We start from the raw sequence: 144179 nt of genomic DNA, 5'->3' as shown, positions 1-144179 counted from the left end.
TGTCTATCGGTCCACCCAATGGATTCATACTTTGGATGGGTATAAGATTTTGTGCTGAAAATGATTATTCCTCAGAATTGTGAAGGATCATTCTATTGTTTCTGGCCTCCAGTGTTGCTTTTGAGAAGTCCAATCCCATTCTGAATCTCAACCCTTTTCATATAACCTATTTCCGTCTTTCTCTCTGAAAACATTTTGTGTCCTCTGTCCAGAATAACCTGACATATCATGGCACTGTGCCTGTGGGTGGGTCATTTTAAAATTGAATCATGAGTACTTCAGTGGGTTCAGTCTTGAAACTCAAGGCTTTCGCTTCTAGGAATACTCATTTATTATGTGTTAGATAATATTCTTCACTTTCTTCGTTCTTTCTTTTTGGAACTTCTGTTCAGGACCCTCTGGACCACTCCTCTTTCTTTTTTTTCAGGTATGATTTTTCTCTAGTTTTTCCTGTATGTTTTTTTCTTTACTTATATAAGGGAGATTTTCTTGAATATCTTCCTAAACTTTCATTGAATTTTTCATTTCTACTGTCAAAGTTCTGATTTTAAAGAGCACTTTATTCTCTGTTGTTTCTTTTTCTTGTGTGATATGATGTTCTATTTGTTTTCACTTGATAGATGGAATATCTTTTGTAATTTCTCTGGGGAGATGCATTATATATATTTTGTAATAATTTTCTTTCTCCTGAGAATTTTTTGTGTGCATATTTTCTCTAATGTTAGAGGTTTTTAAAATGACTGGTGCTTCCTAGCTTTCTGTCATATTTATGAGTCAATAAAACTGTTTAGAAGCACAATATGTACAGACAATTCTTGCTGATTGGTGGGCTTCAGCAATTGAGTGGTGCCTCTGCTACTTCGACAGGGGACCTCTCAATGTCACGATCATAAATTTCTTCTACTGACTTGTCAGTATACTCAGAAAGCAATTCACATATCTCTAGCTGGTAGGGTGTAAGTCTGGCTGCCAACATCTCGGGTGAAAGGGGTTTGAGGGTGAAATGGGGAAGAAGCCTCACTCAGTGTCTGTAAACTACCCCTGTTCTCGGATGTGTATGGAGTCCCTGAGTACAGAGTTCCTCTAGTTCAACCTCTTCATCTTCACCTGGGGTAGAGTAGGGGCAGCTCACTGACTGTATGGATCTCACTGCTTTTGTGCAGACTTTTTAACCAGACCTTATTTCTTCAGCTTTCAAATCCCGACTCTTCCCCAATTCCAGAGACTTCCTAGTAATCTGCAGCATAAATCTAGCCTTTAAGAGCTACTATATTTCCAGCTTGGTTTCTGTTTCCCTTGATCCGCTAAGTTGGTTACCCATCAATTTGTTTTGCAAAGACTAAAATTGTGTTGCTCTCATCACCGCTCCTGTTTTCTTGATCCCCTTGAAGATTTACACCTTTTGTAATTCCTTAATTGTCATTTTAGTGAGGTGTGAGAGGAAGAAGAGGTAAATCTCATGCATAAATGGAAGTTTCTTGAGAAGCACTTTCACCATCTTCTGCAGGGCACGTGTGGTTACCAAGCATGGAAGATAGTTTTGTTTTTGTTTTTTTCATTTATTTTCCTTCCTGACAGCAGCCAGATTTGGTTTTAGGATTTAACTCCTTCATAGTCAGATGAAACAATAACCACTGGTCCTGCTCTCTCCAGTCAGGGGCTGGGCATGTGGCCCATACTGAGCCAGACTGATTCTTTCCCTTAAGATTTCAATCTTCAGAAGATGTAAGACAAGTCTGAAGATATTTGCCATTCATCCGTCCCATCCATGGCATCCTAACTAGATTTCTTCTTCTATTAGACAATTTCTGGTTTTCTTGCCTTCTAGATTTCAGAAATGACTGCTGACTTTAAAAAATGCACAATGTGAGAGTTTCTAGTTAAGTTTTATTTGGGGCAAAATGAGTAATATAGCCTGGGAGACAGCATTTCAGATAGCTCTGAACAACTGCTCCAAAGAGGTGGGGGAAAGGTCAGTATGTATTTGTGATTTTGGTGAAGGGGGAGTCCACGCAATCAAGCACACATTTTTTGCAGAAGGTGTTTGCTGGTCATGAGGAGCAGACGTCACCATGAAAGATTTTAAGCGCTTTTCTAGATACGAGGAGATGCAAGAATTGGGATCATAAAATGGGCCCCTGAAAATATCTATCCGAAGACCTGTTCTGCCAGTTTTTCCCAGAGGCGCCTCACTTCTGCTCTCCACCCTGAACTCCTTTCAGGGGTGTTGAAAATCAGCAGCTGCAGCAGCACATGATTTAATCCTTGTAGAGGTAGATGGCAAGTGCCCATTTGTAGTTGACACGACTTTTATTACTGTTGGTTTCAAATCTGATTCTATGGGCTTCCAGTCAATTTTATTAGCTTCTGATAATGTTTCAGTAATTTCACACTAGATTTTGTCATTACTCTAAGGCTGTGTAAAAGTTGCCATAACTTTGATTTGGTGAGAGGCTGCTTCATTACCCAACCCTGCACGTTTCCAACTCACTAAATTTTCTCTAAATTCTTGCAAACTGACCAGTTCTTCTCTCAGTTCAGCTCTTTTAGGTAGCACCTCAATAATGTAGCTAGTAGCAGTCAGCGCATCTTTCAGCATTCTTCTACAAAACATCTTTGCTTAAAGTTATAATTTTGGTAAGGAATTTTTTTTTTTTCCCGGTACGCGGGCCTCTCACTGTTGTGGCCTCTCCCGCCGCGGAGCACAGGCTCCAGACGTGCAGGTTCAGCGGCCATGGCTCACGGGCCCAGCCGCTCCGCGGCATGTAGGATCTTCCCGGACAGGGGCACGGACCCGTGTCCCCTGCACTGGCTGGCAGACTCTCAACCACTGCGCCACCAGGGAAGCCCAATGTTATAATTTTGTTAATGACAGTTTCTGTCTTACAAATTATCACAGTCACAGTTTATGCCAAATTTCTTGCCTCTATATAATACACACCAGCATTTTTTCCAGCTTCCACCAACAGTCTCCTTATAGCCTAAAGCTAATGCCACATATTCCAAGTTTTTGTTATGGCAGTACCTCACATTTATGTTTCAATTTGTGTTTCAGTCAGCTATTGCTATGTAACAGACAACCACAAATCTCAATGTTACATGACAAGATTATGCAGTCTTCATCAAGTTCCCTTTACATCCTTGTGAAAAATAAGCTGATCATTTATGTGTGAGTCTGTATCTGAATTCTACGCTTTTACATTGATTTATGTGTCTGTCCTTCCACCAACACTACACTGTCTTGATTAATGCAGTTTTATAGTATGCCTTGATCTGAGGTAGTCCTCCAGATTTGTCTTTTTCAAAATTGTTTCAGCTCTTACAGTTCTTTTGATTTTTTTTCAATGTAAATTTTAGAACCAGCTTCTCAATTTGTACAAAAAATATCCCACTGTAACATTAGGATTGCATAGAATCTATAAAACAGTTGATGGGGAATTGACATCATAGCAACATCAAGATTTTCAACTCACGAACAAGGTAAATCTCCTATTTGTTTAGGTCGTTGATTTCTTTCACCACTTTTTTGTAGTTTTCAGTACAGAGATCATAAACACATTTTGCTAAAATTTTTGTGTTACAGTGCACCAAATTATTTTGTATTTTTTGGTGTTATTACAATGTTACTGTTTGTAATTTTCCAGTTTCCATGGGTAATATATAGAATATATACAGAAACATGATTGATTTTATACTATAAGTAAATTGAACTTATATTGGCCTAATATCCATTGACCTTGCTAAACTTATCTTTTAGCTCTATTAGCTTCCTTGTAAATTCTTTGGGATTTTCTCAGTATACAACCACATCATCTGTGAAGAGAAACATTTTTATTTCTTCCATTGCAAACTGTATGTCTTCATGTCTTCAAGTCTCTTATTTATATCTACTTATTGCAATGAGTAGAACTTCCAGTATGATGTCAAATGAGAGTGGTGAGAGTGGACCTCCTAGCCTTGTTCCTGATCTTAGGGGTAAAACATTCGATCTTTCACCATTAACTATGATGTTAACAGGTCTTTTGTAGATGTTCTTCCTTAGTTTTAAGAATTTCCATTCTGTTATTAACTCCCTGAGAGGTTTTTTTTTGTGAATAGATGCTGAATTCTGTCAGATGATTTTCTGCATCTCTTGGAATGAGCATATGATTTTTTCCTTCTTTTGTGTACTGATGTGGTGAATTAATTCAGTTAACTTTGGAATGTTCAGCTATCCTTGCATGCTGAGACAAACCTCGCTTCATCATAATGTCTTTTTTTACATGTTGTTGGTTTGCAATTGCTAGTATTTTATTGAAGAGTTTTGGATCTTTTGTTGTGAGGGATATTTGGTCTGTAGTTTTCTAGTAATATCTGTTTTTAATATCAAGTAATGCCAGCCTCATAAAATGAGTTGGATAGCATTCCCTCCTTTTTATTTTCTGGAAAAAATTTGTGTAGAATTGGTATCATTTTTTGCAATGTTTGAGAAAACTTGATGGTACAGCAGTCTGGCCTGAAGAGCTCTTCTTGGAAGGTTTTTTAACCACATATTCTATTTCTAAAATACATATCAGATTATTGAATCTATATATTTCTTCATATCCATTTCATCTTTATAGTTATAAATGTCTGTAGGATCTGCAATGATGTCCCCTCCTTTGTTCCTCTAATTGGTAATTTATATCTTTTCTCTTTTTTTATCTTTGTCGATATAGCTAGTCATTTAATAATTTTTAATTTTTTTCCAATGGAACCAGCTCTTTGGTTCATTGATTCTTTCAGTGTTTTTCCATTTTTTATCTGTTGCTATTTATATTATTTCCTGGGAATTCTGGAACAATTTCCATGAATCAACACTCTAGGTCACTGTGTTTAAAACTTAAAATAAATTGTGACTTATAAGAAATACTTTTTACATCATATCTTGATATGTGTACAAAAAGCCTACATACATATAATTACAACAAACTTTCTTGTATTACGTGTGATAAATTTCATTTTTCCCTAATTTAATTCCCTTCGGTTCCAACCTGGCTATATTCTCTTTTGTTAAGAAAAATTTGTTCACAACCTGCTAACTATATTCACTGACCGCTAATGGTTAGTGATCTACAATTTGAGAAACTTTGCTGAAGATTATTCTGTTAACAGGTCATATATACCACACTTTGTGAAACTGGTTACTATTTCTTGATCCATGTCATTGATAAAAATATAAAAATAAGATAAGATACATTATCTAGTCCAACAGCATATCCCTAGAAATCTATTGAGAGGTTGAAACAGAGCCATTAATGAATATATTGATACTTTGCATGTGGTGGTTTATATATCCATTTGACAAACACTGAACCCAGGTATCAATTTAGGTAATGTGAATACAGCAGTGAATAAAGCAGTCCTTTACCTATGATATTTCTATCTTAGTGGGTAAAGTAGTTAATAAACAGAATGTATAAATAAGTATGTCAAGTGATAATAAATGAAATGACGAAAAGTAAAGCAGGATAAATGAGAAAGACATGGGATGCCATGCTATTTTATTTGGCAGAATTAGTGACTATTTCTCTTAAAAGAGAAATGAAGAAATGAGAAATAGCTGGGGAATGAGTATTCTAAACAGGGGAAAGAGCAAGTGCAAAGGCCCTGAGGCAGGATCAAGGAGCTAGAGAGGAGAATATTGCGGGAGGAGAGTGGTAAAGGTGGGAGCAGAGAGGTCGTAGAGTCCAGGCCATGGACTGCTTTACAGGCCTTGGCAATTACTGGATTTTACTCAGAGAAAGGGGAAGCTACTGAAGTGCTTTTGCAGCTGAGTTACATGATCTTATACACTTACATGCTAAAAGACTCAGACTGCTGTGGGGAGAGTAGAACACAGGGAAGTAAGATGGGGCAAAGGAAGGTATTGCAAAGGTCCAGGCAAAAGGGGGTGCTGACTTGCGTTAGGAAGATAACAACAAAGATGGTGAGAAGTGATGAATTCTGCTTCTATCTAGTAGGTAAGGCTGACCATACCTGCTGATAAATTGTATGGGGGTTCAAAAGAAGGGAAAAAGCCAACCCCCAATCCCTATCATTCCATTTTATGTATTTTTGTAACATTAGGTACCATTTATAATTACACTATGTATTTTTTATTTCTTGTTTATTGTCTTCCTTAACCCATAGATTAGGTATTGCATGAGATTAGAAGCCTTGTCTATCTGTTCACAGCCATATTCGAGCACCTAGAAGAGTGCCTGGCACTAAAGATGCTTATTACATATTTGCTTGTATGAACGAGTGAAAGGAAGGGAATTTGACATCCATATTGAGTCCTAAATATATTTTGGCCTTTTCACCTCTTAATTTCACTTATAGGAATCTATTTTGAGGAAATCTTCACAAATACAAAGACTTATCCCCATAGACACTCATCAGAGCAACTGCTGCTAATAGTGGAAAATCAAACACATCCTAATTGTTCAACAAGAAGAAAATCTGGGGCACTTCCCAAAGGTTTAAGGAAGACTTTGACCACTTTCAGGGCAGGACAGTGGATGGCAGGAAACAGCTGTCTCTGCCAGGGCTTTAGCACCAGAGCCCAGCAGACCCATGGACAGAGGACCATGCCAGCTGGATGGCAGGGTGATGTTAGTTCACTTCAAATCATGCATTCTAATCACAACTCTTAAAATCTCGAGGGTTTAATTTTAAAAGTTTTACAGCAGGCTTTGAGCCAGTTCCTGGGGCCTCACCATGGGCCTGTGTGGAGGGACTTAGGGGGAAGGAGAGCAGTAACTAAGGGAGAAGTGTACATATAGAAAAACACGAGGGAAAGTGAGTGCAGAGCTTCAGTTAAAACCCAGCTGGGCAATTTGCATCAGTGAGTCTAACTCTGAGAAGGAAAAGGTAGTCTTAGGAAATGCTGTGGGACTATGGGTTTGCTTGGCCCCTCAGAGGTAACACTTCCCATAGACATTGCCAGTATAGCTCATGGCAGGAACTCGGCATCTTCCTGTGGGAACTCATGCTGCTGTGCTCAAACTTGACACACTGGCATGTACCATTTTACTAATTACTGAAACCTACACTTATTCTGAGTGCTGAGTGCTGGGGAAAATGAATGAGATCTATAACCCCATTTTTTCCTCACCAAACAAAGAATCCTCTTTAAAAAAAACTTGCACACAACAGAGTTCTAGTATCCAATCTTCAGTATATTTATTCCCAAATCAAAGAATTTCTGAGCTGAAAGGTAATCTGAGCTATTTTGCCTCTTTATTTTACAAATAAGGAAAATGATGTCCAGAGAGTACCTCAAGGTAGTAGAGAAAAGAAGAGAATGCTTTGTTTTCTGACCCTTATTTCAGCTCTCTCTCCATGATTCTGTACTGTTTACTCATTTTTAATGGATTTACTTATTCAACAAACATTTACTGAAAATTTATGTGCAGTACACTGGTTAGCCATTGGGGAAAGATAAAAAGGAAATGAATTATATTTTCCAGGGATGTGTACTCTGCATGTACATGTTCTTGTACTCATTCTTTCTCTCTTCCCTCTGCCTAACTCGAAAACCAACTTTAGGTGCCCAAGACTTTGATCATTGGGAGCCAAATGCAGGACCTAATGCAAAGGGGAAAATGTAGTTACTATTTGGGCTTCCAGAGACTCTAAGATTTGGGTGGAATTCTTGGAGGAAGAGGCTGTGAAGTTGGCCTGGGGATCCTACAGTTGTGGGTATATCTAGTATAGCACTTGGGGATCTTGGCTGGATAGCAACAGAAAAGAAAGCCTTGGCTAAATTTTGCAGGAAGGAAATTTACTAGAAGTAATTTGGGTACTTCTCATAACTAATGTTATATATGGAGAACTGGGCCTGAATACCCTAGGCACCAAAATCTAGATGTTTGGAGAAGCAGCAAAAATTATGCCACAAGAAGAGTTTGGTTGACATGTGGCTGCTGTGGTCACTGGTCACTGGATGCCACCAACAGAATTAATTCCATACTTTACACTCCCCGTGTGTCAACTACTAGCTACAGGGTTGAGGGGAAATATATACGTATCTGGCATTTTTAGCACGTGTGTTGTGAAGAAGAACCTTGTCTTACACGGTGACTTGGACTATTTGAGAAGACCCCAAACAAAATGAGGGTGCAAATGCAGAGCAGCCAAACAAGAAAAAAACCCAAAACTCTAAAAAAGTCTGTTTAAAATTGAATATAATTGAGTTGAGACCAAAGAGGCAATCTGTATAAATTTAGTCAGATTTCCACTTTTTCATCCATAGAAGGTTTCTAGGTATGAATTAATAAATATTTTGTTAACATAGTTTATCCTAGATACCCAAAGATATATTGGGAAGTAAGGTGCTATGATTAGGGGGAAAGCTCCCAGATATTTTACTATAATGAAAATAATCTCTGAGCTAATTAGATATCTGTAAAAGAAAAACTGTCTTTTACACATTAGTCTCTTAAACGTCAAGCATATAACAAAATTTAAATCCAATTGAATTAATAGAGAATCACTTAGGCTGACTTACGGATCATGTTCTATCTAATCTCTTTCCTTTTACTTGAGAACTACTTCATAATTTCCTATAAAACTAAATTTAATTTACTTCCCCCCCCTTTCAAGCACATGTCAAAATTTCTCGCTCCATACTGGATTATTCACATCTTCATTGTAGAAATATTCTCTAGTATTTCATTATCTTCAAAAACAAATTTTTTCTTAGTCCTTTATCCCTCTAGTTACCACCCTTTTTCTTTGCTTCCATACCAAGAAAAATGTGTCAAAAGTGTTTCGAATACGGGTTGTCTCAAATCCCTCACCTCCCATTCTCCTCGACCTGTTTTCTGACTCAGCCACCACCCACAAGGACCGACCCCAGAATTGTCTCCACACTCGTTTTACGTGATTTTTTCACGAGCATTCAGCAACATGAACCGTTGACATCTCCCCCCTTCTTTGCTATAAAAAACTATTTTCTTCTCCACAGTTCTGTGACACTGTAATAAATTTGGGTTTTCTTCTTATCTCACCAAGCTAGTCTTTCCCAATCTCATTTGCTTTCACTAAAATAGTGGCTTGCAGCATACTAGTGTTCTTTTTCTTAAGGAATTCAGTGTGGCCTAAAGCTTTGAATACCGTCTATATTCTAATGAGTTCTAAATTTATATCTTCAGACTGGACCTCTGCTCTGAAGTCTAGACTCATCTATCAAACTGCCTATCTAATAACTCCTCTTAATTTTGTACTCCAAACCTCTAACGTCTAGACTCATATATCAAACTATTTCATGTTTTCTCTTAATCCCATACTCTCATTTCCCATCATCTCAGTTAAAGGTATGAAAAACACTGAGGGCTCATTTGCAGCAACATGGATGGACCTAGAGATTTCCATACTCAGTGAAGTAAACCAGATGGAGAAAGACAAATATATGATATCACTTCTATGTGGAATCTTAAAAAAAAGATACAAATGAACTTCTTTCCAAAACAGACGTAAAAAGCAAACTTATGGTTACCAAAGCAGAAAGGGGGCTGGGGGGAGGGATAGATTAGGAGGTTGGGATTAATATATATATACACACTACTATATATAAAATAGATAACCAGCAAGAACCTACTCTATTGCACAGGGAACTATACTCAATATTTTGTAATGACCTACAAGGGAAAAGGACCTGAAAAAGAATCTATCTATCTATCTTATCAATCTATCATCTACCTATCTACCTACCTACCTATCACCTGTCTCTAAATTGGTGTGCAGTAAACTTGAAACTAACACGATATTGTAAATCAACTATATTTCAACAAAAAATTAAAACAAAACAAAACCCACTGAGGGCTCAAGCCAAGACCCTAGGTGTCATCCTCGATCTCTCTTTACCTGTCCCCATCACATCCACTTCATCAGCTGTCTATTATATACAATCCCAAAATATAGAGGGTCATATTTTCTGAAAATAATGACTGTTTTCCCCTTCCTTTGCAGTCTGTTTTTCTTGTCCAAATGCATTAATAAAGACCTCCAAGGATATGCTGAAGGTAGCACTAAGAGTGAACATTCTTTTCACATTCTTGAGTGTAATGTGAGTGCTTCTGCTTTTTAACTACTGAGTATAATGCTTGCTAAAGGTTTCTGGCGCATACACTACTTGTTATAGGAAGTTTCTACTTCACTGTCTTACAAAATGTTTAATCATGACTGTGTCTTGAATTTTTCAAACTATTTTTTGTCACGATTGTAAAGTTTTTCTCTTACGATCTGTAAATTCAGCGAACGTATTAGGTATACTATAAATGCATCATCCTTGCATTCTTGAGATGGATCTGTTCCCCCAAGCGACCTTCTCTGGATTTGGAGAATTCCTGTGGTTACTCCTCTCTGTAAAGCACTTTGCACTGAGCAGGTTCTTGGTTTTCTTTTACCATGTGATACTATCTCCCTGGATCTTTTAGGGGATGCTGTGTTAGAATTTTAGAAAAGATCTGGTCTTCCTAGTAATCTCTGGCCAGGAGTCGAAAGAGGCTGGAGCCTGTGCTCAGTGTGCCATCTTGAGGACAGACAGGAAAGGACTGGGTTACTTTGGTTGATGATATAGAAAGATTTGGGGATCATCCTGACTTAGAGGAATGCCCTTGATCCACAGTTTAACAGCATATAGCGGGACTAGGGGGAGTGATGATTCAGAGAAAAGGAAAACCTCTCCAAAATTAATGTTGGCTGAAGTTCAAGTGAAGCGAGAAAAGAAACAGATATGCGAAGAAGTGAAGACAGAGACCATAAAATGTCAAGACCTAAGAAATTTATTTTAAAAATGATTACATCCCTTGAAAGTTTCCATCTTCATTCCCCACAAAAATTTTGCTAAAAACAAACATTCTCATAAGTACTGAATCTTGAATATACGAGTGGTTGGGAGGAGACCAATGGAAAGTTCCCACTCATCCAGTCTGACCACAAATATGACCAAAATTTTTGTAGCCGGGTATGAGGTGTAAAAAAATAGAGGAAAGGCTAAGGTCATATTACTGCTTCCTTCTAGAATAATGGAAGAATTTCTTTGAATTTCAGCAAATATCATAGGGCTCTATAAGATACTCATTGTGGACAGGCGTTGGGAGTCCTTAATCAGTCTTGTCAGCCAACAAATACCTATCCATAAAAAACTTCCGATGCATCAGGAACTGTGCTATTTATTGGGGATAAAGTCTGAGAAATATAGACGGCAGCCTTGCCTTCATGAAGTGTGCAGTCTGGTGAGGGAAGAGAACATTAAACACACATTAAATGTGAATGTGATAAGAAGTATTGAGTGAAGCATGGGTGGCGTGGCTGCTGGTAAGCAGCGTGCATGGTCAGGACACAGCTGGGCATGGCGTTTCCTCTAAAAAATGACTTTTAGATTGAGACCCAACAGAGAAGACAAAGAACCATTGTCAGCCTTTCCGACCAGATTCCTGTCTTTCCAAAGCTGGAAAATAAAACCCAAATTCTGTGTCTAGCCTCTCTGTCCAGAGGTACCTTTAAAAACAAGAGTGTATGGTTTCAGAATCATGGAATTCTAGAGGCGAAGGCTTTGGGGACTGTTGCTTATCTTTACCATCAGTGGAAAACTGGCTTGTGTTACCACTGTCTCAACTCATGTTATACTGCAGCTGCCCACTGTGAGTAGAGGAGAGGGATGTGAAAGCAGGAGGGTCTATTCCAGGTAAATCCTTCCCGAGAAAAGGCAGGAGTCACATTGCTCCAATAGCAAACTGGAGAGGACTTAAAAAGGGGAAAAAGTTTATTTGGACATTTCTGATGACAGGTAACAGGAACTCAGCTCAAACTGGTAGAAGCAAAAGGAAGCAATTTATTGATTCAAGGAACAGAAGAGTCTGGGTGTTGCCATGGGGCTTGCAGCGCTACTAGATCTAGATTCTTGAACAATGTCCTTAAGGATATAGATCTTCGTCTTTGTCATTGTTTTTCTTTGTGTGGGTTTCATTGTCCATCAGCCTCTCTTTATGCAAAGATGATATTACAAGGCAGCTCCTGGCTTAAATGGCTCATGGAACCTGTGATCTCAGAAAAAAAATTGTTCTTCCTCACCAGTGACTTCATTACTTATCGAAAAAGGACACTGCCTGGTTCTACTTAAGTCATGTGACCATCCGCAGTCCAGTCACTAGGTCCAGAGGGTGGAGCACTCTGGTTGTCCATGGTCTCGTGCCGGCTCTTATGATGGGAAGGCTGTGGTCCCTTGATTGACAACCCCATTCCAATCATGGAGAAGGTAGAGGCAGCTCTCAAGAGGAAGCGTCATAGAACAGATGAAAAAGTGAGTAAGTCCACTGAAGAAAGGCGCATTTATGTATTCTTCTCCTTTGAGCTTACATTTGGCTCCTGTAACTAGAGGAAGAGTAGCTATGATCATCTGTTCTTACAGTTAATCCAAATCAACTGTTCTTACAGTTAATCCTTGCTCTGCCACTTGTTAGTTTGTCACTTTGAAATTTAAGCATCCTTGTGTGCCAGTGAAGATTATATATGCATCCATGGCTTAGCAGTACTCCATTCAGCATGGATTTGCAGCAGCATTAATCCTCCAGCACAGAAGATACTGACCAAAACGCAACCACGTGCCTTGCAAAGGTTTCATTGATACGCATGGAACAAGCCAATATTTCTTTTTTTTTTTTTAACATCTTTATTGGAGTATAATTGCTTTACATTGGTGTGTTAGTTTCTGTGTGTTAGTATGACAAAGTGAATCAGCTTTATGTATACATATATCCCCATATCTCCTCCCTCTTGCGTCTCCCTATCCCACCCCTCTAGGTGGACACAAAGCACTGAGCTGATCTCCCTGTGCGATGCAGCTGCTTCCCACTAGCTATCTATTTTACATTTGGTAGTGTATGTATGTCAACGCTACTCTCTCACTTAGTCCCAGCTTACCCTTCCCCCTCCCTGTGTCCTCAAATCCATTCTCTACATCTGCGTCTTTATTCCTGTCCTGCCCCTAGGTTCATCAGAACTATTTTTTTTCTTTTTTTTTAGATTCCATATATATGTGTTAGCATGCGGTATTTGTTTTTCTCTTTCTGACTTACTCAGTATGACAGACTCTAGGTCCATCCATGTCACTACAGATAACTCAGTTTCGTTTCATTTTATCAAGCCAGTATTTCTTTCGTTTGCTTGCCTTGGTCAATCTTTCTGACACTAACATCAAATTTTCTCAGATAACAGGCTTTGAATTGTCAGCAAATTGTTTGATCATTTCCCAAAGGAACCACATGCGGTGTCTGGTAGGCCGTGTGGCAGCTCCCATCTGTAGAGGTGAAATGGATGTGCGTGGTCCTCTATGCTGCAGGAATAATTCTAAAGAATTTTGTGAAGTAGTAAATCAGCACCCCCTCCCCTATGCATATGAAATATATCTTCATGAAGTTTAACCTATTATAACGTTAGAGCTTTAATTTCCAGGAACACGTTTTCCTACTTGGAACAGGACCTGTAATAGTTCCTAACTCAGGGTCGCTGCAATCAGGAAATGACTTGGTCCAGTTAAAGCACTTGCTGGCTGGCACACAGTGAGTTCTCTATCATGTAGTTGTTGTTATTCATTTTCTTTTTCTTCTTATTATTTATTTATATTTATTTTTAATATTTAGTTACTTATTTTTGGCTGCATTGGGTCTTCGCTGCTGCACGCTGGCTTTCTTTAGTTGCGGTGCGCAGGCTTCTCACTGCGGTGGCGCCTCTCGTTGCGGAGCATGGGCTCCAGGCGCGCGGGCTTCAGTAGTTGTGGCTCACGGGCTCTAGAGCGCAGGCTCAGTAGTTGTGGCGCACGGGCTTAGTTGCTCCACGGCACGTGGGATCCTCCTGGACCAGAGCTCGAACTGCATTGGCAGGTGGACTCTCAACCACTGCGCCACCGGGAAAGCCCCTATTATTCATTTTCATCAAGTATCTGTTGACCAACTACTGTGTTCAAACCATGCAGACAAAAGATATTTGTGAAACGTATGAAATAATTTTAGGATAAAGAGAAAGATACTCCAAAGGAATCCAAGGAAAGACATTCCTGGGGTTAAGTCTTTGGGTCTGAGCAGTTCCTGTCACCCAGTAAAGCAAATGTAAAACACTAAACAAATCAAGAAAGAAATCTCTTAAGATTAAAAAATAAAACTAGAGAAAACATGGTTGAGTTATGCAAATTACTAATTTTGAAAAATCACTAATTTAATCTCTATGTTGCAAATGAATTAGGATATTCTGAACAAGACTGAGAAAAAAAAATAAAGCTGAAATTTGGGTTGATTATGTGAGGATTAGATCTGTTATATCCAATGATCTGTTTTAAAGTGAACATTTCTACAATTCTTCACTCCTTTCTGTAGTGTGCATATGATTTCATGGGATTTTCTTGCCACTCAGGCAGACAGGGCAGGCTATCAGCCACTTTCTTCTGGACAGACCAGCCCCAGGCCTCGAAGGAGCCAGATTCTTCTGCACCTTTTCAGAGAACTTCTTCACCACAGATTCATCTTGCCAGTGTTGTCTTTGGGGATGCCAGAGAGGGTCTGGTACTCAGGAAAGAGCTGGACAAATGCCTCCCACCCAAAGGCCTCCTGGAGCTGGGAAGAGAAGGAAGGGGCAGAATGAGGTGTCTGGTCTACAAAAGCCACGCCCCCCCCGACACATACTCACATAAAATTACATGGTAATGCTTAGTTGTAAGCTATCTTTTAACACTGATTTAATTCTCAGCAGTGGCTCTCTCCTTCTTCATTCTCTCATATGCTCATTCCAGTGACTGGTGTCATATCTCATTCTGCCTCACTCCAGTCTCAGAGATGGAGTCTGTGCTTGCACTTTACTTGGTCTCTAATAAATGGTAGTTACTTTTAGTATTATTATTTTTCTCCTAAGCTTAGTGGTAGATAAAGATTTTAATCTGACATAGGTGAGGATCATCTTGTGTAGCTGAAAAGTGGAATCCTTCCACTTGAAAACACAGACACCACCCAGATGTAAAGATATTTTTGTTCTTTGTTGAAGACTCAACTCTTAGTAAGTCTGCCACATTGTCTTATGGAGACAGGCAGATGTGTAAAAAGAATGCATTTTTTTTTTGTGGATAGAGCTAGGATGAACTCAGACGTAGGGAGAGATGTGTACTCAGAGTCAGTTCCTGGAAGGCCCTCTGAAAAGGATAGTTGGGATTATAGAACTTGAGAGCTAGAAAGGACACAATTCTGGTCCATCATTTAGGAATCTATGACCCTGGAGAAGCACTGCCTTGAAGACAAGTTAAAGTAGAATGTCTCAGCCAACACCACTATCATTCTTTCATTATTGCTCAGCTGAGATCACAGACTGAGCCATTAGGAGATATCTAATACTAATTATAATCAACTTATTAAGTTACATTAAATTTTAATTGATTGAATTGAATTAAATAACTGACAACCTGGGGTCATTTCAACACAATTGTAACATGGGGGAGCAAGTAACTAATATCTCGAAGGAACATATTCAGGGAAGGCTTCTTGGAGAAGGTGACAATGGTCTGATTTTGAAAGACGGACAGTTTTCTTGGTATATAAAGAAGGCAAAACTATTTCGGTGAGAAAGAGCAATATTTGCAAATGTACAGAAACATGGGCCGTGGCAGTGTGTTCTGAAAACCGTAAACAGTTTGGATTTGCTGGCGAATGAGTAAGAAGGCAAGAATCTGGATCTCGAGGCAGGAGCAGAAGGCAGAGCCCGCTACTAAAGAGTGTGGCATTCTACTGGAGGCACCAGGGAGGTACTGAAGTTTTATCAGCTGAAATGTGTGGTTTTTTGTCAGCACCTTTAGAAGACAGGTCAGTTGGGGTCATGGATAGAAGCAGGGAGACTAGTGAAGAGGCTATTGGAATAGCTTGGATGACAGACGCCCGGGACTTGAATTTTGACCATGTGGTGGGAATGGAAGGTGAGGGGTCAGGGAGGTGGCCGCCTGGCCTGAATCCAGCCCCAGAGCTATGGAAGTCCAGGTAGAGAGCAGTGAAGGGAGTCTGCCCCCAAGGGCTTTGAATTGAACTTGTAGGTCAAGCTTCTGGGACACTGACTCTTTCATGCATGTGCTCAGACAGATTAGTTATTGCTAAGGAAAATGGAACAGTCCAAATTTATTGTGCGGCCTGAAGTAATCTCGGAATCTTTGGAATCGTGAACATCCAGACGGCGTGCGGTAGTGCCAAAGGCGCGGGGGTCTGGAGTCAGAACACCACACCTGAGTTCTAGGTCTTCCCCTTTCTCTCAGTTTTAAGGTCGATGACAGACTGCTTATGCCCTTTAACCTTCAGCTTCTGCACTTGCCAAATGAGGATTGTGATAATACGTCCTTAATGTGTTTCACGAGGCTGGCAAGGATTAGATGGGGGAAATGGAAGGGAAGCCTTTGAAAAGCTGAAAAACACTACACATGTTACTTCTTTTATAATGGAACTAGGACTTATCCACACTTGGGGTTTGAGTAAGAAGATACCATTTTGAGAAACTTGCTACCAGGTCACTTTCCCCAGCCTGTGTCCTCGTAATGCATTGTTGTAGTGAGGTGATGTTCTTGTCTTCTGAACTATAAAGATAACTCAGGAGAAACCACTCAATTTTGTATTTGGCAAAGCTGCGAGTCTACCTCAGTTTTCATGGCCAGAACTGTGTTATCGTGCTATACTTTTCACAGTGATTCTACCCACTTTCATTTATTTCCACAAAGTTCTGAGATGGAGGGGAGGAGTAGGACACACATCATTATCCATTTTAGACATGTGAAACCTGAGCCACAGAGAGACACCACCATGCAGCCGTCTCCCATGTCCAGGGGAGGCGGAGCGCCCATGGCTGGTGGCGGTGTTGAAGGACTTGTAGTGTGGTCCCCGTTTCCCTCCATTTCTGCTCTGTACCTGAAGATATGTTTCCAGAGCCAGTCAGGGGGGTTCCCTTGTCCATGTGCATTTTGATCCTCTGCTCCCGATTTTGAGGACTCAGACGAGAGTGGGCCTGATTCCCAGGGATGTCCAGCACTGTTTCTCTCACATAGACTGACCAGAGGTTGCACAGGGCCTCACTGGTATGAGGATGGATAATCCATCCAGAATGCTTCAAGTTACGGCCCATCTCGTGGAAGAGACCCCAGTGCCTTTGGATCTTATGATCGTCTCATCAAGGAACACAGGCACTGACTGCACGTGGCACATGATGGGGTATCCAGACTGCACCCAACCTGAAGGAAGCAATGAGGAAGAAGAACTGAGGTGATGAACGATGTTCTTTGTAGATTATATCTCTCCCACCATCCCAGGAAGCCCAGAACATTTTAAGTAGTCCCAGATTAATCAGAAAAGCATCCAACTTTACCCTCTTGTCCAAGCTTATTTGTAATCTAGCCGGTCTCCTTCCCAGTTTCTTGGACTTCTTCATTTTCATCCCTACTTGACCCCAGGGGTATACGTACATGTAATGTGACAATTAGTGTCATCATTCCTTTTTTTTTTTTTTTTCCCATTTTTGCATGGGTGACTATTCCCGTGAATTGCTATGTGGGTGATGTGTTTCAGTGCCATGATGTCCTGTGTCTGCATTTGGGACTATGAGGGAAAACACTATAATTTCTCCCTTCTCTAATTTAGTCTTAATCCATTTTATGGAATCATTTTGAGAGCCTGAGGACGGCAATCAGACTTCCTCATTTTTCTCTAAATACCTACCTTTACTCCAGGGTTTATTTTTTAAAACATCTTTACTGGAGTATAATAGTTTTACAATGGTGTGTTAGTTTCTGCTTTATAACAAAGTGAATCAGTTATACATATACATATATCCCCATATCTCTTCCCTCTTGCATTTCCCACCCTCCCAACCCTCCCTATCACACCCCGCTAGGTGGTCACAAAGCACCAAGCTGATCTCCCTGTGCTATGCGGCTGCTTCCCACTAGCTATTTATTTTACGTTTGGTAGTGTATATATGTCCATGCCACTCTCACTTTGTCCCAGCTTACCCTTCCCCCTCCCCGTATCCTCAAGTCCATTCTCTAGTAGGTCTGCATCTTTATTCCCGTCCTGCCCCTAGGTTCATCTGACCATTTTTTTTTCTTTTTCTTTTCTAGATTCCATATATATGCGTTAGCATACAGTATTTGTTTTTCTCTTTCTGACTTACTTCACTCTGTATGACAGTCTGTAAGGTCCATCCACCTCACTACAAATAACTCAGTTCCGTTCCTTTTTATGGCTGAGTAATATTCCATTGTATATATGTGCCACATCTTCTTTATCCATTCATCAGATGATGGACACTTAGGTTGCTTCCATGTCCTGGCTATTGTAAATAGAGCTGCAATGAACATTTTGGTACATGACTCTTTTTGAATTATGGTTTTCTCAGGGTATGTGCCCAGTAGTGGGATTGCTGAGTCATAAGGAAGTTCTATTTTTAGTTTTTTAAGGAACCTCCATACTGTTCTCCATAGTGGCTGTATCAATTTACATTCCCACCAACAGTGCAAGAGGGTTCCCTTTTCTCCACACCCTCTCCAGCATTTATTGTTTGTAGAGTTTTTGATGATGGCCATTCTGACCGGTGTGAGATGATATCGCATTGTAGTTTTGATTTGCATTCCTCTAATGATTAATGATGTTGAGCATTCTTTCAGGTGTTAGTTGGCAATCTGTATATCTTCTTTGGAGAAATGTCTGTTTAGGTCTTCAGCCCATTTTTGGATTGGGTGTTTGTTTTTTTGATATTGAGCTGCATGAGTTGCTTGTATGTTTTGCAGATTAATCCTTTGTCAGTTGCTTCATTAGCAGATATTTTCTCCCATTCGGAGGGTTGTCTTTTGGTCTTGTTTATGGTTTCCTTTGCTGTGCAAAAGCTTTTAAGTTTCATTAGGTCTCATTTGTTTATTTTTGTTTTTATTTCCATTTCTCTATGAGGTGGGTCAAAAAGGATCTTGCTGTGATTTATGTCATAGAGTGTTCTGCCTATGTTTTCCCTCAGAGTTTGACGGTGTCTGGCCTTACATTTAGGTCTTTAATCTATTTTGAGTTTAGTTTTGGGTATGGTGTTAGGGAGTGTTCTAATTTCATTCTTTTACATGTAACTGTCCAGTTTTCCCAGCACCACCTATTGAAGAGGCTGTCTTTTCTCCACTGTATATTCTTGCCTCCTTTATCAAAGATAAGGTGACCATATGTGTGTGGGTTTATCTCTGGGCTTTCTATCCTGTTCCATTGATCTATAGTTCTGTTTTTGTGCCAGTACCATAATGTCTTGATTACTGTAGCTTTGTAGTATAGTCTGAAGTACAGGAGCCTGATTCCTCTACCTTTGTTTTTCTTTCTCAAGATTGCTTTGGCTATTTGGGGTCTTTTGTGTTTCCATACAAATTGTGAAAATTTTTGTTCTAGTTCTGTGAAAAATGCCATTGGTAGTTTGATAGGGATTGCACTGAATCTGTAGATTGCTTTGGGTAGTATAATCATTTTCACAATGTTGATTCTTCCAATCCAAGAACATGGTATATCTCTCCATCTATTTGTATCATCTTTAATTTCTTTCATCAGTGTCTTATAATTTTCTGCACATAGGTCTTTTGTCTCCTTACCTAGGTTATTCCTAGATATCTTATTCTTTTTGTTGCAGTGGTAAATGGGAGTGTTTTCTTAATTTAACTTTCAGATTTTTCATCATTAGTGTACAGTAATGCTAGAGACTTCTGTGCATTAATTTTGTATCCTGCTACTTTACCAGATTCATTGATTAGCTCTAGTAGTTTACTGGTAGCATCTTTAGGATTCCCTATGTATAGTATCATGTCATCTGCAAACAGTGACAGCTTTACTTCTTCTTTTCCAATTTGGATTCCTTTAATTTCTTTTTCTTCTCAGATTGCTGTGGTTAAAACTTCCAAAACTACGTTGAATAATAGTGGTGAGAGTGGGAAACCTTGTCTTGTTCCTGATCTTAGTGGAAATGGTTTCAGTTTTTCACCATTGAGGACGATGTTGGCTGTGGGTTTGTCATATATGGCCTTTATTATGTTGAGGAAAGTTCCCTCTATGCCTACTTTCTGGAGGGTTTTTATCATAAATGGGTGTTGAATTTTGTCAAAAGCTTTCTCTGCATCTATTGAGATGATCATATGGTTTTTCTCCTTCAATTTCTTAATAAGGTGTATCACATTGATTGATTTGCGTATATTGAAGGATCCTTGTATTCCTGGGATAAACCCCACTTGATCATGGTGTATGATCCATTTAATGTGCTGTTGGATTCTGTTTGCTAGTATTTTGTTGAGGATTTTTGCATCTATGTTCATCAGTGATATTGGCCTATAGTTTTCTTTTTTTGTGACATCTTTGTCTGGTTTTGGTATCAGGGTGATGGTGGCCTTGTAGAATGAGTTTACGAGTGTTCCTTCCTCTGCTATATTTTGGAAGAGTTTGAGAAGGATAGGTGTTAGCTCTTCTCTAAATGTTTGATAGAATTCACCTGTGAAGCCATCTGGTCCTGGGCTTTTGTTTGTTGGGAGATTTTTAATCAGTTTCAATTTCAGTGCTTGTGATTGGTCTGTTCATATTTTCTGTTTCTTCCTGGTTCAGTCTTGGCAGGTTGTGCATTTCTAAGAATTTGTCCATTTCTTCCAGGTTGTCCATTTTATTGGCATAGAGTTGCTTGTAATAATCTCTCATGATCCTTTGTATTTCTGCAGTGTCAGTTGTTACTTCTCCTTTTTTGTTTCTAATTCTGTTGATTTGAGTCTTCTCCCCTTTTTTCTTGATGAGTCTGGCTAATGGTTTATCAATTTTGTTTATCTTCTCAAAAGAACCAGCTTTTAGTTTTATTGATCTTTGCTATTGTTTCCTTCATTTCTTTTTCATTTATTTCTTATCTGATCTTTATGATTTCTTTCCTTCTGCTAACTTTGGAGTTTTTTTGTTCTTCTCTCTCTAGTTGCTTTGGGTGTAAGGTTAGGTTGTTTATTTGAGATGTTTCTTTTTTTTAAATTAATTTTTCTTTCTTTTTTTTTTTTTTGCGGTACATGGGTGTGGTACATGGCCCTCTCACTGTTGTGGCCTCTCCCGTTGCAGAGCACAGGCTCCAGATGTGCAGACTCAGTGGCTATGGCTCTCGGGCCCAGCCGCTCTGCGGCATGTGGGATCTTCCCTGACGGGGGCATGAACCCACATCCCCTGCATCGGCAGGCGGACTCTTAACCACTGCGCCACCGGGGAAGCCCTGTTTCTTGTTTCTTAAGGTAGGATTGTATTGCTATAAACTTCCCTCTTAAAACTGCTTGCTGCATCCCATAGGTTTTGGGTCATCGTGTTTTCATTGTCATTTGTTTTTAGGTATTTTTTGATTTCCTCTTTGATTTCTTCAGTGGTCTCTTAGTAATTAAGTAGTGTATTGTTTAACCTCCATATGCTTGTATTTTTTACAGATTTTTTTCTGTAATTGATATCTAGTCTCATAGCGTTGTGTTCAGAAAAGATACTTGATATGATTTCAATTTTATTAAATTTACCAAGGCTTGATTTTTGACCCAAGATATGATTTTAAAGTCCATTTTGTCTGATACGAGAATTGCTACTCCAGCTTTCATTTGCATGGAATCTCTCTTTCAATCCCCTCACTTTCAGTCTGTATGTGTCCCTAGGTCTGAAGTGGGTCTCTTGTAGACAGCATATATATGGGTCTTGTTTTTGTATCCATTCAGCCAGTCTAGGTCTTTTGGTTGGAGCATTTAATCCATTTACATTTAAGGTAATTATCGATATGTATGTTGCTATTTCCACTTTCTTAATTGTTTTGGGTTTGGTATTGTAGGTCTTTTCCTTGTCTTGTGTTTCCTGCCTAGAGAAGTTCCTTTAGCATTTGTTGTAAAGCTGGTTTGGTGGTGCTGAACTCTCTCAGCTTTTGCTTGTCTGTAAAGGTTTTAATTTCTCCATCAAATCTGAATGAGATCCTTGCTGGGTAGAGTAATCTTGGCTGTAGGTTTTTCTCCTTCATCACTTTAAATATGTCCTGCCACTCCGTCCTGGCATGCAGAGTTTCTGCTGAAAGATCAGCTGTTAACCTTATGGAGATTCATTTGTATGTTATTTGTTGCTTTTCCCTTGCTGCTTTTGTTATTTGTATTTAATTTTTGATAGTTTGATTAATATGTGTCTTGATGTGTTTCTCCTTGGATTTATCCTGTATGGGACTCTCTTGCTTCCTGCACTTGATTAACTATTTCCTTTCCCATATTAGGGAAGTTTTCAAGTATAATCTCTTCAAATATTTTCTCAGTCCCTATCTTTTTCTCTTCTTCTTCTGGAACCCCTATAATTCGAATGTTGGTGCATTTAATGTTGTCCTAGATGTCTCTGAGACTGTCCTCAGTTCTTTTCATTCTTTTTTCTTTATTCTGCTCTGCTGTAGTTATTTCCACTATTTTATCTTCCAGGTCACTTCTCCGTTCTTCTGCCTCAGTTATTCTGCTGTTGATCCCTTGTAGAGAATTTTTAGTTTCATTTATTGTGTTGTTCATCATTGTTTGTTTGCTCATCAATTCTTCTAGGTCCTTGTTAAACGTTTCTTGCATTTTGGCTATTCTATTTCCAAGATTTTGGATCCTCTTTACTGTCATTATTCCTATTCTTCTTCAGGTAGACTGCCTATTTCCTCTTCATTTGTTAGGTCTGGTGGGTTTTATCTTGCTCCTTCACCTGCTGTGTGTTTTTCTGTCTTCTCATTTTGCTTAACTTAGTGTGTTTGGAGTCTCCTTTTCGCAGGCTACAGGTTTGTCGTTCCTGTTGTTTTTGGTGTCTATCCGCAGTGGCTAAGATTGGTTCAGTGGGTTGTGTAGACTTCCTGGTGGAGGGGACTAGTGCCCGTGTTCTGGTGGATGAGGCTGGATCTTGTCTTTCTGGTGGGCAGGTCCATGTCCAGTGGTGTGTTTTGGGGTATCTGTGGCATTATTATGATTTTAGGCAGCCTCCCTGCTAATGGATGGGGTTGTGTTCCTGTCTTGCTAGTTGTTTGGCATGGGGTGTCCAGCACTGTAACTTGCTGGTCGTTGAGTGAAGCTGGGTCTTGGCGTTGAGATGGAGATCTCTGGGAGATTTTCGCCGTTGATATTACGTGGAGCTGGGAGGTCTCTTGTGCACCAGTGTCCTGAAGTTGGCTCTCTTCTCTCAGAGGCACAGTCCTGATGCCTGGCTGGAGCACCAAGAGCCTTTCATCCACACGGGTCAGAATAAAAGGCAGAAAAGAAGAAAGAAAGAGAGAAAGAAAGGAAGAAAGGAAGGAAGGAAGGAGATAAAATAAAGTAAAATATATAAAATAAAGTTATTAAAAATAATTAAGAAAAAAATTAAAAACAAACAAACAAAATGGACGGACAGAACCCTAGGACAAATGGTAAAAGCAAAGCTGTACAGACAATATCTCACACAGAAGCATACACATACACACTCACAAAAAGAGAAAAAGGGAAAAATAATACATGTTTTCTCCCAAAGTCCACCTCCTCAATTTGGGATGATTCGTTGTCTATTCATGTATTCCACAGATGCAGGGTACGTCAAGTTGATTGTGGAGATTTAATCCGCTGCTCCTGAGGCTGCTGGGAGAGATTTCCCTTTCTCTTCTTTGTTCGCACAGTTCTCGGGGTTCAGCTTTGGATTTGGCCCTGCCTCTGCGTGTAGGTCGCCTGAGGGCATCTGTTCTTCGCTCAGACAGGACGGGGTTAAAGGAGCAGCTGATTCGGGGGCTCTGGCTCACTCAGGCCGGGGGGAGGGAGGGGTACGGATGTGGGGCGAGCCTGCGGCGGCAGAGGCCGGCGTGACGTGGCACCAGCCTGAGGCGCGCCGTGCATTCTCCCGGGGAAGTTGTCCCTGGATCCCAGGACCCTGGCAGTGGCGGGCTGCACAGGCTCCCCGGAAGGGGGGTGAGGAGAGTGACCTGTGCTCGCACACAGGCTTCTTGGTGGCGGCAGCAGCAGCCTTAGCGTCCCATGCCCGTCTCTGGGGTCCGCGCTGTTAGCCGCGGCTCGCACCCGTCTCTGGAGCTCCTTTAAGCAGCGCTCTTAATCCCCTCTCCTTGCTCACCAGGAAACAAAGAGGGAAGACAAAGTCTCTTGCCTCCCTGGCAGGTCCAGACCTTTCCTCGGACTCCCTCCCGGCTAGCCATGGCGCACTAATGCCCTGCAGGCTGTGTTCACGCCGCCAACCCCAGTCCTCTCCCTGCGCTCCGACCGAAGCCCGAGCCTCAGCTCCCAGCCCCGCCCGCCCCGGCGTGTGAGCAGACAAGCCTCTCGGGCTGGTGAGTGCCGGTCGGCACCGATCCTCTGTGCGGGAATCTCTCAGCTTTGCCCTCCGCACCTCTGTGGCTGTTCTCTCCTCCACGGTCCCGAAGCACCCCCTCCGCCACCCACAGTCTCCGCCTGCGAAGGGGCTTCCTAGTGTGTGGAAACCTTTCCTCCTTCACGGCTCCCTCCCACTGGTGCAGGTCCTGTCCTTTTTCTTTTGTCTCTGTTTTTTCTGTTTTCTTTTGCCCTACCCAGGTACGTGGGGAGCTTCTTGCCCTTTGGGAGGTCTGAGGTCTTCTGCCAGCGTTCAGTAGGTGTTCTGTAGGAGCTGTTCCACATGTAGATGTATTTCTGATGTATCTGTGGGGAGGAAGGTGATCTCCACGTCTTACTCTTCTGCCATGTTGAAGCTCCTCCTGTATTTTTAAGAAGTTACTTAGAATCAAGTCCCAGCAGAGTTTATTGTTGTAGTTGTTCGCTTATTTGTTTCGGTGAAACGCAATGAGCTGATTCTAAAATTTAAATGAAAGCAACAAAGAACCAAGAATAGTTGAATGTTCCTGAAGGAAAAAAAAGGTAGAACAAATATCAAGATTTTTTGTAAAAGTATTGCAAAAGCATAGCATTGTCATAGAGATAGAAAAATTAATCAACAGAAAGGAAGAGAGAGCATCCAGGAAGGCCCACCCATATACAGACACTTGACCCTGTAGATGAGGGGGGGGGGAGCTTTTTAATGAACAGTGCTATGATAACTGGGAATCCATGTTTTTAAAAACTGAAATTGTGTTTCTACTTCACACTACACACAAAACTCATTCAAAGATCTAAAATTGAAAGAAAATTTATAAAACGTTAGAAGGATACTGTAGAAAAAATATCTACATGAAGTATGGGTAAACAAAAAAATTAATTAAGATACAGACAGCACTAACCATAAGGAAAAGATTACTAACTTTGACTACATAAACTTAAGAAACGATGTTTATCAAAAGATACCCTAAGAAGAAGGGCAACCCAGAGTGGGAGAAGTTATCAGCTACACAAATAACTGACCACAGTTATATACACAAAATATCATGACACAGAAAATCCAACAGAAAAATGCATGAGAGACTTAAATGGGCACTTCAAAAACAAAACCAAAAAAAATCTAAATGTCTAATTAATATATGGAAACTGTTCGACCTCATTAGTGACCTCTGTGCTGGATCTCTGAACATGTGAGATTTTGCATGCGCCGTTTAAAAGCAGTCTCTGTTTCCTACAGCTCTCTGGCTCTCCTGTACACAGGCCCCACAGGCCTAAAAGCCAGCTGTTTTGGGGCTTATCTTCCCAGTGCAGGACCCCTGGGCTGGGAAGCTCCATGTGGCGCTTGAACCCCTGGCTCTTTTGCGAGAGCCTCTGCAGTTGTGATTATTCTTTCATTCAAGGGTCTTCTCCCCGGGGTGTGGGTGTTGACTGCACTGCATTCCCACTCTGCCTACCCATCCTGTGGTTCCTCTTTACAGCTTTAGTTGTGGAAAATCTTTTCTGCCATACTTAAGGTCATTCTCATTGATAGTTGCTCTGTAAATAGTGTAATTTTGGTGCGCTCATGGGAGGAGGTGAGCTCAGGGTCTTCCTACTCTGCCATCTTGGCCACACCTCCTACAATTATTATTTGAATTGTGCATATGTTTTACACAATTTTTTTGTGAGCATGATGCATTTCATAATAATAAGAATATTGTTGGGTTGCTTATTGTGACTCTAAAAACTCCAAATTCAGTTATTAGAGCACATTCTAACTTGTGTGGAAGTCATGACAATGTTCATAAAAATACTTTTCCCCCCATTGTTAAAGTCTGTGTTATAACAACAGGATCATGGCAAGTAAAGATGAAAGTCCTACTTGCTTCTCAGTTGTATCTTATTGCTTCTTCATTCAAATTGTCTGTCCCTAGCACAGATTCAAAGAATTTCCATGTTTCCTCTAAATTTGATCTTTAAATGTCTTAAGACTATATCCCAACTCCCAACCCCTACTCCAAGGTCTCATTATCTCTGGAGGGGTTCCCAAGAGGTTTGAGTATTTTTGCTAGGAAATCATAATAGCCTAGTCAAATTAATTTAAATCACTATTGCCTTAAACTGAGAACTGTGTACATCAAGGAGTCTTGCTTCAAGTAAAGACAAAGAAAAATAGAGTAGAATCTCCCTCAGTACTATCTGTTCTTCTTTGTCCTTTTCCACTTGAGTGTAGGATTTTGGTAACAATTAAAGGAATACATTGACTCAGATCCTTCTAAGGGCAACCAGCTGTTCACATTCATACAACAATTTCTTGCCACTAGAGGAATAGCTAGAGCTCCCTAGAACATGAGTTCTGATTAAGATATCCACTGCATAATTCTGCTTAGAATCTTTTCATATATATACACACACACACATTTTTATGTATATTTGGTTGGTATCAATATATGAGACTAAAATTGTACTTAATCTGTATATTTGACCAGCGCTTTTCAGATTTACTTGTTCTATATTAGTTTGGATCCAGTATACTAATTGTCCCGCACACTAGCGCTTGATCCCAGGTTCCAGATCATCGGAGGTGGTGCAGGAATTTTCTTTGTGCCTAAACATTTGATTTTGCAGCCTTTCAGGATCTTTGGGCAGGACATAGATGTTGCTTTCAGTGCTGTCTTAAGCAGGGCCACAAAGTTCTTGACAAAAAGTTTGAGAACAGAGAATCAAAACTAAAGACCCATGAGGTCAGAACTCTGCTCTTAAGAGTAGTGTTAGAACTCCCTGGTCATGGATCCTATTTTGATGAGGTGATGAATGACCAAGATATGGATGAAACTCCTCATGAATTTATTTCCAAATGTACTTGGACATTTTTTTGGCAGAGGTCTTATTAGCCTTAATTGTCCTGTGGCTGGAGATATTTTCGTTACTCAATTTTTAAAAATATATATTTATTTATTTTATTTATTTATTTTTGGCTGCGTTGGGTCTTTGTTGCTGCGCGCGGTCTTCGTTGCTGCTCACTTTCTCTAGTTGCAGTGAGCAGGGGCTACTCTTCGTTGCAGTGCGTGGGCTTCTCATTGCGGTGGCTTCTCTTGTTGTGGAGCACGGGCTCTAGGCGCGTGGGCTCAGTAGTTGTGGCTCGCGGGCTGTAGAGCACAGGCTCAGTAGTTGTGGTGCACAGGCTTAGTTGCTCCACGGCATGTGGGATCTTCCCGGACCAGAGTTCGAACCCGTGTCCCCTGCATTGGCAGGTGGATTCTTAACCACTGCGCCACCAGGGAAGCCCCATTACTCAATTTTTAATAAGTAGTTTGTAGCACTTGACGTCCTTCTTTGAGTAGCTTTTTTCCCCAAAAAATTGGCCCTTAGAGGCACCAAGCGGCCAAGTTTCCTTTTCTCTGTGGCAATGAGACAAATGGAAAGGCAGCCTGTACTGTGACCTGAAAAACTTGTAAACATCTTATTACTTCTTTTCCCCAGTGGGAGGTCACTAATTTACACATGTCCCAAAGCATTAGGCTGGAGAAGCCTAACCAAATCTTGAATGGGCTACCACTAGTTATAAGGCTACTAATCTTTGTACCTCTTTCTTACAAGAGCTAGTGTAAATGAGAGAAAGGTAATGTTTATTTTGGGAGAATATTTCTCTGTGGTCTGGATGGCCCCAAAGGTATATTTTGGGAAGCCTCTTGGGCTTGTTCTAATAATCATTTGTTTTATGAAAGTCATAAATTTAGTAAAAAGTGTTAACTAAAACTTCATATGTGTAATTGATAACGGCAGTAACTCTTTTGTATGCCAAGAATCTAAATCCATTTTAACAACGTTATGAGCTAAAGAGTAGATGAATTTGTTTCCATTCCAGTTGAAGCAAATTGATTTGGGTGGTTTTTTTATGGATGTTAAAAGTGAAGAGCATATTGACCAATCTGTTTCTTCATGGGAAGAGTCACGTGAATATGTCTTTTAAACTAAAACTAAGACAGAAACAGAGTTTGCCTCCATGGGAATAATTACACTGTTACAATGGATGGTCAGGAGCTGTAAGGTTTTCTAGGTGGCCATAAGGGGGAGACAAAGAGCAACATAGGCGACCAGGGAATGTACAATGCCAGAGATTTAGTCAACATAGAAGATCACTTTAACTCCCTTTAGAAGTGCTTGTTATTTTATTTCAGCAGTATTTGCCACAAGTATGAGGTGTTGTGGTTCCATTTAGTGTGACCAACCACTAATGCTTTAATTTTTTGAAATTAATTGTCCATTCTTCTAATAAGTCGCTGGCTATCTCGTGCTCAGGGGAGATAAGATAGAGGTATAGTCCTTTTTAATTTCCTTTAAAACTTTAAAGTAGCCATTATTACTTCCCTGAAGTATCCGATGGTGATTTCTTTCCTTAGAAAATTATCCAATTTGCTAGAAATTTCGGTATTTCAGATATTCGATCTAGTAACCTGTAAGAATGCATGGGCTCCTTTGTCTAATAACAGTCTTAGACATGAGGATGGAAGTTTGGGTATCCTTAAGAAAGAGCAAAGGACACTTGGATACAAGCCCTGAGGTTAAGACAAGCTTCCTCCAGGACTCCACGAAGTTGTTATTTGAAGCATAGGATCTTTAAAACCTTTCAGACTTGGTAGGGCAGGGTCTTGGTATTGAGGGATGTGTGCCTTGGATGCATGACCCTAATGGTTAAATAATTCCTGTTTGAGTAACTAGAAGTAGTCTGTTTGGTTTTTAGTAGTTTTTATGTGGTCATTTGTGACGCAGTAGCCATACCCATAGTTCCATGCAAGTAGAGCTACAGGTTGTGGCAGACCCAGTAATATAGTGTACGGTAGTATATAGTGTGCTGGCTAAAGTGTGGGTCCTGAGTCCAACTTCCAGGGACAGAAATGTGGTTTCACCACTTGCTACCTCTGTATCTCTGCTTCTTTCTCTGAAAAATGGAGACAGTCATAGTACTTATTCCATAGGACTGTTGTGAGGATAAACAAATAAAAAGCACTTATAACAGTTCCCTGGTAAATGGCATTCACCAGACCTGCACAGACATCCTTCGGAGCAAGTTTGCCCTGGAATACAGAATACTCTGAGAGTGTCACAGGTACACGCAATTAATTCTGAACTTAGAAACAAGCGGCAGAGCCACAGTCTCTCTGTAAGAGGGAGAAGGGCTCCAACTTCCACTACAGAGAATGTGGGGAAAAGTCAGGTTTTGTCTTTGTCTCTATGGCAACCTCTTAAACCCAGCATTATCCATTCATTTACTCATCCCTAGCATCACGGGTAAGAACACCAGTTCTGGAGTTGAGTTGCCTGCGTTCAAATCCTTTCTCTACCTATAGGGAAGCTAATCACATGCTGAGACAACCAGAAAATCAGGTACCAATATTTTCTTAGAGGTTAAATTTTGTATTTAATAAAAATTCAATAGTGAACATGGCATAAGTCAGAACTTTGTTGAACTTCCATTTTCTCGGTGAATTTGTTTCTAAATTGAAAATCATCCTTGGAGACAAGCTCTACAGTTTTTTCATTGCTGTGGGCTTCAGTCAAGCCCCGACTCTTTCTCTTATTAGCTTTGTGACTTCAGAAGCTATTTAATATCCTTAAGTGTTCACTTTCTCATCTATGAAATGGGATAATAATATCCGTAAGATAACTCATAGGAAATACCTCACACGATGTCTGGGACATAAAGACTGTTCATTATGTGTTAGGTGTCTTTACTTTTCTTTCAATTAACAAATATTTACTGAGTACTTTTCATGTGAAAAGCACCTGACGAAGGACACTAGTGAAATAAAAGGAAATTATCCTAGAATTGGGAGAAGGATGTGCTGATGGGTTTCAGAAAAAGACATTCCCTAGGTTAGTTCTCCACCTGAGGAGTCTCTCTGTTCTCAACAAAGCTAATGGAATGATATTGAAAACAACAAAAATATGGTTTAAAAGCAAGCTAGAGGAAAATGGGTAGATGTACACCCATTAATCCTGAGGATGCATCTCTAATTGGAATGCCACCCAGCCAAAGAGCCGGGATGGGTTGGAATGAGATTATGAGAAAGCTTGGCGATGCTGGTTTGTGGGGTAATAAGTGAGTGTGGGTTAATTCGGTCTGCTGCACTCAGGAATCCTGTTCCATTGGAGCCTGTCCTGGCCATGGCCCTCTCAGCACAGTAGCTGTCGATAACTGACAGTGCCTTGATTCCAAGGTGACCAGAGGAGTCAGACACCTGTTTTGTACTAAGATCCAATGGGCTTATGGAGTTGGTAGGGCTGCTGGAATGATTTTTTCCTTTGATCGAAGCAAATGTACTCGAAGATGAAACTAACCAAGAAGACCAAACCCCAATAGCTTTGTAACCTCCAGTTTGAGTTCATACCACATTCTTGGGCTTAGGTTATACCCAAGAATCTTTCCAGAGGCAGAAGAAAGGACACATAGGATGGGCTAGGATCGTGAGGACTATCACTGATACCATGTCTGGGAACAGCACTGGTGTTCACTGAATACTCTCACACAAGACTGAATGCTGACCTCAGGGAGGTTGACTCTGAAGGGAGATTCAGTTTTCAGGTTGTCCACATGAAAGTGGGCAGACAGGCTACTGTGGGGCCTGGTGAAAGCTGAAGAACTCCCTTATATGCGTCTGCAGGTTGTGTTCAAAGACGTTCACCATCATCAAACAATAGATTTTTATCCCATGTCATGGATAAGAATCCAGATGCAGACGGAGTTCAGTGATTTTCCGTAGAACCAAAGCTGGTTCAGGGCTCTCTCCATCATACCAGCCTGTCTCGCTTGCTGTTAGAAAGCTTCTCAAAGCAGAAGTTAAGAGCTTTGTTCAGGGCTGGCTGGGGTGAGGGAGTGATACCAGATTATAATGGAATCCATGGTCTTTAGAACTACCGGTCATAAATAGAAGCAAAGAGCCTGCAGAAACTCAAGATGCCAAGACGAAACATCCTCTTCTGGAGGATGAGGACGGTGAAGCAAGGCTCTTGATGAGAGCAAGAGCACCAGCAGAGAAACAATAAAAGAAGCACAGCAGCCTGAGAAGGTTGGTCCCATTGTGTCTTAGGACCTTAAAGGCCTTCCTGAGGAAGGAAGTAGGAAGTAGGAGGTAGGAAGGAAGTAGGAAGTAGGATTCAGGCTCAGGGTACACTAGGCAAGAAAGAGGGTGGCAGAGTTGGTGAGTGATCACCCCCTGTCCCACACACACACCCCTTCGTGCACATCTTTTAGTCCTCAGTCTGGATGTACATCTGCATGGGGTTTTCCTGCCACTCAGGCAGACAGGCCAGGCTCGCAGCCACTTCCTTCTGGACAGGCCAGCCCCAGGCCTCAAAGAAAGGAGCCAGGTTCTTCTGTACCCTTTCAGAGAACTTCTTCACCCACAGATTCATCTTGCCAGTGTTGTCTTTGGGGATGCCAGAGAGGGTCTGGTACTCAGCAAAGAGCTGGGTGAATGGCTCCCATCCAAAGGCCTCCTGGAGCTGGAAGAGAAGGAAGGGGCAGGATGAGGTACAAGTTTGTGAAAATACCTGCAACATGCGTGTTCATGAGTGCATCTCCTTTCTGGTGATTTCTTCCCCTTAATCATTCACTAGCTTCATTTCTCTGCTTGCCCTTATCTCCCCATCTCAACCCTGCACATAAACACAATCTTATTGGCTCATTCCACTTCTTGGCCACAAACTCTGTACCCCCTGAATGTAGTAGGGGACTACATGAAGACCCTAATGGGTGAAAAGAGGTAAATACTCAATAAATGACAGTTATCATTATTATCCCTATTTTAAAAAATTATATCCCCAGTTCCTAAGTGTTTCCCAGGCATCAGACAGGTTTGAGCCTGACTGAGATGGGGATTTTGGGAGCCAAAATCTGGGCACTTCCGACACCTTCCAGACATAATAAAACCTTCCAGACAGAATAAAACCCTTGTTTTTTTCTCTTTTTCAGCCGTCTCAGAGCTGTGACTATTTTCAAGGCTACTGTTTTTCTCTGTGGAACACTGCCTTTGGGACAAAACAAGGAAGAAGCAGGTATGTCACAAGGGGCTCAAAATGAGAGTGACTCATACTTTACAGGGAACAGCCCACCTGAAAGCCATGGGCAGGAGACTCTTTTCAAGATTATAGAGATTTAGAATTAGCCGGGGTCTTGAGGTTTCCGAGACCACCCCCTTTTGTGGAGGAGAATCCTCTGACTCTGAGGGGTAAAAGCCCGAGGACAGATGGCATTTGGATCAGCCTCCCTCTGCTCTCACTGCTGTGCTCTCACTGCTCATCCGCTCTCACTGCTTGGCCTTTGACAACCGTCCTGCTCATCTCTCTTAATTAGTACTCAACAGATTAAACATTTATCACACACACAACACTAAAAAATGTCTGCAATGTGCCGGGTATTTCACGAGGCAGAATGATGAAGGCTCTTGTTTATCTGGAGGTCACTGGTCAGTGGGAGAGACAGACGTGTAAGTAAACAAATTACAAAAAAAGTTGGCTTGTCAAGGAGGTGATGTCGGGAGAAGAGGACAAGAGAGCTGAATTTTGACAGGTGACTTGACAGGTAACAGACAAGATGTTCAAGCACGTTGCAGCTGCAGGAAGGAAACGTGAGGAGGTATAGGAACAAAAACAGCAAGATGTGTTTATAGCGGGAAGCAGCTCGGTAAACTGCAGGATCATTATGGAGACGGGAAATTGGGAGATGGAGATGGAGGTGTTGGCCAAAGCCTGATGATAAAGGGCCTTCTGCACCCAGCTAAGCAGCTTCCATTGTATTCTGTGTGTGAAGGAGAACACTTGACGAGCTTAAACATGGAATATTCAGATTATTTTGGAAGTGGTGTGGAAGATGGATTATAGGTGGTTGAAGCAAGATGCTGGAAAAACTGAGGAGGCTTGTAAAACCGAAGAGAGTCCTGAGGATCTATGCTAAGGCAACAGCAGGAGGAATGATGGCGAGCAGACCTCCCACAGGTGAAGAAAACAGAAGGTATCTCTCTGTCCTGGGACCAAGTCTCAGGCTTCAAGGTGAGGGGTCTCCCTCCCTTGCAAATATCATTGCAAAATGATATTCATGGTGAGTGGGTCAGTAGGTAGGGTGGAATTAGGGCTTTGCCTTACACTTCAGTGGCAACTACCATGTAAGGTCCCTTTCCCTGTAGACCCTCAGACTGGCTCTAGGAGAATCCTGAGCTGATGCTACACAGTTATCTCATTGACTGGGGTTGTCTCACACTCACTCTTCAGAAAATGAGTGAAAAAAGAAAAAAAAAATCAAAGGGAGGGTTCAGAAGTGCAAAAGCCTGGGCTTGTCATTAGCTCCTGATTTTAGGTTCTGGGTCCATCATTTAAATGTGTGACATTGGACAGGATGCTTAAACTCTCTAACTCAGTATGTGCCTATAAAAAGTGGGCAATACCCACTATCTAAAGAGTCATGGAGACAGTATAGGAGATCTGATATGGGGAGTGGCTTTGACAACTTGAAAATACAAAAATTCAAAGCAGGATGGGGGAGGGGAAAGGAATTTATGCTTATTTTATAGGAAATCGACTCACTTTGGGACTTCGGTGTTCTTCTATTGGGTTGGTTATTTACTTATTCATTCTAAAGACATTTTGGGTTCAAATGGGTGATGGAAATATGAGAATCTCGTTGACAGATTTACCTCCTAAGAGGCCTTCTTGTAATGGAGTTGCCCCTAACACATCACTGTAATTATGAAGGGATGCAACACTCACTTGACGCATAAAACTAAGGTGAGGGAAAACGAAGCAAAGCAAAACGATCGCCATTTCCAAGGCACCTACTCGGGGACAAGGGATGGACGAGTGAGTGGGAGCGCTGTGACTCAGAGCTTCTGCTCTTGACCGATATACCCAGAGACTACATTCTCTGCTTCTTTTCTTTTCGCAGTATTTTTCATTTCCTCTTACATATCATCACAAAACCACAGTACGTGAGTGGGACAGGCATCATTATCTCCATCTTAGAGATGTATGACCTGAGAAGCACCGCCATGCAGCCAGGGGAGGTGGTGGGCCCAGGCTGATGGGGGTGGTGAAGGAGTTGGAGAGCTCCTGGGATCCAGGATGCTACACGACTGAGGGTCTAGTGGCCCGCATCTCCCTGAATTTCTGTTCAGTACCTTTAGATACGTTTCCAGAGCTGTCCACACATTCCAGTCGTTCAGGGGCGCTCCCTTTCCCAGGTGTGTTTTGATCCTTTTCTCTCGTTCTGGAGGGCTCAGAGCTGGGTGGGCCTGAGCCCTGGGGATGTGCAGGACCGTCTCATGCACATAGACTGACCAGAGGTTACAGGTGGCCTCGGTGGTGTGTGGGGGGAACTCCCACCCGTGCCGCTGCTGGTTGTGGCCCAGCTCGTGGATGGCTCCCCACAGACCTCTGCTTCTCATGCCCATCTCACTGATGAGCTCCTGCACCGACTGCAGGTGGCACATGATAGGGTATCCTGAGTGCATCCAGCCTGGGAACGCAAAAGGAAGAGTGAGGCATGGTGGGCGTGGTCCACCCAAACCCATCTCCCTTCATTCCTCTCCATGGTGTATTTTTTTCTCGCCATCCTGGCTGCCACCATAATTCCAGAATCTCCATGCTGATTGGAAAGCAGATGCTTTCTTTGACTTGGTCTGAAAAGTCCCGACCCTTCTTCCTGGCCTCCACACTGGAGTTATGCCTCGCCTTCTCTCTGGCCCCCCAAATGTTAACACTTTATATAGTCATTCTCACTATAATTCAGTGCTTCCTTTTGTGTGAGTTTTCTTCGCATGTGAGTCTGCAACATTAGGTCCCGTGTCTGAATTTGAGATCCCTGAGGCTAGGGCAGTGCCGTTCCTTCTCCTGTGTACGCTACTGTTGGCCAGAGTTATACTTTTTAACAGTGAAAATCTTGTAGTTTTTTGAAGATTAGAAAACAGGTCCAGAGGAATTTTGCACATGTTGGAACCAGATTTCCGTGTTTGTTTTTTTTTTTTTTTTAAAGATGGCCTTCTTTTCTCTAAACCACCGAATACTTAACATAAACCTCTTTACTCTCTCTTTTCATTGCCAACACGTTTGAAGGAGATATTTCTGTTTTAAACTCTCCTTGAAACAACACTCACTGCCATCTTGAACTCCTGGTACCAATTTTTCTGAGACTGTTCTCCCTCCTGTGAAATCTTACGCTTTAGATGAACATGATTTACCTTTTCACATGTAAACATCTTTTCATCTCCATCAAAGTCCATGTCTTGAAAATCTTTTTTTCCCTTACTTTACTGGTAAAATTATGCCTTACACATATTGGACATTTAAAAAGGGCAAAATAGATGTCAGCAGAAGGAAGGAAATAAAGATCAGACAGGGAATAAATAGAGATTAAAAAAACAATAGAAAAGATCAATAAAACCGACAGCCGGTTTTTTGAAAGGATAAACAAAATCAACAAACCCTGGCCAGGTTCACAAGAAGAAAAGAGAGGGGACTCCAATAAACAAAATAATAAATGAAAGAGGAGAAATAACAACTGATACCACAGAGATACAGAAAATCACAAGAGGATACTATGAACATATGCCAACAAATTGGACAACATAGAGGAAATGGATGAATTTCTAGAAACACACAGCCTGCCCAAATTGAGTCAAGAAAAAACAGATAATTTGAACAGACCAATTGCTAGAAGTGAAATAGAACCTGTAATTTAAAAAACTCCCTACAAACAAAAGTCCAGGACTGGACGGCTTCACAGGGAAATTCTACCAAACATACAAAGCAGAACTTATACCAATCCTTCTCAAACTCTTCCAAAAGACGGAAGAGGATAGAACACTCCCAAAGCAATTCTATGAAGCCGCCATCACCCTGATACCAGAACCAGACAAAGACACTACAAAAAATAAAAATAAAAAACTGCGGGCCAAAAAAAGGCAAAATAATAAATAAATGGTGTCCACAGACTAGGAGCATCCCTCTGGAGCACCCACCGGCTGAGATCTGCACATCAGCAACAATCCTCTCTGGACGGAGGAAAGGAAAGGGCTGGGCTGCCAGCCTGGCTATAGCCCGCATCATCTCATCCCAGAGGTGGAGTAAAGATTCAGGGTCCTCCAGGGCCTGGAGGTCTGCAGTTGGCACCGTCAAGATGATGTTGTCTGTTGCCAGCTCTCCCCAGGGAGCTGTGCTCTCCTGGATACGCCTCTTCCACTCCTCCAGGGATGTCTTACCTGGGAATAAAGGGCATGGAACCTGTCACCCACTTCCTCAACTTTCCTTGAGCTGAAAAACACAACTGGAACTCCAGGAGGAGGACAGTGAAATGATGAACTACTATCATGTGGGTCTATGTGCTGTGAAGTGAAGGACAGGCCCCCAGACCCTTCCCTCTGTTCTGCCCAGAAGTCTCCATGGACACAGGGAGTCCCTCATCTCCTACCTCCACTGGCACCTCAGACAGTCCCTCCTCCTTCTGTCCGCCAATCCTCTTCCCTCCCCTCCTTCAACCAGCCCATCAACACCACAGCACCCCTGGCTCTCCCACTCCCCTCCACGTTCAGTCCACTCACCCAGCCTGTAATATGGGGCAGGCACAGCCCTCTTGATGGTGACGGACACGGGGCCCAGTTTACTGCCCTTGGGCACGATGACATAGAGAAGGCCGCCCCAGAGGCAGGAGACTGACAGTTTGGTCCTATCCATGCAGCACTGGTGAGTTACCACAGGGGCTCGAGACAGCTTGCTGGCACTCGTCAAGTCATCGGTGTGGCAGCCAATCTGTACCTGGAGAGGCGATTCCACCATGTGTGCTGTGGGTGTGTGGTACTGTGTGGATGGAGGGTATTAAAAAACTCTAGCTTCCCCTTTCTATGAGCAGTGCATGCAGACCTGTGAGCTTTTAGCACTCCAAAAACCGTATGGACTGAAAGGTACGCAGAATCATTTTTCTAGGGATTTAAGCAGCTGCACAATGGACCACGATCAGGCAGACCAGGCATAACCCCGAGGCTGATATTGACTAGGGTCCGTGGTGCCTCTGTACCAGGCAGAACCTGGGCTCTCGCTCCAGGGTTCAAGTCCCTGACGTGATTCCGATGCTGGGAATGAGGCAGAGGGAATCTTCATCTGCCCTTTGTGCACAGACAGGAGGCCTATCCAGAGGCAGTGGGATATGGGGTGACGGGGGAGAACTGGTTCTGTCTTCCCCCTTTGTCTCAGCCTCCCCTCCTGGTCAGGTAGATGGAGTGCATTTTATCTGGAGTCCTGTGACTGCTTTTCTTAGGTTTAATGTAAGTGAGCTCGAGAAAGGAGACTAACCCAAAAGAGACCCTTACTGTGGTAGGAAGTGACCCTCAAAATCGAGGCAGGAAGAATTTTACTTCTGCATGACGGCCTATTTTTGTGAGTGACAGGGTTAAGTACACCCTTCAGCGATCAGGGTGAAGAGGTGAAACCCAGAAAGGCCGCGTTGGAGAAATGAGTGAGGTTCCGAATATGTAACAGGCGCTCCTTCGCCTCATAGCCCTGTCGGGAGGTGGAAACCTGCGGGCTTGTGTTTGAGGACTGGATCTGATGTTAGGAGCTCTGGCATCTTCAGTCACTCCCTTAGGCTCCGTGAAACTTAGCTGTTTCGTCTGTGAAATCTGTAACGTGGGCAGAACAATGCCTTCCTGCACTCCTGGAAGAAGTGTCGCGAGCTGGATGAGAATGAAGCTCTGTGGCTCTGAGATGTGGCAGTGGCATTCTGGCCTTACCTTCAGGCCAGCAAAAACTGCAGCTTCAGACAAGGAGACTTCTGCATTTTGTCCATTTGGGAGGTAGAGCCCTGTACTCACCCAGGAATCACCGCTGCCTGACAAAAGCCATAGGAAAGGCTGAGTTATTCCCCCACCTGACTCCACCCCACCTGGAACCTCACAGCCCCTCCCAGAGGTGCAGCCCTGCCCTGCGCACCTTATCTCATCCATGCTTCTTGCATCCATCCCACCTAATCCCTGAGCAGAACCCCGACCCCCGTCTGCTGGGAAGAAGTACCTGTTAGAGAATGGAGCTGGCCTACCTGAGCTTCAGCACCTGCAATGTCCTGCAAATCTCGCTAGCCCCACCTTCCCCCAGGTCCCTCATTCTGTACCTGGGTTGCTTCCATCAATCTCCACTGTGATGGCGTGTTCTGAGGGGTACGAACTGGAGCTGCAAGACCAGGTTCCAAGCCCCTGTGCCAGCTGAGAGCAGTCTGTGCCGGAGCGTGCCAGCTCCGTGGCCAGGCAGAGCAGTGCAGCCTCATAGGAGTCACTGGCAACTGGCTTTTCCCTGCTCACAGCTGGGAGGCCTGACAGATGCAGCATCTTCCTCAGGAGCCGGTGCAAGGAAGCATAAGCAGGGACCCCCTCTGCAGGGATCTGCAGGAAGCTTGATGCATCTGCTCCCAGTTTGGCCAGCCAACTCTTTTCCAGGTTCCCACCCCCGCGGTTCACGATAAGCTGGAATTCAGACAGTGCCTTGCGGAAGTGGTAGCTCTGCTTCTCAGGGTTAGGGACAGGGAAACAGCCTGGCTCCAGAGTCCGAGCTAGGATACTGAGGCCAAAGCAGTTGAGTATGACGTTACCAGGGAAACTAGCCAAAGTGGAGCGGCCGGGGTTCTGGGACGCCCACCACCAGGCCTGGCCCCCGATCAGCAAGCCCCCCCCCTCAGCCACAAACTCCTGCAGCTGCTTAGCCTCCTTGTCACTGTAAGCCACACAGCAGTAGACACTCAAGTCAGCAGTCAGACGGGGCTCCAGACTGCACTCCAGGCCATGTTCTGACAGCAGGGCACACAGATTTTTTAGACGTGTGTTCACCCCAACTTTGCGCATCTGGCCTCTGGCCAGCCAGCGCACAGCATTGAGCAAAAAGGGCCCCATCTTGGGCGTACAGAGCATGCCCTCGTGGGCAGCCAGAACCACGCGGCCCCGGCCATAGCGGGCAGCTGCCAGGAAGCAGCCAAGAGAAGCGTCTAAGCCCAGGGGGAAGGCCAGGGCCCCATGCACCAGCAGCTGCGAGGGGAGTCCCCCTGTTTTGATGTCCAGCTCTGAGATCCCTTCCAGGAGCTCCTGCTGATCCTGCCCGAGATCCTCCCCAAACCTGGAAAAGAGACAAAGGAAAAGGAACAAAGGGGCTACAGTCAGTGAGTGAACCACTGAAATGAGCTCACTGAATAGAGCAATCTGTGTGGGTACAGAGATACACAGTTCATGCCAATCTTTTTCTTCTCGCTAAGATTTGAGATTTGAATCACTCATGTGACTCGCTTTATTGCAGTGGTCTGGAACTGAACTCGCAGTATCTCCGAAGTCTGCCTGTTACTAAACATATAAATGAATTGTTAGAAAAATGGATCTGTTATTCTTAGAGAAAGTAGTCCTACTTAGACATTTTTCAGAGTAACATTTCTGTAAAAGAAGGCAGTAAAAATCAAATCCCCCTCTCCACGTGCTAGCACTGATCTAGGAACATGTTACATGTAAACTATTTAATACTACACTTGAAGATTTATGCAAACTCTTTAAAAATTGTCACTGAGGTGATTCTAATGTGCAGCGCAGAAGGACAGCCACTGCAGGCCCCCTTCTCCAACTCTGAAGGCACTCCAGCCATGTGGCTGACAGGGTCTTGGTGCTCCGGCCAGGTGTCAAGCCTGAGCCTCTGAGGTGGGAGAGCTGAATTCAGGATATTGGTCCACCAGAGACCTTCTGGCCCCACGTAATATCTGGGAGAGCTCTCCCAGAGATCTCCTCCGTCTCAGTGCTAAGACCCAGCTCCACTCAATGACCAGCAAGCTCCAGTGCTGGACACCCCATGCCAAACACCTAGCAAAAAGGAACACAACCCCACTCATTAGCAGAGAGGCTGCCTAAAATCATACTAAGTTCACAGACACCCCAAAACACACCACCGGATGCGGTTCTGCCCACCAGAAAGTCAGGATCCAGCTGCATGCACCAGAAGACAGGCACCAGTTCCCACCACCAGGAAGCCTACACAAGCCACTAAACCAACCTTACCCACAGGGGGCAGACACCAAAAAAAAATGGGAATTACGAACATGCAGCCTGCGAAAAGGAGACCCCAAACACAGTAAGTTAAGCAAAATGAGAAGACAGAGACCTATGCAGCAAATGAAGGAGCAGGGTAAAAACCCACCAGACCAAACAAATGAAGAGGAAATAGGCAGCCGACTTGAAAAAGAATTCAGAATAATGATAGTAAAGATGATCCAAAATCTTGGTAATAGAATGGAGATAATACAAGAAATATTTAACAAGGACCTAGAAGAACTAAAGAGCAAACAAACAATGATGAACAACACAATAAATGAAATAAAAAATTCTCTAGAAGGAATCAATAGCAGAATAACTGAGGCAGAAGAATGGAGAAGTGACCTGGAAGATAAAATAGTGGAAATAACTACAGCAGAGCAGAATAAAGAAAAAAGAATGAAAAGAATTGAGGATTGTCTCAGAGACCTCGGGGACAACATTAAATGTACCAACATTCGAATTACAGGGGTCCCAGAAAAGAAGACAAAAAGAAAGGGACTAAGAAAATATTTGAAAAGATTATAGTTGAAAACTTCTCAAACATGGGAAAGGAAATAGTCAAGTCCAGGAAACACAGAGAGTCCCATACAGGATAAATCCAAGGAGAAACATGCCAAGACACATATTAATCAAACTATCAAAAATTAAATACAAAGAACAAATACTAAAAGCAGCAAGGGAAAAGCAACAAATAACATACAAATGAATCTCCATTTAACAGCTGATCTTTCAGCAGAAACTCTGCAAGCCAGGATGGAGTGGTAGGACATATTTAAAGTGATGATGGAGAAAAAACTACAACCAAGATTACTCTACCCAGCAAGGATCTCACTCAGATTTGACGGAGAAGTTAAAACCTTTACAGACAAGCAAAAGCTAAGAGAATTCTGCACCAACAAACCAGTTTTACAACAAATGCTAAAGGAACTTCTCTAGGCAGGAAACACAAGACAAGGAAAAGACCTACAATAACAAACCCAAAACAATTAAGAAAATGGTAGTAGGAACATACATATCGATAATTACCTTAAATGTAAATGGACTAAATGCTCAAACCAAAAGACCTAGACTGGCTGAATGGATACAAAAACAAGACCCATATATATGTTGTCTACAAGAGACCCACTTCAGAACTAGGGACACATACAGACTGAAACTGAGGGGATGTAAAAAGATATTCCATGCAAATGGAAATCAAAAGAAAGCTGGAGTACCAATTCTCACATCAGACAAAATAGACTTTTAAACAAAGACTATTACAAGAGACAGAGGAGGACACTACATAATGATCAAGGGATCAATCCAAGAAGAAGATATAACAATTGTAAATATTTATGCACCCAACATAGGAGCATCTTAATACATAAGGCAAATGCTAACAGCCATAAAAGGGAAAATCGACAGTAACACAATCATAGTGGGGGACTTTAACACCCCACTTTCACCAATGGGCAGATCAACCAAAATGAAAATAAATAAGGAAACACAGGGTTTAAATGGTACATTAAACAGGATGAACTTAATTGATATTTGTAGGACATTCCATCCAAAAACAACAGAATACACATTTTTCTCAAGTGCTCATGGAACATTCCCCAGGAGAGATCATATTTTGGGTCACAAATCAAGCCTTGGTAAATTTAAGAAAATTGTAATTGTATCAAATATCTTTTCTGACCACAACGCTATGAGACTAGATATCAGTTACAGGAAAAAAACTGTTAAAAATACAAACACATGGAGGCTAAACAATATGCTACTAAATAACCAAGAGATCACTGAAGAAATCAAAGAGGAAATTTAAAAATACCTAGAAACAAATGACAAAACACGATGGCACAAAACCTATGGGATGCAGCAAAAGCAGTTCTAACAGGGAAGTTTATAGCAATACAATCCTACCTCAAGAAACAAGAAAAATCTCAAAAAAACAACCTAAAGCAATTAGACAAAGAAGAACAACAATAAAAAAAAAACCCAAAGTTAGCAGAAGGAAAGAAATCATAAAGATCATATCAGAAATAAATGAAAAAGAAATGAAGGAAACGATAGCAAAGACAAATAAAACTAAAAGCTGGTTCTTTGAGAAAATAAACAAAATTGATAAACCATTAGCCAGACTCATCAAGAAAAAAAGGGAGAAGACTCAAATCAACAGAATTAGAAACGAAAAAGGAGAAGTAACAACTGACACTGCAGAAATACAAAGGATCATGAGAGATTACTACAAGCAACTATATGCCAATAAAATGGACAACCTGGAAGAAATGGACAATTTCTTAGAAAAGCACAACCTTCCGAGACTGAACCAGGAAGAAATAGAAAATATGAACAGACCAATCACAAGCACTGAAATTGAAACTGTGATTAAAAACCTTCCAACGAACAAAAGCCCAGGACCAGATGTCTTCACAGGCGAATTCTATCAAACATTTAGAGAAGAGGTAACACCGATCCTTCTCAAACCCTTCCAAAATATAGCAGAGGGAGGAACACTCCCAAACGCATTCTACGAGACCGCCATCACCCTAATACCAAAACCAGACAAAAATGTTACAAAAAAAAGAAAACTACAGGCCAATATCACTGATGAACATAGATGCAAAAATCCTCAACAAAATACTAGCAAACAGAATCCAGCAGCACATTAAAAGGATCATACACCATGATCCAGTGGGGTTTATTCCAGGAATGCAAGGATTCTTCAATATATGCAAATCAATCAATGTGATACACCATATTAACAAATTGCAGGATAAAAACCATATGATCATCTCAATAGATGCAGAAAAAGCTTTTAACAAAATTAAACACCCATTTGTGATAAAAACCCTCCAGAAAGTCGGCACAGAGGGAACTTACCTCAACATAATAAAGGTCATATATGACAAACCCACAGCCAGCATCGTCCTCAATGGTGAAAAACTGAAACCATTTCCACTAAGATCAGGAACAAGACAAGGGTGCCCACTCTTACCACTATTATTCAGCATAGTTTTGGAAGTTTTATCCACAGTAATCAGAGTGGAAAAAGAAATAAAAGGAATCCAAATCAGAAAAGAAGAAGTAAAACTGTCACTGTTTGCAGATGACATGATACTGTACATAAGAATCCTAAAGATGCTACCAGAAAACTACTAGATCTAATCAATGACTTTGGTAAAGTAGCAGGATACAAAGGTAATGCACAGAAATCTCTTGCATTCCTATACACTAATGATGAAAAATCTGAAAGAGAAATTAAGGAAGCACCCCCATTTATCATTGCAACAAAAAGAATAAAATATCTAGCAATAAACCTACCTAAGGAGGCAGAAAACCTGTATGCAGAAAACTATAAGACACTGATGAAAGAAATTAAAGATGATACAAATAGATGGAGAGATATGCCATGTTCTTGGATTGGAAGAATCAACAGTGTGAAAATGACTCTACTTCCCAAAGCAATCTACAGATTCAGTGCAATCCCTATCAAACTACCACTGGCATTTTTCACAGAACTAGAACAAACAATTGCACAGTTTGTATGGAAACACAAACGACCCCGGGTAGCCAAAGCAATCTTGAGAAAGAAAAACAGAGCTGAGGGAATCAGGCTCCCTTACTTCAGACTATACTACAAAGCTACAGTAATCAAGACAGTATGGTACTGGCACAAAAACAGAAAAATAGATCAATGGAATAGGATAGAAAGCCCAGAGGTAAACCCACGCACATATAGTCACCTTATCTTTGATAAAGGAGGCAAGGATATACAATTGAGAAAAGACAGCCTCTTCAATAAGTGGTGCTGGGAAAACTGGACAGCTACATGTAAAAGAATGAAATTAGAACACTTCCTAACACCATATACAAAAATATACTCAAAATGGATTAAAGACTTAAATATAAGGCCATATACTATAAATCTCTTAGAGGAAAACATAGGCAGACACTCTATGACATAAATCACAGCAAGATCCTTTTTGACCCACGTCCTAGAGAAATGGTAATAAAAACGAAAACAGATGGGACCTAATGAAACTTAAAAGCTTTTGCACAGCAAAGGAAACTATAAGCAAGATGAAAAGACAACCCTCCGAATGGGAGAAAATATTTGCAAATGAAGCAACTGACAAAGGATTTATCTCCAAAATATACAAGCAGCTCATGCAGCTCAGTTCAAAAAAACAAACAACCCAACCCCAAATGGGCAGACGACATAAACAGATATTTCTTCAAAGAAGATACACAGATTGCCAACAAACACATGAAAGGATGCTCAACATCACTAATCATGAGAGACATGGAAATCAAAACTACAATGAGGTATCACCTCACACCAGTCAGAATGGCCATCATCAAAAAATCTACAAACAATAAATGCTGGAGAGGGTGTGGAGAAAAGGGAACCGTCTTGCACTGTTGGTGGGAATGTAAATTGATACAGCCACTATGGAGAACAGTACGGAGGTTCCTTAAAAAACTATAACTAGAACTACCATATGACCCAGCAGTCCCACTACTGGGCATATACCCTGAGAAAAGCATAATTCAAAAAGAGTCATGTACCACAATATTCATTGCAGCACTATTTACAATAGCCAGGACATGGAAGCAACCTAAGTGTCTATCGACAGATGAATGGATAAAGAAGATGTGGCATGTATATACAATGGAATATTACTCAACCATAAAAAGAAACGAAATTGAGTTATTTGTAGTCAGGTGGACGGACCTAGAGTCTGTTACACAGAGTGAAGTAAGTCAGAAAAAGAAAAACAAATACCATATGCTAACACATATATATGGAATCTTAAAAAAAAAAAGTGGTTCTGAAGAACCTAGGGGTAGGACAGGAATAAAGTCGCAGATGTAGAGAATGCACTTGAGGACACGGGGAGTGGGAAGGGAAAGCTGAAACGAAGTGAGAGAGTGGCATGGACATACATACACTACCAAATGTAAAATAGCTAGCTAGTGGGAAGCAGCTGCATTTCATGGGAGATCAGCTCGATGTTTTGTGACCACCTAGAGGGGTGGGATAGGGAGGGTGGGAGGGAGACGCAAGAGGGAGGGGATATGGGGATATATGTATACGTATAGCTGATTCACTTTGTCATATAGCAGCAACTAACACAACAATGTAAAGCAATTATACTCCAATAAAGATGTTAAAATATTGTCACTTAAATCTGATGAGCATATTTACTACTTCTTATTGAGAAATGGTCAAAATGTAGTGAATTGAGGAAAGATTTTGTATTTCAAGAATTTTTAAAACCCATTTGTAGATACTTTGTCAAGCGACAGGAGATTGGTTAAATAAGTTATGGTTAACTGTAGATAGCATATCATATGGCAATTAAAATAATTACTGGAAAATGCTTCATAGAAAAAATTTTAAGTCAGATTCTAATATACTATGCTCTATATCTAAGCCACATTTTGCACAACAAACTGCCAAGAACAAACAAACAAACAAAAAACAAAATCCACAAGACCAGAGAAACATTATCCAGAGTATGTTTATCAAAATGTCCTCAGTGATCATCTTGGCTAGTGGGATTTAGATGATTTTAATTACCTTTATAAAACTTTGTCTCATAATAAAAATCAAATGTTAATAAAAAGGTTTAGTCACTCAAGTAGCAAAACATTACTGAAGAAAATTCCTCCAGTACAGTTTCTCCTTAATTCCTCTTTAGCATGAAAATGGAGACACACGTTTTAATTTTGTCATTCCGTTTTCAACTAACATGGCCAAATGTCAAGAGGGTTCTGGCATCAGTTTAGCTTGTACCTTTTTTCCACCTGTAGAGGCTTAAAGACTTATTTTGTGGGGCAATGACGTTGAGCCACAACACTTAGCTTATAGACGTAGCTTCCACACTAAGTGTTCTGCTGGAATCTTCTGACGGGCACCTTGTGAAGTCCAGCTACTGATAAAACACCTTCACTATGGAGAGATGTGATAATGAGACTGGGAACCTGAAGGTTTACACTCATGTGCTTATAAAAATGTCTAACCGCCGCTGTCCAGCTGAGCAGGTCATTGGTGGACTCTGGCTCTGACTGGTCAGGATGATCCTGCTTCCTCCCTTGGCAGAGTAGCTGGAAGAGCCTGTGAAATTTACATCCCCTCTCCAAGCCACCACTTGCTTATCACCACTTGTGTCTGGGAGTATTCAATAAAGACGACGTCCCTGAGTTGGCTAACATAGTATCTGATATATAGTAAGTCTTCAACACACGTTAGTGGGTATATAAAACACACAAATACACACAGAATATTTATCTGATAATGAAAGACTTCATATCTGATAGAAAGGGACCTTAATACCTAAAAGTATTAAGGGTATACAGGGTTATGGGTTGAGTTGTGTCTCCTCCAAATTCATTTGTTGAAGTCCTAACCCCCAGGACCTCAGAATGTGACCTTATTTGGAAATAGGATCATTGCAGATATAATTAGCTAAGTTAGGATACGGTGGGCCTAATCCACCATGACTGGTGTCCTTATAACAAGAGGAAGTTTGGCCACAGACACACACACATAGGGAGAACGCCATGTAAAAATGAAGGCAGAGATCAGGGTGATGCTTCTGCAAGCCAGGGAAGGCTAAAGAGTGCCAGGAAACCACCAGAAGCAGGAGAGCGGCCTGGAGCTTATTCTCCCCACAACCTCAGAAGGAACCAACCCTGCCAACCCCTTGATCCCAGATTTTTAGCCTTCAGTGGTGCGGTGACAGAATTCTGCTGTTTAAGCCAGCCAATCTGTGGTACTTGGTTATGGCAGCCCTAGGACGTTAACCCAGTCACAATTCTGAAAACTGATCCACACAGGACACTCTGGGGGTAGGTGATCTGTAAAATTGGTCTGGATGTATCCTGACATTCTTGGACTAACGTTTTTTGTTTTTAATTAACTTTTGGCTGCGTTGGGTCTTGGTTGCTGCGCGCGGGCTTTTCTCTAGTTGCAGCGAGTGGGGGCTACTCTTTGTTGTGGTGCGCGGGCTTCTCATTGCGGTGGCTTCTCTTGTTGCGGAGCACGGGCTCTAGGCACGCGGGCTTCAGTAGTTGTGGCTTGCGGGCTCTAGAGCGCAGGCTCAGTAGTTGTGGTGCACGGCTTAGTTGCTCCGTGGCATGTGGGATCTTCCCGGACCAGGGCTTGAACCTGTGTCCCCTGCATTGGCGGGTGGATTCTCAACCACTGCGCCACCAGGGAAGCCCCTTGGACTTACTTTAAAAACACTGATAACTCAATCAGAAAGTTACCCAGGGGTAGGACCATATCTTGTGTGTCTCTAGTTCCAACAGCACCTAGTGTGGTGTCCGGTGGGAAGCACTACCTAGCGGTAGTAAGACATGCCACAGAAATGAGGGGGCAATCATGTAAAATTAACATGCAGTGGGCTGAGAGCAGCCTCTGAGCTGCAATGCCTCTCACCTTTCTTCTGAAAAAGGACTCACCCTCTCACTTATACAGGAGTACATGTGTGTGTATGTATTTTTATGTGTTTATATATACACATAGGCATGCATATATACAGAGACATGTGTGCACACCCATGTATGTATACATATACTATATATGAAATGATTATATGGGCCTGAGGAAAACTATGGAAGATGACATCCTGGGTTGTCAACATGGTTCCTGGGGAAGGGGTGGGAAGATGGTGTGCAGAGTACCATGAAGGAGGAGCAAATAAAAGCCTGGCATTTAATCATACTACAGCTTACTATTTATCAGTTACAAACTACAGGGAGACCTCTGAGAACTAACGTGGTCAGATGTTCCAAAACAGTTTTTTGAGTAAAAATTTTAAAAATAAAAACTAACAATTTGGTGATACAATTTATATAAGACAAAAATAAAACAAAATAAATATATGTCAATATATATGTCAAAAAAGTCAGGACAAAAATCACAGGAGTGTAAGAAGTATTCTGAATTGTGTGATGGAGACAAGGGGTTGGTATTGAAAGAGCTGCTCAAAGGGGACTTGTCTCATCAGTATTTTTTTTTCAAATACGGAGAAGGTATGAATATATTTCTCAGGTAATTAAGAATTAAATTTTAAATGTTAAGGTAACTGATGGAAAAATAGAACTGAGAAGCATCATCTACAAATATGCTGGGAGAATTTAAGGAGTAGAGAAAACTAGGTCAAATACTGTAACGAAGAAAAAATGTAAAAAGAAACAAAGTATAAAAACAAAACTGGGAAACAACAAGGCAAGAGTAAGAAATACACTTGAATTATCACTATCTAGGACTGGATTAAATTTGTATACGAAGAGACAGATGCTCTCAGACTGGGCTAAAAACATCTAGGTATAAGCTGCTTACAAAAGGCACAATTGAAACTGTCAATAAATGGTACACAAAGATTGAAATGAGGAAATCAACAAAGGTATATCTGGAAGATACAACAAAAAGAAAGCAGAAGTGCCGGTGTTAATATGAGATGCAATTGATTTCAAAGAGGAAAGAATTAAACAAAAGATGAATATTTTCTATGAATAGAAGTTAAGCCTTCCAAAGATACAATTTTCATTAATTTTTATGGGCCTAAAAACAAAGTGCTGAAAGCAAAAACTGCTACAAAGAAAATTAAAATTTGATGAATTCATAATCACATTTGAAAATAGTAACAGATCTCTCAGCATCCAATGGATCAATTAAAAAAAAAAAAAGAAAAAAAGGATAGAGATGATTTGAGCAGAATGACTGACAAACTTGATTAGAACCAGAACACAATGGTGCAATATCGCCTGGAATCTGAGGGTGAGAAAGTGAGAGCCTAGAATGCTGTGCTCTGTCAGTTCATTGTGTAAATATAACAGAAATGAAGACATCCTCAAACGTGATACATTAAAGATATAATGTTTTAGAACACACACACAGGCATAGACAAGCAATTGACAGGATCCGTATCAAACTTCTAAGAGCGGCTGCCTTAATCCAGATGCATGAGACTGGGAACTGTGGTGTGGGATGAAAGACACTTGGCCACTCTCCTCTATACATTTTTTAATTTGAGTATAATTGCTTTACAATGTTGTGTTAGTTTCTGCTGTACAATGAGGTGAATCAGCTCTATGTATACCTGTATCCCCTCCCGCTTGGACCTCCCTCACCCCCCCATCCCACTCATCTAGGTCATCACAGAGCACCGAACTGAGCTCCCTGTGCTGTACAGCAGGTTCCCACTAGCTATCTATTTTACACACGGTATCTATGTATCTTATTTATGTCAAACCTAAGCTCCCAGTTCATCCCACCCGTCCCCTCCCGCCCCCCGACCCGTGTCCACACATCCATTCTCTACATTGCGTCTGTATTCCTGCCCTTGTATTTTTCATTATAAGCTTGAATTCATTTTGAAATATTTTTTGTAAAATGGTGAAATGTTTCGGGACTTCCCTGGCGTTCCAGTGGTTAAGACTTTGCCTTCCAGCGCAGGGGTTACGGGTTCAATCCCTGGTCAGCGAGCTAAGATCCCGCGTGCCTCGCGGCCAAAAAACCAAAACGGAAAACAGAAGCAATATTGTAACGAATTCAATAAAGACTTAAAAATTGGTCTACATCAAAAAGAAAAATCTTTAAAAAAATTTTTAAAAAAGGTGAAATGTTTCTCAAAAGAAAAGAAAGGAGCGAGAGAGGGAGGGAGGGAGGAGAGAAGGAAGAAAGGAAGGGAGGAAGGCTGGACAAGCAAGCATAGAAGATGGGATGTCAAGGAATTCTCAACAGATGTTTCTATTTACCAATATTTGAGTCTTGTATAATATCTATTTACAGTATTTAAGTTTGTATAATAACATAATGAAAGTAGCTATTATTTAATGAGGTTTAATATGTTCTAGGCATTTATTTACACATACAGATCATCTCGTTTAATCATTATAATAAACCTGAAAGTTATTATTCTTGCTTTATAGATGAGACAGAAAAGTTAGGCTATTTGCCCCATGTTTCTTAGCTAATAACTGGAAAGGACAGGAAACAAATCCAGGGTGGTTTGTCTCTAAAGCCAGTGATGTTGTCCACACACCAGTAATCTCTCAACTACTGAGTTTTGAATGAAGACCACAGTTGGGTATGCGGCAATCAACAGGTATATTTTGTGCAAAAGAGGCTTTAAGTAGACATGAAAGTGTGAATATACTGCATTTATGGAAAAGGAAAAGCATGTGCTCCTTCAGAGCTGGAAGTGCAAGAGAGGGCACTGAGGAAAGGAAGGGAGAGGTGGCAGTGCTCAGGTACCAAATCACACCTGAGCAAACAGGTGATACAGGAGATGGCTTTCTGATGGAGATTTAAAACCTGTCATAGTAACGACAGCAATGATCAGAGAGTTCAGTGTGAGGCGAGCTGCTGTCATTGTCACCATGCATTGGCCTTGTCTCTTCTCTCCCGTGTGCTGGCTACTAGACCTATTTCACGTGGGGTGTTTGCTTCTTAATTTGTTTTCTTCACTCTGAAATTCCCCCTTTTCATCTCATTCTGTCTCTTGTTTTATATAACATACATTTTTAGAAAGTTCTGTTAGAGCATGAAGCATTCTCAAGGAGTGAATGTGTCCTCATTCATGTATTTATTCACTAATTATATAGTCTGCAAATATTCTGTTCTGTTCATTGGGTCATATTTTTCTTCCAGCCATGATTGATTCTGTTGTCTTTCCACACTAAATTTCTGTCTAATATTTCCCTTTTAAATTTAATATAGCCTTTTTATATAGTTATTACACAGTTGTTTTTTTTTCACCATGGGCATGAGCAGATCTTTTGCATGTTCTGATATCGTGTGGGTGAGGTCCTCTTGATGTTCTTTCTAAGTTACCCCAGACCAGTTTGTTTGTAGACACGTACCACATCCACCACCTTCTCAAATTACATTGGGGTCTGTATAATGCTTCCTTCCACTTTCTTATTGCTTAACGTCTGTATCTCTAACGGAAGGGCAAAGATCAGCTGGGGCCTATTGCTGTCCTTACTGGGGGCGTGTCCCTCCCCTCTTTAGGGACCTAAAGCAAGGCCTACTCCACCCAGCCAGGCATGGAATGCACTGGAGGTGTTCGGCCCACCATTGTCTTTGGAAGATGGCGAACTCCAGCATCCCTTTCTGCCTCCACCAAATTCTGAAGGAGCTTTGCTGCCTTTACGTTTGAGGATTTTTTCCCTTCAGTGTCTACTCACCCAATTTGTTCAGTCTTCTACAGCATGAGAAGGCATCAGTGACACTTCTTGGATTTGTTTCAACTTTTTCCTGTGGTTGTGCATCGTGGGTAGGTACAGTCTCAGGAGATACTGCACACCGTGCCACACATCAGTCAGCTGGCACTCCCACCGACTCTGCTTTCGCAGTACGTGGGATCAGCATCAGAACCTCCACATTTAGTTGTTTGCTTACTACTTTTCATTCACTTGGTCAGATTTGGTGGAGAGGGCAATTCTGGGCTCTAGGCTCATTTCACACCACCTTTACCTGGAAACTCTCTACATTTATGGGTCTTGAATATGAAAACAGAACAGTGCTGCTTACAAGCTGAGAGTCCTCAGACAAAGACCTTTGCACTCTGGGGGAATGTGGTGATGATCAAGAGAGGTAACACATCATCTTTAAGAGAGGCATAAACCTAAGCTACTAGTTTGTATTTACTTTTATATGAGCAGCTCCTAATACACTCTAGACCTTGTAGGTTATGCCATGTGTAAGAGTAATGAGGTGCTGATCTGAGATTAATTTTTCCCCAGACTCTCCTGTATCTTGGTATAAAAGCAGCAAATGCCTTTGGGTCTGGCTTTGCACGTTCAAGTACAGGCAGGACCTCCTCAGGTGTGTAAAACTAGGTGTGCAGGCAGCTTTTGCCCTTGGGGATAGGACCCTTGAGAGGATCTTTTGTTGGTTTTATGAGACTGCTCCTCCCCTGGGCAGACAGGGCAGTTCCCTTAAGGAGCTCCAGAGCCTCCTGCAGCAATTTAAAGTCAGCAAACCTGTTCGGTCAGCCCAGGAGCCATTGACCAAGATTTGTTGGCAGGAAAGTTCACTGAAAACCTCAAAGGAGACATGCGTGAAGGCGGCAGGAATCTGAGCTGAGGGCCTGGGCACCATACAGGCCTTTTAAGACTTTAGAGTTGATGGGGTCAGTCAACTCCAGCTCAGTTTTGGGCTGAGGCTGGAAGCCTGAGACACAGCACATTCTATAACATGAAGCTGTCTGTAGGCTCAACCCTGGTACCCAGGCCACCCTTTCCTTTCTCGTGGTTTAGGATGTGTATTCGTTCATATATTTATTCATTAATTTACACAGTCTACAAATACCTGTTTCTCTCTACCATGTTTCACACATCAGGCACTGAGAATAACGCAGCACACGTGACAGGCAAGATCAGTGCATCCGTGGAACTTTAGTCTTTGGTTGGCTAGACAGGTACCAGCAAGCACACGTTGGGTATTTACAGATCGTGATCACTGATGTTTAGGCAAGAGATGGAGAAAAGTGAAACTGGAAGTTTAGTCTTAGTTTCAAGAGTCATTGAGGAAGACTCCCCTGAGGAGGGTGTTTGAGCTGAAACTGAATAAGGAAAATAAATTGGTTTTTCAGGAGCTGAAGGAAGATCCAGAATAGGAAGAGAAATTTGAAAACCAAGTCTTACATTCAGCTTTGCCGGAGCTACCAGTGTAATTTTTTCGATTAACTGAATTTCCAAATATCTGATATTTTGTAAGACAAACTGTAAGGAAAAAATGTTGCCTGCCATCCCAGTTCTACAAGGATCAAGCCATTGGCCAGTGCGGTCACGCACTGACTTATGTAAAATTCGAACACGCATCTGATCAAGCCTCTCAACCAGGAGGTGGGAAACTTTTTCTGAGCAGCCCAATAATAACTATTTTAGGCTTGTGGGCCACATGTTTGCCACTGACACAACTCAACTCTGCCACTGTAACTCAAAAACAACCACAGGGCTTCCCTGGTGGCACAGTGGTTGAGAGTCCGCCTGCCGATGCAGGGGACACGGGTTCGTGCCCCGGTCCGGGAAGATCCCACATGCCACGGAGCGGCTGGGCCCGTGAGCCATGGCCGCTGAACCTGCGCATCCGGAGCCTGTGCAAACAACCACAGACAATATGGACACAAATGGACACCGCTGTGTTCCAATAAAACTTTATTTATGTAAACGGGGCTGGCCCACAGGCCATAGTTTGCCAATCCCTGGTGTAGAATCCAGATTTAACTTCCAATTTACAAGAAATATAGAGAACAGAGGAATACATTTAATAACACCACAGGGATTCAATCAGCAAAACTCCGATTGTTTTGAAGGAAACACATTCTGTACTGTGGGGAAACTTCAGGACAAAGTACCTAGTTTCTTCAACAAAAAAGCAGCAAGAGATAAAAAGAATTGGAAAAGAAACTCAACATTATATGAGACATAAAATTCATATCAAGCAATCAAAATATTTGGGTTTTAATAAAAGACCAATTCCAACAAACAGTGAAAAAATAAGACAGTTATGGAAACGAATAATGACATTAAGAGAGTATTACTTCTTTCGGGTATGATAATGGTGCCTTGTGGTTATGTTTTCAAAACGATTTACATCGTTAGGGATACATATTAAAAAACAGATGGAATGATATGATGTCTGTGATTTGCTTCAAAATAATCTGGGGTGAAGCGAGGGTGTGGCTACAGATAAAATTAGATTGACTGAGTTGGCTGTTACTGAGCTTGGGTAATGGCTGCATGGGGGCTCTTTGTACTGTTCTACTTTTGCATATCTCTGAACTTTTCCATAATTAAAAGTTAAAACAAACATAAAACATACTTCAGATTCAGTGGCAGAGATGACAAATGTAGGCGTGGATGAAGAAAAACAGGTTTAGTTTGATGAACAGGAGTCCTTTGGAACAATTAAGAGCAGTTAGGTTGATGGGATTTAACCTTGTTTGTCCCTTAGAATTAAAGAGAAGTTGGAGTGAATCAGATCCACCCTGCCTCTCTGAGTAACTCATCACCTCCCAACCCTCTCCGAGGGAAGGAAGACCAAGGGAGCCAGGACTTGGGGCTGAGGACACTGCTACATGCATACTAAATATGTGTACGCCCTTCCTTGTGGCAGAGTCTCGATTTCTTCAGAGATGCCAGGGCGCATTTAAAAATATTCGGCCCTTCAGACCCTCTGGCAGCTAGAGTTGGCCAGGTGAGCTAATTTTGGCCACTGAAATATAATAGAAGCCTAATGGTCAGGGCTCCCAGAAAATATATTATTTTCTGCATTAGAAGAGACATATTCAGCAGGTGTATTCATTCTAGCTTATTCTTGCGGAGGTGTAATTATAGTGCCTGAAGCAGTAGTACCAATCTTGTAACCATAAAGATAAAAGTGAAATATTGTGATGGGAGGGGTGGGGGCCACGGGGGTGGGGAGAGAGCAAGAGAGAGATGGAGGGCGAGGGAGGAAGGGAGCGAATGGGTTTGCATGAACGAACCTGGTCATCATGAAGCAGGGACTCAGTGCCCCAGGCCTGATTATCTTGCCCGGATTTTGTTACATGAGAAAAATAAACTCCTACGTGGTCAATCCACTATGATAAGGCTTCTGTTACATGTGGCCAAGCACAGTGAGTTACTGATAACAAGTTACCTAGAACCCCAGATATCCAAAACTAAACTCCTGACCTCCTCTAATCTGTCTTCTCATAGACTTTCACAGCTCCTTACGTGGCAACACACTCACCTTTTTTTTTGCGATACGCAGGCCTCTCAATGTTGTGGCCTCTCCCGTTGCGGAGCACAGGCTCCGAACGCGCAGGCTCAGCGGCCATGGCTCAGCGGCCATGGCTCACGGGCCTAGCCGCTCTGTGGCATGTGGGATCTTCCCGGACCGGGGCACGAACCCGCGTCCCCTGCATCGGCAGGCGGACTCTCAAACACTGCGCCACCAGGGAAGCCCCAACACTCACCTTTAAGGCATTTGACCACCAAAATGCTTGACTCCTCTTTCCCCCCCCTCACTCCACATTCAGTCCATCAGCCAAGCCCGAAGGCAGGAAGGAGGAAGGAGCGGAGGTATGTGTCTCTCTCAGGCTGTGTCTCTTGCCATCACTGTGTCTTCTCTTAGGCTCCAGGTCCCATCAGACAGTCCCCGCATCTGGGGTCCCGGCTCCTGCTGGACAGGCCTCCACCAGGTGGCTACAGCCCCTGGGCTGCTGGACCACCACTGCCTCTGCCAGTCCTGCTGCTGCTCATCTCCTGGCTACCTCGCTGCCTCCTGTGCAGCTTTCAGCTATGTGTCGCCTGCTTAGTTAGCTACCCATATTAAATCCCTTCTGTTTGAAACACCAGTTAATGCTGACCAGGCCTGACTGATAAGCCTTCCCTGATGACCCTAACTAAAGCATTCTCCACTCCCCTCGCTGTCACTTTGTCACTTATCCTGCTTTACTTTCCTTGTAGCTCTTATCAATACGTGCTAGAGTATGTATCTGTTTCCTTAGTTGCCTAATTTTCCACTGGAATATAAGTGTCAAGACAGCAAGGGTCTTCTGCATGGGGCCTGGCACATGGTATGTGCCTCACACAAAGAAAGAAATGCTTTTCCATTCCTTTAAGAGATACTGACACACACTCTCCAAGTCTCAGGCACTAGACAGATTGATGAATAAGACAAGTTTCAGACTGTCGCTTTGGCCAGAGGTGGGAGTGGCAGTGAGAACCCAGCCGCTCTTGGGCTTCAGTGCATTTTAATTGTCCTATATTCTATTTGTAGTGGTTCTGAAAAGCAGTGGAAAATCAGGTGTATTTGGAAGCTCACCGAAGAGGGGGCTCAAATCTATTGTGAACATACATCAGACTCCCCATAGGGAAACACCACTCACCTGACCTGGAGAGGGATCTTGGGCACCTTCTTAGACACCTTGAACCGGCTTCTGTCCCCACAGGTATCAGTGAAGTACACACCAGCCACACTGGTCACCTGGTTCCCTGGGAACTTGGACAGCACCTTGTCACGACCATGCTGACTGGCCCAATACCAGGCTTGGCCCCCCATGAGCAGGCCCCCTCCACGTTTCACAAACTGGATCAGCTCTGCAGTCATGGTGTCATTGTAGGCATTGACGCAATAAACCCCCAGGGGTTCTCTCGGTTCTGGCTGAATCTGTGCTTCAACCCCAGAGCCCTGCAGGATGTTTGCTAGTGATGCCAGGGATGGGTGCACTCCAACGGGAGCCCCAGGAGAGGGACAGAGCCAGCCCACTGCATTGAGAAGAAATGGGGCCAAGCCGGCGTCCAGCAGGTAGCCCTCATGGGACACAACCACAAGGTGGCCTCGGCCATAGGAGGACGCAGCAATGAGGACCTGGCCCTGATCATTCACCATCACCGGGAAGGCAGCCTCTCCAGTTAGAAGGAGTTCGCTGGGGATGGGGCCTTTAGGGACATCCCAGCTTGTCACTCCATCCATGAGGGCCTCAAAGGCAGCAGCAGGAGTTGTCGCCATGGTTCAGTCAGCTGCAGGAGAAGAAAGCAAAGACTGAGCTTGGTCAGAACAAATGAAGGAATGAGTGAAAACAAAAACAACTGAATGCATTCAGATGAAAACTACTTGTCAGGTCCCCCACTGTGTGCCACGGCCTGGGGGTGCAGCAAGGAACACAACAGACAAGGTCCCTGCTTTCACGAATCTAATATTTGAGAAGGGGAAGGACAATAATTAGGTAGATAAACAGATAAAATGCAGCAATTAATAAGTGTTAGATGAAAATAAAACATAGTGATATCGAGCAACCGGAAAATTACTTTAGATTGGATGACAGGAAAGGCCTACAGGAAAAAGTGACCTTGAAGCTGAAACGTGACATTTAAGTTGAGGCCTGAAATGCTGCAGGAGAGCATTTTAGCAGTGAGAAGCCCCAGGGTGGCTGGAGGAACACACAGGGAGGAGCAGGACCTGAATGGAGTGAGGGCGGGGCTGGATCCCACGGAGCAGGTAGATCGAGGTGAGACCTGAGCTGACTTAGCATTTTCCTCTCTGGAAGAAAAAGTCAGTTGACCTTTCAGAAACTAAATTTCTTCTGGTAGCTTTGACCAAATGAATTGGAAACGCCTCCCAATTTATCATATCTGCCCTAACTAGGGAGCTCCCCGCCTCTACTTGGGGAGCATCCTGAGGTTTACCAGGTCTTTTAAAATTTGGTGTGCCTAGAACTGAGTTAATTATTCCCTTCAGAGCAGCTCCTCTTCGATAAATTACTTACACTTTAGTCTCTCCATTTACATAAGGAGAATAGTACAGCCCTTGGAGGATTGTTTTTGAAGATGAAGAGAATGCGAATAAAAATGCCTTGTCCAGTGTCAGGTGTACAATGAGCACTGAGAAAACTCTAGTGTCTGTTCCTCTGCTGTCTCTTCTAGCTTCCTAAGTGACAAGAGCCATGTAGTAGGTGCTCTGGGGGCCCCGGACCGCCTGTGACTCCAGCAACTGCCCTGGAGGACTTTCCTGGACACTGGGAAACCTTTCTCACCTGGCAGGTGCCCTGAAGTGGCGGTGAGCTGATACAGGGTAAGCTTCACCCGGGGGAGGGCGTCACGGATAAATGCCACAGGGCTGTCCTAGGTGCATTCTGGAGCCCTTCACGAGGTCACCCAAGGAACTGAGTTCCAGCTGCCCACAGCGGTAAAGAGCTCAGCGACAGCCCTTCCTTGCTGGCTTCCCCTCCTTCCTGGTCTCTTCCTCCCCATGTCTTCACTGTGCCGTACTGGGCTCACTTCCCAGATAAACCACCTGCACTCAGGTCCTTCTATCAGGTTTTGCTTTGGGGAACAATCTAAACTGACAGACACCAAACCCTTCCCTTCCACTACATCTGCCTCTGTCCTTCCTCCCTCCTGCTTCCGTACACCGTCAGCCACCTCATTTTGTTCATCTTCTTTCACGTATCTCTCAAATATCAGTCCCTTCAGTTTACATTCATATCTAGATGAAACCAATCTGGTTTCTGTCCCCAGGATACATTCCCACCAACAATCTCCCTCAAGCCATCCTACTCACACGTCTTCCTAATCAGATCTCTCAGGTTCATCCACTCCCCCAGGTAAAAACTGAGTGGCTCCCCCTGGATTTTAAGCCTCCAGGGTACGGGCTCTCCACAGTTTTTTAGACTTCTTCCCTTCACTTTCTCCACCGAATCTCTGGTACGCTTGGCTCCCTGAGCATGCCCTGTATTCCTTGTAGAATTCCAGCTCCTTTTTTTTTTTTTTTTTTTTTTTTTTTGGTTTTAAACTGCCGTTCCCATCTACCACCTCTTAATATTGCCCCCAGTAAAGTGAATTCACAAAAAAGCACCAGTTCCCAGCTGGAGTATGGAGCCCGTGGGTGAGTGAGCTCAGCTTGCGGGTTTGGGGTAGGAAAAGGCAGCGAGAGATCAGGAAGCCTGAGGTCGAGCCAACCACCTCTGACAGGACAAGGGAGGTCTTTCACGAATCCGGGCCTCCCAAGTTTTACAGGAAAAGCACCAAAAAACCCAGGAGATGAGTAATATGTTCTCAGAACTTTGACCACAGCTTTCCATAACTACATGCCCGCGCGCGCGCACCCAGAATCACACCCACACACAATCACACATCTTTTGTCAAATTCTTGACTCACAAATTCAAAGAGGCGAGCGAAAAGTGTCTTGAGACAAACAGCAAATAGGGAAAGAAGGGCGAAACGGAACAAGAACGTGAACCTAAGAAGACAGACACCCCGATTGCCGGGAACCTTCTCGGATCTGTAACTGACACCTTGGGGCGTACCCGTGTCCCCAGGTGCTCGGCCCCCGGCCCACCCTACGGACCCGCTCGGATCGGCAAACTCACGATGGGGCGGCCGCGGTGCGCGATGCAGGCCAGAGCGTGGAGGTCGGAGCCGAGGTTCGGCAGGCGGTTCCGGCGCGGCAGGAGCTGCGGGGCGGGGCGGGCGAGGGGGCGGTGCGGGCGAGGGGGCAGTGCCCGGTAGGCTCCTCCCCGCCGCGCCAGGGGCGGGGCTGGGCTCCTGCGGGGTTCGCAGCCTGCCCCGCCCCCCCGGGAGGTGGGGCCTCTCGGCCCTCGGTTGTCCGGGCCGAAACCGGCTACCCCGGGCTCTCCGAGGGTCGCGTCGGAGCGAGAGGGAGCTCCGCAAAGTTGCTGTCACAGTTGGTGAGGAAAGCACACGCCAAGTCTCCAATAAGGCAGACTCGGGGCGAAGAATCCCCCAACAGTAACGTAACCCACGGCCGAGGCTCTGCTTGGGCCACGCGTGGAACTGGGTCCCCTCCTCTCCGGTCCGGGGGTGCGGCGCCGGAGAATCCAGGCTGTCGTGTCACCGCCTCAGGGCGGCTCCTGAGTTGCCCCCTGGTGGCGAGCGACCGGCCTTGCACCCCGTGCCGGGCGGGATTCTCGGCGGTCCACGGAGCTCCCCCAAGAGAACTGAGTCTGGGAGTGTAGGCAGAAATGCCGCCCAGTGATGTGCTTGCTGGGAAGGAAACGTGCCCGTTACACCACCAGACACGTCCATTCCAGCTAAAGCTATAGAGTGGCTGCTGCTTGGATTTCTACCTAAAACTGGTGGGAAGGTCAAAATCAAGGTTAAAGAGTTCTAAATTTGCCGCGAATCTGATTTTGCACAGCTTTGTGCAGCAGAAGCGCTGTTTTAACTTTTATGGAGTTTTTGTTTTGTTTTAGGGGGAGAGAGTAACAGGTAGGGGTGGGGACACGCGTGCGTACTTGAGAGTGATTATGGAGAAGGGGGCTTTAGATCCCTATTTTATAATCCCCCCACCCCCGTTTGGGGCTAACACTGGTTATACATGTAAATCATCGCACTGTTCATCAAGTTACCGGATGTATCTGTTTTTCTTAAAGGTTCATGACTGTCTTTTTATAAGCATGAATTAAAAGTAGCAGTTAATCTTACATCCTCGTTGATTTTAACATGTTGTGGACACTTCACTCATATTCTCTTCTGTCTCGGGGCTTATCAAGGCCGGTGCCTTCACCAGATCTCGAGCCCATTCTCTTTGTAAAATAGGTAGCACCTCCTCCAGGATCTTGCTGTCGAGTTCCCTTTTATGTATTTTCATTTTTTAAATCTCTTTTTGACTTCTTCCTGGGTAAAAATATACTTTGGTAAACTCCATTTCTTGCCTATCTGTATAGAACATGTCATTTATTTCCTGCAGCTCACCCTCACCTTTGCCAAGAATGAAGTTCAAACCTTGCAATCCAGCTTCTGCTTCTTCCACTTCATTCCCTTCCCAAGTCCAGGCTCCACCCCTGCCTCCCCTTAAGTGTACACTGGGTAGTTGACTGACTCTTCATTTTCCCTCTTTGGTGTTAATCTAACATAATGCTAATTATTCTATTTTTCTTTGGATCTTTACGAAAATATACTTTCAGGATTTTAAAGCAGTTTTTTTGTTTGTTTGTTTGAGAGTGGGGGCAATCAGGAATGAAGTGCTGATACTTATTTTAATATGTTGTGAAATGCTTTTTGTTATGGGCTGAATTGTGATTGAGTTAAAATGAGGCCAGTGAGGTGGGGCCCTAATCTAATAAGACTGGTGTCCCTGTGAGAAGAGGAAGAGACACTAGGGATGCCCTCACAGAGAGGACAAGCCATATGAGGACACAGTGAGAAGGAGACATCCCTAAGCCACTGAGAGAGACCTCAGGGAAACTGACCCCTGCTGGCACCTAGATCTTGAACTTCCAGTCTCCAGAACATGAGAAAGTACATTTCTGTTCTTTAAGCCAAAGACAACTCAAAATTACCTAATCAGTAAATTCTAACAGTAAGTTAGTGGTTAAATTAAGCTACATCATACAGTGGAACACTTTTCAACTGTTAAAAGGAATGAAGTAACTCTGCAGGTACTAGTATGGAAATGTTTAAAAGTTTAATGTTTAAAATGTGTTGATTAGTGTGTGTAATATTATCTTGTTTAATATAGAAAAAGATTTTATAGAGACACACAGCTTCTTTGTGTGTGTGTGTGTGTGAAGACCTTGATAACCATAAGTTGCCTCTGATAAGTGATTACCTTTTATAAGTGATTACCTCTGATAAGTGATTCCAGGGTGTTTGGGAATGGAGAATACTTTTCATCTACTGTAGTTCTTTTTTTAAAATATATATTAATTAGTTTATTTATTTTTGGCTGTGTTGGGTCTTTGTTGCTGTGTGCGGGCTTTCTCTAGTTGTGGCGAGCAGGGGCTACTCCTCATTGCGGTGCGAGGGCTTCTCATTGCGGTGGCTTCTCTTATTGCAGAGCACGGGCTCTAGGCACGCGGGCTTCAGTAGTTGTGGCATGCGGGCTCAGTAGTTGTGGCTTGCAGGGTCTACAGCGTAGGCTCAGTAGTTGTGGTGCACAGGCTTAGTTGCTCCATGGCATGTGGGATCTTCCTGGACCAGGGCTCAAACCCGTGTCCCCTGCATTGGCAGGTGGATTCTTAACCACTGAGCTACCAGGGAAGTCCTTCTTTTTTTAAATGTAACTTTTCTTTTTCTTTCTTTATTTTTTCTTTTGGTTTTATTGAGTTATAATTGATGTACAGCACTATATAAGTTTAGGGTGTACAGCGTAATGATCTGACTTACATACATAAGAAAATGATTATCACAATAAGTTTAGTGATCGTCCATCATCTCATATAGATGCAAGGTTAAAGAAATAGAAAAAAGTTTTCTTTGTGATGAGAACAGTTAGGATTTACTCTCTGAACAGCTTTTGTATATCAGGTACAGCATGTAAATTATCTTTATCACGTTGTACCTTACATCTCTAGAACTTATTTGTCTTATAACTGGAAGTTTGTACCTTTTGACTACCTTCCTCCAATTCACCCTCCTCCCACACCCAGCCTCTGGTAACCACAAATATAATCTCTTTTCCTAGGAGTTTGTTTTTGAAGTATCATTGAGCTACAACACTGTATTAGTTTTTTGTTACATAACACAGTGAGTTGATATTTCTGTACGTTTAAAAATGATCCCCTTGGTAAGTCTAGTTGTTGTCTACCACTGTACAAAGATATTACATAATTATTGACTATATTCCTCACACTGCACATTTCATACCTGTGACTGATTTAGTTTGTAACTAAAAGTTTGTACCTCTTAACCTCCCTCACCTCTTCACCACCACCACCACCCCCTCGACAACCGCCGCCTGTTCGTTCTCTGTGCCTATGACTCTGTTTCTGTTTAGTGTTCTTTTTTTTTTTTTTTGCGGCGTGTGGGCCTCTCACTGTTGTGGCCTCTCCCGTTGCGGAGCACAGCCTGCAGAGCACGCAGGCTCAGCGGCCATGGCTCACGGGCCCAGCCGCTCCGCGGCATGTGGGATCTTCCTGGACCGGGGCACGAAGCCGTGTCCCCTGCATCGGCAGGCAGACTCTCAACCACTGCGCCACCAGGGAAGCCCTCTGTTTAGTTTTGTGTGTTCATTTGTTTTTTAGATTCCACATATAAGTGAAATCATAAAGTATTTGTCTTGTCTGATTTATTTCAGTTAGCATAATACCCTCTAGGTTCGTCCATGTTGTCGAAAGTGACAACATTTTATTCTTTTCTATGGCTGAGTAATACTCCATTGTGTGGGGCTGCAGGGCCTTGGTGGTACCAGGGCTAGTGCTGGCCTACTGGTAGGTGGGGCTGGGTTCCGGCCCCTCTGGTGGGCAGTGGCGTGTCCTGGGGTGACTGGGGGTTCAAGGGGTCCTATGGTAGCTGGCCTGCTGTCTGCTGGGGCTGTGTTTCTACCCAGCTAGCTACTTGGTCTGGGGTGTCTCAGGACTGGGCCTGGCTGGCTGGTCGGTGGGGTCAGGTCCCAGTTCTAATAAGCTAGAGGACAGATCCCCAAATCACACTTGCCAACACCAGTGCTTCACCGTGGGATGAGCACCCCAGAATGGCCGCTGCCAGCATCTGTGTCCCCAGAATGAGTCCCAGCTGCCGTCTGCCTCTTTTGGAGGCCCTCCAAGATGAGTAAGCAGGTCTGACCCTGGCTCGTTTCCTATTACTGCTTTTGCCTTGGGTCCCGGAGTGGGTAAGATTTTGTGTGTGCCTTGTAAGAGTGATGTCTCTATTTCTTACAGCCCTTTGACTATTGCGAAAGTAAGCCATGCTAGCCTTCAAAGCCAAACATTCTGGGGCTTGTCTTCCCAGTGCAGAACCCCTAAGGCTGGGGAGTCCCAATGTGAGGCCCAGACCCCTCACTCCTTGGGGAGAACCTCTGCAATTTTCATTATTCTCCTGTTTGTGGGTCACCTACATGGGAGTATGGGTCTTGATTGTACCATGATTCTGTCCCGACTACCCCTTTTGTTGTGGTTCCTTCTTTATATCTTTAGCTGTAGAAGATCTTTTCTGGTAGATTCTGGTTTTTCTCATCAGTCCTTGCTCTACTATCCTCGTAAATAGTGTAATTTTGGTGTGGCCGTGAGAGGAGGTGAGCTCAGGGTCTTCCTACTCCACCGTCTTGGCCAAACTCCCCTCCAGGGGTTTTCTTTAAGGTTGCTCGATGTACAAAACTCCCTCCTACCAAAGTGCAATTTCCTTCTCCTAGAAAATGACTCTTTTTTCATATCTTAGCTCAGTCATCACTTCCTAAGGAAAGACTGTCCTAACCTCCAGAACTGTACTAAATCGTCCTTCTGATAAACCTCTATTCTTACCCAGGTTGTAATTTTACAGTTATTTGTATGCTCATCTGATTAATGTTGTTCTCTCTCATAGGCTCTCATGGTATGAGTGTGGAGTCTGTCTCCTTTTTGCCCACCGTTGATTTTGGTTCATTTCTGGAATGTAGTATCTTAATAAATATGTAAATGTATGTTGAATAAATAAGTATATAGTGAATGTTCAAGAACTGTCTGTTGAATTGGTGAGTAAATAAGTCTTTGGAGGATTAGTGCAAACCTGATTGGCAGAGAACCAAATGCAGTCATGTTGCAGAAAGAAGGAGCATGGCGAAACCTATACAAGGAAGACAGTTTGGATACAACAGATCAGAATTGCCGAATACTTCAGGATGGAAACCCAATGTGAGGTGAAGTTAGTTGAGTTCTTGGTCTCATACCAGCAAACAACTGACTTTTGAGAAGCAAAGTGGGAAACGAGCCCTGAGGGAGGGTCAAGCAAGTTCCATGTCAGCGCTGAGCTCAAGATCTCTTTTGAGAGTTTGTGCTCTTAGGTTTTAACCGGTTTCTACCTACATCAATCTCAGTCTTTATGGTAAAATACCATATTTACTTTACCATATTGTTCTAAAAGGATTCCTGAGCCTATTTCAGTGTTGATCTAACAGAAGAAGGGATTTCAAACAAAGGTGATTTTTCCAGGGTCAGAGAGCAGAAGCAGACCCACCATCAGTAACGTACCTGCCATTTGGGAGCAAGGGTTGGCTGAAGAATGGAGACAAAGCAACATAAGGCACAGCATAAGGGTCCATTTTAAAAAATTGGGAAATGAAAGATGGTGACCAGCATGGATGTGACTAAGGATCATTGCTCATGTGAAGGTGTGAACCCGCAGGCCTTTCCTCCCACCCAGGAGAACACAGAAACTAGTCCATGAAAGTCAGAATATTCTCACGGGGCACATATTCTGTGAGGCACTCTGGGAGATGACGGTGATACTGTGGTCAGTAAGTCGAGAGAGGAGAGGAGACACGAAACAACTATAGTATCAGATGGATTTATGTAGATGCTGAATTGGCTGCAAATTAAGTGCAAGGGAACAGAAAGGAAGAAGCAATGATTTCTAATCAAGATATCAGAGAAGAACTTACAGAGGTAACACTAAAACTTAGCCTTGGAGAAATATGTATGGTCTTTGTGGGCAGATGAGGGTGGCAGACATTACAAAGCGAGGCTGTGTCATAGTCTGCAGCATGAAGATGTGTGTGTGAAAAGCTTGGTTTGAGAAAAAATGTTCATTGTGAGTGAAGCTTGGTAACAGGACTTGTATATATAGTGCTAGCTCTACGAGGCATTTGGGCCAGATTTTAAGGGACTTTGGCTGGTATACTAAGGAGCTTGGATTGTAGTCTCCAATTTGTAGGAAGGTTTTTAAGAAATGCCATGTAAGAAACACTGAGGTTACCTCCTCAACGTCTCTTTTCTACCTCACCTCTCTTGTCCTTTCTAACCAAATCGCAATTTTGTTCAGATAATCTACCTCTCCCCTACAAGGTTCAGGGGGCAATGAAGCCATTTCCAGTTCCAAGGGTAGATACGAATTAGCTTAAGCCAGGCATGCTAATCCACGCCCTTTGCACTGCAACGATGGGCTCCTTTTGGGTTATAAACAATGTAATAATTGTCTAGCGTACACAGATCAGAGTTTTCATTGTTACTAGTGTTACATCAGTCCATTTTTGTCAAATAGAGGAAAATCTCTGCAGTAATTCCGGTTTCTCACTACGCCAAATGCAGGGGTTACTTTATACACATGCTTTGCAACTGTGGGCTAGCATTAATAGTCACTGGCCTCCTTCTTCAATTATTTTTAGTTACGAGTTAAACTTAATGTGGTCCCATATAGTCTTTCCCTAAAGGGCCTCAGGAATCTGGAAAGGATTAGCCACACTCTAATTTAGGAATAGAGATGGATGAATCCACCTATGTGCCTGTACTGGTATGAGTCACTGGCGAGGTTAATTAAGTCACTAAGATGATCCAGAACAGGTGTCTACAGCTGTTTCAAGAAGGAGTGTTTTTGTGGCTATGAAAATGCTCGGCTCAGATCTCCCAACTGCAGGGAGTGGGTATGCAGCTGACGGACGGACCCAGCTGCTGTGCTCTAGAATCCTTGGCGCCAAAGCCACGTGGCCCAGGAGCTTCTGCTGGCCAGTGATTAAGTATGGTGGGGGCACTAAGGAGACGTGGGACTTTTTTGGTTTGTGACTTTGGCTCACGGACTCTCCAGAGGCCTTGTCAAAACCTTCTGACACCTACAATGCAAACCATTCCCTCTTTCACTCTCTCCTCACAAAGGTTAAAACTACATCGCAGTCTGATGGTTCTTCCAGCCTCCTCTGGGTCTCTCTCCATCTTCTCTCACAAGTGTTTCCCTTAATAAACCTCTTGTACACCTGACCTCATCAGGCTTCTGCCTCTTGGAGGACCCAGGCTAATATAAGTACTGTTATATCTCCTAACATTAAAATGCTCAAGTGTATTCATTAAAATTGTGTTGTAGTGGGAGTAAAGAGCAAAGTCATCAACTTGAGAGTATTCAGGGAAGACTCATCCACATTTTTCATTCTGTAGTACATGTATGATAACCTTTATTCAAATTATAGCATGGTCTGTTGCCAGGGGCAAGTTCCTGCCTGCATGTTTATTTAAAGCAATAAGCTGGAGTTTGCTGGCCATCTTGACAGGTGGCCAGCCCTAATTCAGAGTTATAAAAGTTTTCATATTCTCCTTTGGTGCATTTGTGAAATTAATGTGGGGTGATATTTTCTTTTTTGGGTTATAAGTATATGGAATATATATGGTAGGAGCCAGTAATATTCCAACCACAGAAGATGTCTTGGAGAAAATCACTGCCACTCCAGAGATATCCAGGCTGAAACTCTCTCCCTCCATTGATGAATGAGGAAGGAGGCTTCTTACATTTCTAAACTCCTCCCATTTCCAGGTCAGACATAAACTTTGGTTTTGTACCGAAGAGTTCAGCCATCTGGGAACCAGTGGAGCTGACTTAGCCCAAGGCTGCGTGGATGTTCTTCCTCCAGCTCTGAAATATCAGGCCCAACGGGTAGGCACACAACAGATCCAAGTTCCTATAATTGCACCTACACCAGTGTGGTTTATACATCTTCATACACAATCCCACAAGGGTTGCAACTATCAAGATGCCAGAGGGGCTGTTGTATGGGGATTGGGAATCATGGAAGGCCAAATATCTCCATAACAAAATTCCTACAGAGGAAGAGTGTGTTAAAGTTCCTACTCTTATAAAGACCAGCAACATAATTCTTTTTCCTGCAAATGTTATTTCAGAATTTATTCTGAAGTTCCTGTGACATGAAGGCCTTCCTTTTTAAGTCTTCCCGTTATGTATTGAGACTTGTGATCCAAAGTGTCTTTTAATTTGAACTGAGGTCGAATGGACATCGTTCAGCTTGGGCAGGTGGGGGAAAGGGGGAAGGGTGGATATAGAATGACAAGCCAGGAGTAACTGAGTCTAAGGTTCCCGCTACTCTCTACACATTTGTCGTGATGGGCATCAACATATACGACTAAAATTTTCATTGCTATGCAAATTTTGTCAATTGTTTCCAGATCAATTTTCTCCGTATGAATTTGGTTCCAAATTCTACTTACAGGATCCATCGGGTCATTGACAGGGGCCCAGAAATTAGTATAGAAAAGTATAGAGTCATGTCTCCATTCAGTCCCTTTGGTAGAGGCCATAACAACTACTGAGATGAGCCCCTCTTTCTTTTTAGTCAGAGAAATTTCAGAGGGGAGCAGCTGCAAAATTTATTGTGAAATGTGGCTTGACTTTGAGGACAGACATTCAAAAGTTACAAGTGTCCATTAGGTTAATGGCCCCTAATAGAATGTTAAGGTCAGAAATCTGTGGTCAAGACTTACATCTGAGAAAGTAGCTATTGACTGTTCTAGGGATGAAACTCATGTCTGTCTTGCTGCTCTCAATATGCCAAATATAATTTTACCTCTCTTTGCCGTGAATTATCTGCAGGCTTTGCTTCATCATTTCCTTTAAGAATTTGCTCAAATGTCGCCTTATCAGAGAGGCTTTCCTGGACCTCACTACCCATTGTCTACTCCTCTATCCCAGAACACTCTCTTCCCCATCCTTTGTTTTGTAATACTTCACAGGACTTAACATACCTGATATATGTTTATTTGTTCATTTTTATGTTTTAACTGGAACACGGGAAGGAGCTTTATTATGTTTACCTTGTACTTCCAGACCCTGTAACAGTAACTAGCATTGCAGTCTGTGTTCAATACATGTTTATTTAATGAATTTTTAGGTGACTTGGTGGCTAGACTAGAAGAGGATGCCCAAATGTGGGAAATGTATCTTTCAGAAACCAACATTTTATACTGGTTTTATGAATGTTTAAGAAACATGTTATGAATGTTTCTTAAAAGAGGGCAGATAAAACAAGAAGGTTGGGCTTCCCTGGTGGTGCAGTGGCTGAGAGTCCGCCTGCCGATGCAGGGGACACGGGTTCGTGCCCCGGTCCGGGAAGATCCCACATGCCGCGGAGCAGCTGGGCCCATGAGCCGTGGCCGCTGAGCCTGCGTGTGCTCCACAGGCTGTGCTCCGCAACGGGAGAGGCCACAACAGTGAGAGGCCCGCGTACCGCAAAAAAAAGGTTTTTAATTTAACTTGGAGAAGTGTTTCTCTAGTGGCTTCATGTAGTTTAGTGCTAAAAAAATGTTGAAAATCTGGGTGAGGCCGTGGACCTTTACTACCTTAATCTCCTATCCCAACAGAGATTCTAAGTTTAGCAAGGGAAGTCTGAGCACTGGGGAAATGCATCTTCCAGTTTCCGTTTTAAATTTCAGTTCCTTCTGTGTGCACCAATTATAGCAGTTAGCAAATGAAATTACATGAATTGTAAAGGTTTGTTGTTATCCCTCCTATGTAAAAGCAAACTGCTACTCTCATGACTGCTTCCTATTCCTCCTAGGCATGGCCCAGAACCTACATTTAAGGAGTGGGCATGTTTCAGGCAATAAGTGAGTGCCCCTTGAGTATTGAGCACGGTCCCAACTTCATTTTGGTTTACAACCAAGACTTCCACCAAGTCTAGGGGATCATTAGGGAACCATCCTTTCCCAGGATATCTCTTGTGATATTAATTGTGATATTAACTTTTTTCTAACTTATCCCTTATGCTCAGTCAAGAGAAGTACAGTTTTGAATTTTCTGTAAGAGAAACAAAGGCTCTTTCTCTATTCTTTTGCGTTAGGAAAGAAAAAAAAAAGCAGCCCCTGACACCCAGGAAGTTGTCTGACACTCACAGCTAGAACATGGCCATGTTTGCCCTGTCGGACGTAAAAATTTCACAGAACATTGACCTCAGACAAGGTCACTCTGAGACTATGGTAAATAAAGTTAGATGGAAACAAGATCTCTGGGCAACCACAAAATACCAGACACATCTCTCTCTTGTCTAAAGTGAGTAACTGCTGCTCTTTTTAAAAAAGCCAATTCCAGCTTTAAGCTCACTTTAGTCAGCCCTCCTTAGAGATGAGATTTATTGAGAAACTCACTCAGAAGTGCCACTGCTTCTTGAGAGCATCCAATCCAGAACAAAGCCTTGCTTCCTTAGACCCTCCCTTAAACTGCCTACCCAAGCCCAAATCCTATAACAGGTTCTTTCTAACACTCTTTTACTGAGACTCCCACAGTTCCCTGTGGTGTGCATTTCCCCCAGCTGCGATAAGTAATACGTCCAACTTGTTCAACTACAGGTGTGTTCCTGATGGTCTTTGGCTGGAGGGCATTAACACCATCACCGGCTATACCTGAGCATATTCTCTCCTCCCCACCCCATCAAAGGCCCTTTTTTTTTTTTTTTTTTTTTTTTTGCGGTACACGGGCCTCTCACTGTTGTGGCCTTTCCCATTGCGGAGCACAGGCTCCGGACGCGCAGGCTCAGCAGCCATGGCTCACGGGCCCAGCTGCTCCGCGGCATGTGGGATCTTCCGGGACCGGGGCAGGAACCCGTGTCCCCTGCATCGGCAGGCGGACTCTCAACCACTGCGCCACCAGGGAAGCCCCAAAGGCCCTTCTTTATCCAGTACCAGAGATCCACTGGGTTTTATCCAAAGGTCACTCAAACACTTCTGGTAAGTCAGATCTTTGCCCTTTTATCGTTTATCTGAAAGTTTCCCTATGAGGACCTGAGATTTAAGTCTGCTCTAAGTTTTGATTAAGTTTGTCATCAATAAATAAGCTTATAGTGCCAATCATCCTGTGATTAAATGTCAAAAGCCTTAACTAAGGCTTGTTATTGTTTGCTTTGTAACAGTTTGGTTCCAAGGCTACACAGATAGCAAGAAAAGGAGAAACTATTAAAAAAAAAAGTTGGAGTTTCCTCTCCTGTCTCTGTTAACCTTGACAAAGGGTGAGGAATGAGCTTATCATCTTTCCAGGTTCTTGGCTCCTGTTTACATCAGACACTTCCCAGATGAGTGGACTGGGCATAGGCAGAGGCTGCTGTATTGTTGAGAAGCGGAGCGGGGTCTTCTCTCTATGTCTCTGGGCCTCTTCCCAACCACTTGACTTGTTTTTATACTGTACATTTGATCATTTTGCCCTCCCTCCTACCCTTTCAGCACTATCTCAGTTCTCAAATTATACTAAATAATTTTGGCAATCTGTGAAAGTGCCTATGATGTCCAAATTTAGGCAGCTCATGCAAAGAAATTTTTAGTACCTCCAGGTACATATTTCTTAACTAATTATATGAGTCCCTATATAGTGCAGATGAACAGGATTAACTCTCTGATGGCCCTCAGGTGCACATATTTGTATTAACATAATCCTTGGCTTCTGACACTGTCATCACTGGTCGATGCATACCTTGTTTTTAATTTACTCATTTATTTATTCTATTTATTTCTAATATAATGAGCACCTATGAAACCAACCACCTAACATGACACTAGAACATTGGAAATAAACTGCTCAAGCTTTCCTATCAAAGAAACGCTTCTCTTTACAGCATTTAAATGACAAGAATCCAAATAAGTAACATTTCTGTAACTCTCTCGAATTAGATGTGGAATTGTTTTTGTGTATCTGTAGCTAGATGTCTGAAAAGTTAAGGATAACCTCCACCCCTTCTGTACCACACTTGGAAGACTGACTCCAATTATGTGGGTCAATGAAAGAAATCTGTTTCAAAATGGAAGCCAAGTAGGGGTCCAAAATCTTTGAAGGCGTAAAGAACGTAGGCGTGAATTAGTCTTGAAAGAAGGGTGTGTTACTTTTGTCAGCAAGAATAGTCAATATCTAGGGCAGTATTTGATTACTTACTGGCCTGTTAAGTACATATATTAGGTGAGGTTGTGACGTTGGGTGGGGACATTGGTTTAGGGACTAGGTAAATCAGAGAGTGATCTTGAGAGGAGATAGGAAAGATTTCCAATAAATGCAGTTGTTGAAGATTGGCAGGAAGGTCAGTCAATACTCATTAGAGAGCTCCAGTTGGCCTTGGAAGGTAGACAACAGAAGAGAGTAAATTAATGAAGAAGGAAGAGCCACCAAGAAGCTAGGCATAGCAGGACACATGAAACTTGGGAGCCTGAAGATGTCCACTAGACAGCTGGCTGTTTCTCCCAACTACAGGGGAAAAATAGCAGAAAATCGATTATGATATTGAGGCAGTTTGGCAAAGAACATACCAAAGAGACTAACAGATGGATAGAAATCCTCTGACATCACCTGGTCTCATATATGACTAAAACTTACCAAAACTGTGAAATGAATAGTTCAGGAAAGCGTACATCATGGTCTTGAAATGCTCCTGGAATAGAGACAAACATCATGTGCCTTCTTGGGAAAGAACACTAGTTGGTGATTTTCATGAACACCCTGTTGCACATTCATTCACTCAACAGATATTGAAAACCTGCTAGACAGTAAGCTGAATCAGCAGACACATGGTGAGATGGGGACAGGATTTGTTTTCTGTGGAACACCTGTAGAAACAAGAGAAGGGGAAGTGTGTCTGAATAGCTGGAGGGTATTTAGTGCGGTTAGAACTAGAGAGTGATGGGGAGATGTGATGAGCCTTAGACACACCGGGTGGATCCAAATACTTGAGGGCCTTATAAGCCATTTTAAGTGTTTTGATTGGACTGTATCTTAGTTAATATGAAGCCATTGAAGGGTTTTTATTTAAGTTTATTAAAAAATTTTCAAAGTAATACATGCACAAGGTAAAAAATTAAATAGTACAGAAGGACTTAAAATGAAAAACACAGTTTCCCACCCCACCCTTTTAACCCTAGTCCCATACCCTAGAGGCAGTGCATTTAACAATTTCTATTTTTAGATATTCTGTTAACTAACTTCCTAACATTAAATAATGTTTGAACGATAATTTCTTGACTTATTAACTTTAGACAATCTTTAATAATCCCCCATTACAAAAGATAAGGATTTAACTTACACTATTCCCACCTTTCATTTGCCTATCCTTTTCCAAATTTTTGATAGATGTCATTTTTAATACTTCTATTGGTTTATAGTTTTGAACAGTAACAATCCTTTAGTCCTTGTTCCATTAACTGTAGACTTTATCTTTTCATCCCCATTTGGAATAGGTAAGTAATTCTACTCTTCCCTCCACCTCTCTTCCCCCAACTAATTCTCAACCTCTTTCTGCTTTCTTTTTCCTTTTCAGGATTACTTTCCCTTTTATTTCTGAATAAAAGATTAAGCCTTTCATGTTTTACCTATAAGCTGATCATAACACTGAATACCAATCAATAGTATCTACATTATTTTGGCTTTGTAAATACTGTTTACTGGGAGCTAAGTAGAAGCTAGGATATTTTCTTCCAAACATATCCAGTGTCATGTTTCCTGTGTCACTTGAAATGAAATGTACCTACTGCCAATATCAAAATGAGTCTCTTCTTACATTCCATGATTTTTTTTATTATTGTCTCATAATTGAACCTGAATTTGACATTTCTATTTTGTTCTCTTGTTTACTAAAGAATGTATCTCCTCCACATTCTCAAACATTCCAGCTTCTCAAGGATATCTATGGCACAGAATGCATATTCTCCCCAGAGAGCCTGAGACTGTGTACTCTCATCTGAAATGGGGCTCTTGGATAACTGTCACTCTAGAGTGAGCCATCCTATTGGATACCTGTCACTCTGGAGTGAGCCTTCTTGTTGGATAACTGTCACTCTGGAGTGAGCCTTCCTATTGGATAACTGTCACTCTGGAGTGAGCCATCCTATTGGATAACTGTCACTCTGGAGTGAGCCTTCTTGTTGGATAACTGTCACTCTGGAGTGAGCTATCCTATTGGATAATGGTCACTCTGGAGTGAGCTATCCTATTGGATAACTGTCACTCTGGAGTCAGCCATCCTGGGTGAGGTCCACTGTTTTCTGGATTCCATTTCTTTCTCTTTCCCGATTTTCATTCTCATTTTGCCGGAGAACTTCCTCAGTAGGTGAGAGAGAACTTCCTTTCCAGGTGCTAAGAGGGTAGACTTTCTGAAAACTCGCATGTTGGAAAATTCCTTTCGACTTGACTCTTGACAGTTTGGCTTGCTATGGAATTCTGGGTACAAAGATTTTCCATGTGTGAAGACACTTCTCTATTGGCTTCTAGCATTGTGTTGATGATGAAAAATCGGCTCCCAGTCTAGTTCTCATCCCTTTTTAGTTGAGCTAATTATGATGACCTAATTTTATTTTTTTCTCTTGGCACTTTCAGTATCTTCGCTCTATCCTTAATATATATCCAAAATTTCACAAGATTATGTCTAGATGTAGGTTGTATAGGGTCCTCTCAATTTGGAGACTTATTTCTGTTCAATTTTCTTTTCTTCACAACATTTCCTGTGTTCTCTCTTCCAGAAACTCATAACAGTTAGATATTGTCTGTGTCTCTTTTCTCTCTTTATATTTTCTATTTTTTTTTGCTCTATATCTAGGGAGATTCCCTCAACCTTATTTTACAGCCTGTCTACTAAATATTTTTGGCAGTCCTATTTCAATTTAAGGGCTCCTCTTATTTTCAGCGTTTTCCCTTTCTTTGTAGCATCCTGTTTTTATCTTACAAATGCACCTTAGATGTCTCCGAAGATATTTAAGTCATTTTCTTCCATGTTAACTGTTGCCCCTAGAGTCTGTTATATTTTTCAAATCTCCTGATTGTTTATTTTTCTCACATGCTGCTCCCCTGGTCCCTCCCCCAACCCCTACCCCTAAGGCTCAATGTCTGGGAATTCCCAGCTGACCATTTGCATTGAAGAATCAGTATAACTGTTTTTATAGGAGTTGCCGTGGGTTCCCTCTGCCATTGTGTGGTCTGTCTGCTTCTCCAGTAAGCCTTTCTGTGGCTAAAATCACTTGGTTACTTGAGTAGGGATCTCAGCCATCTGTAGAGAACTAACTGCTAGGGGCTCACTTTTCTCCCCAAAAGAGAAATTTATTTTGGAGCACCAACTCCTACCTTTCCTCAAGCAGTTTATTCGATTCCTTTACACAAACAACAACAATAAACAACAACAACAGACTTAACAGAAACCAGTGGTAGGTTGCCTGTATTCTGTGCAAAGGTTGGGGTAGAATGAGATGGGGTTCAATTTCACAACTGACATAATTCTTCAGTAGACAGACTTTTCAGGTGCCCAAATCTCTTTGGGGTTACATGTTCAGATCAGCTTATATTCCGTCTGAAAGGAGCTGCACTCTTTCATTATCACTTCTTCCACTTTCTCTCTTCCAGAAATGTGTTGAGATCTTCTTCACTTATAACCAAATTCCTTCAGTTTTCTTTGCTGAGATGTGTCAATTCTCTTTTACATTTCTTGACTTCGGTTTCAGTGGGGCCTGGGGAGGGAGGGAAGTAAACTTACATGTTCAGTTCATCATCTTAAATTCAAAGTCCCATTGGAAGCTTTTAGACAGGGGAGTGACATGGATAACTTGATATTTTTAAAAGGTCCCCGGGGCTGTACTGCTGAAAATGGACTAAGGAGGGCAAGAATGGGTATAAAAATTGTTCTAAATGACTGAGGATCTAATTTCCTTTCTGAAAACATACAGTGTCTGAGACTTTTGGGAGTCAGACACTTTACCAAAATAGCCCATCGTTCAAAATCCAATAAGCTAGTAGAATGCTTTCATGGTGCCCTGGAGATAAGGACTGAAACCCGAAGATCCCGGAACCCAGATGACTGGGACCGTACTAAAGGGACCATCCCAGCACTGTCCATTGGGAGCACCTCAGGAGCCAGCCTCAAAGTCTTCCTTTGAACTGGCATTCAGGGTAAACAAAAGGACTTTCTGTTCTGATAAAATTAGATGAGAGCTAAGTAAAAACAGCCAAATTGCTGGCGAGGAGGGACATAAAGTTCCTTCTGTTTGCTGGTTCATTTCTTCATTTCCTCATTTATTTGCTTGTTCAAAGCACTGTAGTTACTACAACTCATTTGTATTCAGAATGCCTGGGTTCAGATCCCAGATCTATCACTTATTACCAGTAAAGGCTTAGGCAATTTACCCAATCTCCATAAAATTCAGTTCACTCATTTGAAAAATGGGAGCTGTTCAGTTTCCATTCCATAGGTTACTGTGAAGATTAAATGAAACAGTCTATATACTTGGCACATACTCAACAACCCACTAATTGATAGCAATTATTTTCAATGCTGAATGAATATTTAACATCTATGTTTGAAGTACCTGGATGATAGATACTCATGAAATAAGGGAAAATAATTCTAGTATTAAGAAATGACACAATAAAAGAATCGAAAGAAAAACATTGTCTAGGTCAAATCTTATTGTCTGTGCATCCATCCAATTCCCAATTAAGCAAATAAAACAGTGCATTAAAGCAACTAAATCAAAAGAAGTGAGCTAAAGGAAAACTGGCTGGATGTACACAGCATTAATCCTGGAGCCCCAACTCTAGCTGAAACTACGAAGAATTGGGAGGTTCTGAATAAGACTGGAAGAAAAGTTAAAAATCTCTGAATGTACTGTAATTAAATGAAATTTGGGTCAGTTGCATCCAGTTATCTTGTTCCAGTGTAAAGGTTCTATTTGTGCATGGACTTTATCTGCCAAACAGCGACAGGAATCTGTGTCACTGCGGAAATATAAACACCATCACTCAGCCGGATGCTCCTTGTTTGCTAAGGATGAACATCCTCATGGAATTGTTCTGGTTTTCAAGCGACTTCCACTCTTAATCAAAGAAGGGATTTTACCTGAAAGATGGAATTGAAGAAGGAGACCAAACCCCAAGCAGCTTTTAAACCCCACTATAAATATAGAGACCTTCCTTTAGATCATAGGGCAATATACCAGAATCCTTTCAGAGTCAGTGTATAAAAGTGTAGGATGGGATAGGGTTAATTCACTGCATCTGTAAATGCCATCTGAAAGTGCAGTCCTGATCTAAAATGATACTGAGTTAATTTGACAGTAACAGTGGCAGCTGACAATTTCTCAGTACCTCCTAAATGCCAGGTACTGTCACTTTTAGAGGCACTAAAATTTAATCCTCACAATAGTCCTATGAAATAGATCCCATTTTATAGATGAGGAAATTGAGTCACAGAGAAGTTCAGGAGCTTGCCCAGAGTCTAACTGGTGAAAGAACCAGAACTTGGATGTGGTAAGTCAACTGTGAGAGATGATGACCTTAACCCCTGGGCTGTGGGAAGAGAATGGGGAGTAGGAAACTCACTACTCTGTGGACCATCATGAAATAAAACCACCCCTTAGAGTGCATGCCCAGTATCCACACTCCTCAGAATGACCGGTCTGTCTTCACCCACAACCCTGTGAGGCAGGGATCTTTACCCTCACCTTACACACAAAGAAATGGGAGTTCAGAGATAAAACGACTTTCCCAAGAGCTAACCCTAGTTATGGGCTCTTCATAATACACCAGACAGCTTTTGGAAAACTACCTAAGACATAAAATATATGAGTCATCAGGGAGCTGTCTGAATATCATGGTAAATTAGTATTTCATTTGGGTTCTATGGTCAGGTTTTTGGGGAAATGATCAAAATAAAAGCCCAGGGAGTCCTCAGGGTGAGAGCCACCCTCTGGGCTATGGCCCACGATGGTGAACCAAGGGCTGGCATAGGAGCAGGGGCCAAAGCTCTCAGCACTGGCCCAGCACAGGGTCAGGAGGGCATCTGCTGGCTGAGAGCAGAGGAATGAGCTCATAAACAGAAGGCTTTGCTCCTGAGGGATTATGATTCCACTTTTTTCTATGTTCTGAACCCACTCCCCAGAGATATGACTAAGATCTAGGGGCAGTGAGCTTGGGAGGGCAAGGCTAGAACCTAAGAGACAGAGGTCGAGGAGTGAATCCCCATCTCTGCCTAACTCCCCAAACCTCTCTACCTGCCACCTCGCTGGGCACTCCTTACATCTGTGTGAGGAGGTACAATTTCATAATATTTTCCTTCCACTCAGGCAGATAGGCCAGGCTGGTTGCCACTTCCTTCTGGATCGGCCAGGCCCAGGCCTCAAAGAACGGAGCCAGGTTCTTCTGCACTTGGTGGGAGAACATCTTCACCCACAGATTCATTTTGTCGACATTGTCTGTGGGCAAGTTGGTCTGGTTCCTATACTCAGTGAAGAGACGGATGAACGGCTCCCACCCAAAGGCCTCCTGGAGCTGGAAAGAGAAGGAAGGAGGAGGATGAGACATCTGATCTACAGGAGACCCAACAAACACTCTAAATGAGTTAACGCGTTTCACCCCTTAAACACCAGTTTCATGTCTATCACTGACCCTCTGCTGTTTTACCTGCCAGCCTCACGTGCTACTCTCATGTTCTGATGACGAGAAGGGCCTCTGAGCCGGCACAGGGCTCAACACAAAGCAGACACTCAAGACAGCTGTGGTGAAAACTGTAGGATTTACTACCAATATCATTATTCACCTATCTCACTAGACCATGAAAGTAGTCACAGGATATTACACGAGGATTTAAAATTGGTTGAAGTGAAAAAATCCACTGTTTTTCATAGTTGCAAAGTTAAACCCCAACAATTAGGGAACTCCCAGCCGTATCCTGACATAATCCACACTAACTGTAGGTCTATGTCAATTTGCAAGGCGACCAAAAACGGCCTTTGGGAAAAAAGGTGAGTCCAGTAGAAGCAGAAGACAATGTATAGTCTAGGTAGCTAGAATTAAGAGTAAGGCATAATTTTGGGAAAAGGCAGCCGTCCCGAGGCTGTTGGAAACAGCCCATGTTAATTTGTTTATTTTTGGCTGTGCTCGGTCTCTGTTGCTGTGTGCAGGCTTTCTCTAGTTGCAGCAAGCGGGGGCTACTCTTTGCTGTGGTGTGAGGGCTTCTCATTGCGGTGGCTTCTCTTGTTGTGGAGCGCGGGCTCCGTAGTTGCGGTGCACGGGCTTAGTTGCTCTGTGGCATGCGGGATCTTCCCGGACCAGGGCTCGAACCCGTGTCCCCTGCATTGGCACATGGATTCTTAACCACTGCGCCACCAGGGAAGCAGTTCCAACCTCAACTTGATTTCACAGAGGAGGAACTTCTGTCCCGATGACAAGGTTAAAGCAGTCTCCTAGCAGTGTCATCGTCATTCTTGTGGCGGAGGGGATCTGCAGTGAGAACTCCAGCAGGTGGAAGGGCCAGAATAGAGTGTGGCTGGCCTGAGACTGAGTTCCAGAATCCAAGGTGATGAAACTCTCCACAGTGAGCTGGGAACTAATCCAGGGACCGGGGGACTGGAACTGGGGTGTTGTGTGATAACTAAAAGGCAAAGGCCACCCCCATGTCCAGTTCAGTGAGGAAACCTGGCTTGCTTATAAGGTGGAAACCGAGGCACAGCCAGGTCATAATAAGAAGACGGTTTACTCACCTAGGGAAAAAACAGCTCCTTTCCCACATATTGTGTGTGTGTGTGCGTGTGCGTGTGTGTGTGTGTGTGCGCGCGCGCGCGCGCACGCGTCGGGGTGTGTTCAGCTTTAGGGAGCTATTTGAACAGCACAGTTTGGCTTCTGTCTCAGGTATGTCTAGGTTTAAAGCCAGTGACAGCAACTATATTTGTAGCATCACATTTGCCTCTACCAATTTTTAACCTTTCTCAGTGCTTTCTGTCTACTCTCAAAAATCTCTTCAGAGTCCTGGGGTGAAGGGCGGGGCTGAGGCAATTAAGTCCACCTTAGGGCCATGCAAAGTGATGCCCTGAGAAGCATCCTCAACCAGCACCTTCACACCTGGGCGCTGTCAGGACCTCCCCAACCTGGTGTGGGAGGCGGGTCAGCGGGAGGTCCCCCGGGCACCACGCTACCATCTGCTCAGGGTCCCCACTGCGGGGCTCCCACCACCGCCCACACTGGCCCAGCACCTGTAAGTACGTTTCCAGGGCCGTCCATGCGTTCCAGTTTTTCACATTGGGACCCTTGCCCAGGTAGATTCTGACTCTCTTCTCCCGAACTGGGGGCCACAGAGCAATATTGGCTCGTCCTCGAGGGATGCCCAGGACCGTCTCGTGCACATAGACACACCACAGGTTGCAGGTGGCCTCGGTGGTGTGCGGGGGGAACTCCCACTCCTGCCGCTGCTGGTTGCGGCCCAGCTCGTGCACAGGGCCCCACAGCCCCTTGGTTCTGATGAGTTTCTCACTGATGAGCTCCTGCACCGACTCCAGGTGACACATGATGGGGTAGCCTGCGTGCATCCAGCCTGGGAAATGCAGGAGGGGGAAAAGAAGGTTAGAGCGCTCCCCACCCATCTAACAAAATTATTCTCTCTGTTGTATCTCCCAAAACACCCAGTCCCCGCTGACCCCATGACTTCCAGAACCCTGTAATGCTCAGAAAGGCAAAACCCAGAGCCTCCCGGGCCTTCCTCCTTACGCTCTCATTTTGTAATAATGCTTTCATCGCTGCTCTGACTGGCTATGGGAGCCGAGGCAGGTTACAGATCGCCGTTCGTGTTACTATTCAATTTTTCTGTTTCTCTGAGAGTGCTCTGTCTGTGTGAACCCATCATTATACTCTTTTCTCAAAATTAAGAACTTGTGGTTCTCATTCTTTAGACATGGAATTGCCCACGTCGACACTACCTTATAGTGATCATCTACATAAGCCAAGAAAACTAAGGTCCAGAGACATTTCCTTGGTTCTTTAATTTCTATACACCCTTCATTTTTCAGGCCTCTTGACCTGCTGGCAAAGATCTCTTTATTCAGTGCTTTCTCCCAACACCTGTGACCTAGGAAGAGGCCCTCGGTCGGTTTTATCCACTCCTTGAAGTCCCCTGATGGAAGTCTGTGAAAACCCAGCATGTATTTTCTGCACCAGTCCCACTGTTTGATAACATTTCTTGACTAAAACTGTTACATATTTTAACATACTGTGTACATATAGTTCTACGGCCTGCTTTTTATGTGTCATATAAGCTCATCATATTTCCTTATGCCATCAAAATATCACTTTAAATGTCTTCCTTAATGTCCACTGAAGGTATACACAATACATTACTGAACCATTCCATAACCATTCCTAAGTGGGCACTTAGGTAGTTTCCAGTGTTTTGTTGGGGGACACAGCGAGTCTTTTTTTTTTTTTTTTTGACGCATTTTTTCCCTTTCCATTTAAATAGCAAGGATTACATTTTATATGCCTTGCCATAAGAACATTTCTACCCTCCTGGCTGCCCACTGCATGGCTGTTGCAAGAAGGAAGGCCCTAAGTGGGGGCAGCATGCAGAGAGGTTCGCCCCAGGCACCTACCGACTGAGATCTGCACGTCGGCAACGATCCTCTGAGGCAGACGCAGGGGGAAAGGCTCAGCCCCTAGCCGGGCCACGGCCTGCATCACCTCGTCCCAGAGGCGTAGCAGCGGCTCAGGGTTCTCCAGAGTGCGAAGGTTTGCGGTTGGCACCGTCAAGATGATGTTGTCTGTAGCCAGCTCTCCCCAGGGACCTGGATGCTCCTGGATACGCCTCTTCCATTCCTCCTGGGATGTCTCCCCTGGAAGACAGGCCACAGCGCTTGAAACTTGTTTCCCCAAATCCCTGACATTAACACGTTCCACTTGAACCCCAGCAGGAGAATACCAACGCCATGAACAGCCACACCTGCTCTATCCTTCTTCTACAAAGGTCCCATGGATGGGACACAGTTTGGTCTTTATCCCCTCAGCCTCAAAGCTGACTGTAAGGAAGCTTCCCTCCCTTCCCTCCACCAATCCGAATCGCCCTCTTCCCATACCAGGCAGCCCCAGATGACCTCCTCACCCCCAGCTCTCCCTGTCCCTCGGGCTCGCTGCAGGGCGTCCACTCACCTAGCCTGTAGTAGGGAGCATGCACAGCCCCCTTAACCGTGACAGGCACGGAGCCCAGCTTGCTGCCCTGCGGCACGATGATGTACAGGAGGCCCCCCCAGAGGCAGGTTATCGACTTCGTGGGCTTGTCCAGGCAGCAGCGGTTAATCACAAGGGGGCCTCGGAACAGCTTGCTGGCCCTGGTCAGGTCATCGGTGTGGCAGCCAATCTGCACCTGGAGCAGAGAGATCCCCCACCTAGTGACCCTGGGGCATGCACGAGCCAAAGGGGAGAGCGCCCAGGACATGGGGACAGGAAGGGTCACGGGGCCATGAGCCTAGGCGAGTCCAGGCATCCCACCATTTATAAGCCCTGTGCGCTAAACCCATGAAATTGTATCATCCCTCAAGGTCGTATGGACCAGATCGTGTAAATTCACTCTCGGGGCGGGTCAAACAGCTCCACAAAGGGTCACGCTGAGACGCTGATGCAGGGGCACCAGGTGTGGCCCAGATGCTAATTCTGAGGTGGGCGACTCCCACACAGAGTCCCTTGCTGTCTCTGTAACAGCCAGAATCCTGGGCTGCCTATTCCCCCGTGGTGATTCTGGCTCTGGGAAGGGGCAGAGGGGATCCTGCCTTTTGACCTGAGAGGCCCAGTGGGAGAAAATGTGATCGGCTGATGTGGAAGATTGATTCAGTTCCACCTGTTCTCCCAAGCCCCTATTCCTGCGCCAGTGGAGTCACCCCTGTCCTCAGAGGCATCCTGGGACTGCTCTCCCGGGTTTATGCTAAACAAGTTCCAGGACAGATACAGGCACAAAACAGACGCTAACCATCACGATGGCCCACAAGGGGGATGGAGCAGGACGGCAGCTTAACGTTGTGAATACCGTGTGTGCATGTGAAAGTGACAGAGCTGACGCGGACCGGGCAAGCTAGGAACAGTGTATGGTGTCACAGGGAAGAAGCTGGAGTCAGAAGGACCTCATGCTTTGATGTGAAATGTACACGGGGTGGAACGTGGAGTAAGATTTATTGGACTGTGTGCTACGGCACCAGCCATCTGGTACCTTTCTTATTCCCCACTCTATGACATAAGTTAAAAGCACAAAACTTGAGCCAGAAGCTGGTTAGGTTTGAGTCCTGGGCGCTGAAATGTATCAAATCCATACATTTCAATCAATCAGTTAGCTGTTCTGCACCTTAGCTGCTCCATCCTAAGCAACTAAGGGGGTAGAAGTACATGCCCTTAGTGCCAGCTGGTTTTGTAGGAAGGTCAGGTAAGATGCCCACTATGAAAGCAAGAGCATCTGGCTTCCGTATTTGGGTTCCACGTTACGTGGTGAGATGGGGCATGCCTTACCTTCAGGTCAGCAGAGGCAGCGGCTTCAGGCAGCGAGACCTCTATAATTTGCCTCCCGGGTATGTAGAGCCCGGTGCTCATCCAGCAATACCTGGTGCCTGCCAAAAGCAAAGGAAGAGTAGACGTTACCCTTCCTCCGTGATTCCATCGCCACCCAGCTTCCAGAGTCCCTTCACGAGCTCTGCACATCTTCCTGCCTCCGTGCCGCCCTGGCTCTACTCTTCCAAACATCACCTAAAACCTCAACCCCCATCTCCTTGAGAGTGCACGGCAGAGGACGGAGATGGCCTCCTGGGGGTGATCAGATCTGGAGCTGAGCTGCTGAAGTCATCACGACCCATTGCCCTCCAGTTCCCACCCGCCAGGCTCCCACCCCTCATTCCTTACCTGGATTGTTGCAGTTGACCTCAACAGTGATAGGAGATTCCGAGGGGCGCAGGTAGGGGCTGCTGTACATATCCTCAATTTCTGGGACTAACAGAGAGAGGTCGCTTCCAGAGTGGGCCAGCCCAGTGGCCAGGGAGAGCATAGCACCCCTGCAGCAGTCGTTGATGACAGGGTTCTCTCGGGTCGCTACTGGGAGCCGATAGCGACTCAGCAGCTTCCTCAGGAGCCGATGCACCGACATGTAGGCAGGGATCTCCTCTGCGGGGATCTGCAGGAAGGCTGCGCCATCCGGTCCCAGCTTTGCCAACCAGCCCTTCTCCACGTTCCCTCTCTTCCTGCCCATTATAACCTGGAACTCGGCCAGGGTGGAACGGAAGTGATAGGTCCTTATCCCTGCCTTAGGAGTACGAAAGGGCCCAGGGTTGAGGCTTTGGCTGGTGATGCTAATGCCAAAGGGGTTGAGGAGGAGGTTTCCTGGGAACCGAGCCAAAGGGGACACTCCTGGGTTCTTGAAGGCCCACCACCAGGCTTGGGCTCCAACAAACAGGCCCCCGCCCTCTGCTACAAACTCCTGCAGCTCCTTGACCCCCACATCACTCACGGGCTCAAAGCAATAGACACTGGCATCGCTGGTCAGATTGGGCTCAATGCTGCTGTCTATGCCCCCCACTGCAAGCAGCCCACTCAGAGTCCTCAGTTCTGTCTGCACCACGACCTTGCCTCTGCGGCCCGCGTCCAGCCAGCGCACAGCATTGAGCAGAAAGGGGCCCAGTTTACCAACGGTGAAAAGGACCTTGTGGCCAGTCACGACCACCCGGCCCCGGCCGTAGCGGGCAGCCGCTATGACACAGCCATGGTAGGAATCTAGCCCCAGGGGAAAGGCTAAAGCCCCGTGCACTAGCAGCTGGGACGGGAAACAGTCCGAGTTGCTGATGTCCAGCTCAGAAATCCCGTGCAGGAGTTCATCTCTGTCCTCGGAGAGATCGTCTTCACAACTGCAAAAGACACACGTGTTCTCTATTACAAAGCGCTCAGAACAGCACCCAGCACATAGCAAGTGTCAGACTTACTAATACCATTTTTAGCTCTTACACGGGAACTGGGAGAACAAAGTGGGCAGACCCGGCCTCACTGGGTATGGAGACTTGTTGGAGGGAAGACAGAGGCACTCGGCATTAATTCTGCTCTTTGTGTGCAAACCCTCCAAAGGAAATCTCGAAAGAAGTCCTGCTGGGTGTACCCAATACCGTATCTTAAATATACTGGGTTTAAGTGTTTGTTTCAGCCTTTGAAACACTATACAAAGAACTGAATGGAAAATCATGGTTTCATCCTTATAAGGAGGCTTGTTTATAATTTCATGCATCGAATTTTCTACAAATAAAGTCAACAGAGAGCTGAGTCAGTCAGTGGCGTTAGTGAAGAATCACTATTATCTCAAAAGGTGGGGCAGGGAGCTGACCGGCCTCAACTCTAGTGGGACCCTCCTGTTACGTGAACCCAAGAGGATTGACTGCCTACACCCAGAATCCCACACATTCGTTGCCGGCTCAACAGGGGTGATACACATCTGTGCTATAAGGTTTTTCTCATCACCACCTGTTCCTATCTAAGGGTAACAAACTCCTATAAGACTTTCAGGACACCTATAACCCCCAAAATGGGGGAAGCCCCAGGTAGTGGGATTATGAGGGGGTAAGAGGTAGAGTGATCTCTAAGCTTGAGGTCCCAGAGCTGGTTAAGTCACTCTCGTTAGGTAAATCTCTGGCAACTGTATGGTCAGAGGACGTTGTAAGGAAACACTGAAAAATTTACAGTATTTGTGTTGTACTCTCTGTGGTTGGCAGAGCTGTAATTAACTGATGGGGAAACTATAGTCCTCTTAGCAGGTACATACCTTTCCTGAAGATAAAGGTATCACCCTACAAGATGACTCTCCACCTCCTTGAAGCACTAGCCATTAAAATCATTCAACTAGCTGTTCGTGCCCTGATTCCAAATTTACCAAACAACCTTGTGATAATAATAGTACTTCCCAGGATCATCTGCCTAAAGAAAGAAGTCACTGGCCAGGAAAACCAAAATCTTCTATTTTTTTGTGACATTTATATTTCTCTAGCAACATCCTAGTATATCTTTAATTTGCTGATTCTAAAGCAAAAAACATTCATTTTTAAATTTAAGTACTTTATGCATACAAAATTAAATAGAAAATGTTTTAGTTCTTTTTTTTTAATAGATCTTTATTGAAGGTGTGGCACATATATACAATGTAATATTACTCAGCCATAAAAAGAAACGAAACTGAGTTACTTGTAGTGAGGTGGATGGACCTAGAGTCTGTCATACAGACTGAAGTAAGTCAGAAAGAGAAAAACAAATACCGTATGCTAACGCATATATATGGAATCTAAAAAAAAAAAAAAGGTTATGAAAAACCTAGGGGCAGGACAGGAATAGTGACACAGATGTAGAGAATGGACTTGAGGGCTTGGAGTGGGACGGGGAAGCTGGGGTGAAGTGAGAGTAGCATCGACATAAAAAATGTAAAATAGTATGTAAAATAGTTGGCTGGTGGGAAGCAGCAGCATAGCACGGGGAGATTAGCTTGGTGCTTTGTGTTTTAGTTCTTATCACGAGTTCTGTTCATAAATTTCATGCAATTAATTGTTTTACAAGTGTAGTCAGTGAAGAGGTGATTTACGTTGGTATCAAGGTTTGTACATTAGCCTGTTACGACAAGATGAGCAATACTGAATGTGCAAAGTTAAGACCCAGACACTGTGTCACTAGCAGGACCCTAGATGCTCCCTGCTGAGTCGGAAGCATCGTCAGAGACCTGTCTGTTATTTCTGAGAGCCATGGCTTATATGCAGGGGGAGATAAATGTTCCATAAAAAACTTGAATTGGATTTTTACTTTTCTTTTCCCTCTCTGTTCTGAAATGAAACAAAAGTTATTAAAAAAAGACAATAAAATCATGATAGCACTACATTCACTATATTTCAAGAAGGGTGCAATCAGCAAGCTGGGACAGGAGGAATTTATAGGAAATATAAATCAAATGAAATCAGATTGATCAGAAACCCAAGAGAACAGAAGAGTCTGTAACTGCACATGTGTGAAAGAGAAGATCAAGAAAACAAAAGAACAGGGATTAATCGTCATTTGTGAAAACAGCTATCCTTCCTTGCCTTGTTCTCAATCTCAGGGTATTTCACCATTAAGTATGTTCTTAGCTATAGGTTTTTCAAAGAGGACTCATCACACTGAAGAAGTTCCCTTTTATTTCTAGTTAGCTGAAATTTTGTCATGATTTGACACTGAATTTTGTCAAAGGTTTTTTTTGGTCTGTGTACATCTATTGAATATATATGGTTTTTCTCATTTATTCTGTATTAACAGAATAATTAATTTGATATTTGAATGTTAAACCAGCCAAGCATTCCTAGAATAAGCCTTACTTGGTCATGATGTAGTATCCTTTTTATATATTGCAGTCTACTTACAATATTTTATTAAGAATTTTTGTATCTATGTTCATGAGGGACATTGTTCTGTAGTTTTCTTGTCTTGCAATGTCTTTTTCTGGTTTTAGCATCAGAGAAATAATGTTTTAATAAGTTACAAAAACTTTCCTCTCCTCTTATTTTCTGAAAGAGTTCATGTAGCGTTAGCATCAAAAAAGATACAGTCCAAACTGTAAGCAGTGATTACCTCTGGGAAGAATTAGTAAGAGGCAGAGGTGGAGGACGAAGATCTTTCACTTTTTACTTTGTATACTTTGGGACTATTTCTCTTTTTTCCTGTAAGCATATTCTTTTGAAATTGAAAAAAGGAAAATGTGCATAAAAAGGAAAAGAAAACTGAATCGTGACTTAGCAATTTCTCTTCTAAAGTGGCATATCTTCCCACTTGAATTCACTCTCTAAAAACTTCTAATTTATTTTGTGAGAACCAGTTAATACAATTCTACTATACATGGCTAGGACTGTAGTAAGACGCTCAGAGTTAGGTAGGTATGCTCACCCCATCTCGCAGGGCCATGACCCTGACCAACACCTGCAGTTAGCATTCTATCTATCCTAGCAATGACCTCCAAAGACTTGTGGATCCTTGTTACAAATAAGCTTATTAACATCTGTTCAGGTATTTTTGTTTTCCAAACTTGGGGAGTCACATACACGCTGATTATCTTCAGGAATTTGGCAGTTCTCTTGTTGCATTTCGGCTTATTTGAAGTAGTCAATTTTCAAAATCCTGAAATCTTCATAATCTGAAATTCAAAGACTTTTCTATATAATATCCCTTGGCCATCTTTCAAATTGAAGTAGAGATGTCTATATACATTTATATATGTGTGTGTATATATATACATACGGCATACGGCATCAATTTAGATAACGTTTGCCAATTCAGGTTTCACAGGGGTGTTTTCAAGCCAAGGAGTTTGGAGCACGTGGACATTTCAGAGCATGACCACTGTTCGACATGCTTTTCTCTGCATCTCTGATGACCGTGAATATACAGGGATTACTGAAGACTGAAAACCAGTCTCAATGGAGTAATGGCTGAAATAAGGGCAAGGACCTTCTACTCCAGCACTTCCCATTTAGAGGGAGAAAGAGAGTTGAAAGCACACGCTAAGGTCACGGCGTGCAGTTGCTGGCAGCAAGCCCAGGTTTCCAGGTTCTACCGAACCTTGATATCACAAGCCCTCTTCCTACAACAGTTACTTGGTATTTGTGACTTCCTCCAGGCCTGGTTATTGGAGACGTTTCTGCTCTTCTAATTCTCAGATCTTTGGAAATCATTTTTTTGAAATAAGAAATAAAGCCTGAGACATAGCATTTACCGAATAAATTGCTGGCTAAATGAATGGATGAATGAACACACATAGAACTAGAACTCTAACAGAAGCCTGAGATTTGTGTTGAAATGAGACAAGGGCCTTCTTAGCCATAAAACAGATTAAACTATTGTGGTTGATTCTCCCCAAACCTCCCTCAGATCGGTTATCTAATGATATGTTTAATCAGCATCAAGTCCCTTTATCGGTAAAGCCAATTCAGTGTCTAGTCCCTGTTTTGTTAAATGTAGAAAGAGGGTAAAACATGGCAATCCATCATGATGCTGCTGCCTCAGTTTGGTGGATGAAGTAGGAAAAATACCAGTTAAAATATCAATAGCTGGGCTTCCCTGGTGGCGCAGTGGTTGAGAGTCCGCCTGCCGATGCAGGGGACACGGGTTCGTGCCCCGGTCCGGGAAGATCCCACATGCCGTGGAGCGGCTGGGCCTGTGAGCCATGGCTGCTGAGCCTGCGCGTCGGGAGCCTGTGCTCCGCAACGGGAGAGGCCACAACAGGGAGAGGCCCGCATACAGCCAAAAAAAAAAAAAAAAAAAAATCAATAGCTTATACAACTGGAGAAACATACATGACTTGGGGCAAAGCAGCATAATGATGGCTGCCAAGTAATTTTCAATGTTTGGAAATGATATTCATGACCTCATACGCTTACATTACCACAGCCTGAAGGCTGATGTCAAAATAATTAACGTGTTTTAGGTACTTTGAACATGTTTCTTAATTCATTTAATCCTCACAACCACCCTTAAAGGTAGTCATTGTTAATCCTGCTTTAGAGATGAGGCTTACTTGTGGCTCAAGGTTTTAGAGCAAGCACCAGACAGAGCTTGGGAACTTATTAAATTTGGCCTCCACTAAAATCTGTGCTTTTCCCAGTAGATATGAAATCTCTTACTAGAATCCTGAGTCTTGAAATGAGGCTGTGTTTATGACAATGGATCCAGTGTTTGTTCAAATGAAATACTTAATAGAAAGAAGGTGGGACTGGTTCTGCATTTAAAGTACAATAGCCATTGCCCTCAGATCTGGAGATACAGTGGAGACCTCCGAGGATAAGCGGACGGAAGATTAGAAATTGTTCAGGGAACAGAGTACAGGCAGTGTGGCCACAGAGACAACATGGTGCCAGTGCTCTAAGTGCAGATCATGGTGCTTTCCAGGCAGGAAGTGAGGGCAGTGCCTATGAGACTTGTGTCCTGATATCTGCAGGTATTCTCACCAGGCTAAGTAGATCATCTGGTTTTATTATTTAGGGTTTTATTTTTCCATCATAAAATTAGTAACTTCTTCTGATAAAAATTTGATTCATCTTGATAAGACCTGTGGACAGTTTATTCTTGGAAGGTTCATCCTAATATCTTCTTTAGAATTTAATTTAGTAAGAAATGCACAAGTAGCAAGGTTAAAGCTATCTTAATTCACTCTCGCATGTTCAAATATGGGTTTAAAAATAAATAAGGTATTTGGGCAGAGTAACTAAACCCACAGGGACTTTCAATGTGAACCTGACAGCCTGTGATGGAAATAATCTTCCTTCTTGAATTCTAATAGAAGCATGTTGGTGTCTAGTATTGCTGAAAATGTGTTGATGATATGTTATACAGTATTACATAATTACAAGAACACTAAAGAAAGATCCAAATCTTCAACAGTAGGCAAATGATTAAATAAATGAGGTATATACACTGGCATTTGCATAAAATGAATCAAGTATAATTTTAAAGATTACATAGAATGAAAAAGTTTATGAGCAGAATTCAAAATAGCATGTATACTAAGATGACAAGGGAGCAAAATTATGAATGAGTGGGGAAAATAATGTGCAAAGGTGAAAAGAGAGTTGTATTGTGGGTTTATGATTTAATAATTTTAAAATGAAAATAAAAAAAGAGATCCAGCAATGTTGAAAAGGTAATCTAAAAGAGTATCCAATGAAGAAAAATCATAATTCAAAAGTACAGTTGACCCTTGAACAACATAGGTTTGAACTGTGCAGGTCCACTTCTACACAGGTTTTTTTTTTTTCAATACTAAATACCACAGTACTGCACGTTTCGCAGTTGGTTGAATCTAAGGATATGGAACCGAAGATACAGGGGGCTGACTGTAAGTTATACGTAGATTTTCAACTGTGTAGAGGGATGACCCAAACCCTCAAGTTGTTCAAGGGTCAACTGTATTGGCAACACTGCACATGCATGTGTGTGTGCATGTTTCAGAAATATTAGAAAGGAAAGTGGAAAAAAAGTGATCTATTAACGAGTTAGAATTTTAAAAATATTTTCTGCTTATTAAATAAAAAAGCATTTGTGTGTCATAAAGATGTGGAAGATTTTAAATGTGATTTCTGAATTGCATGTGAAGCAAGGTAATGAAATATATGCCTTCTTAAAAAATTTGATAGGAAGTTTGAAAATTAAAGTTTATACCTGAAAATCATCTCTCAGTATCCCACAGTCAAGAGATCTACCTATTACTCACATTCGGGGCTTTCTTCTTATGTAATATTTTCTACATATAGCTATATTTTTTTTTAACAAAACTGGGAACATATTGAACCACCATTAGTATCCTATTTTATTTCACTTAATAGTATCCCCAAAGAGCTTTCCCTTGTCCTTAAATATTCTTGGAAACATAATATGTTTAATGGTTAGTTAATAATCCATTGTATAGTGTTCTATAATTTCTACTCTTCCCAATAACAAATAATGCTGAATTGCAATCCTTATACATGAATCTGATTATATCTCAGATTATTTTTTAAAGTCCTATTTTAACAAATATATTTTCAAAGGTTGAGATTTAATTTACATAAAGTAAAATTCACACAATTTAGGTTTATAATTAATGAATTTGGATAAATATATAGTTTGGTAACGACCACAACAGGAGGTGGGAGAAAGATAGGTTGATGCTGACCTTTCAGCATTGTTTTGATTTTTTGAACTCTGTGAATATATTACTTTGTAGAAGGAAGGAAATAAGGGATGAGCAAGGGAGAGGGAAGGAGGGAGGGATGGAACACACATACTGGGTGCTTGAGAGCTAATATTAAGGAAACTGGGGTGAGGAGGAGAGGTTTTTCTTTTCTGTTTTTCCCTACTCATCTCAACCTATGCATAGGTATTTCCTTTTTTTTTTTTTTTTTTTTTTTTTGCGGCGCACAGGCTCTGAACGCGCAGGCTTAGCGGCCATGGCTCACGGGCCCAGCCGCCTCCGCGGCATGTGGGATCTTCCCGGACCGGGGCACGAACCCACGTCCCCTGCATCGGCAGGCGGACTCCCAACCACTGCGCCACCAGGGAAGCCCCATAGGTATTTCTTAATGTAGATAAGTTAAGAAATGTATATATGTGACACACACACACAGACATATATTCTCTTGTACCTTTTCCTTCTCTTCATTTCTTCTCAGCCAATTAACTTAGGAAATCATTGCTGCCATCTTGAATCCATCCACAAGTCAAAAAATGACCCTCATAACATGTAAGTAATTCTATGATATACCTACCTGCACAAGCACGGAGTCAAACGTTGCAGTGACGTCTTACCTAGTGAATAACCGACGCTAATAACCCATAATCTCCACAGGAGGTTCTATGCACGTCCCTTATTAAGTCTGATTTTTCCTCCTGCGTTAGCCTTCAAGTTGATTTCCCACGTGCACGCATGCACATACACACACACACACGATTTAACCAAAAGGCAAAAAATTCAGATTCAGTGATGATGAGAGATGATACAGGCATAGCCAAAGAAAAAAGAGGTATGATTTTGATAGCGAAAAACATCTTTTAAGGCAACTAAAGGGGATTACGTTGTTAAGAAATAGAATTACGCCCAAGTTTTACCTTCCTGGTCCTTAGAATGAAGACCACTAGTAAGCTGAAGTTTGAGCAGTCTGATCAATCCCTGTGCCCTGAACAGCTCTTTCCTCATTGCACATATGAGAATGGAGCTGTGTGGGGTGTTCCAGGAGTTCCATGCCAAGGAGAGGCCACAGCTCATTCCCTAAGTCTCTGTACTACCCTGGTGTACCGTCCTCACTCAGTCTACCTCGTTCTGCTCCCACCGGACAGAAATACCAATGCTCTTTGCTCCAAGGATGCTGAGAGTTTTCATGCACAATATAAGGTGTGGCCTCGTGTGATTTTTCTACTTCTGGGACTACTCCAGCTTCTCATCTCTCTCTTCATCCATCCAACACATGTTTACTGAGCACCTACTAACCTGCTCCATGTTCAGCACCATATGAGGTGCTGGAGCACAATGTGAAGGGAACAGGCTGGGCAAGGCCCTCAAAGAACTTTCTGTGTAGCCTGTCTTGGAACCCATCAGCTGCCTCCTTCATCCTCCATCAGCAGGTCTTTTGCTTCCAGAGATAAAAATCATCTCTGACTCCTAGATTTAAGACCTAGCACATAGAACTTATGCCATCTTTCTGGTATCTCAACTTCTGAATCCTCTAGTTTTTACTTCCATCCTAACCCTATCTGGCTGGACATTGCAAAACCTTTCGCACAGCTCTCTAGACTTTGTCTTACTGGACCCCTCGTGCCCGTCTTCCTTTGCCTTACACTCAGTGCAGGCAACCTTCACCTGTCACCTTCCTGGATTAGTCATGTGAGCCCTGGGATTCAGCAATATATTTTACTAAACAAGATGCCGGGGGACATAATGGTCACTAAGATGTTTCTCCCCTCAAAGAGCTAAGTGATCTGGTCTGAGGAGGCAACAGGGATCCTGCCCCTCCTGCCCCTCAGGGTATTTTAATACTCTGGTTGATTTATGGCGAGTCCACGTTGAGTGCCAAATTCTCTTCTGTTAGCCTGGGAGTAGCCTGAAGACAAGAACCACCTTCTGCTTTTTAACCTGGGACCAGCTCCCCACTGGGGTGATGCACTCACCTAACTAAGACTGGGATCTTGGGCATCTTCTTAGAGACTTTAAAGAAACTCGTGTCCCCTTTATTGTCGGTGAAGTACACGCCGGCCACGCTGGTCACAAGGTTCCCAGGGAACGTGAACAGAACCCTTTCATCGTCGCCCTGGTTGGCCCAGTCCCAGGCTTGGCCTCCGATTAGCAAGCCCCCTCCACGTTTCATGAACTTGACCAACTTTTCAGTCATGGTTTCATTGTAGGCATCAATACAGTAAACCCCCAGGGAGTCTTTCACTTCTGGTTCAACCTTTGCCTCTACGCCAGAGCCCTCAAGGATTTTGGCCAGAGGTGCCAGGGATGGGTGTACACCAACAGAAGCCCCAGGGGAAGAGCAAAGCCAACCCACTGCATTGAGGAGGAAAGGAGTGAGCTGGGCCTCCACCAAGTAGTCCTCGTGGGACACCACCACCAGGCGGCCTCGGCCATAGGAAGAGGCAGCAATGAGGACCTGGCCCATGTCATTCACCATCACCGGGAAGGAGGCCTCTCCAATTAGAAGCAGTTCACATGGGATGGCATCTTCGGGGACATCCCAGCTTGTCACTCCATTCATAAGGGCCTCAAAGGCAGCAGACGGAGTCGCCATGGCTGGATCGGCTTCTGCAGAGAGGAAAGCAAAGACTCAGCCTGGTGAAGAATGGATAAACAAACAAGCCAAGAGTTCACTCCTCCAGTAGCTGGGGCAATTCTTCCCATTAAGCAGATGAGACCGACACTGTGAACTGACTCGAGCACTCTTCAGGGCCCTCAGTGTCTCCAATCCAGGAGACCCTGTTGTGCGCTGTCAGCTAACATTCTCATGGTCAGACTAAACAAGCTCGACATTTTGCATCACATAAGGAAGCAAACAGAAGTGAAGAATTCGGGCAGAATTGAGTCTCCAAAGACATATATTTAAGTACTAATTCCCGGCGCCTGTGAGTGTGATCTTATTTGGAAATAGGTCTTTGCAGATGTAATCAAGTTAAGGTGTGGTCATACTGGATTTGAGTGGGCTCTAATCTAATGACTAGTGTCCTTGTAAGAAGAGGATATTTGGACACAGACACAGGTACACAGGGGAGAGACACACAGGCTACGAGAACATGTGGGCAGAGACTGGGGTGATGTCTCTATGAGCCAAGGAATGCCAAAGATTGCTGGTACACACCAGAAGGTAGGAGAGAGGCATGGAACAGACTCTCCTTCAGAACTTCCAGAAAGAACCAAACCTGTCAACACTTGGATTTCAAACTTCTAAGCCTCCAGAACTGTTAGAGCAGGGGTCCCCAACCCCTGGGCCGCGGATCGCTACTGGTCTGCAGCCTGTAAGGAACTGAGCCACACAGCAGAGGTGAGCGGCGGGTGAAGCTGCATCTGCCGCTCCCCATCGCTCCCCATCTCTTGCATTACCGCCTGAACCATCCCCGCCCCCCCCGCCCCCCCCCCCCCCCCGCCGCCGCCCGTCCGTGGAAAAATTGTCTTCCACGAAACTGGTCCCTGGTGCCAAAAAGGCTGGGGACCGTTGTGTTAGAGAATACATTTCTGTTGTTGTAAGCTACCCAGTTTGTGGTACTTTGCTGCGGTAACCAGTGGAAACCAACGCAGTGGTGTAGCATGCTATCTCCCCACCCCCACTCCTCCCCATTTGGCTTCCACACTGATCGTATTAATCTCAGTTTGGGGCCAGAATTTCAGTCTGAAAAGTCTGGGTCCTCATAGAGGGTTCTCTGGTCACAGTCATAGGCTGGGTAAGAGGAAAGCAGAAGTCCTCTGGCTTGAGTCCAGGTCCCAGACAATCAGAAGCAGAGGTAACAATTTATGAACTTACGGCGGATTCTTACTTGCACCTGGACATAGCAGAGAAAGGTGTGTATGTCTGTGGATGCGTACTCACAAAACCCCTCTGCTTCTTCACCACAAGCTCCCTGCTCAAGGTCTCTCTGCAGCCTGAACTCCTCCATATGCACTTCACTGAAGCACTTCCCTCAAGGACAGACGTGTTGAATAGTCAGGACATCCAGGCCTCACTGACCACTCGGTGGGTCTGGACAGTGCTGCTCTCCTGGTCCTTGAGGCTATTACCACCTCCAACCTTACGGCCTGAGCCAACCTCATCATGTGTAACCTCTCAAACCGCTTCATTCCTATCCTTCTCTTCCCTCTTCTGAACATGCAGATATTCTTTAGGTGTTTATCTCTGGCCCTTACTGCTTTTTTCCCTGTGAAAGAATATGCTCACTCAGGGTACTACGGCACAGCAATTACGAGCTTAGGCTCTGCAGTTAGGCTGAACTTAGCTTCCTCGTTCATTAAGTAGGGATAATACTATCTACCACATAGGACTGTTCTGAAGATTAAAGGAATAGCATAGGCTAAGTGCCTTTCCATTACGTATTATATATGGATCTATAGATATGTAGACACATATACGTGTTCAATTATTACATATATATCTTTGCTTAAAATTACTTGGTTACGAATAAGCTATTTAAGTATGTGCAAAATAGGGAATTATTGTAAAGTGAAAACAAATCTAACTTCATGTTAGATTTTACCAACACTGGATTAAGCATTTGTCGACTCTCGATTTTACAGGTTTCATATTGTGGAGCCAGTACTAATACTGATGATTGTTTAGTTCTCAAGGATTTCTACGGGCCCTTGGCAGAGGCCTTCCCTGTGCCTTCCCCAGGCCACAGATGCAAAGGCCCTGGTCCTGACATAAGCCATAAACTCAAGACCCCTATTAAAAGCACACTCTGCCATTTGTAACTGTCTCTGAAACTGAAAAGTCTTAAATTTATTCTTTTCCCTCCAAGTTAGCTCCTCTTGGGTAAAAACATAAGCTCGAGGTCCCTAGTTGTTAAAGAGGGTAACCTCCACCCCAGAGAACTACTGAGAAGATACAATCAGCAAACAGTTGGTTAGTAAGAATCTGTCACGTCCCTGGCTCCTCCTGGGGTCCACAAACAGCCAGGACAGCAAACGGCAAGGAGTCACAGTTGTGTCCCTTGTCTCTTCTGATCCATGTCCAGCTGGTCACAGTGTCGTTCGTCCTTCACGGTTTCCAGTCGCACTGCCATTAACCTAGTTTGGGTCCTCAGCGATTCATTCCTGGACTAAATGGACCCGGCTTCTAAGTCACCAGCATCTGTTCTCGCCTTTGTTCTTCTACAGCCACTGACTGTGTTATTTCCCAGAAGAGAACCCCCCGAGCTTCGCCTTCGCCCCCCGGGGAAGATCTGAGCTTCCTCTTGGGGTTTAAGGCCCCCAGGGCTGCCTGCTTCTTACTTTCCAGCATATCTCTTGCAGCTTCCAGGATACTTGGCCTTCCTGGACATGCCCTGCTTTCATTTTAGATTCTCTTTCCGTTCTCTTTATTCCTGTTCCCTCTCCCACATCTTTCAGGCCACTGAAATCCTACCTTTCTGAGAGAAAATATTCACAGAAAAGGAAACTTAATAAATCTATGCAAATAGGCTCAATATCACTAATCAGGCAATTTAAATACAATGTACGTTGCCCCTAAGATTGTCCAGAAAGAAGGGGGCAAAAAAGAAAGAGGAAGAGGAGGAGAGAAAGGTAAAGATAATAATGTCCAATGCCCCAAGGCTGTGGAAACACTAGCACGATCTGTTAGAAGGACTGAGAATCTGAAAGCAATCTGACAGTGGCAACTCAGTTTCAAAGGTGTGCCCATCTTAAGATGAGCAGGCCTACTGATAACCTTTCTTACAAAATAAGAACAGCAGTATTAAAGATATACGCACAAGGATGGTCACTGCCCAGCAAAACTGCAAATGGAGGTAGATAAGTGAAAATCTAGACAGGGAGATAGATAAGATGGCAAACAATATTCTCTAGAACCATTTTTGACTCCCGTGGGTACAGGATCTCTAACCCAAAGTCACGGCTACCCAACTTCCATGTAACCCCCGGATAGGCCATGGCACCGAACCTGAGACCCTGGGGCACAGCCCCCAGGCGGCCACCCATACACATGCTGTGAACGACTGCCATGCTGCCCCCAGCGCTGATACTCCAGACACACCCAGAGCAGGGAACTCGCAGTTCTGCCTCACTAGTTGTACTCCGAGCTAGTTCATGGGAGAAGAAGTATCTGTAGAGAAGTGACAAAGGGATGGACAGGTGGCCTGGAGATTTGAACAGTAGGGGACAAGGGAGAAGAGGGGTGCTTTTCCTGCTGAGTCTCCCACCTGGTTCCTGGGCTTGACGGGTGGCCTGAGGTGCGTGGGGTTTGGGTGGAACCACCTGAGCGCCCTTCTCTCTGCCGGTTTTCCTTGTTCCTTAGTCTGATAGCAAGGCTCTGAGTGTGGCAAGACAAGCTTTGAGAAGGAGAATGCTTGAGAAAAGCATGATAATCTGTATTATAGAATACCACGAGGCTTTCATAAAGAACAGCGTTAAACCTATTTTTCTTCTACCTAGAAGAATGTCCTAGATATATCTGAAGTGAAAATTTCAAATTGCTATAATATGTAGGACAAAAACCCACCTTTGTATGGACGAGGTTACTAACAATAGTAGTACTAGCAATTTTAGTAGTAGTGACGACAATATAGTGCTTACTAGGTTGCAGGCATCATTATAAGCGCTTTACATACATTATTTAATCCTGACAATAGACCTATGAGGTATGTACTATCACTATCCCAATTTTAAAAATGCGCAAGACCAAAAAACAAACAAAACAAAAAACCCGATGGCCAGAGAATTTGTTACTTGCTTAAGTCACATAGGTGGTAAGTGGATCCTTCATTCAAACCCAGGAAATCTAGCACTGGAGTCCATGTTCTTAAGTACCAGAAATACATAAGCCTGTTACTAGGATTTTATATAAACAGAAAACTATGGAGGCCACATTTCAACAAGCTAACACTGACTGCATAGGAAAGGAAGAGGTGAACAGTATTCTTTCTCTTTATATAAGTCTGCACAACAATCTTTTGAATTGTTGCATGTATTTCTATTACAATTAAAAATAGCACAGGTGTCATGAAGAACCTAGGGGTAAGACAGGAATAAAGACGCAGACCTCCTAGAGAACGGACTTGAGGATATGGGGAGGGGAAGGGTGAGCTGTGACAGGGCGAGAGAGAGTCATGGACATATACACACTAACAACCGTAGTAAGGTAGATAGCTAGTGGGAAGCAGCCGCATGGCACAGGGATATTGGCTCGGTGCTTTGTGACAGCCTGGAGGGGTGGGATAGGGAGGGTGGGAGGGAGGGAGATGCAAGAGGGAAGACATATGGGAAATTATGTATATGTATAACTGATTCACTTTGTTATAAAGCAGAAACTAACACCCCATTGTAAAGCAATTATACCCCAATAAAGATGTTAAAAAAAAATAGCACAGGTAATATAAATTCAATCAAGTAAGCACATTAAATGATTGAATATATAAATGATTGGATTCATCAACTGATCCTATCTCACTCATTCTAAAATGTCTTCCTTCATCTCCCAAGTTGTGCATTTGTCCACCAATAAATGTGAATTCCTCCTCTGTGGAGGTTCCCTGAACTTTGTAGCTGGTTCTGTCCCCACTTTAACCAGCTGTCAATGACTCCCACACACAATTTTTCAACCAAATGCTGCTTCTTTGTGCCTGAATCCCTGTTTGCCCTCCTAGCTTGGTGAGCGCAGATGGACATAGCCTGGGGTAATCTCTTATTTCTCCCCTTAAGTTCTTCATCCTTGGTTCTCCTTCTGTGGATCCTGCTTTCTCTCCCCAGGCCCGCTAACTAATGGAACCCAAGGCACTTCGGGAGTAGAAGGCACCTCAGGCACGACCTGTAACTCAAGGAGAGAGCTTTACAGATCCCTTACCCCTTCCACAAAGAGGCCCCATGGCACCTAAACGGGGTCTCCCTTTAAGAGACGTACCTAGAAGGCAAGAAGGTAGTGGGCCTGCCTTGGATATGGCACCACATCCTGCACTGTAGCTTGATCTGAAATCCCCAAGGTAGAGTAAGTATCTGCAGGGGACGTGATTTATATATCTGGATTCCCCACAAGAATGAAGAGGTGCTCCACAGGTGGACGACTGAATCATGGATGTGGACGTAAGGGCAAACCTGGGATCAATTCTTCAGCATATAGCCACTCGGGCCTTGCAAAATGACCCATATCACAGACACCCAATCCTATAGGTCTTCTCGTCTTCATGCCTTTTTTTCCATGAACGCTTTGTTTATTTTTCCTTATATGTCCAGTATCTTTTCCAGTGTCCACCATCTTCTGTTAATAGTAGCCAGAATTGGGGTGGGTTCATACCAGCCCAATCTTATTTTTCACTTAAAATGGTTTAATTCATACATTTAAAAGAATATGTAATGCACGTGGAAGAATTTGGATGGTAAAATAATAAAACGATTTAAAAATTAAACAAACTTCCATACACCAATCACCCAGATTAAACAACAGGCCATTACTAACATCTTTGAAGGCCCTCTTGTGGCCCTCCAGAATCAGTCCCCCCCCCCCATCCCCATAAAAACAGGCAGGATGCAGAACTCTGCTTTTTCTATTCCTCTAGTTTAATCTTAATGCGCTCCCTTCTTAATTCCTAAGTTCCCCCTGGGTTCTCTGTCTTTCTCTCACTCATATTTGCTCACTTTTCTCACTAGGTAAATCCCAGGAAAATAGCATAATGTAGGAGTATGAGCGCATAAGTGAGACCTGAGTTAAAAAAAAAAAATCCAGGTGTTGCCTCTTCCTAGCTGTTGATCATCTGGCTTCAGAGGGTGTCCTATCAAATGGACAATATGGGAGAGGGCCGGCCTTGACTCCGAGGGGCTGTCAGGACTAAGTTCTGGTGTGGGATCCTCCTCCCTCCTTTCCTCTCCAGGCCTTCACCAGGCCAGACTTTCCTCCCCAGGCCCAGAGCCAGTCTGCAAAGAGCATGTCGGTGACGTCAGAGGAGTGGAGAGGGGGCTGAGGTGGGGGGAAGCAGCAGAAGGAGGGGTGAGAGGAGGGAAGACAGCGGAAAAGCTCGCGTGCGTTGGCAGGGAAATCTCCAGGCCCGCTGGCACGGAGGTCTGGGTTGGTTGGAGGTACACAGACCATCGGCTCCTCTTAGACACACACACACATTCCCTAGTCTCGGTGGGGGCAATGCAAGTGGGCGAGGGATCTCAGTCCCAGAGAGTGTTTGCAAAGATCAAAGGGCAGTAGGACAGAAGTGATGCTCTACCACCAGCTCCCCGTGTGACCCTGAGCAAGCCCTGCCACCTCCCTGGGCTACGGTAGTCTCACCCGATAAAGCTGCGAATTAGATGCTGTTTCTCTAGGCCATGTTTGTGCGCAACTCGACAACACAAAGCAATTAAACATCAGATGTTAGAACCCCAAGAGGAGGAGCAATGCGGCAGGAGGGATGCAGAGCCGGAGAACACAGAACAATCTGTCACAGGAAGGCGGACACAACAGCGAGGGATTGTGCCCCTATCTGGGAACCGGCAACCCTGCCGCTCGCCGGGGCCCACAGGTCCGCCCGCGCCCCCCTCGCGCCCCCTCGGCCTCCGGCACCGCCCTCTCCCTACCCGAGCTCAGTCCACGGCCACCCGCCCCTGATCCAGCCTGCGGGGCATTCGGAGAGGGCCACTCACCAGGTCGCCCTGCAACTTCCAAGGCGGCAGGTGGGAGAAGGAGGGCTGGGGGCAGAGGGAGACGCAGGGTTTTGCGGGGAAGGGGCGTCCTAGCAAGCGGCGCTGGGCGAGCGAGCTGGGCGGAGACGAAGCGGGGGTGGGGTTCCGGACTAGTCTCCTCCTCCCCGCTTCCTCCTGGGCGGGACCGCGACCCCGAGGGGCGGCGCTTGGCAGGGGACAGCACTTCTTTGTGTCGCCGGCCCTGTCGGCTCGGCATTCCGGTGGCCCCCATTCTGGCAGTGGGGACGGCCGTCTAATTAAAGACAAAACTTCTCTGACTAGTCATTAGTAAAGGAAATGGCTGAACAAACCATAGACACAGTCTACAGAGTATTATTCAATTCTCATGAAGAGGTTAGATCTCCATTTCGTTGGAGGAATGTACTTGACATATTGCCTAGGGGAAAATAAAAATTGCAGAAATTGTGGAATATGCTTTCATTTTTATAATAAGAAGCATCCCTCCATATATTTGTATTATGGTGGGTGAAAGGATAGCTACATCTCTACCTGCTAATATTTGTTTAATTTGAGGAATAGTGCAGGGCAACTTTTATATAGCGCTGCATTATTTGCACTGTTACTGTGTTGTTTGGTAAATTAAAAATAAGAATATATTATATCTCAAGCAAACAATAGGTGGCTAAAATTGATTCTTCTGTGTACTTTTCAAATCCTCTTTCTTTCCTAAAGTCCTTTCTGATGACCAGTTGACAGTTGCTCCTCCCTTCTCTGAATTCCAAGTTCCTACTTTGTGTGGTGACTACACCTAGCTCAGGTGCTACGGTAGTATAATGTAGGATAATGGTTAGGAACTCAGACTGTCACCAGATAACCTGGATTCAGATCTTAGTGCTATACTTTAGGGGCTGAGTGACTTTGCACAAGTTACTTAATTCCTCTGTTCCTCGGCTTAAGCCTGGTGAGTGAATACAAAGTTCTTAGATCAGTGTCTGGCATGTACAGTAAGACTGTAATGACTGCTTGTTAAATAAAATAAATATTCCGGTCATCCTAAGATTTAATAAATATGTTTCAAGAAAATGCATACTTTTTCATCTTGACTAGGCTTTTGGTCCAAATCCAAGACATATTTCCTTTCTCCATCTCCCTTCAATCCTCTTTCCCCAAATTGAATCATATGAACAATAATTCAATAGGAGCATGTGGGCAGGTGAGCTCACTGGCAGGGTTTACATAGAGGAAATGCCAGGAACAGAAATCAAGAGGACCTGAATTCAGGATCCTGCTCGGTGAAGGAGTGACGGTGAGGCTGTCTTTTATCTTCTCCAGGGGTCAGGGTCCTCTTCTAAACAAAGAGGGCTGGTGACTTGCTTGCTAAGACCCTTTTGGGTCTGAAATGCCAAGACTAGTAGCACCAAAGTAAAACCTGAAACATTGTTTCATGAAAAATTTAAACTTCAAAACAAAAATGCATATACTGCATACATAAAAATAATAGGACAAAAATATACATGGGAGGGATACAACCTAACTTACCTCTCAGGATGGTGGCATGAGACTTGGTGGGGAAAAGGTTTCAAATGTCAGATTTTGTTTCTTAAAAAGGAGGAGAGACACACACAGAGGGAGAGAGGGGGAGTGACGCTGAGAGAGAAAGAGGGAGCTGAAGGAAAGGTGATAAAATGTCAACACCTGATAAATCTGTTATATTATTTTCTGTACTTATCTGTAGCTTTGACAGATTTTATTATGAAAAATGTTTAGCAAGGGCAAGAATGCATTAGACTTTTGATGGTTACCTTCCCGGAGGAGAAGAAATAACAGAACTAAAGAAATAAAAGCCAGAGTGGTGGAAAAAAAAGCAGAGCCAGAAACAGACATGGAGAAACCGCAGGGAATCCTCTTTGAAAGACATCTGCCTCCTTAGGCCCAACTGGTCTCAGACCAAAAACCCGACCACTTTCTCAGTCCCGCAGGGCCCACTCCCCTGGGACCCTGGCCGCGTCCCTCCCTCTCGAAGCCCGGCCGCAGGGAACTCGGTTGGTGCTCCGTGGCCTGCTCTGGTCCCAGAAACCATCTTTGTACAAGACTCACCCGTCGTCCAGCAATATCCACACCCGCTACTTCAAAGGGGGAAGGGACTCCTCTGCAGAGACGTGACAAGGAGAAGGGGCACACAACCCGGGATTTGAAAATTGGTGGAGGTGGTGGTGGACGCTGCGGGTAGAGGTGAGCAGCGGCGGGGGTGGGGGAGGGAGAAGGCGGCCGTCCCGGGAGCTGATTGGCTGACGCAGCGGTGGGGGCGGAGCCTGGCCGGCAGCCCACAAACCGCAGAGGCCCCGCTTTGTGTCAGTTTCTGCGCGCAGATGCCCCCAGCAAATGCAGGACGGAGAACCCCCGCCCCCGCCTTGGCAGTGTTGCAGGGCAGTTTGCGGAAAAAGAAATCCGTGATACTATTTACCAGCAAACGAGTTGGTGGATAGTGATAGTTCTTTATATAAAATAATACAACTATTTCCAAGGATGTGTTAAATCTATATATATTTGCCAGGAGTTTGGCTATATTTATTTATTTATTTATTTTTATCACAGCTAATAAAGGTTTTTTTAAATTATTTTTTTTACATCTTTATTGGAGTATAATTGCTCTACAATGGTGTGTTAGTTTCTGCTTTATAACAAAGTGAATCAGTTATACATATACATATGTTCCCGTATCTCTTCCCTCTTGCGTCTCCCTCCCTCCCAGCCTCCCTATCCCACCCCTCAAGGTGGTCACAAAGCACCGAGCTGATCTCCCTGTGCTATGCGGCTGCTTCCCACTAGCTATCTATTTTACGTTTGGTAGTGTATATATGTCCATGCCACTCTTTCACTTTGTCACAGCTTACCCTTCCTCCTCCCCATATCCTCAAGTCCATTCTCTAGTAGGTCTGTCTTTATTCCTGTCTTACTATATTTATATTTTTAATAAACATTTAACGTGGTAGTAAAACGGAGATTTTGCAATTTTGTACAAATAAATTTAAAAATATTTTTATATGCTTATATAAACACAAATTTTATGGAAGACATACATCAAACTATAAGAATTGGACAGTAAAGAGAAGATTATTTGTATTTTTTCTTCATACACCTCATTAACGTTTCAACGGTAATATATATTATTTTGTGATAAAAATAGATAAATTTAATCAACGAAATAGATAAAATATCCTTGCTCAAGCAGCCGGTAGTGACCCTTCTATAAAAATGATTTCTCCCTGTGTATGGGTTTCCTGAATTTCGTTCCTAGTCCTGACTCATTTTAATCAAGGAAGAGTGGGATGCAACACTTGACTTTTGAGCCAGGATCTGGCTTTATGCCTGACCACGTGTTGTCTTGAATCAGGTGTCTGCTCATCTAGCTTGGTGAGCTCAACATTAGAAACCAGGGTGAAAACCACAGCCCCTTTTTATGGCTGGCCCCAAAGGCCTACAAGACCTGTGGGGCCTCTGTATACTGTCCTGTTTCCTCACCCCTCACCCATCACCACCCTGGTCCCTATACACTGGGTACCTAAGGAGAAGATGTCCCCAGACCAAACTATCCTCAGGAAGAGACAATTTTAAAGCTTTCTCCCCTAGCACAAAACAGTGTCCAGGCTGGACCTTCCACAGGAATGTGGATTCATGGTAAAGTGGATAGAGTACCACACCTTGTACTACTTCAGGGTTTCATTACAACTCCCCAAACCAGAGTAAGCCCAAGCCAAGAACTCTGTCATTCTTTTCCAGATTCTCCACTTCATGTGGCCGTAAACAGGTGATCCGTGATGTCCAACTGATGGTTGAATGGACAAGACAGATGATTGTGGGGTGAGGAAAGCAATCCTAGGATCACTCCTCTATGAAACAAATAGGACCGTGACATAGAAAACTGACCAAACTGCAAATTTTCTGTATTGTAAGTTTTCTCCTCATCTTCGTGCTCTTTTAATTTTCTCCCTTAAGCCTTTTGTTTTCTGTGTCTCCCAAAATTTCAACGGGTTCTATCCTCTCTTTCTCTGTTTCAGACTCTACCTTACTAGCTCAAGTATAAGTATAAATCCTGTATCCTTTTTTTTTTTTTTTTTTTTTTTTTTGCGGTACACGGGCCTCTCACTGTCGCGGCCTCTCCCTTTGCGGAGCACAGGCTCCAGACGCGCAGGCTCAGCGGCCATGGATCACGGGCCCAGCCGCTCCGCGGCATGTGGGTTCTTCCCGGACCTGGTCACGAACCCGTGTCCCCTGCATCGGCAGGCGGACCCTCAACCACTGCGCCACCAGGGAAGCCCCCTGATTCCTTTCTTATTTCTACTTCCCCTAGAGGTTCTGTTTTACTTTCCAGTTTCTGCCCTGAGTAATAGAGACTGCCATGAAATCCTGAAAGCACTGAAGTAACTTTTGAGATATTAAGTTCTGTAGATACTCAGCAACATAGGAATGAATGAAGAAGTTATTAACAGTCCATACTACAAAATGTTACGCAGTTTTTAAAAAGATGAGCTCAAGTCAAACCTCGAGGAATGCTCTCAACATATATTTTTAGTGAAAAATTAATGATCCTACTTTTGTATGTTTCTGTTTATCTAACAGGAAAAATAAGGATATATTTGGCTACCTCAGGAAGTGGGAAGGGTTGACCAGTAATTTTTTCTTTAGATATTTTGTATTTTTAAAATGTTACAAAAATTATTTTGAAATAAAAAATAAGACTTCAGTAATACCACTCTTAAGTATATATCCAACAGAAATGCATACACACATCACCAAAAGACATGTACTAGAATGTTCAAAGCAGCACCATCCTTAATAGTCTGGAAGTGACCCAAAAGCTACCCTCACTGCTTTCTCATGCCTAGTGCCACCGCGGCACTACCTTCTTTAAACTACTTTTTATTTTTTGGCCGCGCTGAGGCATGTGGGATCTTAGTTCCCCGACCAGGGATGGAAGCTGCGTCCCCTGCATTGGAAGCACAGAGTCTTAACCACTGGACCGCCAGGGAAGTCCCCTACTTTCTATTATAAGAGTCTTAAATGTTACTTTCAGACCCACAAATATTGAGAATTTATTATCAAAATGTCTGCTTTAACAGAAATTCTAAAGGGTAGATCTCAAGAAGAAATAAAATAATCTTAGATAAACAATCTGAGATGTAAGACAAAATGGTGAGAGACTTCCAATTCTGTCATTGAGAAAATACTTTGTTTAGAACAATGCTTCCACTAAAAACGGCAATAAAAGTTAGATAAAATGTAGGAAACAAGGGAAGACTTTGAAGAGCAAACAATATAAGCAGGATGAGAGAAGCTACAATCCTGAGGGAAGGAAAACTCAGGACATGAACTGCACATTCACTGTGGCTTCTTCTTTTAGGGCATTTTCCAGTTCACAGTGCAGGATAACTGAGGCCAAGCAGGAAGTATCAGCATTACTGGTTCAAGATTACCAAACCAGTTAAAACTCAAAGGAGTGAAATTTCAGACAAGAAGAAACCTCAGAGAAGTGAATCTAAAAATCTATGTACAAATTCCCCTTAAGTCACTGGCTGACTCCTAAGCTATGCATGCACAGGGAGAGACCCAAAAAACCTGCAGAAAATAATGGCTAAAATGCCAATCAATTGAGCAGTCATTTCAGTAGCTGTACTATTATGGAAATATGGAGGTCCAGTCCCACCAAAGTAACTGATTTTTATCAACACTATCTGCTTTCAGTTGAGACATGAGAAAAACCATGGCATATGAATAAAAATAATGCCTGAGAAGTAAGGTCTATGCTCTTGGATAAAGGAAAAACCTGAAAGGGACCAGTTCTAAGAAAGCTTAAAGCTAATCTCTGATAGTATTAAAGTAATCTGCTGGTACTTTATCTGTCCCCCACGCCAGAAAAATCCTCTTTGATAAACAATAACATCAACCAGAACTTTCTGATTTTTCATTCATGATGTCCTGCACCCAATCAAAAATTTAGAAGGAGGCTAAAAATAAGGATGAATTATCAAGAACTCAAGAGAAACAACAAAAAATAGAAACAGACAAGTGGTTCAGACATTTGAGTTCTTAGACAGGGATTGATTTTAAAATAACTGTGATTAATGTGTTCAAAAATAACAAACAGGTTGGAGAATACCAGTATAGAATTAAAACGTAAAATATTAAAATAGAAGTTTTAGAAATAAAACATAATCATTGAAATCAGGAATTCAATAGTTGGTTGTAATACCATATTAGACACAAATGACCAAAGAATTGATGAACTGCAACAAGAATCAGTAGAAAGTATCTAAAAATAACACACAGAGGAAAGAAAGGATGCATAAGGAGATGAAAGAATACAGTAAAACTATAATAGGAATTATGAGACATAGTAAAAAGTCTTGACATATGTGTAATTAGACTCCCAGAAGAAGAGGAGAGACAGTGAAACAGAAGCAATATGCTAATAATTAATGATTGAAAATTCTCAAGAGATGAAAAACATCAAAACTCAAATTAAAAAAAAAAACCCCCAGGCTTCCCTGGTGGCACAGTGATTGAGAGTCCGCCTGCCTATGCAGGGGACACAGGTTCGTGCCCCGGTCCAGGAAGATCCCACATGCCGCGGAGCGGCTGGGCCCGTGAGCCATGGCTGCTGAGCCTGCGCGTCCGGAGCCTGTGCTCCACAACGGGAGAGGCCACAACAGTGAGAGGCCCGCGTACTGCAAAAAAAAACAACAAGAAAAACAAAACAAAAAAACCCTCCTCATTCCCTAAGCAGAATAAATACAAAGAAAACTACACCTAGGCACATTATAGTCAAATGCTAAGAAACAAATTCAGAGAGGAAATCTGAAAGTCAGCGAGAAATAAAGGATACTTTCCATTTAGAGGAACAATAATACATCTGGCTTTTCAAAAGAAAATGATAGAAACCAGAACATAGTGGTATTGGTTAAAAAAAAAAAAAGAGAAGACAATCTGCCAACCTATGTGCCAACCTCTATGCACAACAAAAATATCCCTCAAAAAATGAAGGCAAAATAAAGACAATTTTAGATAAACAAAAGCTGAGAGAATTTGCTAGCATTACAGTATAAAAAGCAGTACTTCAAAATTAAGAAAAATGATCCCAGATGGGAGTACATAACTATAGGAGGAATTGAGAATACTGGAAAGAGTAAATACCTGGGCAAATATCAATATTGATATTTAAATAAACAAAGATGTCTTGTGGGATATAAAAGCATAATAAACATACAATAACAAGAGCACAGCTGCAAGATGGTGGTTAATGAAGATAAGTGGTTTTAAATTTATTGCATTGTTTGAGCCTTACCCATACCCTGACACCAAAGTCAGACAAGGAGACTATAAGAAAGGAAATTACAGACCAACATCCCTGATGAATATAGATGCAAAAATCCTCAACAAAATATTACCAAAGTGAATTCAACAGTACATTAAAAAAATCATATACCATGATCAGGTGGGATTTATTCCAGGGATGCAAGGATGGTTCAACATCTGCAAATCAATAAATGTGCTACCACATTAACAAAATGAAGGATAAAATCATCTCAGCAGATGCAGAAAAAGCATTTGACAAAATACAACTCCCTTCCATGACAAAAAATTGTCAACAGATTGGATATAGAAGGAATGTACCTCAACAAAGTAAAGGCCACATATGGCAAGCCTACAGTTAACATCACACTCAAGAGTGAAGGCTGAAAGCTTCTCCTCTAGGATCAGGGACAAGACAAGGGGTCCCCCTTTCACTTTTTTTCAACATAGTACTGGAAGTTCTAGCCAGAGCAGTGAGGCAAGAAAAAAGAAATGCCATCCAAAATGGAAAGAAATAAGTTAAATTGCCTTTGTTTGCAGATATCTCTGTTTCCAGATGACTAACTTCTTTTATTACGCTTTTCTATATATAAACTTGCAGAGACAATTCAACATTATTACTTCTTCCAATCCATGAACAGAATAGCTTTTAATTTGTGTCTTCAGTTACTTTCATCAATGTTTTATAGTTTTCAGTGTACAGGTCTTTTACCTTCTTGGTTAAATTGGTTCCTAAGTATTTATTGTTTTTGATGCTATTGTAAATGGGATTCTTGTTTTAAATTTCCCTTTCAGGAAATTGCTAAATTGCTGTTAGTGTATAGAAACACAACTGATTTTTTTTTTTTTTTAATTTAGGTCCTGACTAACTGGTACTCACTTATTTATTTAAATTTATTTATTTTTGGCTGCGTTGGGTCTTCATGGCAGTGCGCGGGCTTCTCCTTGCGGTGGCCTCTCTTGTTGCACAGCACGGGCTCTAGGCACGTGGGCTTCAGTAGTTGTGGCACGTGGGCTCAGTAGCTCTGCAGCATGTGGGATCCTCCCTGACCAGGGCCCGAACCCTTGTCCCCTGCATTGGCAGGCAGACTCTCAACCACCGCGCCACCAGGGATGTCCCCACAACTGATTTTTGTAAGTTGACTTTATATCCTGTAACCATACATTCAACTGATCTCTGACAAATGTGCAAAGCACACACAATGGGGAAAGGATAGTGTCTTCAATAAATGGTGTTGGAATAACTGGATATCCACATGCAGAATAACGAAAGTGAATTCTTCCCTCATACCATTATATAAAAAGCAATTCAAAATGCATTAAATACTTAAACATAAGATCTGAAACTGTAAAGCTACTAGAAGAAAACATTGGAAAAAAGCCTAACACTGGGCTGGGAAATAAATTTTTGGATATGACCCCAAAAACACATGCAATAAAAGCAAAAATAAACAAGTGGGGCTATATCAAACTAAAGTTTCTGCACAGGGAAGGAAACAACAGAGTAAAGGGACAACCCACAGAATGGGAGAAAATGTTTACAAACCATATATCCAATAAGGAGTTAATAATATCCAAAATATATGAGGAACTCAAACAACTCAATAGCAAGAAAACAAATAATCCAATTAAAAATAAGCAAAGGACCTGAATAGACATTTCACAAAAGAAGATATACAAATGGCCAACAGGTATATGGGAAAGTACTCAAATCCACTAATCATCATGGAGATGCAAATCTAAACCACAAGATATCACTTCACACCTGTTAGAAGGGCTAATATCAAAAAGAGAAAAAATAGCAAGTGTTGGTGAGGATGTGGAGAAAAGGAAACCCTTGCACATTGTTGATGTGAATGTAATTGGTACAGTCATTATAGAAAACAATATAGAGATTCATCAAAAAATTAAAATTAGAACTACCATATTATCTAACAATCCTAGTTCTGGGTATATATTCAAAGGACATGAAATCAGTAACTGGAAATAATATCTGCACTGCCATGTTCATTGCAGCATTATTCACAGTAGCCAAGATATGGAAACAACCTAAGTGACTAACAAATGGATTCATGAATAAAGAAATTGTGGCATATATACACAATGGAATTTATATAGCCATTAAAAAGAAGAAAATCCTGCCATTTGTGACAACATGGATGAACCTCAAGGCATTATGCTAAGTTTTGAAATAATTCAGAAAGAGAAAGACAAATACTGTACAACTCCACTTATATGTGGAATCTAAAAAAGTTGAACTTATAGAAGCAGAGAGTAGCATGGTCGTTACCAGGAGTTGGGGAGAGGTTGGAAATGGGGAAATATTGAGCAAAGGTTGCAAAGTTTCAGCTATGCAGGCTGAATAAGTTCTGGAGCGCTAATGTATAGCACAATGACTGTCGTTAACAATATTGTATTATATACTTGAAATTTGCTAAGATAGTATATCTCAATTGTTCTCACCAAAAAACGGTAAACTATGCAAGGTGATCAATATGTTAATTAGCTTGATTGTGGTAATCATTTCACAATGTATACATATATCTAAACATCACATTGTACACCTTAGATATATGCAAGTTTTATTTCTCAATTATACTTCAATAAATGTTATGAGTTAAGTGTGCTATACTACTAGAATTACTGCTAAAACATTTGACCTAAAACATTAGAACATGTAACTTCCAAATAAGAGAAGGAGTAAAATGGGGAATAAAAGAGAAAAAAGAAAGAGTGGTTAGGAATGAAAGAGACAGATAAAGCAGAAAAAATTAAAAGCAAATATAAGATGGTAAAAATAAATCCAATTGTATTACTAATCACAGTAAATATAACTGGATTAAATTATTCAATGATGTTATAAATTGTCTAACAAAAATTTTAAAAACCTAGGATTTAAAGAAATACACATAAGTTTATGACATATATGCTTTTTTATGTACTGGTATCTCATTGTGGTTTTTATTTCTTTATTTTTAAATTTTTAGTTTACATTGGACTATAGTTGATTTACAGTGTTGTGTTAGTTTCAGGTGTACAGCAAAGTGATTCAGTTATACATATACATATACCTATTCTTTTTCAAATTATTTTCCCATTTAGGTTATTACAGAATATTGGGCAGAGTTCCCTGTGCTATACAGTAGGTCCTTGTTGCTTATCTATTTAAAATACAGTAGTCTGTATATGTCAATCCCAAATTCCCAATCTATCCCTCCCCACAACCTTTCCCCATAAATTTGTTTTCTGTGAGTCTGTTCTGTTTTGTAAATATTTTCATTTGTATCTTTTTTTTTTTAGATTCCACATATAAGCAATATCACAAGATATCTGTCTTTCTGTCTGACCTACTTCACTTAGTATGATAATCTCCATGTCCATCCATGTTGCTCCAAATGGCATTATTTCATTCTTTTTAATGGCTGAGTAATATTCAATTGTATATGTGTACTACATCTTCTCCATCCATTCATCTGTCGATGGACATTTAGGCTGATTCCATGTCTTGGCTATTGTGAACAGTGCTGCAATGAACACTGGGGTGCATGTATCCTTTCAAACCATGGTTTTCTCTGGATATATGTCCAGGAGTGAGATTACTGGATCATACGGTACTCTAGTTTTAGTTTTTTAAGGAATCTCCATATTGTTCTCCATAGTGCCTATACCAATTTACATTCCCACCAACAGCGTAGAAGGGTCCTCTTTTCTCCACACCCTTTCCAGCATTTATTGTTTGTAGACTTTTTAATGATGGCCATTCTGACTGGTGTGAGGTGATATCTCATTGTAGTTTTGATTTGCATTTCTCTAATAATCAGTGATGTTGAGCATCTTCATGTGCCTGTTGGCCATCTGTATGTCTTGTTTGGAGAAATGTCTATTTAGGTCTTCTGCCATTTTTTGATTGGGTTGTTTGTTTTTTGGTATTAAGCTGTGTGAGCTGTTTGTAAATTTTGGAGATTAATCTCTTGTCGGTAGCAGCGTTTGCAAATATCTTCTCCCATTCTGTGGACTGTCTTTTCGTTTTGTTTATGGTTTCCTTTGCTGTGTAAAAGCTTTCGAGTTTTATTAGGTCCCATTTGCTTATTTTTGTTTTTATTTCCATTACTCTAGGAGACAGATTGAAGAAGATCTGTGATTTATGTCAGAGAGTGTTCTGCCTACATTTTCCACTAAGAGTTTTATAGTATCTGCTCTTAAATTTAGGTCTTTAATCCATTTTGAGTTTATTTTTGTGTGGTCTTAGATAATTTTCTAATTTCATTCTTTCACATTTAGCTGTCCAGTTTTCCCAGCACCATTTATTGAAGGGACTGTCTTTTTTCCATTGTATAGTCTTCCTTCCTTTGTCATAGATTGATTGACCATAGATGCATGGGCTTATTTCTGGGCTTTCTATCCTGTTCCATTGATCTATATTTCTGTTTTTGTGAAAGTACCACACTGTTTTGATGACTGTAGCTTTGTATTGTAGCCTGAAGTCAGGGAGCCTGATTCTTCCAGCTCTGTTTTTCTTTCTTAAGATTGCTTTGGCTATTCAGGGTCTTTTGTGTTTCCATTCAAATTAAAATTTTTTTGTTCTAGTTCTGTGAAAAATGCCATTGGTAATTTGATAGGGATTGCATTGAATCTGTAGATTGCCTTGGGTAGTACAGTCATTTTGACAATATTGATTCTTCCAATCCAAGAACATGGTATATCTTTTCATCTGTTTGTGTTAGCTTCAATTTCTTTCATCAGGGTCTTATAGTTTTTAGAGTACAGGTCTCTTGCATCCTTAGGTAGGTTTATCCCTAGGTATTTTATTCTTTTTGATGAGATGGTAAATGGGATTGTTTCTTTAATTTCTCTTTCTGGCCTTTCATTGTTAGTGTATAGAAATGCAACACATTTCTGTATATTAATTTTGTATCCTGCAACATTACCAAATTCATTGATGAGCTCTAGTAGTTTTCTGGTAACTTCTTTAGGATTTTCTAGGTATAGTATCATGTCATCTGCAAACAGTGACAGTTTTACTTCTTCTTTTCCAATTTGGATTCCTTTTTATTTCTTTTTCCTCTCTGACTGCTGTGGCTAGGACTTCCTAAACTATGCTGAGTAAAAGTGGTGAGAGTGGACATCCTTGCCTAGTTTCTGATCTTAGAGGAAATGCTTTCAGCTTTTCACCACTGAGTATGATGTTGGCTGTAGGTTTGTCATATATGGGCTTTATTATGTTGAGGTATGTTCCCTCTATGCCACTTTCTGGAGAGTTTTCATCATAAATTGGTGTTGAATTTTGTCAAACACTTTTGGCAAATTCTATCAAACATTTAAAGAATTGTTAACACCTAGGCTTCTGAAACTCTTCCAAAAAATTGCAGAGGAAGGAACACTCCTAAACTCATTCTATGAGGCCACCATTACCCTGATACCAAAACCAGACAAAGGTGCCACAAAAAAAGAAAATTACAGGCCAATATCACTGATGAACATAGATGTAAAAATCCTCAACAAAATACTAGCAGATCAAATCCAAGAATACATTAAAAGGATAATACACCATGATCAAGTGGGATTTATCCCAGGGATGCAATGATTTTTCAATATCCACAAATCAATCAGTGTGATACACCACATTAACTAATTGAAAAATAAAAACCATATAATCATCTCAATGGATGCAGAAGAGCTTTTGACAAAATTCAACATATATATTTAAAACACAGATTTAGAAAGATTTAAAGTGAAAGGATGAAAGAATGATAAATGAGGTAAACACCAATCAAGAAACTCTTGATTTGATGATATATGAACACATTAAGAATTCAAAACAAAAGCATTAATATTTTATTTTATTTTAGCCATAATATTTTATATCCCTACATTATGATAAAATTTTCAATTTATTCCAATTCCCTAATAGCATTGCCTCAAAATATATAAAGTAAAAATAAACAGATCTACAATGAGAAATTTCAAAATTCACCATCATAGTGAGAGATTTTAATGTATCTATTTTTGTATTGATAATTTAAGCTGATAAAAATTGGTGAAGATATGGCAGCTCTGGATTTCATAATTAACACACTTGTTTTAAAGGTATATACAGGACATTATATAATTAGAGACTACACATTATTCTCAAGCACACAAAACTGACAATGTGCTAGGATGTAAAGCTAGATTCAATAATCCAAAGGAATTGGTATCATAATTCTCTGAATTAATTATAAATTAGCTAGGCAACATTTACTAGAAGATAATAAAATATTCTTTATGGACTGACTGGAAATTCAAATACACATTTCTTAAAATTTCATGGCTCAAACAAGAAACCATAATAGAAATGAAAAATATTTAAAGTATGATAGCAAAATATTCATATCAAATCTTGTGCGATAAAGCTAAAGAGCAGTGACACAAATTTATAGCCTGAAGAGCTTATGTAAGAATGATAGCTCAAAATTAATGAGTTAAGCATATACCTTAAGAGCTTAGAAAAGAAATAACAGAAAAATTCTAAGAAAGCAGAAAGAAGTAATAAAATAAATAATAATGAAGAAAACAAACAGTTTGTGTGTGTGTGTGTGTGTGTGTGTGAAAGAGTTAACAAAGTAGTCCAAGTTCTGGCAAAATTAATCAAGCCAAAAAGAGAAAGAAAATATACACACATTAGTAATGAAAAGGGGGTCATAATAATAGAAACTATTTAAACAGATAATGAGAGAATATTGTGAACAAGTTTGTTCCATTAATTTTGGTTAAATATCTTGGAAAATGCAAGTTATGAAAACTGATTCCATAAGAAAACCTAAATAGTCCTATAATCTTTAAAATAATTGGACCAACAGGTTTAATATCCTCTGACAAACTAAACTCTAAACCCTGAGTGTTGTGCTGGTGATTTAAAGTAATATTTGACCAGATAATTCCAATCTTGCACAAATTCTTCCAGAGAATAGCAACAGTGAGAATACTACTCATCTTATTTTATGAAATGATATTAACGACAGATAAGGTTAGTACCATAAAGAATACTTACAGGCCAATCTTAATTCACATATATAGATACAAATATTTAATGCTTATCCTTATATCTGTATCTAAAAGTTATTAGATATTTATCATAGAGAGTTTATTCCAGGAATGTAAGGTTGATTTAATATTACTTTGAATAAACTAAACTTCACCACATTAACATACTTAAAGAAAAAAATCATATGAGAAAATCAATAGCTATAGGGGAAGCATTCAATGAAACATTTACTCATAATAAAAGTGCTTAACAAAAGAAGAACTGAATTTTCTTATCATGGGACAAAGCATTTACAAAATAACCATCATGAATGCAATATTTAAAGTTGATATAGTGAAATCTTTTTCTTTATTATCTTAAGGATAAAACAAGACACCCCTCCCTACTTTTATTTAACATTATGCTGGGGTTCCTAGCCAATGCAGTAAGACAGGAAAAAGAAATTAAAAGTGTAAAGATTAGAAAGGAAGAAACAAAACTGTCATTATTTTCAGATGATATAACTGCCTTTTTAGCAAATCTGACTCTATAGGTAATTTAGAATTATTAATGGAGCTTATCAAGTTTGATATATAATCAATATATAAAAGACAATTGGATTTCTATACACCAGCAACAAACAATAAGCTACAAAATATAATTTTTATAAAAGAAAACATTTACAATAGCAATAAGAATATAATGTACTTAGAAATAAAGTCAACAGAAACGAGCAAAAGGAAAACAATGAAAGGTACTATAAAACATTACAAAACATTAAAAAATATTAATGGTAAGCTAAATAAATGGCATTATATACCAAGTTCACAGATGGAAAAATTCACCTTGAAGAGAACATTTCTCCCAAAATTGATACATAGAATTAATTCAGTATCAATAAAAATTCCAGCAAGTTTGTTTCTTTGCTTGTTTGTTTCCTGTTTTGAAGAATTTGACAAGTTTATTTAAATATTTATATGGAAGATCAAAGGTCCAAGAATTGCTAAAAAAACTCTTGAATTAGAATGAAGAGGTGGGAGAATCTTTCCTACCAGATTTAAAGACTTATTATAAAACTATAGTAGTTAAAAACAATTTTGTATTGATGTAGAGTTAGACAAATAGATAATCAGAGAGAGTACGGAGCTTAAAACAAATTCATGCACATATGAAAAACTTGATTCATGCAGATCACTGGTGCTAGGACAGTTGATTATTCATATGGAATAAACAGTATAACAAGAAACTTCCAGGTGGATTAAGACATTGCCAAATACAAAACTTTAAAAACTTTTAGAGGAAAGTATAGTAAAAGTGAAATTAAAATTCAGAACTTAATTCATTGGCAGAGATAGGCAGACATATGGAGAAAGAAAAGCTAAGCACCAAAGTGAAAGCAGATATTTGCAGCATATGTGGTTAACTAGGGATTGACTAGCATCCAGGTTATGTAAAGAAAGCATTCCAATAGACAATACGAAAAATACAAACAACCCAACCTGAAAATGAATGAAAGAGAGGAAGCAGAATTTCTCAGACAGAAAGGAAAATAGCTCATCGTTAATATGAAAATATGGTCAGTTTCATTAGTTATTAGAGAAATGTTAATCAGAATCAAAACTGAATGCTATTTTGTGCCTGCTCGACTGGCTAAAAATGAAGTTTGATAATACCAAATTGTGACAGGTATGTGTAAAAACAGGAACTCTCATCTGTTGCTGGAGAGAGTGCAAACTGGCTCAACACTTTGGAAACAGTTTAGCAATAACCTAAGAAAGTTGAACATACACAAATCTTAAAACCCAGTATTCTACACCTAGGTGTACACTCCAAGGAACCAGAGTGAATGGGTGCACGTGAACCAGAAGGCATGTACAAGATAGTTAGAGGACATTATTTGTTAATATCCCGGGTAGTAGGCAGCCTTTAAAATGGCCCCCAATAATCGCTGCCTCTAGGTATTCATGGTCTTGTTTAACCCCCTTCCTTTGAGTGTGGACTGGAACTAGTGACTCACTTCTAATGAACAGAAGACGGCAAAAATGATGGGATGTCACTTTTGAGATTAAGTTACAAAAAGCCTCTGGCTTTCGTCTTTCTCTGTCTCTGGAAGCCTTCACTCTGGTGGAAGCAAGCTGCCATGCTGATCTTATACAGAGGCCCATGTGGCAAAGAAGTGAGGCCAACCAAAGCCAGTGAGGCCAAGAGGCCTGCCAACAGTCATGTGAGTGAGCCTGAAAGGGGTTCCCTCCACCCAGCCTTGAAATGACTGTAGCCCTAGCCAATACCTTGCTTAGCGCCTGAGAAAGACACTGAGTCAGCTCCCAGCAAAGCTCCTCCTGGATTCTTGACCCACTGAAACTGTGAGATAATATGCTTTTTGTTTGTTTGTTTTGTTTTAAGCTGCTAAGTGTTGGGGTAATTTGTTACACAGCAATAGATAACTAATATAAACCCCAAAGGAGCAACAACTAACGAATGTAGAATGAATGAATTATAGTAGACTCAAGCCATAAACAGTGAAAATGAAGGAATCATCAACTGGCGTGAACTTCAAAAACTTAAGAATACGTATGGTACAATGCCATTAATACTAAAGTAAAAAATAGGGAAAGCCAACATTTATATGTTTTTGGAATATACACACAAATGGTAAAATTATAAAGGAAAGCAAAGGCATGATTAATACAAAAAATCAGGATAGATGTTATCTCTCAGGGAAGGGAGAAGGATGAGCATGACCTAGGATACAAAGGGGCTTCTAGGGTACTGCTATGTCCTATTTCTTGACCTAGGAGATGGTCAGGCACTCACTTTATTAGCGTATATACCTTTTATTAATAAATTAAAAAAAATCAAACCAAAGAAAAAAAGCAAAGTACTGCAGTGAAGTCAATTCACAAATAAATATTTCGGGGTACAGAAGGATGGATGGATGGATGGATGGTCAGCTAGCCATACGTTCTGTCCTTTATGTCTAGTTAGACCTGCACGTCCTTCAAGAAGTTTCCATGATTAACTGATTCGTAAATTTTTTTCTCCTATACATAAGGCCTTCTCCCTCCATTTCAGGTTGAGCCAAGTCAGTGGCCAGCTCGGGTCTGTTTACCTGGGAACTGTTCAATCCAACCCTGACTGCCTCAGGCCAAAGGCACTGCATTCTGAAGAGTCCGCCCGACGCCCCGCACCCACTCTCCCGCACCTTGCCCCTCACTCCCCCACCGCAGGCACACTCAGAGCCTGAGGGCGCGTAGAGCACTTGGGGAGGAAAGCACTTTCACCTTGCGCGCTCTGCAGAAGCAAGCCACCCGCAAAGAATTCAAGAGCAAGTCCCTGGGAGGTGAAATGACATCGCCTCCACGGTTCCTTTCAGCTGAAATCTCGACGGCTCCCAGCGGAGCACAAAAAAAGCACCAGAAAACAGGGGGTCCCGCGCCTCCAGACCAGCAACGGTGAGTAACAACGAAGCAAAAGGGAACAGAGATGGAGCTGCAGGGAGACACCAGACAAGGAGCCGAGAAATAAACAGCAAGCAATCCTCTGTGGCACCCACCTGCTGCCTCCCCTTGGGTACCGCAGAGGCCCCACGGCAGCCCTCACGCCTCCCGGACCCCATACAAACGCACGTCCCGGGCATCCGCATCGCCCACGTCGCCCGTCTCCCCGCCCGGCCACCCGCGCTGCGGACCGTGGCCTGTGTCATCGCCAGGCCTCTCCTGTCCAGAACCCATCGCGGGCCCACACTCACCCTTAGCCCCGCTATTCCCTGCAGCGCGGGTTGGGGGCAAAGAACACCAGCTAGGCGGGGGCGGCGTTGGTTCCCAAGGGGCAGGAGTTCCTCAGGCGAAAAGGGACTGGGCGGCTGACTGAGGACTGGGACGTAGAAAGGACGGGGGTTGGGGGTGGCTAAGAGGGGGGCGGTTCCGGGATCTGACTGGTGGCCGCGCTGGTGGGGGCGGAGCCTGGCCGGCCGCCCCAATTGCAGAGGCCTCGCTTTGTGTCAGTTTTTGCACGAAGATGCAGCCTTAAATCCGCCTTAAATCCAGGATGCAGACCCCAGCCCCTGCGCTGGGAGTGCAGGAGGGCCATTTGTCGAAAAAGAAATCCTTCAGACTATGAACAAGTGAACGGTTGAAAATAATAATATATTTTCATATAGTATAATGCACAATTATTTCCAAGGACGAGTTAAATCTATGGGTCCTAGACATATTTTGAATTAAAAGAATGAAGTTGCCTTAAAATGGAGGGTATGGTTACATGCTTATATAAGAGAAGACGATCTCACGGTGCTTATATAGGGCGAAGGGCTAAGAATGAAGAAGTTGGCTATTGATACTTCATAACCGCTGAATTTTTAAAAAATATCACATGTATTGTTCTATAAACCAAAGAAAACAGGAAGGTGTTAAAATTTTTTGCTGGCCAACAAATAGGTGACAGATATTGGGCATGAGGGAGAGACAGAAAGGTGCAGCTGTTGAAAGCCTGGGCCCTGAAGCCCCTGCCACATCTGCTTACCAGCTGGCGAGTGCATTCCTTTCTGTGGGTGCCCCGACAAAGGACCACGAACTTGGTGCCTTGAAATCACATTTGCTGTCCTGCAGCTCTGTGGGTCAGAAGTCCAGCGAGTGAGCATCTCACGGGGTACATCAGGGTGTAGGCAGGGCTCCCAGTTCCTTCTGGAGGCTCTAGGGGAGAATCCATTTCCTTGCCTTCTCCGGCTTCAAGAGGCTGCCCGAATTCTTTGGCTTGGGCCCCTTGCTCCATCTGCAAAGCCAACAGTCTCATCCCTTGGATCTCTGTTTCTGTCATCACATCCCATTCTCTGCTTCTCCTCTTTCATTTGTTTCTGGGTGAGTTTGACCTGTTAGTTCCTTTGTGTCCTGGACCCAGCAGGCCTCCCTCAGTTCTAAATCTACTGCCCTTTTTATGCTCATTTCCTTCGGTCTTTCTGTTCCTCTTGTCCCTTTTACATTGTTCATCTTTGTCCCCCAGATAATTTAGTTTTTTACAGGTAGGAAGTGTTGTGGGTAGAACATCTTATCACCAGAGCACTTGCATTGTTCTACTGCTGCTGAAAAGTCTGCTGCTTCTCAGAGTTGTTGACACACATGTGACATGTGTGAGAAGGACGTTCTAAACTCCCAGGGGCTGTCAGGCAAGTTCCCAGTCTTCGTGGTCTCCTCTCTCCCTCCTTTCTTCTCCAGGCCCGCCCCAAGGCCAGACTCTCCTCCCCAGGCCCAGAGCCAGTCTGCAAAGAGCATGTCGGTGACGTCAGAGGAGGAGGGGCGAGGGGTCCGGGGGTGGGGGGAGGCAGCAGGGGGAGGAGAGGAGCTGTCCCCACTGGCAGGGAATTTGCTGGCTGAAGTCCACGTAGTCTGCTTGTGTTTGCAGGCTGGAGGAGGTTCACAGGCTGCGCTGGCCTTGTCTCCTGCCAGCCCCCAACACACACACACACACACACACACACACACACACTCTCTCTCTCTCTCTCTCTCTCTCTCTCTCTCTCTCCCTCCCTCTCTCTCTCTCTCTCTCTCTCTCTCCCTCTCTCTCTCTCTCTCTCTCTCTCTCCCCCCCAGCAAAGCCTAAAGGACCTAAAGGACTGGGCTGGTGATCCTCATGGATTTTGTACTGAAACCACTGGAGCCTAATTAGACATCTGAATGTCAAGGGCATGCTGCATGTCCACCTGTGCTCACCCTTTCTGCTGCCTGTGTTTCAGTATTCCTTTTTTGATAAAGGTGGAACCTGGAGGAGATGCTTTAGCTCTGGAACTCTGTGACCAGTTGCACAGCAAAAACAACCCCAGCTGAAAATGGTGGGCTCTACTGCTGTCTGGGAAGAGAGTGTGGGCGGGCAGGCATGTGCTTGCCTTCTGACTGTCAGTTTTTGAGAGGAGGAGGGATATGGCAAGAGAGAAACGCAGCTGTCTTGGCGGAGAGAACGAGAGAGAGAGCTCAAGGCCAAGGAACCCGGGTCTTTTAGCAACACTCAGTCTGCAATCCCTCGACACCCACCTGCATCCACCCGGTCCCCCAGGATGCCCCACTCAACTGCACAAACATTGGCTTTTCCCTTCACCTTCAAAGGACTTTGTAGTCAGAAACTACCCCTCTGTGCCTGGGTTGCCGGGTTGCTCACTTCTGGAAACCTCTGAGAAGTGAACCCCATTGTCTGCCCTCCAATCCCAGGTCAGGCCTGGTAGGGTAGCTCTGACGGAGATCAGACTTTGCAGGGAAGTGAGGGGACTCATGACATGCCGGGGTTTCGAGGAAAGGAGGTATGGGAGAAGGGAGCAGAGGTCGTGCTATGAACACAAAGGCTGACCCTCCCCTGAGTAAGAGGGAATTCTTCCTGCCTTCAAACTGGGACGTGGCCTTTTGTCCTGCCCGCAAACTCCAGCTGAACCATGGGTTCTTCCTGAGTGTTGTGCCTGTTGACCTTCCGACTGGCGTTGCACCATCTGCTTTCCTGGGCCTGCAGCTTGCAGACAATCCCTGCAGATTTTGAGACTTGCCAGCCTCCATAACTGTGGGAGCCAATTCCTGATAATATCAATAGATCTCTCCCTATCTATCTATCTATCTATCTATTCATCCATCTATCCTGTTGGTTCTGTTTCTCTGGAGAACTCTAATACGGCCCCCCCCTTCTCCTGGGTTATTCACTTGGAACTTGCTGACCAGCACTATGTACACCCCCCGTGCCCCCCGCACTGCTCCCAGCCTCTACATGGCTCTGCTGCTGGTCACTCCTGTTAACTCCTGAATACAAGCCCCTCACAGGGGCTCCTCTTTATTCACAGAAGCAAAGGGTGAACTCAGGACAGGCCTTACTCCACGTGGTTCCTCGTGCTTTTTTTCTCCTCACCACCCATTAGAGATCTATGTTGTACAGCAAACGGACTTCCAGTGTGGAAGGGGGAGATTTCAGTACACTGATTGTTAACTCTTCACCCTAGTCTGGGATAAAACCCCAAGGGAATCTGCTACAGGAGAGTCTTTATGGTTGCTTCCTTCTCTCCCCATTTTTTTCCTCATCTCCTCATACGTCCCTCCCTGTGGACTTTTATAGGGACTAAAATAGATGTTTAAAATGGAATTACTACAAACACCAACGCAAAGAAGAAAATTTTTAAAGCTCAAGCTTGGAATATTTTGTGTTTGGAAATCAAGTTTGCTCAGTCTTAAGTAGGAACTTCACTGAGAAATAAATATAATCAAATTAGGAACAGTGGGAGGACAGGAGGAAACTGGAGGAAGACTGATTAAGCTGGAGAATTTTTTTAAAAAGAAAAGTTAAGTGCTATCTCTTTTTTTTTTAGGATAATGACTTCCTCATTTTTATGAAAGCAATACAATGCATAAATGGATGGGGAAAAAAGGGAAAACATAAAGAGGACCATACTGTACATACTATTTAATTTAAAAGGTATCTGTCTTAGATAGTTTGGGCTGTTACAACAAAAATATAGACTGGGTGAATTAAACAAGAAATATTTATTTCTCACAGTACTGGAGGCTGGGAAATCCATGATCAAGTTGCCAGCAGATTTGGTGTCAGGCAAGAACCCTCTTCCTTGTTCATAGATGGTGTCTTCTTGATGTTCTCACATGGCAGAGAAAGAGAGCTCAGATTTCTTTATCCACTTGCTAGGGCACTAATCCCATTCTTGAGGGCTTCAACCTCATGACCTAATGACCTCCATCACATTAGCGTTTAAGATTTCAACATATGAATTCTGGGGGACACGTTCATTCCATGACAGTATTACTTTTTTTTTTTTTTTTTTTTTTGCAGTACGCGGGCCTCTCACTGCTGTGGCTTCTCCCGTTGTGGAGCACAGGCTCCGGACGCGCAGGCTCAGTGGCCATGGCTCACGGACCCAGCCGCTCCGCAGCATGTGGTATGTTCCCAGACCGGGGCACAAACCCATGTCCCCTGCATCGGCAGGCGGACTCCCAACCACTGCGCCACCAGGGAAGCCCGACAGTATTACTTTTAAGCTAACTTGAATTAAACAAAGAAGATGAAGAATTGCTCAGGTAAATGTTTCTCTACAACAAGAACATCTGAAATAATGTTAAGTGTTCTGCACCAGGGTTTTCTCCCCTGGGCTGGGTGTGTCCTCTACTCATGGCATGATACTTTTGAACCCTGGGAAACCATGAGTGCTGCAGGTTTCCCTGTTCTCTGCCAAGACCATGATGGAGGTAGAGAGAAGTTTCTACACGTGAAAGATTGTACTCTGACTTTTTCCAGGGCTACTCACCATGTCACTCCACTGTCTCAGGACTGGATGATAGCAGTGAGAATTCTTAGCATTTTATACACTCGCCTTCTTCCCTCAGTACAATTTCTCAGCCTCTGCTGGGGCTGTTAGAAACATGAGTGAGGGTAGTGTTTAAACATTACTCTAGGATGAACCAAAATCTGATTTTTTGTAGAGGCAGGATCTGGAAGCTGGCTTCAAATACCCATTTTTATATAAGACATGGTTAGAAGAGAGCCTGGTATATAGCAAGGCCCATGCATTTATTATTAAATTATATTCACTTTCAGAAGTTTATGAAATGAGGTTGTGCCCCCATTCCTTCTTTGCTGTACGATAAGAAATATTTCTTTTGAGCTCTTACACCTTTCTTTAATTTCATTACATATGGATGGAAGGGAATTTTGTGATCTGGCCTCCTTCTGCCATCTTTACTTGGAGATTCCTACAGCTGCCGTCTAACAGAAGTAAGCATTTATGCTAAGCAACACGTTTCTGGAAAGATTTCATCTATTTTATTTTATAGAATTCTCAAGTGATCACACTTTTTACATTAACTTAGAAAAGTTTTATGGGTCATTTTTCTCCTAGTCTCTCAAATAAATAGTCTCTCTACCCTAAATCTGCAGTCTCTTTCTCTTGCTCTCTGTCTGTCTGTCTCTCTTTAAATCCCATTTAGAAATTCAAATAAGGTGTTTTGAAGAAAGAAAAAAAAATAATCTAACATCCTTCTAAGGGAAGAAAAACAATCTATTTTAAAGCAAGATCCAAAAACAACAAAAAAAGTCTTGACACTTTTTTTGGTCCAGGCTCAGGCTGGGACACTCTTGGGGAGGCACTCTCAGACACTCCTTGGCTTATAGAAGTTACTGATGATGGCACTACCAGAGCCTGGGGGCATGGGAGCCTCCAAATCACTCATTTTCCTCTTGCTAGCTTCTTCCCAGGCCCCCATTCCCTCAGATTCAGGGCCTGGATTTTAGGCATGTGACCCTGGGCAAGTCAGGTTTAGGCTGGCCATTACTGGAGAAAGCTCCCAGATCCTGAAGACACTAGGGGTCTGCCTCAGCAGAGCTTGGGGCAGGGGAAGCCTCCGAACCCATCCATTCATCTTGAGCTAGCCAGCTGCTCTACCCTCATCCCTTTAAACCAGGGCCTGAATACTAGGTCAGCAAGTCCCAGAGGGGCTGGAAGCTGACCTAGACTTGTGTGTTCTGAAAGGCAGGAGACTCAAACAGACCCTTGGATGTAAGGGAAGCCTGTTTTCTCAACCCACCCACAACCCTTAAGTTAACTGCAAGTTCTTCCCCGAACCCATCACACTCTAGGGTCTCCATGTCTGGTCTAGTAATGGTCAATCCATGTTCATAGTGACCCTCTTTATCTAGAAGGTATCCTCTGCCCTCAATCTCTGCTGTTGCCCAAAACAAAACAAAACAAAACAAAACTCCAAACCTCTATGTTTTGATTTGCTTATGGATAGAAAAATTAACATCCTCACTAAGTTAGATACCCACGTGGATTAACTAAAAAACATCCCTTAGAAATGGTGCAACCTACCAATGTGACTGATGCACTTCCAATGGCAGGTGCAGCAGGGCTGAAGAGGTCAAACCCAAACTTGGGTATGCAAACACTGTGATTATGTGAGGGTTTGGCTTCAAGGGTATAAATCCTATTTATATCCTGCTTTTTTCCCAACTAAAATAGTGTGTGTGTGTGTGTGTGTGTGTGTGTGTTTTCATTACATTTTCTGACTGGTCATTGCTAGTCTGAAGGAATGCTACTGATTTTTTTTTAAAGAAACTATCAAGAATGATATTATTGATTTAAAATTGATATAATATTTATCAGGTTAAGGAAATATCTTTTTATTTCTTAGTGTACCCAAATATATAAAATCTGGAATGGGTGAAGCATCTTATTGAACTTTTTCTGTTTTCTTTCTTAGTGATCCAGTAGATTTCTAGATTTTAACTTCTTACATTGGAGGAATGTATGTACTTGGTTATAGTAAATTCTGTTTTCATTAAGCTGTTATACATTTATTAAGCTATTTATATTTATTTAGAAATGAAACTCTTTTTTTCTGGGATATCTAGGGACAGAGTTCTGTGGAATACCAACTGGGGACAAATTGGTCTATGGGTTTGCTTTCTTGTTCTAACTTTGCCAGGTTTACTACCAAAGCTATGTTAACTTTATAGAATCTAGACATGAATAAAGCTTTGTCAATATTTTGGTTTATTTATAAAATACTAAAATAACATATTTTTCATGATTATAAAACTACCACATGTTCATTACAGAAAATTGGGACAATACCAAAAATCAGAGAACAAAAATATTTGTCACCTATATATGCATTCCCAATATTAGAGATAATTGTGGTTAACATTCTAATCAATTTTAATTTATCTATATCTATATAGGTATCTATCTTAGATTTATGTATATTCAGATATTTATAAACTTGAAATTATCATGTGTATTGTGTACAGTTCTATGTTGTATTCTTTTCGCCATGATTTATATTTTGGACATTTTACCATGTCATTAAATATTCTTTAAACATATTCTTTTAATAGCTGTATAACAGTTCAACTCATTTACTGAAATTATACTTAATTATTTTCCATTTTGAAATTAGGTTATTCCAGAAATTTGCTAGTCAAAAGCGTCTGGTTAAAAACATCTGTTTTACTTACATCTTGATCTGCATTCTGATTATAGGATGGATTCCTTGAAGCAGAAGTAATGAGCCCAAAGACATAGCCTTTGGAAGATTTTTGATACATAGTGCCAAATTATCCTCTAGAAATGTTTGATATATTTCAGCTCAACATAAATGTATCCATCTGGACTTCCAATGGACTGAATATCTTCTTTTCTAAACATTATGTAGTATTTCCACATGTTGATTGAAATCCGTTTTGGTATAGTTTGAAACATGTGTGGCCTAATGGGCTTTTCTCTACTTTCTCTCCTTCCCGGAGTCCAACACATGTAGAGCCTAAAACGAGAGAGAGGCGTATTTTGAAATATAAGCTAGTGTATGGGGACGTTAGGAAGAGTTACTAGCTTAAAATCAGATTTGCGGTTGATATATCTGCTGCTCACGACTGCAGATGACAGTGCCGGGCACAGCAATCTCTGCACACGCCCACTGCCGCCATCTTAGATGACACCGTCACGTGCAGCCTCTCTACACACGGCCCCCGGTCGCCATCTTGGATGACAGCGTCGCGTGCAGCCTCTCTACACACGGCCCCGGCCGCCATCTTGGATGCAGTGTTGTTCTCCTCACTTTTGCAACACGGCCGCCAGAGGCGAGGTGCCGGCGGCAGTCATTCCGCCCTAGGAACTCCGGTCGGAAGAGCCGGCTGCGAGGCCTCAGCACGTAGCCCCCTGTGAGCAAGTGAAACCCGACTAAGTACAAAGGAAAAAAAAGGTTAGGCCTTATTTTATTACCCAGATTTTATTTTTATTGCCAGGAAATAGTTAATGGGCTTCCCTGGTGACACTTCTGGGGCAGAACATTGGTTAAAAACGGCCCAGATACTTCAAGGGGACATTTGTGACGCTGTGCAGTGAGGTGTGATGGGGGATGTAGCCGCCGCCTCTGCCTCCCCAGAGAGGCTCTGTCCAAACGAAGTCATGCTGTGGGGCTCTGGAGTCAGACCTCGGTTTTCTTGGGAGGAGCGGGTGCCGGTGCCGAGGACACTTACCCGTGAGCAGGCCAGTCTTTTGTTTGCCGTGTTGCTGGGCGCCTGGTAGGAGAATGAAGCGAGTGGAAATTCCAAGCACACGATGATATGTTCTCTGTCTAATGTGTCCTGTTCCCGCTGCTGCTCTGCGGCGGAGGTTTTGCTTCTGTCTCCCAGCAGCCCAGCTGGATTGAAAATGAAGGTCACTCTTTGCCGCCCCTTTGCCCTCCAGCTCGCTCCCTCGGGCCGGGTCTTCTGCCCAGAGCCGGGATTTGTCCCGAGAGGCACCGAAGCTCACTTTGTCCTTTACTTGTCTTTTATTTCCTGGTGAGGATTTGTTTCTGTTCCCTCTTCCTTTGTCACTTTTCCAGCTTGAAATACATCCCTCGCTGTCATTTTGCAATTCTCAGAACTAGAAAGAAAACCAGTAGGAAAATCGAAAAACAGCATTAACCTGTTATTATCATAATTATTGTTCCTTTTATAGCTAAGTCTGGAGGAAGCATCTAATTGTAACTGGCCTTTGGGGACAGCAGTGAACAAGCATAGTTTTTGTATAGAAGTGCCCTTGGTTCTTAGGAAGTTGAGGGTTTGACACCAAGAACCACAGACACTTGCATACAATGGAAGTGACCAAGTGTCCTAATTTTTAAAAAAATTTTATTTAGTTAGTTTTGGCTGTGTTCGGGTCTTCGTTGCTGTGCTCGGGCTTTCTCTAGTTGTGCGGCGAGCAGGGGCTACTTTTTGTTGCAGAGCACGGGCTCTAGGTGCGCGGGCTTCAGGTAGAGCTTGCGAGCTCTAGAGCACAGGCTCAGTAGTTGTGGTGCACGGGCTTAGTTGCTCCTTGGCATGTGGGATCTTCCCGGACCAGGGCTCGAACCCATGTCCCCTGCATTGGCAGGCGGATTCTTAACCACTGTGCCACCAGACAAGTCCCCTAAATGTCCTAATTTTATTGGGTAAATCCTAACTTCCTTCTGCCTTTGATCCCCCATCTGTTCTATGAGACCCTAGGCAGGTCTCTTGAGCTGTCTTGGCTTCAGGTGGGGCTAGTAAGATCTTACCTGAAGTCAGGAGCAGGACCACATCATCTCTGAAGGCCCCTCAGTGCTAAGATCTACAATTCTGTGAGTACTCTTTACTCAAAGATCCCAGAAACAAAGTCACAATCCAGCAAAATTTCAGAATTCCCGCTCTCCACAGAAGTGTTCTGAGATAAGAAGAAATGCTAAAGAAATGAGATCGTATGTAAGTCAGAATACAGATCTCTAAAATAGAGAGGACTGAGAAAATGTATACCAGATTTCTGACTGTCAGGCAATGGGCAAAAAATTCTAATTATGCAATGAGGTTATACAGAGTTTTCTGTAAGGCAATAATAAAGTCCCTAAAAATGTGACCTGGTTCAGCTAAGGCACAGACAGGAGGCATTTAGAGTAAAACACAACTGACTGACTCACTGGCATAACCAGGCTCAGAGCCATTTGGGGTTCTTTTTACTAATGTATAATTGAAATGGAAGAGGAGGAAAGCAAAGCCAGGAAGAAATATGAGACTCAAGATAGAACGGCTGAGACTGCATCTTAGACCCAAGCTTTAGTCTCAGAGTATGATGGACAAGGTGACAGGTTGAACTGATGGTGGCTCTTTGCTTCTAAAGGCAGAGAGGACTGAGATGCAGCAAACCCCACCTTGGCCGGGGGAGGATTCAGGTGGAAAGGACATCTCAAATTTTGTTATTCATGAAGACTGGATGGGCATGAGATCACAGACTTTACTCTCCTGTAGGGATTTCACTTTAGTACTGAATTTAAACAAAGTGTCTTAATAGTCATTTGGATGATTTTGTTAAATAGATGTCGGGCATTTGGATCAGAGACTGGCCCAATTCATTATTGATCACACAACCTCCCTGACCTTTGGAGATTCCATTATCTCCTCTGAAGGATTTGGCACTACCTATGCTTCTAAATGGAATTACCTAGAATCTGTGGCTGGAAATGGTTTTGCATGCATCTTGATGACAAAATGAAATGCATCTCTATCTGTGCAAGTCTACCTGTATTAGGTCCTATAAAGCACTTGGCTGTTGCTTTACAAGAAAATATGGGAGTTTGTGAGTTTTTCTTGTTATGAACACTTGCTTCATTTATGATCAATTTATACTCCACACCTTAAGTGTTATTCTATATACAAACACTTCAATTAGACTTTTTATTGAAAGTTGAATTTCAGAGCAATATCTCTGAAGAAAATTTAACTACAATTAGGCTTCCAAATTAAATGTAAAATTCAACTGCTTGTGTTATTTTCTATGTGAAAAACTCAACAAAGATGGCAAGACGATTAAGGCCTATATTTCGGATGGTTAAATTTACATATGCCCAGGCAATAGTGACTCCATCATGATTCACTCCTCTGCCTAGAAGACAGTAGTTTCTTTTGATATTGGATACTTTAAAATGTAGAGAAAACCAACATCATTTTATTAGAAATATAAAAGACAAAGGAATATGTAAAATGGCAACAGGTGTTGCATTTAATTGTCATTATCTCTTTAGTCTGCTTCAGTCTAGAACAGTTCATATGTAGGAACATTGTACCGTTGGTTTCTAATATCTCACTTTGAACATACAAATTAATGTGCAGAAAGGATATTTCTTCAATTTATACAACCCTTTATAAGGAAGACTAGATAAATCCTTTTATTCTATATAAAAACAAAATATATGTGTTAGAATTATTTGTCTAAATTAGGTTGTTAGGGAATCATATATAAAATGCAATTTTGATTTTCAAAAGAGGAGAAGGACTTGACGGGAGGATAGGAAGAAAGTGAGATGGCAAAAGTAGACGGGAGAGGAGAGCTGCGTCCACATCTGCCATCGTGAGTGGAGACTGCACCCGGGTCTGCATGCCACATGTATTAGTGCTGCGTGGCGGATTGCCATCTCCAGTCCCTCCAACATGTGTAAACTGGGGGTGCGTATATTCGGCTCCAGGGGTTATGTAGCAGAAAGAGCAGAGGGAAGGTAGCAAACTTGGGAACTCCTGCCTGTGCTCCATCCTTAATTCCTTATGTGATGCTCTCTGTTTTCTTCTCTGGACCTCAGTTTTCATGCCTTAGGGGGAAAAAAGGGATATGTCAGGACTGTGAAATTCTGAGATGAGAAATAAGGCGCAAGAGTAACACACGTGGAGTACAACAGAAACAGATAATCGTCAAGAAAACTTCTGCCCACTTCGGGCTCACAGTCTCTAACCCAGAGACACACCTTCCCACGTTCCACACATTTACAAAGATCCGAGATTCCAACCACGCGAGTGCTCAGAGACTGCCTTCCTCCCCACCCGCACCCACGGACCTTTCCATCTGTCCTCTCATCCTTGACGCCTGTTAAGCGAAATTTGCCACATTCCTGAAACTCTTAGAGGTACAATCTCCCTCTTTTGTGCTACTCTTCCCACTCAGAATGTGCTTAGAAGGAGATTCATTGTCAGGGGAGTGATGAAGAGACAGGTAAACAGCCTGCAGTTTTAAAAAGTAGGAAAAGAGAGTTAAAAAGGAGAGTTATTATCCATAGAAGCCTCTTTTGTTCCTGCCGGGCTTCACTGGAGGCCCGAGGAGCTGGCGTTCTCTGTGGAGACACTTCTGATTCAACAAGATTTATAGACACAGCTCATGGGGCTTCTATGCTTAAGAAACTCATAAAGCTGGGTGCAAAGAAATTACAAAACTATTAAAAATATTTTAATCTTATTAAAATGTGATTTTTCTTCTTTTAAAGGATCAAGTCTGACGTAGCTTTCTCACTGAAGTGCTGTCAGACACATCCTGCACAGCTGGAGGTGGCGAGTTCCAACAGGGTTTTGAAAATTATCACCAAGGGGCTTTCAGGTAAAGGAGCATACAGGAGAAGGAAGAAGGTTGTTTTGCATTAAAATACATACATACAATTAAAAAGCTGAGCTGCCTTCTGGGAATGGAAAGAATTAGTCATGGACGTGGGCTCTCCAGTGGCATTAGGAACACCGTGCTTCTACCTGCCCTCAGAACTTCTCTGTTTCAGGGGATGGGGCAAGCAGAAAATATTTCCTTTAGTCATACTAACAAAATCAAACCTGTTCTTTCAGTGAACTTCAAATACCAACAAGACAAATTGATGACTGCAGTGGCAAAGGAAGGAGAACAGTTTAAAAAGGCTGTCTAAAGAGATTATAATTAACAGCTTCCAGAATTATCCATGTGGTTCACCATGTTCCGTGGATGGTCTTCCACCTTAGCGCACATTTGGGGCTCAGTTTAGGGGCTGTGGGTGAGGGAAGGTTGATATCTTTAAATTTCAAAGATTATTTAAAGGCCTCCTTCTGTGGTAGGAGACTGAAAGAATATCTAAAGGAATAAGAAAGGTATGGACCAAAAATTAAAGCCGAAAGTGAAATATTTCCATTAAGAATTTAAACAGATAGGTAGAAAGATAAAAATAAACCTCCCATCATTACAAGATCCAAAGAAAGCTACTCTTAACCTTAAATATTTTCTTCCTTTTCCTGTTTTTAAAAACATAGTTGCAAATTTGGTTTAATTAATTAAATGGCTCAACAATTATTAAAAAAATTTTTTTTGAAATGTAGATTCATAGGAAGTTGTAAAAAGATGTACAGAGAGTTTCTGTGTACCCTTCACCTAGTTTTCCCTAATGATAACATCTTGTATAATTATATTACAGTATCACAGCCAGGAAACAGACATTGGTACAATCCACAGAGTTTGTTCAGATTTCACCAGTTTTATATTCACTTATTTGTGTGTATGTACAGTATAAATAGTTCTGTGCTGTTTTTTTTTTATTTTTTTGTTTTTGGCTGCGTTCGGTCTTTGTTGCCGCGCACGGGCTTTCTCTACTTGTGGCGAGGGGGGGCTACACTTCGTTGAGGTGCGCGGACTTCTCACTGCAGTGGCTTGTCTTGTTGCGGAGCACTGGGCTCTAGGCGCGTGGGCTTCAGTAGTTGTGACACATGGGCTCAGTAGTTGTGGCGCATGGGCTTAGTTGCTCCGTGGCATGTGGGATATTCCCAGACCAGGGCTCGAACCCGTGTCTCCCGCATTGGCAGGCGGATTCTTAACCACTGCACCACCAGGGAAGCCCTCTGTGCTGTTTTTATCACATGTGTACATTTGTGTAACCACCACAGTCAAGGTACAGAACTGTTCCATCACCACAAAGCTTCCTCATGCCACCCCTTTATAGCCGCATGCACCCTAACAACATACAATTTTAATTTTTGCACAGTATCACTGTTATGGTCCTAGAAAAATATTACTGAACAAGCAAAAGTCCCTGCTCTATTGAGAAGAGACAGAAAATAAACAATCTTTAAAAATGAATACAGGCATACCTTGGGAATATTGCATGTTCAGTTCCAGACCACCACAATAAAGTGAGCATTGAAATAAAGGGAGTCACATGAAGTGTTTGGTTTCCAGTGCACATAAAAGTTAATGTTTACCCTATACTGTAGTCTTTTAAGTGTGCAATAGCACTATGTCTAGAAAAATTACATACCTTAATTAAAAAATATTGCTTAAAAATGCTAATCATCATCTGAGTCTTTAGCGAGTCATAATATTTTTGCAATAGGAACATCAAAGATCACTAATCGCAGATCCCCATAACAAATATAGTAATAATGAACAATTTTGAAATACTGCAAGAATTACCAAAATGTGACACAGAGACACAAAGTGAGCAATTGCTGTTGGAAAAATGACGCTGATAGATCTGCTTGATGCAGGGTTGCCACCAAAACTTAAATTTGTAAAAAATGCGGTAACTGGGAAGCTCAGTAAAATGAGGTATGCCTTTTGGAAAAAAAAATCAAAAGGCTTTTAGGACTGGAAAGAACTAGTCATGGGTGTTTTCATGGTTTTAGGAAAGGCATGCCTCTATGAATCTAAAGCTGTATTCTGGGTTTCAAGCGGATGGGACAAAAAGATTGAGGAGGTTGAGAGCAGGAAATACTGAAGATTTTTCCAGATAATGAAGGTAGATAGAAAAACAAACCAAATATATCTTCTCAATTAGCTCTCCATGCTTAAGCTAGGAAATTGACTCTGGCAGGGACAGAAGGCAGGCATTGAAAACTATCAGAGGCAATTGCTGACATAGCTTGAAGTAATTTTCCTGATTATCTGTGGTGAGTCATCCATTTATAGGGCAAAGCTGTCCTGTTGGTGCATTCAGGTCACGGCAAGACAGTGAACTGAGATTGCTGCCTTGAAGTTTCAAGGGTTAATCTTTGCAACATTTCTTTGAGGGTCTCCTCCCTGTGGTTATAGCCTGGGTCCAAGCTTTTTAAAGAAAAATCAGATGGGCAAACAAAAAAGGAAACTTGCTCTTTTTCTTTCTCCTCTTAGGGCATTTTAACAGATAATTGGAAAGAAGGAAAAACCCAGTCATTATACCACTCCTGTTATTTATCAAGTTTCCACATGTATCATCATCATCCAGTGTTCATAGTTGCAAGCAATAGATGCAGACTTTGGCTAATTAAAGCAGAAAACATTTATTAAGGGGTACAAAGTAGCTCACATAGTCTCTGAGAATCAGGCTTGGAGTTGACCAGCGTCATGCAAAACGGTCAAAAATCATTCTGCAGAACTGATTCCATGAGGACACCACCCCAAAAAGCCTTTCGTGGGCCTGGACAGTGTGGTGTGTGCTGGACTTGCTACAGCTTATAGTGCCAGCCTTATCACGTTTAATTCTGGGTGGCTCCTCCCTCTACCATTACTGGTCTTTTGTGCCAAATTCTGGCACAAAAGCACCTGAGCGACGGAGCTTGGGTCACGCCTGTGCCCCTGCTGCAAGGGATGTTGAGAACATTCTAGTCTCTGATGAGGGAGGATACCCCAAACAGAGAGGGAATATTCAGATGTGGGTTAAAAAACGTATTTCCTTCTTACAACCTTAACAACTCCTCCCCTGTAAAAAGCTCTCGCCTACCACAATGCACAACTCAAGTGTGCTAGCTGACTTCTCCAGTGGTATCAAAGACTCATCCGTCTCTAAGACCAGAATTCCTAGATGGACCCTGCTCCTTCTCTAGAATGTGAAAATCCTCTCTGGATATTCTGTAATTGGTGGGATAATGTGAAAAATGCGGCACCATGAGCACACGCTATATGTAAGAGGGGGGGGAAAGGGAATGAAAGAAGAAAATGGGTCAAATATGCAAGTGCACACAGGACACATCAAGGAAGAAAAGGTGTGAAGATGCTAAATCCTTATTTGTGTGACTGCTGTTGAGGTCACAGTACTTGTGGCTTTTGTCCACCATCTGTCCCATGATATCTTTACCCCTACCCAGCTTCACTGCTTGTTTCACTTCACTCAGAGAGTCAACCAGTGTTCATTCTGAGAAAACAGAAATGTTGAGAGTGGGCATTACCTATGTAGAAACATAATACCGTGTACCACAGAGTACCACAGAGTCTATCTGTTGACTTCTGTTTTTCTCTTTTTCATTTTGTAGACATTATGTTTTTTCAGGGAGGTATTTTCTCAGCCAGTGCCAATAAATTAAATTCCTCCTGGCCACCTGGAGGCTACAGGCATTCCTAATAAGTAGCTGCTTATGAAAGACATTCTGGGTCTGTAGGCGAGAGGAGAGAGAGAGCTGTCAATACAGGAGCAACAGAAGAGGAAATTCTAAACAATAAAACCATTAAGAAAAAACTTGTTTTTTAAAGTTGGACGCTAAAAATGTTTGAGAATAAAAATCAGATTCAGAATTTAATAACAATAAAGGCATCCTTGAAGGTTGTCTGCAAAGCAAGCCCTTTGGGGAGCAAAATCACCCCCAGTTGAGAGCCGTTGGATTACAGTGTATTCAACCCCAAACCCTCACAAAACATTGTTTCCCAGCTGGAAATATCCGAATTTTTCAATCGACTCTTCTACCTGGGTAATGGGCTCCATGGTGAAACTTTTGAATCTCTTCAGCATTAGACCATTTCCTTACTTATTTTTCTGAAGAATACAAGTAAAATTATGAGTTTTGAGTTCTTATGAGCCGTGGTTGGAAGCACTTTTCACTGTTAACTCATTTAGTACATTGCCTTTTGGGGAAAACACTTTTATTATCCCTACTTTATAGAAGAGGCACCTGAGGCCCAGAGAGGTTAAGAAACGTCTTAAGGCCACACTGCAAGTAGGGGATAGAGCCAAGATTTTGAAAATTGATTTTTAGAACATATTTTATTTTGAATTACTTGGGGCTGACAAAATTTTCTGATAGTACAAAAGGGTATATTAAAAAACAAATCTTTTCTACACATTCACTGTAGTCTTCTTCCAAAGCAAACACAGTTTGTATGTATGTATGTATATACAAATAGCCCTTCTAACACAATTTGTACACATACAAACTGTTTATATCTTACTTTTTTTACTCTTCAACATATCTTGGAATCCATTTTATGTCATTAATATATAAGGAGTTACTCATTTTTACATTAAAATGATTGGCTCTTGATATGATTAAAGAAATTTTTAATACAAAATTTTAAAAATCTGTGAAAGAGAAGGAATAGTAATGAATCTGCGTGTTTATATGTGTACAACACTCAGCTTCAACAATGATCAAATCATGGCCAATCTTGTTTTATATATAACACCACCATTTTTCCTTCCTTCAATTATTCTGAAGCACTATTTCATTATGTACCTCTAAAAGACAGAGACTTGTTAAATTTATTACCAAAATACTATTATTACACTTAATAAAATTTAACAGTAGTTCCTTAAATCATCAATTATCCATTAAACGTTCAGATGACTACTTTAATCCCACTTGGCATCCTAATTTTTAAAAATATTCTTTGTACTATTTAGGTATTAGATCAGGGATACACCAAATTAAAAGCAGACTATGTTAGAAGCACACTGAGTCTCCAGCCTGGATCTGACTCTGCGGTGGTCTGGTCTCTAGAGGCTGAAGACCACATGCTGCTCCTGTGTCCTTCGCATGAGGTAACACTGAGTGGACCCTGCTTTAGACTCTCTGTTATATAGTCGTCTGTTAAAACTTTCTAAAAATGAGTTTAATGTTTATCCTCAGTTTTATCATTTCAGCACTTTTCATGTCTTTGTGTGTATCCAAATTTCTGTCTGGTATTATGTTCCCTTTGTCTGACAAATTTCCGAGAACTTTTTTGTAGTGTGGGTTTTCTAGCAATAAGTTCTGTTTTTGTTTTTTCTGATGAACTCCTATTTCTTCTTGATCTTTGAAAGATATTTTCACTGAAATTTGGGTTGACAGCTTTTCTTTTTTCGTCAGCACTTTACAATTGTCACTCCATTGCCTTCCAGCACATTTTTTTTTTTTTGCGGTACGCGGGCCTCTCACTGTTGTGGCCTCTCCCGTTGCGGAGCACGGGCTCCGGACGCGCAGGCGCAGCGGCCATGGCTCACGGGCCCAGCCGCTCCGCGGCATGTGGGATCCTCCCGGACCGGGGCACGAACCCGTGTCCCCTGCATCGGCAGGCGGACTCTCAACCACTGCGCCACCAGGGAAGCCCCGGCACATAGCTTTGATGGGGGTAGAGGTTTCTTTTCTCTCGTTCTGATTCTCAGTCTTAGGCTCATCCTTTGTTCCAAGTCTCAGTCAAGGGCCTTCTGCAGAGCTCCTGTTGGGGTTGTGTTAGAGACGACCAAGTAGGGTGCCAGGATTTTCCTCCATGCCAGCCAGCAGTGAGCCACCTCTCCACCTGGGCATCAGTGGAAACTATGTGGAGAGCCTAGACTTTCACCCCTACGTGGCTGTAGTGAGGTACCCTCCTCCTTTTAATCTTCTCATTGTTAAGAAAATTGAATTCATAATGTAAAAACTCCCCCCCAATAACTCTCCAGGCCCATATGGTTTTACTGGAAAATTCTACAGACAGAGAAGAATTAACACGAATTCTGCCTGATATTTTCCAGAATTAGAAGAAAGAAGTGCTTCCAAATTCATTTTATGAAGCTAGTATTATCCTGATACCAAAACCATAAAAAAGACACATAAAACCACAAACCAATATATCTCTTGAAAATAGATGTAAACATTCTTAACAATGTTTTAGCAAATAGCATACATCAGTATATAAAAAGAAGTATACAGCATAGTGGAGTTTATTTCAGGAACGCAAGTCTGGTTCAACGTTTGAAAATAAATCGATGTATAGACAATATTTATAGACTAAGAAAGAAAAATTACATAATCATCAACTAATGCAGAAAAAATTTGATGAAATTCAACACATATTCATAATAGAAATCCTCAAAAAATAGGAATAGAGGGCAACTTCCTCAACTTGAGAAACAGCATTTACAAAAAGCCCACAGCTAACACTATACTAAATAATAAATGAATGATTTCCCCCTAAGATCAGGAATGGGGTGGTAATATCTGCTCTCAACATTCTTATTCAACGTAGTGCTAGGCATTCTAGCCATGCAGTAAAGTAAGAAAGAAAATGAAGGCATGCAGATTGGAAACGATGAAATAAAGCTGTCCCTACTAGATAGTTTCTGTTGTCTACCTAGAAAATCCCAAGGAATCTATGCAGATCTCCTAGAGTAAGTAAATTCTTCAAGGCCACAGGATATAAGAGAAGCAAAAATCCATTGTATTTCTATATACTAACAATAAATATGTGAACACTGAAATTAAAAATACAATACCAATTACAAGAGCTCAAAAATGAAATAATTTTATGTAAATCTGACAAAATATACAGAATTTATATGCTTAAAACTACATATTGCAAATAAAAGAGAAAAAATTATTTCAATAAATGGAGAGAAACTGTGTTCACAGATTGGAAGACTCAGTAAAGATTTGAATTCTCCACAAATGTATATATAGGTTTAACACAATTCCTATCAAAAGCCCAAGATTTTTTTGCACGTATACAGAAGACTGTTCTAAAATTTATATAGAAGGGCAAAGGAAGTAGAATAGTGAAACAATTTTGAAAAAGGAATATAAAATGAGGGGGGAATCAATCTATCCAGTTTTAAGGTTTATTATATATCGACAGTAATAAAGACTATGTGGTATCCCGTCTATGTGGGATAGATGCATAGATCAGTGGAACACAATAGGGGACCCAGAAATAAATACATGTATGTACTGTACTAATTTTTGACAACGGTCCAAAGCAATTTATGGAGAAAGATAGACTTTACAAGAAATGGTCCTGGAGGAATTGGCCATCCATCCATAGGCAAAAGAAAAAAAAGCAGCTCCGTGGGTCTTACAGCTTATTAAAAAAATTCACCTAAGTGGGCCACGGACTTAAATGTAAAGCTATAAACTTATAAATTGCAAGATATTACCATTGGGGGAAACTAGAAAAGGGTACAAGTGATACTTCTGTATTATTTAATACAACAGCATGTAAATCCACAATGATTTTAAAATACAAAATTTAATTTAAAAAATAGTTTGAATCACTTCACAATGTATACATATATCAAATAATTACTTTTTGCACATCAAATATTTTACAATTTTATTTGTTAATTATACATCAGTAAACCTGAAAAAATGTTTAAAGAGGTGTAGAAGTTTCACCCTTCTGTGTTAAGGATTTTGGGTGACCTTATTGCTTTTCCATTTTTTTTCAGTAGTTGCTGAAGCTCCCTTTATCAACTTTCTGTAGAGCTGGATTTTAAAATCTGTGTATTTAATGCTGATGTCTATTTTCTGAGCTCGTAGTACTATGAGAAATGTACTAGGATGTCCATTATACTCCCAATGCTCACAGAAGCCCATGAGACTGCACGTACATCAGGGGACTGAGGTGTACATCTCTCTTGTCTCTAGGAGAAGAAATAAGGGCATCTGGATCCAAAAGGGGAGAAATGGTATTTACACTAGAATTAGATGCAGCCCCATCACTTCTCCCTAGATTGGGGCATTGAAGGCTAAAGTTTGACTTGGGTTATAGGAGAATGTACTAAAGCCTCAGTAAGCTGCTTCTCTTTTTAGAGTGACTTAAGGCTATAATGAAGATGTTGGTGGGAGAAGGATGGAGAACAGCCTTCCACAGGGAGAAGGGCAGCATGGAGGCCCTGCTCTTGTGAATTGGGAATGGGGGCAGCAATTAACATTCTAATGCATGGGGCTCCCGAGGGGAATCTGTTGGCCCAACGTTGGCCAGCGCAACTGCTGCCGAAGCCGTTAGGTCTGTGTTGGAGCTGTTTCTGGAGCTCTTGTCAGCTTGCTCCCAGCAGTGCTCCTCACAATCACAGTCAGTCCCAGATGACTTATGAGCCTGGAGCCCAAGGAATTTGGGGGTTTCTATTCTACATGGTCCACCTCTTTGTTGGAAGGGAAAGCTCTTTAGATCCACTTAGACATAGATGGTAACAGAGATGTTTATTTTGTTAGACACTGATTAATATTTGAGAGGCATCAACAGCATGTGGGAGTGTGAAATTATGTGACTTATTAGGGACTTTGGATTAGGGATATGAAACATGACTGGTGAAATCTTATTCTAAGTATCATAGCAAATTATATAGTAAAATAATTCTGCTTTGCAGAAAGCATGAGGCTTGGGTATAATATTTTTCAACAGACCTCTCCCAGGTTTAGTACTGTTATAAAGAGACAAAGACACTAAAGAAAAAGCCCAGAATTATAAAATCTTTAGTTAGGTATTAGTATTAACTAGCAGATGGTGGGAATATTAGCATATTACATTTCCAGACAAGAAAAGATAAATTATTAATTGCTTTAAAGCCTTCTGTCTCAATTATTTCTGAAGGGTTTGCTACACATGATACTATGCTTTTCCTTTTAATAACAGATAAATTAAGATGTAAGGCAGTTAATGGTTTATGCAAAGACCTTCAGCACTTAGGGAGTGAATTGGAGTTAGGATCTATGTCTCCTCCCATCTCAGGCTTGGTTCCTCTAGAATTGGCTGTAGGGACTGCACTGTGGAGACTTGCCAGACAGAGGGAATTTTACTGCAAAAGAAAACCCTGGTCTTAGTAACAGGGGACAAGAAATACAAAGAAGGTGAGAATTCACAGGATGAAACCATAATAAAATATGTCACCAAAAGTGAATGTTAGGTTGCACGTGTTTGAGAAACTGAGTTTAAAAATTGGACTTGATTAAGTAAAAATTCAAGTAATCGTATCAGGCTAAAGAGGTTAACAAGACCCCAAATAGAAAAAAAAGTTAATTCTTCTTTCAGCATGTCAGACTCATCTTTGAGATGTCAGCCACCCAAAGGGCCCTGGGCCCTGTTTCCGTACATGAGGATGATGCAAATACTACTTCTCAAGGTGGATACACTCAGTGTCTACATCAGCCAACTCTCGAGTCACGAGTCAGAGAACTCTTTCTTTAACTGAAAGTGCCGTTGCTATGGCGCAGGTGTATAAATATGTGGGGCCCACAGTCATGTGTTCTGCTTCTTTATTCAGGGCTTTCACTTGTCCCATCCAAGACTGTTTAGAATCCCAATACAGAGGTCAAATAGGTTTAAGCTTAAATGGACACATTTTCTTTATTTAAACAAAAAAAAATTATAACTGACTAAATTGAACTAATTAGTTGTATTAAATTATATAAAATATGTCGTATTAGGAATCTGAAAACTAATTTTCTGTTTTCATTTCTTTGTCATAGAAGGCATTTTAGTTCTATTTGTTGTATTAATAACTGGAATAATGGGAGAAGGCACATGGAAGTATGTTTAACTAGGTTCAGCAAAGGTTATATTTTTAACCGTGAGGAGTTGGTCTTTGCTCTCCAAACCTCATGCCTGATTTTTCCTGTAATTTGTGTCATTCCTCATCCCTCTGTCATTTGTAATGGTCTCAGTTTTTTGTTTTTTAATTAATTTTTGGCTGCATTGTGTCTTCGTTGCTGCGCGTGGGCTTTCTCTAGTTGCGGCAAATGGGGGCTACTCTGTCGAAGGCAGAGAAGGAGGTATGAATTCATGTAGATGTACAGAGGAATGGAGTTGACTTTTTGCTTTCTTTCACCCAGAAAGTGCTTTTTCAGTAGAATTGTATAATGTCAATTTTGAATATTAATAAGAAGCCATTTACATTTTAAAAATTTTTATAGGACTGATTCATTCTTACTATTTCTCCATGCCTGCCTAATTCACTAACTTTTCATGCAGTGTACAAAATAAAGTACAAAATAAAGGAAAATAGGAGATAAGGCAGTAAGAGGGCTTGAGGGCAGAAACAGAGCTGCTTCTGTCATCCACAAACCCTTTGGGGTTAGGGTAGGGTCTCTGAGCAGAAAAGTGAATATTGTCTATCCTTCAACTCTCTTACCTGTGTGAAAATTAATAAAGGAAAACCCTGCCTAAGGGAGGCCTGATGGGGAGTCTCAAGCCGACCATCAGTGTAAATTACGGAAGGATTGTCAATTACAGGCCCCAGGGAAGGATCATCAACAGGAAAGAATCATCAATTACAAACCTCAACAGGAAAAGATACACACATTGCATCTCTTGTAAGTAACCGACTACCCCAGCAACTCAGCCAGTGAGAAACCATCACAACCCTGAATTCTCAATGTCCTCCAAAGGACTTTGGTTCAAAACAGCCCTTCCCAACATCCTCCTTTTACTCTATGAGGTTCCTCTCCTTTGTTTGTGGGACTTCTATGGCTTCTGCTACAGCTTGCATGTCCTGAATTGCGATTTCTCTTGCAGTAAACCCTCTCCCAAATAAACGCATTTTGCTGGCAAAATAATTGTTCTGTTTTTAAGTTGAAAACCTGTTACAGGACAAAACAAAGCAAGTAGGTCTAGAAATGGCCATATATTTCATGATTCAGATACATAAATTTTCATAAACCTCTTTTGTGATGTCCACAAACCTGATGTCCTCCACTGCTCTATCAAGATACTTCTACCACCGCCCCTCACTTTGCTTTTCTTCAACATGGTCAGGCTGAAATAACATCTACTTGCCTCAAAGAAGGCCTTCAGATATAATTGTAAGACTGCAAGAAAATATTTAACTTAAAAAATCTGTTCACTTTGTTGAATATATAGCAGATCTGCAGCAGAAAGTAGACATTTCTTTTTCTGTTAATTTGGCAAATATCTATAAAGTCTCATCTTGGCTAGATGTTGGTGTTTCAAGGCGAATATTACACTTACCTGTGTTCAAAGACTTAACCCATCCATAGAGGAAATGACACAAAACAGATCATCATCACATCATTTTTTTCCCCTGGTGCATGTGCAAGCCGCCTGGAGAACATGCCAGCCAGTGACCCCCCTGTGCTCCTTTTACTCACCCTGCACATCTCTCCACTACAGCTTGTGCCTCATTACACACAGGTGACAGTGCCACTGAGTGCAGGTATGAGCTTCGGAGTCTAATAGTTTCTGCTTTGAATTCATTCTCTTCCACTTCCTGAAGCAAGCCACTTGGCCTCTCTGAGTCTCATTACTCTTCACCTATATAATGTGGATAATACTGGCCTACTGAAAGGATCATCGGTGAAATTAAGCAGTTGAAGACCCAACATTCCTATACTAATGACTGAATTAGGGCAGGTACCCATTATTTGGTGATGATAATTGATCTAACCTTTGATTCCATGCTCGCTCTCTCTTTCAGTATCTTATTTCTTCATTTAGTCTGTCATCCTGGGGTTTCTCCTGCTTCTGATGGACTCCCTTTCCCTCATTATAAAAAATATACATGCCTCTCACCGTGGAGAGAGGAATCTTTGCTATTTTTCACTCTAATTATTTCTTTCTTTCACATCCAGAGTTCTCAAATGATTGGTATCCACTTGCTGGGTTTATTTCCTCAAAACATTCTTCATTTAAGCCATGGAAATGCAGTTTTCACCTTCACTAATCCATAGAAACTGTACTCTTAAAGGTCACTCATGGCCTTCCTGGCATCAAACTCAGAAACTTTCATTTCATTTTCATTGCTAACTTTTAACAGTGTTAACTAATTCCTCCTTCCAACTCTCAACTCTATCATTCACTTCTGATCGGATTTTCCTCCAATCTGTTATTCCTCATCTGCATTCTTGGGTAATTTTCCTAAATTCTCCTACCCCAGTACTGTGAGAACTTCGTAAGTTTCTTGCTCACAGTTAATACTCTTCTTTCTATAGTTTTCTTTTCTTGAAGGGTTTTTGATTTCTAACTACAGTAATATTATCAACTGTATGTAGCTCACCCTCAATTCTACATTTATCTCCTAGACTTCCCTCCAAAGCTCCAGATGCTTTTCCCAACAATTTAAAAAATATTTCATAAATATCTCACGAACATCTCCATTCATCTCCCCACATGCTGTATTCCTTCCTCACTTCTTCATGTCTGACAATGGAACTAAAAGTTCTCCCACTCTTCTAACACATCATGATTGATTTTTTTCTTCTTCCTCACCACTCCATAGAATAAATCCTCATTTATTTAAGCCTCAAATAAATAAATAAATCTTTGTTTTAATTACGTATCTTCCATCTTTCATTTAGTGTTCATTCACACTTACGTTTGCCCTCATCAATCCCACTTTATGAAGTGTAATGCCTTCCTTGTAAATTTCCCTGACGTAAGCTCTACCCACTCCACACATCCTACACACTGCCTCCACGTTAATCATGCAACACAAATTTCTTCACATCACTTTCATGCACAAACAGATCTGTGATGTCTAAATGTATACAGAATTAAGTTCATCCTGAGCAGAATTCCCACACAATCCACAATCTTGTCCTGTCTTATTTCTAAAATTTATTATCTGTAGAATTATTATACTATGCTTTACAGCAAAGTATTTTATTAAAATAGCTGAAATATCTTCCATTGGTATGCTGATTAATTTTAACCTAAGACTATTCATTTTTTTTGAAAGCCCGCGTAGAGCAAAAAAAAAAAAAAAAAGGTATTTAAACATTTGCTTCCCTTTCTCTTTTGTAAATAAAAAGTCAAGCATTCACACTCTCATTTCCTTCACTTTGAGCCCATATAAAAGGGTAGATTTTTAACAGCAGCAAGTTGAAAGGAGAAAAATGAAAAGAACAAGTACAATTACAATCATCTACCCCACTGTATCTCACTGAGGCTAAAGAGACCCAAGGCTATCAGAAAGACAAATGGTCCCCAGGTCCTCAAA

General features: G+C 42.3%; 1 protein-coding gene across 6 annotated transcripts; it reads right to left on the bottom strand.

Annotated features, from left to right (window-relative positions):
- Positions 1-30998: 30998 nt before the first annotated feature.
- Positions 30999-118892, bottom strand: LOC309827474 (TRPM8 channel-associated factor 1; the record flags this gene model as incomplete). 6 transcript variants are annotated; one of them, XM_082662132.1, is made up of 9 exons in its annotated part: positions 74019-75042; positions 77607-77857; positions 79558-79895; positions 80947-81186; positions 81500-81713; positions 82844-82941; positions 83231-84225; positions 93008-93641; positions 118763-118892. In XM_082662132.1, 8 exons carry the CDS (start codon positions 93625-93627, stop codon positions 75033-75035), a joined length of 2766 nt encoding a protein of 921 aa, XP_082518258.1. The 6 variants fall into 6 exon arrangements, with proteins under 6 accessions (XP_082518260.1, XP_082518258.1, XP_082518256.1 ...); XM_082662130.1 differs by lacking the exon at positions 118763-118892 and adding an exon at positions 102759-102892; XM_082662131.1 differs by lacking the exon at positions 118763-118892 and adding an exon at positions 100662-100770.
- Positions 118893-144179: the final 25287 nt, after the last annotated feature.

The sequence above is a fragment of the Grampus griseus genome, assembly GCF_964374135.1.
Source record: "Grampus griseus genome assembly, chromosome: 9".
NCBI lineage: Eukaryota > Metazoa > Chordata > Mammalia > Artiodactyla > Delphinidae > Grampus > Grampus griseus.
This window is presented reverse-complemented; position numbering and strand designations above follow the sequence as displayed.